General features: G+C 39.2%; 1 protein-coding gene and 1 non-coding gene across 6 annotated transcripts; one reads left to right on the top strand and one right to left on the bottom strand.

Moving 5' to 3' along the window:
* Positions 1-43,032: 43,032 nt before the first annotated feature.
* On the bottom strand, positions 43,033-126,946 carry Tasl (TLR adaptor interacting with endolysosomal SLC15A4). 5 transcript variants are annotated; one of them, XM_051141241.1, is made up of 5 exons: positions 126,276-126,946; positions 76,465-76,637; positions 73,006-73,283; positions 48,262-48,334; positions 43,033-44,406 (listed from the first exon to the last, which is right to left on the bottom strand). In XM_051141241.1, the coding sequence occupies exons 3-5, from the start codon at positions 73,064-73,066 to the stop codon at positions 43,509-43,511; spliced, it is 1,032 nt and encodes a 343-aa protein (XP_050997198.1). In that variant the 5' UTR covers positions 73,067-73,283; positions 76,465-76,637; positions 126,276-126,946; the 3' UTR covers positions 43,033-43,508. The 5 variants fall into 5 exon arrangements, with proteins under 5 accessions (XP_050997198.1, XP_050997199.1, XP_050997196.1 ...); XM_051141242.1 differs by lacking the exon at positions 126,276-126,946 and adding an exon at positions 86,857-86,967; XM_051141239.1 differs by lacking the exons at positions 73,006-73,283; positions 76,465-76,637 and adding an exon at positions 51,572-51,606.
* LOC127186112 (U2 spliceosomal RNA) lies at positions 101,732-101,921 on the top strand. The gene has a single exon (XR_007830343.1). It is a non-coding gene; the product is annotated as a U2 spliceosomal RNA (small nuclear RNA).
* Positions 126,947-144,179: the final 17,233 nt, after the last annotated feature.

Raw genomic sequence — 144,179 nt, 5'->3', positions numbered from 1 at the left:
CAATGTGCAAATGCCCTTCCCTATGGTGGGAACAGAGAGAATTACGAATGGAGCACAGAGAACAAAACCCTCTGGAGTTTCATGCTTCTCTCATCTTGACCAGGTATTTGGTACTATATTTCAGCTTTCTGTATCAAAAAAGCATCCCAATTTAGCATAAAGGGGAGACTATTTAATTTTCTGTAAAGGACAAACTAGGAAATACTTGTGCAAGCTTTGTGGTCTCAACTGCAACTACTAATCTTCACTGCTGTCAGGTAAAGACAGGCAGAAATAATGAGTAAAGGAAGGAGTATGGTAATAAGCCAGTATACTTTCATTTGTAAACCACTGTGGTGGGCCACATTTGGCCTGCAAGCTGTGGTTTCCACTCTCCCATACAGGGAAGTGGCATCATTTTTCTTGAGATATTTTATGTTTAATGGAGAAGAGGGCTTCTTATATCACATACTTCACATAAAAACTCAAAGTCTCATTGAAGTTCTCAACTCTTAACTCCAAAATGTATTTGTGTCTCTAGTACTTCTAGGTCTCTTTTCTGTTTTCCTTTTTACAAGAAATCTTAAAAAAAAATACTCTTGAGTATAGTCCAATGGATCACAAGGTCCATTAACTGGTTAACAATAACAGTAATCCTTTAAAAGCTGTATAAATAAGTACTGTTGCTATTGGACTATGTCTTATTTACCAGGGTTCTTGAAAAAAAGCAGAAACTATAGGGAGAATTATTAATTAATAGATTATGACCTACATTCATTTCTGTTGCTGTTATAGAATACCCTACAAAAACCAGAAAGAAATGGTTTATTCAACTTACAATTCCAGGCTCAAGTCTATCAGTATGAAGAAGTCAAGGCAGGAATTTGAAACGTCTAGTCACAACCACAGTCAAAGGCAGAGAGAATGAATGGATACATGACTATTTGTGGTACAGGCCCCACTCTACACTTGTACTACTCAAGACCCAAATACAAGGAATGTGGCGCTCACAAAGGGCAGGTCTTCCAACCTCAATGAGTATTATCAAGACAATGCCCACAGACAAACTTGATTTAAGAAATCCATCATTTCCAGGTACGGTGACACATTCCTGTAATCCCAGAACTCAGGGAGGCAGAAGCAAGTAGATCTCTGTGAGTTCGAGGCCAGCCTGGTCTATAAAGCAAGTCCACGACAACCAAAGCTATACAGAGAAATCTTGTCTCAAAAACAACAACAGCAACAATAACAACAACAATCCATCATTAAAAATCTCTTCTCAGGTGATTCTTCAGTGAGTTAAAGTGACATTAAAACTAATCAAGATAGATGATAGATAGATAGATAGATAGATAGATAGATAGATAGATAGATAGATAGATAGACAGACAGAGATAGATAGATGATCAATAGATGATAGAGTTACTAAAGATAGAGACAAAGATTTCGCCAGTTGGTGGTGGCACACACCTTTAATCCCAGCACTTAGGAGTCAGAGGCAGCTGGATTGCTGTGAGTTCAAGGCAGCCTGGTCTACAAAGCTAGTCCAGGACAGCTAAGGCTATACAGAGAAACCCTATCTCAAAAAAAATTCATTATTACAGGAATTGATTCTTATAACTATGATGCTTAAAAAAATCAGTATCTCCAGTTTATAACCAAGAGACTCAGGTAAGTCCATGTTCAGTTTAGTCTGAGACATCTTTCTGGTATTTTTCCATGTAGTTATACATTAATTTATGTCTTTATTGTTGATTACTATTTCATAAAGTGATTGCACCACAGTTTCCAGGATAATGAAAATATTGTGGGTTCATTTGACAAAATGAGTTGAACAGTCTACTTTAGAGCTGAATTTTTTATTTAATAATTTAATTAACTTATTCAAATTACAACTAAATTGTTATCCCATCCCTTGTATCCTCCCATTCCTCCCTCCCTCCCGCTTTCACTCTATTCCCCTCCCCTAGGTCTATGACCAAGGGGGACCTCCTCCCCCTCTATATGGTCATAGTCTATCAAGTCTCATCTTGGTAGCCTGCTTATTCTTTCTCGGAGTGCCACCAGGCCTCCCCACCCAGAGGAGGTGGTCAAAAAAGGGACACCAGAGTTCATGTCAGAGTCAGTCCCCGCTCTCCACGCAACTGTGGAGAATGTCCTGTCCATTGGCTAGATCAGAATAGGGGTTCAATGCTTACTGCATGTATTGTCCTTGGTTAGTGCAATAGTTTGAGCAAAACCCCCTGGACCCAGTGCCACCCGTCATGATGTTCTTCTTGTAGGTTTCTAGGACCCTTCTGGATCTTTCTATTTCCCCATTCTCCTATATTTCTCCCACCTAGAGTCCCAATAGGATGTCCTCACATCTATCCCAATCTCCTGGTAAGCGAAGATTTCCATGGGACATGCCTTTTGAACTAGTGTCCAATTATAAGTGAGTATATACCATGTGAGTTTTTCTGCTTCTGGGATAACTCACTCATTATGATCATTTCTAGTTCAATCCATTTGTCCACAAATTTCGGGAATTCCTTGTTTTTAATAGCTGAGTAGTATTCCATAGTGCATATGTACCACAGTTTCTTCATCCATTCTTCTACTGAGGGACACTTAGGCTGTTTCCATGTTCTGGCGATTATGAATAAGGCTGCTATGAACATGGTTGAGCAAATCTTCTTGTTGTGTGCTGGAGCATCTTCTGGGTATATTCCAAGGAGTGGAATAGCTGGGTCTTGAGGAAGCCCTATTCCCAGTTTTGTGAGAAAGCGCCAGATAGATTTCGAAAGTAGTTGTACTAGTTTGCATTCTGACCAGCAATGAAGGAGTGTTCTTCTCTCCCCACATCCTCGCCAGCATGTGGTGTCACTTGAGTTTTTGATCTTTGCCATTCTGATGGGTATAAGATGGAATCTCAGAGTTATTTTGATTTGCATTTAGAGCTGAATATTTTATTCTCTGTAAACTCTACCTTAAGGCAAAAATTTTAAAACATATTTATATTTTTTTTAGAGACAGTTTTCCTACAAAAGTCTAGTCTCAAAGTATGCAGTCCAAACTGGACTACACATGACCCTTCTGCTTCAGTTCTAGAATTATAGAAATTCACTACTAAACCTGGTTCCAAGTTGTTTCCTTGTTCTGTTGTTATTGAGACAGCATCTCTATCCATGGCCCCAGCTGTCTTGGAACTTACTCTGTAGACCAGGCTGGCCTCAAACTCAGAGATCTACCTGCCTCTGCCCCCATCCCAAGTGATGGAATTAAAGGTGTGGGCTATCATGCCTGACTTCAACGTAGTTTTTCAATTTTTATTTGCCTAGAATTTTAAACCAAAATGGAGCTCGGAACATACTTAGCTCTTATAGAGCAGCACTTGTCTGACAGGCAGAAGTTCCCAGGTGTGATCTTCAGAGCCCCAAAACAAAACAAAAGTTCCTTTAAAAGGAGCCTCCATCGAGACATGGATGAAGAAGGAGGTGCCAAGGTGAGAATAAGATGGCAGGGTGAAAAGGAGAAGGATTAGGATTATAAACTACCCTAAACTGTGTGTGCCACAGAAACTGCAGCCACACTTTCAAGAAAGACTGCTTAAACATCTCACTTCTCCCACTGCCAAGAACTCCTGGAAAATCATGAGGTTGCATCTCCAGTGGCTGCTCTGTGCCCCAGCTTTGTTGAGTCCCTCCAAGAAAAGTCAGTGATGCTCAGAATGTGGTCTCAAGATTGGAAGCATCAGTACTACCCAGGAACTTGTGAGATATGTAAATTCCATCCACACATTCATATAGCCTCCAAATCTACAGAATCAGAACTCCTAAATGTTGGGTGCATAAATCTGTCTCTTCATAGCCCATGCAGTGGTTCTGACTTCCCTTTATCACTCAGTCTGGTACATTGGCTTCCTAGCTCTCCTCACCATAGAAGAACCAGATTTGCCTCTTCAGAACTTAAGCCAGACCATTTCATTGTGTTGCTTAAAACTTCCAAAAACTTTTTACTGTTTTAGAAAATAAACAAAATTCTCTTCTTAAACATAAAAATGGATCAGCAGGCATGGGAGCACATGCCTTTAACGCCAGCACTCAGGAGGCAGATTTCAGTGGTTTTTGAAGCCAGCCTGGTCTACAAAGAGTGTCCAGGATAGCCAAGGCCACACAAAGAAACTCTGTCTTTAAAAAGAAGTTCTCGTATGACTGCTAGAGTAAAATCTGTCATATTTGCCTTATAGGCAGTGAAAATAAGAACTAATGAAAAGCAAAGAGGACATGGCCCAGGCTTGCTCTATGAACTTCCTTAAGGGGAAATCAACATCTTGTCAACATGTGGCTGGAGAGATGGCTCAGCAGTTAAAAGCACTGACTTATGACCCAGGTTTGATTCCCATGACCCACACAACAGTTCACAACTCCAGTTTGAAGTGACCTGTGATAACCAGACACAGCAAGCAAAACACTAATAAACATAAAAAATTAAATTATTTAAAATGTCTCACCAACAGCATAGACACATTTCAATGGCACCCTAGTCAGAAAACAGAAAAAGGCACAGTGCACTATTTCGTCAAGCATATTCCAAACAAAATTCTATGTTTGTAGCAACAAGAAAACAAAGAGGACAGATATTGGCTATCCATTGATATATTCAAATATGTGTGTGTGCACACAAATATTTACAGGACATCAGGGGATTCAAGGTCACTCAATTTGCCTGAATTCTTTATTAAATAACACTAAGCATAAATGAGTAGCTGTTCCTAAATACAGCAAATGAAAAATATTTGAAGGACACATTACATGATAATGAACATTCAAAACACAAGTTTGTGTAGAATATATTTCATACTCATCCAACTGGAATAAATGTAGTTGCCAGTGTCTCCATAAGACTGCAATTCTTTAAGTGACCTCTTTATAATTGAGCAGTGTTTAATTCTGCTGACATTCTAAATTTTCCATACGTGAATGTAAGAAAATAAGCCATTTCACTTAAGTGTACATTCTACTTACACACCTGATTTGATGACATTAGTTTACAGGTGTCCCTACTTCAATTAATTGCATATTGGCAGAATGAATAATTTAAACACTGTGTAAAGCTGAAGTAGTCAAATGATAGTCTCTTCAATATAATTATTCCACATAAGTTGGAGTGCTGACAAAATGTTGTCCTTTATTTTTTTAAATAATAGCTTTGAGTATGTTCAAGATTAGATAGCACAGAAAATGTCAACAACATGTGACAAATATGAAACGGAAATAGTGAGATTAAAATTGTCTTTATCTAATTTTCCTCTGCAAACTCACAGTAATTTTTTCTTATGAAACCCTTGGCATTCTTCAATTTTTCAGCCTGATTTGAAAAACAAAGGAAAGTACTTGAAGAAAAAAACATATGTATGTATACACATAGTCTTTTTGCTGAGCAGTAGGCTAAATGCTGGCCTGGAAAAGTATATAAACTTATTTTTATTGTAATAACAAAGAGAGGAACACAATTGAATTCAACAGAAGTGCATGGCTTATTCTACACTGTATCTGAATATTGATTTAGGTAATTATTTTCTTATAAATGATGCCTTGTTGGAGTACGTAATGAAAGTTAAGGGTGTGGCTCGGTGATATAGTGCCTACCTAAAATACAGGAGGGTGTGGGTTGAATCCCCAGTACTTTATATTAAAGCTTATTTGGTTAGAGAAACTTCTGTGGACATCAATCAATGCAGAGACTCATAGTTGGTCAAAATACTGTGAATGAGTGACTGTTGAATGCATAGCTCTTAATGTGACATCTATATCAGCCCCTCCAGGATCCAGAGAATATAGCAATAGAAGGTGCAGAAAGAATTTAAGAGCCAAAGGATAGGGAGGAATGTCATCTTTTAGAAATGACATGACCATTGTACTCATGAACTCACAGCACCAATGGTTACCTGCACAAGATCAAGCCAGTCAACATCGCAGTACAGACGGGAGAGGTGCAAACAATATGCCATCCTTAGCTGAATATGTACTGGTAAGTGATAGTTACTGGTGGAGGATCATTTTATCTCAGAGAATGTTGCTACTGGCAGCTTGTACATCTCCAGTGGTTAGCCCTACACAGTTGAGCATACCAGCAGCACTAATTGAACTCAGTGTATTATACAAAAGAGGAGAACATTAAGCAGGGAGGAGAAGTAGGGGTGGAATAGAGATGATAAATATATATTGTATAGATGTATGAAATTATCAGAGAATAAAATTTAAACATCCTTTAAACTTCCTTAATTAAATGCAAGTGACTTTTCACAGACCCCAAATATGTCATTTTATTATTGAGTCATTCAGTGACCCAGCATCATGTTGTCACATTAACATTTGATATTCTATCATAACATTTCATGTTCTAAAATATTAGAGTTCTATTGATCACAGCCTCCAAAATGAGGCATTTAGTGTATCATTACTGCAGTAGGTTAAACTATAGCTCTCCCATGTTCTAATTCCTGCAACCTGCATAACTGGTACTTTATGTGGAAAAAAGGTCACTGCAGATTTGATCAACTTCAGGAACTTGAGTTAAGTAGAATAACTTGGGTTATCCTAGTGGATCTTGATGAGATCAGAAAAGGTCCTTATAAGATGAAAATAGATGCAAACATGGAACTAGAGAAAAGTAAAGGCAACTTGCTGTCTGTTTAAAGTATAGAAGAATCTATGCGCCAGAAAAGACAATTCTAGAAACATCTAGAAGCTCAAAGAGATGAGGAATAAGTTTCTCCTAAGGCATCCTGAAGGAAGAGACCTGGGCAGCAATTGGAATCTGGCTTAGTGAAGCTTACTCTGAATGTCTCACCTCCTGATCTGTAAGAGAATACATTTGTGTTATTGAAGCTACATGTGTGTTAACTAGTTACATTAACAATAGGGCACTAACACAATTTCTAATTTCAAAATCATCATTATCACCCACAAGGTGGGACATGTGCATGTGCTTATTGGACAAAAGTAAGAAAGACAAAGAACTAAAACTTTGGACTAGACAAGTGTTTAGGACTGTAAGTAGATTAAACATCTAGGTTGACTTGAAGTGCATAGACAGCTTTACAAAATCATACTGGTTTGTGTGAACCACCAAAGTTCATTTTACCATGTATTAAGTTTTCCTCCTGTTTATAAAAAAAACAGGTCAAACTGTTTCATTTGGGGACAATTTTGGGAAATGAGACGGGTCTTCAAGATGAGGTGAAGAAGGAATGAGCAAATATGAGCAAAGTATAATGTTATATACATATGAAAATGTCATAAGAAACTCATTATTTTAAAGGTTAATGAAAATGCCCCAATTTTTTCATTTCAAAGGGAAAATAGTTGTTCTATACATACCATTTTTTCCCTTGGGGATCAAGTTCTGGAACTTGGACATGTTAGGTGAGCCTTCTATCTAGGCTATTTTGTTCTAAATAGCGAGTTTATTGAATTAATATTTTAGAGCCTTTTTTTCCAGACAGAGTTTCTCTGTACAACATCCCTCGCTGTCCTGGAACTCACTTTGTAGACCAGGCTGGCCTCAAACTCATTGAGATCCACCTGCCTCTGCATTCGAAATGCTGGGATTAAAGGCGTGCAAGATCATCCCCCAACCCCTAGTATAGTTCTACAAGGAGGCTTTTATATCACAAATTAGGCTGCTTTGTTCCTATAAAAGTGCAGATTACTGGTGTGTGTGTGTATGTGTGTGTGTGTGTGTGTGTGTGTGTGTGTGTGTGTGTGTGAATTCAAACTCAACCTAAAGGCTTATTATTTCTATGAACTTTCTTTGTAATAGAAATGCAATGCGCTCTCCATCTAGTCTCCACAAATGTCTCTTTGCCAGCTAAATTAACAAGTAAAAGAAAATTTCCAGAAATTTGTCATTTGAGGTTGTATGTTATAAAGTTTGAGACATTTTCAATTTAAAATGGGTTTAGAAATACTCAAACACTTTAAATGAAATAATTTAATACGAGCTATTATAGGTAGTCCTCATACTTACATTTGCTCAATATGAGGCCAGGGTGAGTCCTTTTTTTTTTTTTTTTTTTTTTTTTTTCAAAATCCTTGGAAGGTTCTCGATTGCCTGGGAAATGATCAGGTCTTTTGTAATTTGAACTTTATCCTTGTGAAAGTGACTATGTGCACCAGAAAAATGTAGACAATTTAAATGAATGTTTGTCAATGACTTTTTGAAACATCAGCAAAGATAATATTAAGCTTTTGCAGGCATGTATTTTGATAATAGTCTGGTGTACAGTGACACCTAGTGGCCAGAATCCATAATAAAAGCCCTTGAAGTTAGAAAATGCAAAATACGAAAAACAAGTTGCATAAAAGAAAAAATAGGGTATCAAGTCTCTTCTTGGCTACCTGTTGTCCTTCCTCTGAGTGCCACCAGGTCTCCCCCTCCAGGGGACATGGTCAAATGTGAGGCACCATAGTACGTGAGAAAGTCATATCACACTCTCCACTCAACTGTGGAGAATATTCTGACCATTGGCTAGATCTGGGAAGGGGTTTAAAGTTTACCTCCTGTATTGTCCTTGGCTGGTGTCTTAGTTTGAGCGGGACCCCTGGTGGCACTCAGAGGAAGGACAGCAGGTAGCCAAGAAGAGACTTGATACCCTATGAGAATATATAGGGGGAGGTAATCCCCCTCAGGAACAGTCATAGGGGAGGGGAATAATGGGAAAATGGGGGGGGGGAGGAATGGGAGGATACAAGGGATGGGATAAACATTGAGATGTAACAAGAATAAATTAATTAAAAAAAGAAAAAAAATTAGATCCAAAAAAAAAAAAAAGAAAAGAAAAAATAATAAATTTCTAAGTTTGGGGGTAAAATTCCTTTTTTTCCATTTTAGCTTTTTGCTCACATTTTTTGAGAAAGAAATTTGAGTTTCCACATTGTGATACAGCAATTATACCAAAAGGAATAAAAGAGTTTAATTTGAAAAAAGCCCTGCTAGAAACAGCCATGGAAACATTTCATTCCATCAACGTATTATTTAGAACTAAGCAGCTTGTTGGGAATATGGAAATTATGAAAGTTTTTTTATTTTGTCTTATTTTAAAATAAAAATGAAGGAATTATTGTGCCCTGTAGAAGATGCCCTTTGGGATTTTACCCACACTCCCTCTGCTGACTCTAGAACTCTTGCTGCTTGAGTGGACAACTATACACTGCCTGCCTTCCCTCTGCCTGATGGCTATACCTGGCTACAGCGATGACTCTTGCCTATAAAGGGCAGACTAGAAATGCCTTGAAGTTAACAATTTCAAGAGACACTATCAAGAAGAAAATGGAATATAAAAATAATCAGCTCCTTGTCCCTTCAGTGGGAAAATTCTGTGATATTTTCTACAGGATCACTCTGTCTGGGGTGTCCCAAGGGAATGAGATTGCCATTTCCTGCATCAGCAACTTGCACCATGTGGTTTCCTTTTGTATACTAAGCTTGCAACTGCCTTCTCATGTCACAATAAATATACTATGTGCTTTCCAATCACTCCATACTACAGAGAACCACTAGAGTTCACCAGGATGACTTTTTATTATGCCATCTATCATTACCATTGCCAAATTGCCTTCTCTCATCATACATCCAATAATATGACATACCTGGAAATCTCCTATTTAGGAGTTTTTATAAGGAGAAAATATTCTGGGGGAAATCAGCCAATTCCTGGAATTTGCTACCTCCCACCCATGTCTTAATTTTTATGTATAATTCTTCCCTCCATCAAAGTTTATCCCTACAACAAGTTGTCCAAAATTCCAGGAACATGTCTTCCTCTTAATAAACATCAACTTTGCGTCACTAAAAAAAATATGCACCCAAATTATTGCCCAAATCAGCTTTCAGTGGGATCTAAATGAAAATAAAATTAGTGATATTCCTAGATACACCTATGGTATACACATGTACAAATGTTCATGTAATTAGGGACAAAAATGAGGTCTAAGCATTTGTACTGATTTAATTAGCAATATATCAAAATGAAAGATGCAAAGACAAATCTAGCATATTTTGGATTTATGACAACTATAATGTCTTTACAACTGCCTTCAGCCCTGCTTGCACTCCCCTGCGGGTTTTCTCTTTATAGAAATAGAATTTCAGCAGAGGGAAATTGTCACAATAAGGAAAGAGAGCACTTCCTCTCCAGGGACTCTATCCATTCTAAAATTTCTGCAGAAAAAGTTTAACTGAGAGCTGAGAGTTGGTTGCTTAATTGGTTAGTAAACCATATGAATACTGTGTATTTGAAGGCATAAAAAACTAACCATAGACTTTACAGAACATATTTACCACAAGTCTGTTTTAACAATGAAGTTAATAAACTGGTTTTCTTCACTCTCAAGGGCACATGAGAAACAGAACGAACTATGATTGTCTCAATATTTTATACAAAATAGATGCCAGCTTTGAAAGTAATAAATTAGAAAGGAGGTACTGTCAGTGATAGCTTTGACCATCAATCACGTGGAGATTTCAACCTTTGGCCACAACTTTGTATCAAGAATCAATTTATTCTGAACTGATGGTGGGGGAGGAGGATAGGAAACTGTTTTCTATTGACATGTGGAAACTTACAAAATAATTCCTAGATGTATTTACCAAAAAATTTGGTCACAAATAATTTGCTCACAAATAAAATGCTAGCTGCAGTATATGAATTGCAAATTATAATCCAAGGAATAGAGGTAAAACAATGTTTTTATTTCTTTTAAAAAGAAAAACATTTCAAAGCCAGTTACTTATCTGCCCCCAAGTAGCATACATATGAAGTTCAACAGCCATTAAGCTAAAGAGACAAGACGTATGGTCCCTGAGTTCATTTTTAAGCCATCATAAATGCTAAAATAGAATCCTTATCTTGAAATTCATGAATATCTCATATCATTGAGTTTCTAGGACACAAAGTAGTATTGCAATTTTAAGTATAGCAATAATATTAAACAGAATCATGCCTGATACTGTACTTATAATATTTCATTTAGTTCCATAGCATTATGATAGTTGTTATGATTATATATACCATTAAGTTTATATGTGTAACTATGATTACATAAGCTAATATTGAATTGTTAGGTAGGTCTCTGAAATTCAAATCTATCTGACTGCAAATTCAACCTCTTACACATGGTACCAACAAACTATATCTACATAATAAATAAGTACAGAGTATTAATGATAAATAATCCTAAACATATATTCCTTACATTTATCCAAAACTGAAGGGGCTCAATTGATCTTGGACAAGTTCAATGGGTTATCTCCAGCTTTTGGGTAGAATCCAGCTCTGCTCCACATGTTTCTCAGTCTCCTCACATTAATAGACTAGTTGCACCATAACAATTTTATTTGAAAGGCTGAACTACAATATATATGTGTAACATCATAATTCTTAAGCTCAAATCTAACAGAGTTGCTGTGGTTTACATCCTGTGGACCAAAGCAAGCTGGGTCTGCAGTAAGTTCAACAGCAAGGAAACACACTCCCGTTTTAGTGAAAGAAAATGGAGAGTTACTTGGCAAAAGATATGTGACACAAACTGGTAAAATAAGGGGAAACAATGACTCAACATACATAGCTTTTTTATTACTGGAACTCTGTGATGTTATGATCTATTGTATATAATGTGAGATTAGGCTTTGTAATGAGAAAAATAATAATGCATCATTCTGATATATTCACGAATACTGTAAAAAATTAAAAATAAATAAAATCTAAGGGCTATAGAGATGGCCCAGAAGTTAAAAGCACTGACTGCTCTTCCAGTAGGCCCAAACTCAATTCCTAGCACCCACATGGAAGCTAACAACTATAATTCCAGTCCCTGGAGATCACACACTCTTTTTTGGCCTCCTGGGACACTACATGCACATAGAAGAGACGTACACATAAAAATAAATAAAATATCAAAAAGCATTTTAAAATTACATCTGATCTATGAAATAAGACAAGTGAAACATTGCATCCCGCTCTCAGGAAACTGAAGCAGGAGGATCTCCAGTTTGAGGCTAGCCTGGGTCATATACCAAGTTCCAGGGAAAACTGGACTATGAATCAAAACATTGCCTAAAAATAAGTAAATAGACATGAATGCATGGTAGACAGCAGGTCAGAGGATGCTTTGTGGCTCAAGTGTCTGCAGAAGCCTTTGGAGACTTGAAAGTAGATTTAGGAATGATGAAAACGACATTCTTGAAACAGCATTTGAACAGGGGCGGGCAGTATAATAGTCAAAACAGCCATGAGACTTTGTCAATCTATCAATCACTAGGTACTAAGATAGATCAAATAAAATGTGGAGTTTGAGGATAGAAGAACATTTTCTTTCTGATAACCTCAGAAACTCAGGAGATAGATAAAAATGAAATTTTTTTTATTCCTGAAACAAAACATAAAGAAAAAGAAAGAACAGACAATCACTTGTTCTCATATATTCCCTGGGATGTTTGGCATTCATTGTGATGCCAAGACATGATATCTCTAAAAAAAAAAAAAAAGATCTGCAGTCTTGGCAGAGAGAGGCTTCCTTTCTCCATTGAAACAGAACTCCAGTTTACCCTTCATGGAAATTTTTCTATATTAGCTGACTTCCTGTCATGGTTAAAAGAAGCTTGAATTAGAATTAAGTTTTTGGTTTTTTTTAAATAAGCCTTAGAATCAGAATTTAATTGCTAAATGATCAATCTTTTGAAAAAGCACTGTTTGACATTCCAAATTATTTTCTCAAATGAAAAAGAGTACAAGTGTATCAAATCTTTGCCAATATTTTTAAAAACCACGTCCAGTTACAAATTAGTTTAAAAGTTCTTGAAAATGACTTTTACCTTTAAAAATTGTTAAAGGTTATTATTTGAAAGCATGTTAAATATTGCAGATGTGAAAACACTGAGTAATGATTCTGTGCTGTCTACATATGGCTCCTTTACCCATTACTGTACTACTACATTGACGTAGTTTTGTCCTTTAGAGTTTGATGTTTCACTTTTTAAGATCATCTTCCTGTTGTAAAATTTTAAAGTATTTTGCTCAAGTACTTTGTTTACAATTAAAATGAATAGAATTTAATAGAAGATACGGTCATGGCTTACCTGGAAAGTGTTGTCAGCATGACGTGATTGTAATGTGAAATGGTCATTGATATGTAAGGACTCTAGTCATTGTACCTCCTAAATAAATGTCTGTCTGTGCATTTTCTAACTTACAGTTCATTGTGTCTTCTGGCTATAATCTCATTTTGTAGATTTTATTCTCCAATATATAGAATTAAGTTTTAAGTGTATTGATTTTAAAAATACATGACAAAGTCTCAGTATATAGCCATCACTGGCTTGGAACATGTTATGTAGACCAATTTGGCCTCTAACTCATAGAGATCCACTTGCTTCTGCCTCCAAAGTGCCAAGATTAAGGTATGTACAACACCATCCCCAATGATATTCTTGGAAAACATTTTGTCATGGATGTACCATGCAAAAGATTGTTATCAACAAAACTAGATCTATTCTAGACAGCACGTAGAGGTGGTCGTACAACTGGAGATGTTAATGAATCGGTTAAGAATGAAGTAGTGAGGCTGCAAAGATGGCACAGCAGTTATGAGCACTAGCAGATCTTCTACATGACTGGGGTTCAATTTCTACTACTCATATAGTGGCTACCAGTTCCAAAAGATCCTCACTCTGTCTTCTAGACCCTACTCGCAGAAGGCACACAAGTGATGCTCAGGCATACACACAGGCAAATCCCTTTGCCCAACACACAAAATAAATTAAAATTTAAAAAATATATCTATGGAGCAGTTACTACAGAGTGACCACGTGGTAGGTCTTCCCACTTTGGGAAGACCTCTCTCTCTCTCTCTCTCTCTCTCTCTCTCTCTCTCTCTCTCTCTCTCTCTCTCTCTCTCCCTCTCTCAGCACTTTTTCCCTACTACTTTGAGCTATACTCTTTCCCTAAAGTTCTCCTCCCATCATGTGCCTGTTTGTACATTCTGTGGCTGACTTTTGTTCTAGTTTAACTCAAACAACATGGCTTTTTCTCTTTTTCTTCTCCATTTTTCTATTCAGGCCAGCTGCAGAGAGAGATTTATATATTGTGTTCCCTAGGAACTTTCTTTTTAAAGCTAATAAAGGTATCCTCAAGTTTGAAGCATAAAATAAAAAGAACGAACTACTTGGATGCCAGCACCCAAAATTCTTCCTGGTTTAGAATAGGTACACAGATGGTATTCAAGTCATTAAGCAATTAATTAATTAGAAAAGGTAAGCATACCAAGAAAATAACACTGACTTCCAGTGATAACTTGTCTGTTTAAAGGCAACAGAATATTAATGACCTTCCTCATATGGTTGCAATTAAAGATCATAACAAATACTTTTGCCATATTCCTCTGCATTTTAATCTTCTACAGCTAAAAGTAGTTATACACTTCCATTAGAATTGGGCACAAGTTTCAATTATGAAATGTGAATTAACTTTTTGCCCTTTCTTGTACCTTAATGGAAAAAGGGTACTTTAATGAATAAATAATATGTGGAATTATATTTATACATTCCAAATAAAATAAGGGAGAAGGAATCTAGGAAACTATGGAAAAACATGTATGAACATCAGTATACCTTCTGTTAATTCTGCTATACTCAGAGATTAGTGTCTTGTCCAGTCATCATCAAAGAGGCTTCATCTGATAATAGATGGCAGTGGTTGCAAAGACCTATAGTCACAGAGAGACTCTAAATTGGAGGTCTCCATCTGGTTCCTCCATTTGGAGACCAGGAAATCCTGTGGAAGAGGAATCAACTAAACATGGCCCTCATAGACTGAAGTAGCAACTACTGGGTCTGCATGGGTTTGCATTAGGTCCACGGCATATATATATATATATATTATGACTATTAGCTTGGCATTTCATGGGACTCCTAACAGTTGGAGTGGGTATATCTCTGTCTCTTTTGCCTACTCTTGGGACTTTTATCCTCCTATTAGGTTGATTTGTCCAGCCTTGATATGAGAGGCTTTTGCTTTGCCTTACTGTATCTTGTTTTTCCTGTTTGGTGTTATCTCTTGGAGGCCTGCTCTTGTCTAAAGAGAAAACAGCAGGAGGGGATCTGGGGAGAGTGGAAGGAGGGGAAACTGTGGTTGGGGTATATTATATGAGAGAAGAATCTATTTTCAATTGAAAAACAGAAAATCCGGTGTATATGTGTGTGTACATATACATATACACAATTTCTTTTAAGAAATAGCAGACAGTTTTATCTACAATAGGAGAACTGAATCCCAGAGTTCTCCAAAAGCAAAATAAAAATGTGAGCCAATATGTCAAAACTTAGGGAACACTTTTACGACCCATCAATTGTATCATTGGAAGTCATTAGAGAGGAGATTTTGATGAACATCAACTTAAAACATCAAGAAAAATAAATGATCCTTCATTTCTTTCCTTCTCTTTGTTCTCACCTTCAAGTTGTTAAGGTCTTTGGGAAGAATAAAAGATGACACTTCAGTAGCTCACAAATCAGACTTAACTGTTCCCATGTCAGTTTGAGTTTAGAAAAGATTACTTTTATCTAACAGCCCTCTCAGATATAGTAGTGTTATGTCACCTCCAGAAATGATTTATACTGCATCCATCTAAAATTTAAAATATTATATAACTCTGCTTTCTATCTGTCTCCATACTTTTAAAACAGCTCCCAACAGTGTTTTAGCATCAAAAAGAAGGAAGGTGGGTATTTTCCTATTATTTAACTATCTACTACTTTATTTTTTTAATTTTTTTATTAATTTATTCTTGTTACATCTCAATAGTTATCCCATCCCTTGTATCCTCCCATTCTTCCCTCCCTCCCATTTTCCCCTTATTCTCCTCCCCTATGACTGTTCCTGAGGGGGATTTCCTCCCCTGTATATGCTCATAGGGTATCAAGTCTCTTACTTTAAAGTAAATCCATGCTTATATTGAAGTTTAGAGTAGAGGTCAAAATATCACACACAAATAACTATTTTCCATACTTCTGGTCAGGTCAAGCATAAAATCTGATCAGTTTTTAGTTCATAAAAGTCTAAATTGCATGTACGATCCCCTTTGAGAAAGATAAGTATGGATAATCATTTTTCTCAGTAAACTCCCAATCTGTCAGGAATGCTAAGAGATTGTGCATATTTACAATATGCAGAATACGATGATGCTTGTCATATAAAGGTGTCACTGGTGCTCTCAGAAAAAGAAAATAAGTTCAAAACTAACCAAGTCTAATTAGTTCTAATTTGGGTAAATTTGACACCAGGAATCCTCAAGGAAACATAAGGAATTTTCATGTATAAGAGGCAAGAAAGGAGTAGTAAACTTTTAGACAAACCAAATGAGAATAATAGGATAATAACTCTTAGTGCCTCAAATGGGAGTACAGATTTCATAAAAATAATTGATGCAAACACAAAATGTGATGTGATATCAGCTGCTCTTTAGAAGTGATGCGAGGCAGGGATAATTTGAGAGAAGTCTCTTTCAGGTAGATGATAACAAAATGTCTGTTACCCTGTAATGAGATCTCAAGCCAAGGCACCAACAGTGGGAATGGCAAAAGTGTCCAAAGTCAAAATATACAAGGAAGTGTAATCACCACAACAGCGAAAACACTGTGATATGCACACTTAATGTGAGGCTTGTATGACTAGAAAAGAAAGTGCTGTGGCATAGACACATTCTGGAAGCCAAAAAGCATATATGGGAAAGTGAGAGCTAATCAGTCCAGACGGAAAACATTGGATTTGAGGCCATCATAGATCAGCTAAGAAGCTTTGCTTTGTTCCATGTTGGAAGCATTGGCAGCACCTTTCAGTTCTGTGATTTCATCTTATGTGTGAACAGAAAATATAGACAGTAAAATTTATCACAAGATAGGTCCTGTCAGGAACTACTGGCAAAGAGGTAAAAGAAGGTGAACATCTCACATTATTAGCAACTATGATATTGAAAGGACAGCTCCTGGAGCAGAGGCTTGATAGATACGTTTTTTCCTCTTTAAAACATACATATTCACTTTTCATTCTGATTATAGCCTCATCCCTCCTCACCTCCCAGTCCCCCTTCCCTCTTCCCCTCCCCCTCCCCTATTCCTCAGAAAAGGGGATTCCCCCCTTCCCATCCACCCCAGCTCATCAAGTAGCATGAGGACTGAGTTCATCCTCTTCCCCTGTGGCCTGGCAAGTCAGTCCCACCAGGGAAGAATGATCAGAAAGCAGACAACAGAGTCCATGTCAGAGATAGACCCTGTTCCCTGAGCTGCTCATCTGCTACATCTTTGCAAGGGGCCTAGGTCCAGTCCATACATGGTCCTTGGTTGGTGCTTCTGCCTCTGTAGGCCACTCTGGGCCCTGGTTAGTTGGTTCTGTTGCTTTTCAAAATTAATTCAGGTCAATAGAAGGACAAGAAATAAAAATGAATTTGTCCTCAATATCCATTAATCTGACAAAGGAAACACTCATTAATTCAGCGTCAAACTCATAGACCCTAGTTAAATCTATTAGCCATTTTTAAAAGGTAGAAACAAGAGAGGATAATGAATCCAAGACTTCCATATTAATCTCAGATTTGCTTGTATCAGATGTTTCAACTCAGCCAATGTATTTACATTTTGGCCTTAATTTTCTCAGGTGATAAATACTTACAATAGGGACTGGAGAGATGGCTCAGAGGTTAACAGCACTTCCTGCTCTTCCAAAGGTCCTGAGCTCAATTCCCAGCAACCACAGGGTGGCTCAAAGTCATCTATAATGAGATCTAGTGCCCTCTTCTGGCATGAAGGCACACATGCGAGCAAGATACTATATATATAAAAAAAAATAAATCTTTAAAAAAATACTTACAGTAATACTATCTTATAGTACAATGTTGAATTAGAATAAAATAATGCATGAATGTGGGGGTGCAGGGGGTTGTGGCATTCATCATCCACTTTCAAATAGTCTTGGTAACTTCTAGTTTATTTCCTGATAGAATTGCTGTTTTTTAACATGAAATATTTGTTGGCACCTGGAAAACAATAGATTAACTCTCAACAAACTTACAAAGTAATAAAATTATTTTGGAAAAAAAGCTTTAGCTATGTACACAGCTATGTCCTCATGTTACTTTTTAAGTCATTATTGAGAATGAACTTATTTTACTGAGCAATGCCTTGTGGTCTTATTGAATTTCTATATATTCTACATGCTAAAAATAAAACTATATTACATTCCCTGGAGTATTTTCAATCACTATAAAACACCATCTTACTGCAGTGCTTTTTTTTTTTTTTTTTAGACTCAGGCCATATTTGACTTTGAAACTCAAGCAAGAGAGAAAATGCAGTGTTGATTAGCTTTCAAATTTCCATGAAGTTCTCAAGATAACTAAAGCCAACTCAACATCTTAGTTGCATAAACGTGGCCCTAATTTTAGTATACCTGACCTTGAAATTTATGTTAAAATGGTACAAAACCTATAGATGTCTGACATTTTGAAGTAATTAATTGCATAAAGATTGAGTCTTTTCTTTTTTTACAGAGAACGTTAATTTCACAAGAACTAATATGGCTCACAAATATGTGTGCCAGTGTTTTAAATATGATTTGCTAAGATAATTAACAAAGTGCAGCAGTGTTCTAAAGGATTTGTGCTTTTATTTTTATTTAAATAATTTATTCAGATTATATCTCAATTGTTATCCCCTCACTTGTATCTTCCCTTTACCCCCTCCCTCCCTTTTTCACCCTTTCCCCTCTCCTAGACCTGTGACAGAAGGGGACCTCCTCCCTCACCATATGATCATAGACTATGAGGTCTCATCTGGGTAGCCTGCTTATTCTTTCTCTGAGTGCCACCAGACCTCCCTACCAAGGGGAAGTGGTCAAATAGGGGACACCAGAGTTCATGTCAGAGGCAGTCCCCGCTCTCCACAAAACTGTGGAGAATGTGTTGTCCATTGGCTAGATCTGAATAGGGGGCATCTAGGTTTACTGAATGCATTGTCCTTGGCTGGTACAGTAATTTTTGTATGCCTTTCGGTCCAGATCTGCGAGCCTTGATTGTAGTGTTCAGAGATAAACAGGGAATTCTCAATAGAGGAATATCGAATGGCTGAGAAACACTTAAAGAAATGTTCAGCATCCTTAGTCATCAGAGAAATGCAAATCAAAATGACTCTGAGGTTCCATCTTACATCCATTAGACTGGCTAAGATTAAAAAAAAAAACCTCAAGTGACAGCACATGCTGGCAAGGATGTGGAGAAAGGGGAACACTCCTTCGCTGCTACTGGGAATGCAAACTTGTACAACCACTTTGGAAATCAATCTGATGTTTTCTCAGAATATTAGGAATAGGGTTTTCTCAAGACCCAGCTATTCTATTCTTTGGAATACATCTGGTAGATGCTCCACTACACAAGGACTATGCTCAACTATGTTCATAGCAGCCTTATTTGTGATAGCCAGAATCTGAAAACAACCTAGATGTCGCTCAGTTGAAGAACAGATAAAGAAACTGTGGTACATTTACACTATGGAATACTACTCAGCTATTAAAAACAAGGAAATCCTGAAATTTGCGGGCAAATAGATGGGACTAGAAACGATCATCCTGAGTGAGTTAACTGAGAGCCAGAAAAATACACATGGTATATACTCACTTATAATTAGATACTAGTCCAACATGGATGGCCTCTGAGGGTCTTCACTCAGCAGGGGATTGGACAGATGCTGGGACTTGCCATTGGGATTCCAGGTGAGGGAGATATGGGAGAATGGGGGAAAAAAGAAGGATCCAGAGGGCCCTGAAACCCTAAAATAAGATCATTTGTGCTCTTTCTTTTCATGTTTGTATGTTTTGTTTTCTGGTGGTGCTAGCTATCTAACCTGGAGCCATGAGCCTGCTGTCCTGGAACTCATAATCAGATTCTGAAGTAGGTAATATGGATACCTAAGATGATTTGGAAATGAGATAAAATGAAAGAAATTTTTTGCTGAAAAATGTATTTGCTTTATATTTTCTTTTCATAGTTTTCTCCTCCCTAGATATAGCAAAGCTTTGTGAAGTTATTTAATAGGCCAAGAAATTCACTAAGCGAGTGATGTACTGGCAGATGAATTTCCAAAATAGGTATCCAAGCCAGGGGATCTCAATCTATGGGTCATAAACCTTTTGGGGTCCCATGTCAGATACCCTACATATCAAATATTTACATTACATTTACAAAACAGTAGCAAAATTACTGTTATCAAGCAGTCACTAAATAATTTCTGGTTAGGACCTCCACAACATGAGGAACAGTATTAAAGGGCCAAAGCATTAGGAAGGCTGAGAGCCACTGCTACTAGGCAACTCCTCTACTACTGAGGTAGACCTCCAGTACTAGTACAGAAAATATTTGTGTTATATACAACTAACAACCAGTAGAAACATGGAGCAACCTAAAATCAAACTTATGAGTTTATGTATCTAAAGAGAATATGGATTGATCAAGGAATGTGTAAATCTAGTATCTCAAACCAGGAAAATGAGATCCATCTTTTTAAATACCTCAGCTTCCTACCTTTGAGCCTTATTATCAAGAATGATGATAGTTTGCAATAGTTAAAGATATACATGGACCCTGCTAGTCCAGAACAAAAGGTGTTACCAATTTTCAACAATCCTAGTAAAGATTTTAAGGCTGTCTGAGATTGAGTAGCCCATGCCTATCTTGGATATACAATATGAATATTTTTTATAAGCCAGGGCATCTATAGTGGTAGCACCCTGAACATGCCTGATTTCATTTGATAGGCCAGATCTGAGATATTTATATTGTACCAGTGGAGTCAAGATGATGCAGTATACATGAACTAGGAATATAAAGGAAGGAATGACTCACCTTAAAAAAATTAAAGTGGTAGCACTTCATTAAAGGAAAGGGGTACCAAGCAGAAGAAAATATGGTTGCCATAAGAACATAGTGGAATATACAGTGATCATATGCAGTAGTGCATTTTCTTAACATATGTGGCTCTTCAAATGTTCTGTTTAACAAAAGATTCCCAAATTGGAAAATAATGATAATCACTGACCAATGCTTTTTTTTTTAGTGTATTTATGCCATCCTGTGGGTATATCTCACTGGATAGATTGTCTACTAAGCGTACCAGAGGCTCGACATTTGATCTCCAGTACTTCCAAAAACAGGATGGTTGCTCGTAAACCTGTGAGACAATCCCAAACACTTCTAGGTGGAAGCAAGAATATCAAGAGTTCAAGGTCATACCCATACTTAACAAGCTCCTGGCCCACAGGAGCTATATAAAACATTGTCTTCTAAACAGAAAAGTAAACTCTTTAGGGCCTGGCTTGTAGTTCAGTGCTAGAGTACTTGCCTCACATGTTTGCAGCCCAAGGTTCAATTTCCACCACTCCCTCTTCTCCTCCAAAAATGAACCTGCACAAAGGCCTGCAGTTTTTGCTTTTCATTTAGTTCACTGTAGAGAACATTATGCTGGAGATACTTATTTTGGAAATTCATCTGCTTGTACGTCACTAGCTCAGTGAGTTTCCTGCCCCATTAAGTAACTTCACAGAGCATTGCTCTCTCTGGAGAGATGAAAACTATGAAAAGAAAATATAAAGCAAGTACATTTTTTCAGCAAAAATTTTCTTTCGATTTAGCTCATTTCCAAATCATCTTAGGTATCCACATTACCTACTTCAAAATATGATTATGAATGCCTCTTGTACTATTTTTAAATTAGTTATTTATTCTACATATGAAGGTCTTCGCTCTTAACATTTTCTTCCATCAAATACCTTAGCACAAAGTAATGTTGTAAGAGTGATTATTATAGTGCACTCTAATGAGCACAATTTTTGAAATTATTATGAACTCATGGTGGCAACCACCTCACCCCTTCTACTCCTATGCCCATTCTACTTACCGAAAGTTCATCTTTCTCTGGAAGAAAAAGCAATGGTGACATTAACGACGACTTCACACTGACAGGAGATCCAATGCCCTCTTCTTACCTTCACGGGGCACCCAAACACAGGTGCCACTCTATCCTATAGTCAGGAAATGGAAGCAACTGACTGGTTTCCAGGACTAGGCATGATTTCCCTCTTGTTGAGTCAACCTTAAGTTTATTACACAGCTGTTGGTTGCAACTCACATGGGAATGGCACTTATTTCATCTGTATGCACATTTTACTTTGCTGTTCAGTGTCATGGCTTATAGATGTTGCAGCTGAGTACAACTTTATATTTGCTTGCATATAACATTTTCTGGGACCATGGAAAAGTTTAAAGGCCAGATCTCACTAAAACAATCTGAGTTCTACATGTGTGGTGTCTTCAGGAATAAGAGCCCATACTCAACCTCTGGGAAGCACCCAAAAGCTACATGAATAGTTTATATTGATTTGAATATTCGAATAGTCTCATCAACTATTCAATCTCATGTTCGTTGTTGGGGAGTTTGTTAGTCTGTGGTGAGAGTTATAGAGAGCAGTGTCAGCCAAAGTGATTTGATCTCTCTCTCTCTCTCTCTCTCTCTCTCTCTCTCTCTCTCTCTCTCTCTCTCTCTCTCTCCGTGTGTGTGTGTGTGTGTGTGTGTGTGTGTGTGTGTGTGTGCACGCCTAATTTTAGGTAAACATAAAAATAATACAAGTCCTTAAAGCTTTATCAGACAATTTTTTTGCTCTTTGTCTTTCATCCTTCCTTCTTCTGTATCAACCTCTCTCCCATCTATACAATTCAAGCTTCCTCCACAGAGAAGGGTGCAAGCAGTACAGATGAGACTTGATAGGCTAGGGCGAGATGGTAGAGGAGGAGGGCTCTCCCTTTCTGACGACTAGGTAAAGGGGGGAGGGGGAGGAGAGAGAGGGTAGGACTGGGAGGAGATGAGGGAGGGGCCTATAATCAGAGTGTAAAGTGAATAAATTAAAAATAACCTTAATATATTAAAAAATAAAATATATTAGCAAATAAAAAATAATCTACTACCATTATATTATTATTATTATTACTGTTATTTGTATATGAGTGTGTTGCCTCCAAGTATGTCTGTGAACCACATGTGTGCAGTGCCCACAGAGGCCTAAAGAGGGCCTCGGATTCCTCTGAGACTGGAATCACAAACCTTTTGTAAGCTACCGTGTACGTTTTGAGACTCAAATCACAGTCCTCTGGAAGAACAAGCCAGTGTTCCTATCTGTTGAGCCACCTCTCTAGCCCCAAACTCTTCCTCTTTCAAGACATTTATTTTTATTCTTTTTTTTTTTTTTGCAGTGTTTACTTATGTGTGTAGATTTGTGCATGTGAGTACAGTGCCTGCAGAGACTAGAAGAGGGCATGTAGTCCCAGGAGCTGGAGTTACAGGCAGTAGTGAACTGGTTGATGTGGATGCTGGGAATTGAGCTGGGTCTTCTGAAAGAACAGTATGAGCTCTTAACTACTAAGTTTACTCCCCATCGCCATCCTCTTTCTTAAGTAACAACTTTCTTGAAAGTTTCACACTATTATGCATATTTACATCATATGATTTTTATTTTATTTGAAAGTCAAAAATATGTTTTTTCCCTATTACTTAAAGCAGTCTTCCAAATGTACTTCTCTCATTCCTCACAATATACTTCAATGCATCAGATCAAATGTTGTCCGGAAACGTTTGTTCATCTAACACTGTAACTCTGACCTGTGTTTGTTACATACAGACTTGTAGTAAAAAAAAAAATACATGTGGCTCTACTAGTATTTTCTCTATGGTTAGCATGAAGGCCAACTTCTTGTACTGTTCATAAAAAGAGCCCATGTTAGTCAGGTGAGACAGTATATGCCTATAATACTAGCACTCAGGAAACTGAAAGGGGAAGATTGTTAATGCAAGGCCAGTCGAAACTACATAGTAAGACCCTGTCTCAAAAGAGGCTTTTTGGGATGGAAACATAACTCGGCGATTAAGAGCACTTTACTACTACTACTCTTCCAGAGGACCCAGGTTCAAGTCCTAATACTCAGTTGACAGCTCACAACTATCTGTAATTCCAGTTTCAGGAGATTTGGTACTAGCCTCTTTGATCACCAAGCACAGGTGTCATGCACAAACATACATGCAGAGAAAACACTCATACACAAAATACTAACAAAAATATCTTCAAAAGGACCTCACATTCTTACTGCCAGGGAACAGGGCTGCTCCCATTGCTCAGAATATCATTGTGCTTTCCCTATCCTGAAATGCTGTGCTAAAATAAATTGTTCTTTCTCCAACTTGCTTCTGCCAGATAGTTTATTCTTCAAAAAGAAAAAGCAGCTGATATAGTGCCAAGGAGAAAGCTGTTGCTATGACAAACCTGTTGTTTGGATCTTGTTTGCTCTTAGGATCATAGACTTTTGACAATATGCTCTGAGAGAAATGTGAAAGAGTTTGGAGGTATGAGCCAAGGAAGCCTCACAATTGTATTTTCATCTTTTCTCTGAGTTCTTAACTTTTATTTTATGATTTTTTTCCTTTATATATATATATATATATATAGTATATTTCCTATATATATATATATTAGCTATGAAATATCTAGTCAATACCATAGGCTGAATTTCTCAGAAGGCTGCTCTAAGAGATGACTATGAGAACAACTTTATTACTTGGGAGGAGATCCTAGAAAATACTAGTTTGATTTTGACAAATCAAAACAGAGAAGGGAGTATTGTTGTTAACTTATCAGTATGTCCTAATAATGTTTATTACCAGGCTTATAATTATTTTATGGCAGTGTTTTTTTATAATTAATATAATATAATATAATAAGATGGAATAAAAAGTTACACTTTTGAATAGGTCAAAACAAACAAATGAAAGGAAAAGAGCCCAAGGAAGGGAACAAGGAGCAGATATAGACACAGTTATTTACACAGAAGAACACAAAACTGGGACCCTTAGGGGAAAAATGAGAAAAACATAAAAACAATATATAAACCAAATAAAATATCAATATAAGTAAGTATAACATTAAAAAAGGATGCTGGAGCTGACATGATATTATGAGACATGGACCCTCCAAACATGCCATTGAGTTTGTGTCTATATGGCAGTGTTTTTTAACCCTCTAGCAATCAGTCAAGACACAGACACCTGATATATTTTTAAATAGCCTTAGTTACCCTGGAGCAGGGCAGACATCAATCCTCTAAACTACTTCCCGTAATGGGAAAGGTATTCCATACCTGCCCCAATCCCATGCCATCTGCTTCTAATAATTTCTATCCCATCCATAATCCCATATACTTGATAATGTTCTTCATCTGAGCCAAATCTCCATCCATGCTGGCCATGTGCTTCTTCTCCTCCTAAGCCATGATTGTGCTACCTTCTCCTCTCTTCCCCTCAGGTCTTCTGTTTTCCCAAGATTCTCTCTGTCTCTCCAAGCCTTAGCCACGCCTATCTCATTTGCCCTGCCCAGGTGTGATGGCTTTTTATAAATTAGCATCAAAATACATCAGACCACCCTCCAACAAGGGAGAGCAGCCATGAGAAGCTATATTCATGAGCAGTTTACTGATGTGGACAATGAGATCCCAAGCATACTGGAGTATTCTAGAAGATCATTTTACCAGCGCCTCTCAAACTTTGATGTTCCTAAAAAACTAGCTGGCATTCTTTGTAATACACATGTTTGTGTTCTGCATATCTAAAAGTTTGGTAGTGTTTTGTTTTTTACATATCTGTTTATTCATTTGTTTCTTTTAATTTTTGGATAGCCCAGAGACCCACAATAAAACCAATAATAAATTACTTTTAAAATATCTTAAATAATACACATAGATTAGTGTCTAGCCCAATTGCCATCAGAGAAGCTTCTTCCAGCAGCTAATGGAAACAGATTCAGAGACCCACAGCCAAACATTAGCCAGAGACTGGGGAATCCCATGGAAGAGGGGGCGGAATGAGCCTGAAGGCTCAAGGACCCCACAAGAAAACCCAGAGAATCACTCAGCCTGAGCCCTTAGGGGCTCACAGAGACTGCACTGCCAGCCAGGGTGCTTGCATGGGGCCCACCTAAGCCCTAAACACAAATGTAACAGATGTGCTGGTTGTTCCTCATGTGGGACTCCTAACAGCAGGAGCAGGGACTGTCTTTGAGTCTATTGCCAGCCTTTCTCCCTACTGGGTTGCCTTGTCTAACCTTAATAGAACATGAGGTACCCAGTGTTACTGCAACCAAGAGAAACAATGGCTTTTGATAAATGTTTTATTGTTGCCTTAGGTGTTTTGGTCCACATGCCTCTGGATGGTACAAAAATATGTGATTAGGTGGAAATAATACCTTCATAAAACTTAGCTATTTCATTCTCATACTATTCAAAGGAGATCTTTGGCATTATTTTCCAGATTCACAACATACAAAAGAAATACTGTCTTAGAATTGTGAGTATAATTTCTTGCCATGTAGCTCAAAGCCCCAGTTACAGTAGCTATAAAAAAGTAAAACTATTTCAATAAGAAAAAAACAAGTATTCTCTTTGCTTGTTTGTTACAGATGAAGCATCAGTGTAAATTAGAGTAGATGGCAGTAGTTACATTAAGGGATTATGTCTTAAAGTTTAAAAGTTTAAAGTTTAAAAGATACTACCTGTTTCTCTGAAGTATTTCTTGAGAAAAGGCTTGACAATTCTGTGAGTTGTTTTCCATCTTGTCTTACTTGAAAACATGAACTGGTATTTCTTTCCAAAATTCTAATAGTTATGATAAGTTTATAACATAGAGGTGTACTTCTTTTGCTTCATGGCCTCCTCTATTTACCACCCTTTTACAAATAGTTCTGCCAAAGTATAACTGACATTGTATAAGTTCCATTACTTAAAATGTACAATTTGACAAATTTTGATACACATTGATGAAATCATGACCACACTAAAGAAAAGGTATATTTACTACTTTCAAAATTGTTTATGCATAAGACAATGGTCAGACCTTATATAAAGACAGATTTTTCATTCAGCTGAAGTAATAATTGCATAATAACAAATTAACATAAAAACATAAACAACAAATAAAAATTTATTGTCATTTGTTATGGTCAATAAAATAAAACTTTTATTAGTTGATTATGCTGGAATACCCACACATACCCGCACACACACTTCTTTTTTTCCTACTTCTCCATTTTGTCCCTTCCTCCTTGTGTGTGCATTTATAAAAGGGCACTTTTCTTTTCCTTTTGCTATATCTATAATGACCACAATAGCCTTGATCAAGAAAATCAAAAATTCACCTAATAGTGATAATAAATAAGAGTAGTGATTCATGCATGCAATTTCAAATGAGGGGGACATCAGGTCAGGAAAATTGGTGCAGATATAAGGCCATCCTGGGCTACATAGGAAGTTGTAGGGCAGCCTGGAATGCACTGGGATATTTTGTATCAGCAAAAGAATGGATATCACCACCTCCCTTGTGGATTTTTAGGGAGCATCATAGGAACACACAGATTGGAAATCCATTTATGAATCACAAAGCCCCATACACATGAGTATCTTCATACTAAAATTGTATTCCATGGAAGCAGAAATAGCAGCAGTAGCTATATTCCTGGCACCAGATCAAAACCAATCAGGAATTCAGACCTGTCTGGCTAATTGTTAGAACAGGTGGCCTGAAGTTCATTTGCATAAAAGGCTAAGGAGGGCATAGAAAATACTCATTTTGAGGCTAGAATGCGTCACAGTAAGAAACCACTAAAGATGACTGACTAATGTGTTGCAGCAGGCAGAGACTATAGAAATCTAAAGTCAAATGTGAAGCTCTGCCCTGGTGTGATAACACATGCTACCTATAATCCCAGCACTCAGGGGATAAAGGCAGTAGGATGAGGAGTTGAAGGTCATCTTCCATCCTACATAAGACCTTGCTTCAAAGCAAACAAATCATGAAGCTCTCCAACTGACACCAGAAGCTGCAGTCATTGAAAGTGACAAAGTGATGGCAATCATTTTAACTTGTCCCTCTTGCAGCAAGACTTGTGAGTCAGAAAAGGCATCTATAACACAAATCAAGATGACTGGATTCAGGCTGGAACACAGTGAAAGCATCTGAACTATGTTTTACTGCTTCTCTAACAGAAGCCAATACACAAAGTGGGGAGTCACAGAGCAAGAAGTATTGACACATTAGAATTCCAGGAATATCTGGAGGGTTGTTGGAAAAATATACAAATGTTAGTAAGAAAGGGTACCTAAATCAATTAATCTATACATCAACCTGGAAGTTGAAATTCACAAATAACACTCAATACAAATATATAAATAGAACCAATTAAAACAAATTATTTGTTGGGCATGGCAGCTCATACTTCCACATCATAGAAGGCTGAAGTAGAATGATTGATATTAGCTTTATTCCAGCCTGGAGTACAGGATACATTCTAAAACAGCCTGAGCAATGATGTGAAACCTTATTTCAAAACAAAAACAAGGAAGGCAAGAGGCTGCTCAGTTGATGTATTCTATGTGTAGCATGCACTGTAATCCTAGAAATTGGGAGGGAGAGGCAGAAGAAGAAAAAGTCCAAGGTCATCCTCAGCTACATGTAAAGTGTAAAGATAGCCTGTAATTTGTGAAATCCTACCTCCAAAAAGAGTTTGATTTTCAAAAAGCCTTATGCCAAAAACTTCCACATAATCTATTTAGAACTACTTTTTGCTAAAAGCAATTTGCAGCCCACAGGGCTACATGTACCACAATTTGAACAGCATTGATTTTGAGAATAAGTTTTCCTGTTCTTAAACACACATACACACACACACACACACACACACACACAGAGAGAGAGAGAGAGAGAGAGAGAGAGAGAGAGAGAGAGAGAGAGAGAGAGAGAGAGAGAGAGAGAGAGAGAGAGAGAACTGTGCTGAATTGTGAGATAGTTATGTCTGACAGCCATCCTGCGTATAAAGAAAAATATTACCCTGACTGGAGAAATGACTCAGTGGCTAAGAGCACTTGACTCCTCTTCCAGAGATTCTGAGTTCAATTCCCATCAACCACATGGTGGCTCACAACCATTTATAAAGGGATCTGATTGCCTCTTCTGGTGTGCATGAAGATGAGCGCTCATATAAAAAAAATACACAAAAATACATGAATAAATAAATCTTTAAAAAGGAAAAATACCCAATTTCCTTCCTGAATTTTTCTAAATTTCATAGCTAGTAACTAAAAATCTACAAATTTTTGAGACAGATTTCTCTATGTAGCCTTGGTTGTCCTGGACTTGCTTTGTAAACCAGGATGGCCTGGAACTCACAGAGATCCACAAGACTCAACCTCTCTGAGTGCTAGGATTACAGGTGTGTGCTACCATGCCCATCTTATAATTATTTTAAAGTCCATATTCACAGTCACACATTTTTTTTCAGAATTCTATTAAAATGTGTGGGGATGGTGGACAGTTAAATGCAAATCTGGGTTGTTGTTATCCTGGAGTATAATTTTTCACTTTGTTTTTGAGACTGCCTCACTTGAAAGAGCTGGCCGGCCTAGAATTTGTGGCAATTCTCCTGCCTCTGCCTTCTGAGTGCTTGGATTACAGTATGCACAACCACTCCCAGCATCTTAAGTGTCTTTATCTGGTTTTCAGTTCCTCCAAGACAGATTTTCTCTCCCCTTGATAAGCTTACCCCTGTTGTTGGCTTGTGTATTAAACAACTGGGAAACATGAAACTTGTCGTTATTCCATTTTGCAGTGAAGTCTTTTCATTCTCACTTACATCCCAGGAAGTAATTGCCTTCGCTTATGATTCAGAAATGGAAGAAGGACGATAGTCATGTAGATCCCTTTAGCCAGAATTTTTACTTAGCTTTAAATGAACAAAATGAATTTATTAAATGCATAAATAATAACAAAAATACTGAAATTATTATATAAACATGTATCTTTAAAACACTTTCCAATAAGCAGCTTAGTGTTGGGATTACTGAATCTTAAATCCAGAAGACACCTTAAAAGTGTGTCATGAGCATGGGTAGGAGCAAGCCCAGTGAAACTCAGAGGGTCCTATGACAAGAACATCCAAGGAAGAAGGAAGCTACTTGAGAAGAACAAGGCTTTCATGGAAAGAAAGATGGAAGATGGAAGACGTTAATGGATGTCAAAAATGAATAAAATTCATTATATACATGTATAAAGCTGTCAAAGAACAATTAAGTAAAATATTTATAGTATAGTATAAAATCATATATATATATATACATAACAACATTTATAATATAGCATAAAATCCCAAAGTCAGTATTATAAACTCAGTTAATTATAATTAAATATGGTTAGGCAAATAAAGACAAAAATCATGTATTGTTCCATTACATAAGCATAGTGACTCAGATTAGGTGTCTTTTCTCCCAGCCTACTTTCTATGGAGGTGATTTTTAATTTTCACTACATTTTATTTATTTGTTTGAGTGTGTCTGTTCGTGTTTATGCTTATGTTAAACAGCCTGATGATTTCTTTTTAAAACGCATGTAACGTGTTTTTCACTTATTGTTACAGCCTGAGTATTTTCTTTTACTTTTTTTATAGTTTTTATTTATTTATTATGTATACAGTGTTTTGCTTGCATGTACACCAGCACACCAGAAGAGGGCACCAGATCTCATTATTGGTGGTTGTGAACCACCATGTAGCTTCTGGGAATTGAACTCAGGACCTTTGGAAAAACAGCCAGTGCTGTTAATCTGTGAGCCATCTCTCCAGCCTCCTGAGTATTTTCTATACTATTACATAGTGCTCACAAGTGGCCTTTTACATAAAATAACACCATAATTCACCTAATTATATGCTGTAGATCACTTTAACATTCTCTTTTTAATTACTGTTTAATGATATATTAATGCTAATTGTCATGATCATCATTACCTTGGACATTAATAAATTATGCAAAATAATCTTGCCTATGCCATATCATTTACAGTTATTTTTTAATTATGTCTGTTTCTTATAGCTGTGATAAAATGCCTAAAACAGTTTAAAGAAAGAATGATTTGGTCCCACCACCATGAGCCTGTGTCAGGTCAGAGAATCATGGCAGGGAGGATATAGCAGTGCAGAATGGTTCCCCTTTTAGTGCCTTAGCAGTAGAGAGACAGTATACCTATACCATCTGCCTTCCTTCTCCTCCTCCTCCTCCTCCTCCTCCTCCTCCTCCTCTTCCTCCTCCTATCACACCCAGGCTAGCCACAACCAATGTAGCATTAATTTCTTTGATCATCTTTGGAAATTAAACATGCTCAGAAGTGTGTTTTCATAACCTAGCATCTCTCAGTCTAATCAAGCTGATAGGCACAATTAACCATTATCCCTTTATTTTTATGTGACATATTTTACTCACTTTAAAACTATAGTAAAAGTTAAATTTATTCCAACATGGTAAGCTCAATTGTCTTAATTTAAATAATGATCCTGAATTTTATTTGAATAAGCTTTTGCTTTGGTTTGTCTTTGCATGTATAATTCATGACACTAGGGGAAGGAGGTTCATATTTGTTGATATGGTCCCATCTCTGCTTCCTCTATTGGCATCTGCTGTTAAAAAGTACTAGGAACCAAACACAGTTCTTCTGCAAGTACAGAAAGTGCTCTTAACTGCTGGGCCATCTCTCTTGCCCACAATTTCTAGTTTTATCCTATACTGGAGATCAACTCAAACCTTTGATTATGCTAGATAAGCACACTACTGGCTGAACCACATCCTGAGCCCTAGTGCCATGGAATCTTGATGTATTTCCACTGATATTTTTAGATACATAATAACATCATCCTAGAATAGCTAATACTTTGAAAGGATCTAGTTCATGATGATGCTGGACAAAGTTCCTTGCTCAGGTCAAGCTCGACGAATTCCAACTTAGTTTGCTCATTTATTTACTGTCATTTGGCCAGTAAATTGAAGAATCACAGGTCTTACTATTCCTAAGTCTAATGGATGGTCAAAGGGAGGGGAATTGCTAGCCTATATAATCCTTTCTGTCTGGCTGGATGGCTGGAATCTTCCTTGTGGGGAAAGCTGGCTTCCAAAAGCAGAGAGAGAATAAACTTCACAGAAAATCATTTTAATGCCATTGTTTCCATTATGTTAGCTGGCATGCAGTTGGCTAAAACAACATGCAATTGGATAAAGAGTGTAGTATCAAAGGACATAGAGGAAAAGAAATATTTTGTAGCCATTTTTTAAATCTACAATGTGCGATTACCACTCAGTTATAGACCCTGGGCCATGTAACCTGCTCTCGTTTGGTTTTAGGCAGCAATGATAGTTTTGGAATACTGCCTCCTGAACTTCCTGCTTCACTAGGAAATGAACTGTGCCAGCTTTATCTTCAACGTCTCCTGAAGATCTGAATTCTTAGACGCAGAAAACAGGATCCAATGAATAATTTAAGCACAAAATATGAATTAATAGGTCAGCTATGTGAGACTAAAGTAAAGGCTGTCAAACTGTAGCTAAAGGTTTAACCAGGGATGGGGGCAATGTGATGAGGGAGAGGAGAGGGTGGAAATGAGGTAACCAAGCTGTTGATGTATGAATAAGGCTTATGGAAACCCCTTATTTCTTGTTAAATAAAACATTTGGTACGTGGGAAGTTGTGGCACATGCTTTTAATCCCAGCACTCAGGAGGCAGAGGCAGGCGGAGCCCTGTGAATTCAAGTCCAGCCTGGTCTACAGATCATTTTGCAGGACAGCCAAACTACAGAGAGAAACCCTGTCTTGAATCCCCACCTCCACTGAAAATCTGTGTTTTGTTTTGTTTTGAAGGAATTTGAATGGAGGTACCCTAAAATGGGTGTATAATACTGTTTACAAAAGGCATGGAGTTATTAACCAAAGACCTCAGTGCTAGATGTGGGAATTCTTCAAATGAATTACTGGTCAGGAAGGTCCCACTGGAGCAAATAATGTACGATATTCCTCTTGGTTGTTTCCCATAACCAGATGGTAAGACCCTATGATTGAAGACACCACATACTCTTGTTGCAGGGCACAGAATCATTAATTGGAAACTGAGTGGGAAACTTCCTGCCTACTGGTTAGCATTCACAGTGCCTGAAGGTGTTATGCAGTCCTCTGTGGTAGAAGACACCAATAGTATTACCTAATGCTAGAACCTGCTTGCTAAAATGCCTGCAAGCTAAACACTATTGCTAAGAAATGACATCAAGTATAGAATTCTAGAAGCATAGCAACCTAGATAGGTAGGTTTCTAATTTCTAACTTATATTTTAGAGGAAACTAAACTACAGGATATTTACAATGGGTGCAAAGTGACCTACTCTACAGCCCAGTTGGTGCCCTTATCTGTGGCTTTACTTTTCATGGTTTCAACTACCCACAGGCAATTGGAATCTGAAAATATTAAATAAAAATTCCATTAATAAGCAGTTTATAAACTTTAGGTGACTTTTTATTGTGTTATTATTGTTCTGTTTTATTACTCATTGTTGTTAATCTCTTATTATAACCCACTTATAGATGGTTCAGTGGTGAGGATGCCTCTTGTATAAGCTTAGCAACCTGAGTTTGAGCTCAGAACTCACACATGGAGAACTAACTCCACAAAGCTGTCCTTTGGCCTGTACATGCATATCATGGCAAATGCTCTCACATATACAGATTTAATAACTGATGAAATGAAAACATGAAACTTTGAACTCTGGTGCCCACGATTTGAACACTGCCCTTGACAGAGAGGCCCTCTGGGAACACAAAGAAGGGGCTGCAGGCTATCCAGATAAGAGCTGATAGGCTGTGGTCAGATGGTGAAGGAGGAGGACCCCACCTGTCAGAGGTCTAAGGGAGGGGAATAGGGAGGAAGAGAGAGGGAGAGTGGGAACAGGAAGGTAAGAGTGAGGGGATTACAATCAGGATATAATGTGAATAAAATATAATAAGAATTTTAGTTTAATTTATTCTAAAAAATTGAACTTCTCCATGGTTGTATAGGAGGATAAGAGGATAAATAAGGTCCCACACTATCCATGGTTTCAGGAATCCCCTAGTAATCCTAGAATGTTCCTCTGCAGATAAGAGAAGGCTTCTGCTGTTTGTCCTGCTTTTGGTTATGAATACAGCTTTGTCAGCATTAGATTTTCTGGGCAGCATGACCAGAGGCCTCAATATTCCGTCATAATGCTAAGAGACATTATAGGACATTCATTTTGCTCATGTGAATCAGGAAAGGAAGGGTTCTGCTCTAGTTCTCACAGTAACAGGTTCCTAACCCAGCTGACTTTGCGCTGCTAATAAAAACAGCCTAGCCCTAAATCCAGGAGCTCCCTAATCAGCCAGGAGGGAACAAAATGCCTTCTTGGTGGGGTTCTTTGGTGGTCTGCGGGAGTGGCTCTTTTACATAGAAACTACAGTATTTTACTTCGGCTTCTCCTGCAATTCTATAAATAATCCTTTCCTATTTGAAATAGTTAAAATACAAGTCTTTTTAAATAAAACTGAACACTAACCTAACCAATATGACAAAGTATATCCTTTAAAAAGTTGAATTTATATAAGGAAAGAGAAGAATGTTGGCTGCTAGGGTCCCAGGAAGATATACTATATTATGTATAATTATATATTTATATATAATGCATATAAATGTGTTTATACATTTATAATTGAAATGTATCTTAAATATTTGCTTGACATATATTTATTTTTATTTTTTAAAAATATTTTATTTATTTTTTTAATTTTATTTTATTAATTTATTCTTATTACATCTCAATGGTTATCCCATCCCTTGTATCCTCCCATTCCTCCCTCCCTCCCATTTTCCCTTTACTTCCCTCCCCTATGACTGTGACTGAGGGGGACCTCCTTCCCCTGTATATGATCATAGGGTATCAAGTCTCTTCTTGGTAGCCTGCTATCCTTCCTCTGAGTGCCATCACGCCTCCTCATCCAGGGGACATGGTCAAATATGAGGCACCAGAGTACGTGTGAAAGTCAGTCCCCACTCTCCACTCAACTGTGGAGAATGTCCTGTCCATTGGTTAGATCTGGGTAGGGGTTTGAAGTTTATGGCCTGTATTGTCCTTGGCTGGAGCCACAGTTTGAGCAGGACCCCTGGGCCCAAATCTGCCTATCACAATGTTCTTGTAGGTTTCTAGGATCCTCTGGATCCTTCTATTCCCCCATTCTCCCATGCTTCTCTCACCTAGAGTCCCAATAGGATGTCATCCCTTCTGACCCACTTTCCTGGTAAGTGAAGACGTTCATAGGACATGACTCTTGGGCTAGTGTCTAGATATAAGTGAATATATACCATTTGACTTTTTCTGCTTCTGGGTTAACTCACTCATTATGATCATTTCTAGTTCCATCCATTTGCCTGCAAATTTCAAGATTTCCTTGTTTTTAATAGCCGAGTAGTATTCCATAGTGTAAATGTACCACAGTTTCTTTATCCATTCTTCTACCGAGGGACACTTAGGCTGTTTCCATGTTCTGGCTATTATGAATAAGGCTGCTATGAACATGGTTGAGCAAATTTTCTTGTTGTATGCTGGAACATCTTCTGGGTATATTCCAAGGAGTGGAATAGCTGGGTCTTGAGGAAGCCCTATAATTATTCCCTTAGAATGTTTATTTCATATAATTTCTTAAATTTTTCTAATGAATTTTTTCAGCCACAATATAGTATCCTTTTCTAGCATTTATTCATGGTATGACCCCTCAAAACAGGAATTTTTACTAAGATTGAATATTTTTTTGCCTAATGTGATTAGTAGGTAATGATGCCTTATTGTCTCAATGAACGTTTTTATATACCAGAATACTTGAACCATTTATAACATTTATTTAAATATACTTATATCTGCTTTGTAATCTGGATCTGGGTGGATCACGGCCCAGGGGGGTCTGTTCAAACTATTGCACCAAGCAAGGACAATACAAACAGTAATCATCGAACCCCTACTCTGATCTACCAAAGGGACAGGACATTCTCCACAAGTATGTGGAGAGCGGGGACTGACTCGGACATGAGCTCTGGTGCTTCATGTTTGACCACCTCCCCTTGGTGGGGAGGCCTGATGGCACTCAAAGAAAAAATTAGCAGGCTACCAAGATGAGACTTGACAGCCTATGATCATATAGTGGGGGAGGAGGTCCCCCTCAGTCTTAGACCTAGGGGAGGGGAATAGGGTGAAACCAGGAGGGTGGGAGGGAATGGGAGGATACAAGTGATGGGATAACAATTTAGATATAATCTGAATAAATTAACAAAAAATACACAGAGACTAAGTGCTGCTACAATCGATTTTTTTTTAATTATTTGAGCTCCAAAAAGAAATTTAATGTACCTAATTTTTTTCAAATTATTTAATTTTTTTACATGTGTGTTGTGTATGTTTGTGGAGATGCTTGTGTCATAGCATGTGTGTAAAGGGCAAGGGACAACTTTCAGGAGTTGACCCTATCCTTCCACATTGTTTTGAGGCACATTTCTCTTGTTTCTGCTATGCTGAGTAGCTGGTTTGTCAGCTTCTAGGGTGAGAGGGTAGGTTACTCTTGTTTCTGTATGCCATTGTGAAATAGGAGTGTTGGGATTCCAGAAGTTGGCCACAATATCCATTTAAATTTTGTGTTCTGGGGCTACAACTCAGCACTTGTAGCCTGCATACCAACTGCTTTTAACCCAAAGAACCATCTCATTGGTCTTATAATTTGTTCTTTTGAATAATTCAAACATGTATGTTATCATCAAGTTGAAAATTTCAAACATGTTTTAATAGTAGAGAACACAATGAACCGATGCATTGCTTAGAAGATTTATACCAGCAAAAGAACTCAAGTTCCAGTTTTAATATCAATCAAGATACTAAACTTGAATAGCTGAATCTTTTATCCAACATCTATCTCTGAAAGATAATGTCAGGAAGATTAAGTGGATCACAGCCCTGTATTAAGTTTACCCCATCTAATTGACCAGTACAGATGTTGCCTCTGTCATTTCCCATGCACTTCAGCCTTAGCAGGAGTACAGGAGTCATCTCTTCACCGGCATGCAAGTGCATTTATTCCTGCTCTCTTAGTTCTACCAGTGCTGTTCCTGATCCACTCTCTCATTAGACAATATCTCAACAGACCTCCTTTTGAAAAGTCTCCATTTAAGAAGACTGAAGACAGGCCTGGTGGCACAGGCCTGAAATCTCAGCTACTCAAGATACTGAGTCAAGAACACATGCTCAAGGCCAGCCTGGGCAATGTAATGAAATCTTGTCTCCAAATAAATGGGAAAAGAAGGTTCAATTGTATTATGGTGGAGGTGCAGGCCCTGGGTTCAATCTCCCGATATACCCATCACTGAAAGAAAAACTTTTTAATCTTCTCACATTATACATGACAGTAATTGGCCCAATGACTAGAAAGCATACTCTAGATGGCAGGATTATTTTTATGGGCTCTAAGGACACAAGAATATAATTATAGAACCAATAATATCCCTGCTATATACTAACCCTAGAATCATCAATATCTTCCTTGTCTGGCTCCAAACTACATCTTTCACTTTCCCCTCAAACAGCCATTATTTTGGTATTTAATCCCTTAGATTAATTTTCTGTTTTTAAAATGTCTTAAAATTTATTTATTATATTTTGGGGGTCTGGCTTTCATTCAACATCATATTGGCCAAAAATCCATATTGTTCTACATGGCAGTAGTTTATATATTTTGGCTGCTATAGATAAATATAATTTATCTATTAAAACATAAAGAAAGTTGTGAGAATGCCTTGGGAGATTCAGGGCCTGATCTGGGTAGTTTCAGAAGTAGACTCAGAGCAGTCCATAAATAGTGCCTAGGATCCCAGGAGAATGACTAATCTCTAGCAGTCATTTACAAAGTGTACCCTGTAATCAGCCTCAAAAGACGCTCATGAGGTAGGGCTTATTGAAATCCCTCACTGGAGGGATGGGGAGCCTTCAAGAGATCCTTTTAAAGACCAGGATTATATAAGATGTAAACAAGTTACTGGGGTAGGTTCTTCAATAGTTCAGCTGTCTATGAGGCAGACTTAGTGGTGGATGTCTGGTGCTATAACTTCCTTTGAGTTGTCGATACTCTTGTAAGTAATCTTAGGAAACTCATTGGTTCATAAGGATGGATGTAAATAGAATTCTTTCTTTGATCTATCAGTGCCCTCCTCTTCTAGGGTGAATGGATTTTTCTTTGTGTCTCCTTAGGAAAACTCCTGCAGCGAAGGGACAACAATTGAGACGTAATCTGAATAAACTGCCTAAATAAAAATAAAATTTAAAAATTAAAAATCAATACATTTATGTATAGAGAATTATAAACCTTTCAACAAGGGACACTGAGAGTGAAAAATAGCAGTGACGGGCTGGAGAGATGGCTCGGTGGTTAAGAGTGCCGCCTGTTCTTCCAGAGATCCTGAGTTCAATTCCCAGCAACCACGTGGTGGCTCAAAACCATCTATAATGTGATCTGATGCCCTCTTCTGCAGATAAAGCACTCATATACAATAAATGAATAAATCTTTTAAAAAATAGCAGTGACATCTTCACAATTTGTGCCCTTCACCACTGTGGTTCTGCGGAAACAACCCAGAGTCTCACACATTCTCACATTGCCACTGAGATATATCCATACCAGAGCTAATATTTGATTTCTTTCATAATATGTATGAGTTAATTTCTTATTCATTAGCATTTTATCAAATAAAACTAAGATGTATTTTTTAAAAATTTAGAACTAATATGTCACCAGATAAATTCTGGTAGTGGAATACTGAGGCACAAAAGTTTACGGCTAGCCTAAGTTACATAGTGAGCTCCATGTCAGTCTAGGCAACTTTGTGAGATCTTGTGTCAAAAACAAAACAACAACAACAAAACTTAAAACAGTGTCAGAGCCTCAATTCTCAGAGCCTCAAGAAAAAGATGTTAAAACATAAAGAAAAGGAAAACCAAATTATCAGAAACAGGTTTCATAGCAGCTCTGGCTTTCTACATGTTCCTAATACCCAAATTTAGTAATCATGAACAAAACTGCAGGAAATACTCATTATCAATCTCAGCTGAAATGTTACTAGTAATTCCACTTCATCTCAATATTCTCAGCTGAAATGTTACTAGTAATTCCACTTCATCTCAATATTCTCAACGTTGCATTGTTCCTGGAAAAACAATGGACACAAAAGGCTGAAATAAATAGTATATGTAAGAGTAGCGCCATTACCACACCAAATGAACAATGGCCACGTATCATGCCCACTCTGAGATTAAGGCCAAACCTTGCCGGTGGTGTTTAATCTTGGTTGTCAACTTGACTGCATCTAGAATCAACTAGCAGGCAGTCCTGTAGGCAAAGCTAAGAGAGATTTTCTTCATCAGTTCAGTTAAAATGCAAAGACCCATCCTAAATGTGGATGGCGCCGTCTGCTGGCAGCCCAGATAAAAGGAAAAAGAAAACGCTTTGGCTTTTGCCTTCACATCATGCAGGGAAGTTCATCTAAGCTGGTAGCATCCTGCTGGTGGCTGTTGCCGCCATTCTTCCACCATTCTTTATTGACATGATAATTCAGCTTCTTTGGCCTTCTAATGTGGATTGCAGACAGTGGCCCACTAGAAATCCTCTAGACTTTCAGTGCCAGGCTAGGATTTCTTAGCTATCCACCCTTATACACTGAACTGTTCCTGGGTCCTCAGCCTTTCCAGAAGGAAAGGAAGCATTGTTCAACCACCTAGCCTGTATAGTGTAAGCCAATTTGATAAATGCCCTCTTTAGTTTTTATTGTTCATGCATCTGTTCAGTTATAACCATCTATGTGTCATCTCTCCCTCAGCAAATACTCCTAGACTGTGCCTTGTTCTTTAAAAAGTATTTAAACTACCACTCCTCGGGAGCTTTGCTGTTGATCCTGGGTTCCTCCGCTGCTGGCACCCATGATCTGATCATACCTCCTTTCTAATACTCATCACACTGGCGTTGACATTATTGCTCATCTTGTTCTGTTTATATGCCCTTGCCAAGTTCTTAGTTAACAATCGGCTCTGCTACCTTTTCTCAAGTTATCTTCTAGGTCCCTTCAGTAATATGGTAAATTTGCAGAGAAGAGGGACTGCTCCTCTCTGTTGCACATATTCATTGTATCTTTGCCATAAGCTAAATCACAGTGATCCAGTTGAAAAAAATACAGATAACAAAATACACCATCAAATGAATGTTCAGTGAAAAATAACAAATCAATCAGCTTATAACATCATTTCTCAGTAAGCAAAAGAAAACAGCCATGATGATATTTTATTAGACATAATTTTAGCATAGCATTCACCTGCAGATAAGTCCATTTAGTCAATTAACTTACTTCTTGGGGATGAACCGTCAACAGCATTTTTATTTTTCTAGTCACAATTATCTGATTTTCGTAGATTGTCTTGCACTTTGATCAGTAGATGAAGTTTCCGACATCATCCAAACATAGCTATCCATTTGGTAAATATTAATTACATGCTATATCCAGGTAGAGTTTGGGATGTATAGAAATGTGAATAGACTAAAGCTTACATTCTGTAAGTATGTAAGGAAATGAATTAACAAATTTTATCAGATTAATGAGTTGGCTCCTCTTGCAGTAGAAAACTTTAAAGAGACATACAGGAGACAGCAGCCAGCACTGGTGGCACATGCCTAATAATAATCCAAGGAACTTGGGAAGCTGTGCAAAGAGAATCTTGAGTTAAAGTCCTAACTTGACTACAGAGTAACTTCAAATTCAGCCTGGGCAACTTGTCAGACTCTTCCTCAAAGTGAAAAATAAAACATAAACCATGTAGAGGATAAAACTCAATGGTAAGAGTGCCTGGGATTTATACCCAGGAGCAAGGGCAAAAAAATAAAAACAGGAGAAAGCAAATGGTAGCTGTTAAAAACCAGGACTTCTAGCGAGGCAGAGTAGTGCATATCTGTTCTGTAATCTGAGCTCTGGGATGATTGATGGCTTAGGGACATGAGTTCAAGACATTCCTGGGCTTCATAGTAAAAATAAGACCAGCAACAAAATAAAAACCTACAGAATTAAATGGAACTGATTTCAAATTCAGTTCTACCACATACTGCATGCATGTTGGACAAATTATATAATTTCCCTTAGCTTAGTTGGCTCATCTTTAAGGAGTTGAAAGGTCTCTATACCCTTAGGTTATTATGAAAGCTATATCATTCATGAAAATGTTTATCATGATATAGATACTCAGTAGCCAATTAAAGCATAGTGATATTATGAATATGACGATATACTGAAATTAGCAAAGATAATTTCTGAATAATTATATCAAAATCAGATTCTTTGCATAATAGTATGTGCTATGAAAAAATACATCTTTTCACTCTACACATAGAAACAAGGAAAATCCTAAAAGATTGTTCAACATAAACCCCTCTTTCTGAATGTGAAATTACTATCCCCACCACTAATGCCACTATAGCTGCCTGGAGTTGTTCTGAAAAATATTGGCTCTAGACTTCTAGTCTGAAAGTTGCCCTCACTGAATCACTCAGCTCAAGGTACGCACCTTGCTGCTAGGAGCTTAAGTACAAAACCTAGCATTTCAATTTGGAACTATTTTGAAGACTCACTTTAACTCTTTATGCTTACCTCTGCATTTGTTTCCCTTGGCCTCTCACAGAAGGAACATGTTCTCCATAAACATGCTCCTTGATGTCTTTTTTGAGAGCCTGCTTCCCTGCAAGCCTGAATCTAAGTATGGGCAGAACACTATAACTGAACAGGTTTAGCAAATGTCTCTGTAAAGGGCCAGATGGTTAAAAAGAATATTAAGTTTTGATGTGCCATATGTTCTCTACCATGTGTGTAGTGCCCACTCTGCCACTCTTATGTAAAAGCTGACACTGACTGTACTAAATAAATAAGATCTAGTAGGGAGCTTGGGATGTATCTCAGTGTTAGAGACCTTGTTTGTTATGAGTCAGGCCCTGAATTCCATCCTCACCACTACCAAAAAATAAATAAATAAAATTTAGTTTATATATACTGAATTTTAATTTTGAACTTCACCTAATTGTCACATGCTCTAAAATATTTTTTGATTTCTGGTTTTGGACTTTTAAAGCCATATTAAAATTACAAATAATGAAACATGCCAGGTGGTGGCACCTACCCTTAATCCAAGCATGTGGGAAGCATAGGCAGGCAGATCTCTGTGTGTTAAAGACCAGCTTGGTCCTCATGGTGAGTTCTAGGAGAGCTAGAACACAATACATAATTATACATAAGAAGCATAGAAAATCTGCCTCAAAAACAAAGGAAAGAAAAGAAAAAGAAAAAGAAAGCCCATCCCTAGCTCACAAGTCTAAAACTGTCATAAAATTAGATTTGACTAGTGGGTCATAGTTCTCCAACTCCTGAGCTGAATAAAAGATTAAGACAGCAATGCACATATGAAGCTACTGTTTTTTACTAAACAAATATACATGAATTGAATTATGGAACCCTAAGTCTTGTATGGAGCATACAGAAGACCTTTTTCTGGCTCCAGGTCAGAAAAACATATGAAAAAGGAAAACAGGAGGGGGAACTATACATAATTCCTCTTGAACATTGCAGCATCATGAAAACTATACACAGAGAATTAAAGCAAATTGCCTCAATGTTCACAATTGAGGGGTTTTCTGTTGAGAAAATGCTATCTATATTACTAAATAGAATTAGAGGGTTTAAGTTCTTGTCTTGTGGCTGCACCTTTTCATTCAAAAATAAAAACACACCCATATGTGATGATGCATGCCCATAATACCAGCACTTATGTGATAGAAGCAGGAGGATAAGGAATTCAAGATCGTTGGTTATTCATGATTGCAAAGCCAGCCTGAGCTAATTGAACCTTGTTGCAAAAAAAAAAATTAAACAATTGTTATTTGTTTGATATACATTTAATATTTACAGAGAATGCAGCCATACAGAATAGAGAATAGAGAATAGAGAATAGAGAAAAATATGCTTGGAAAAATGTCAGTCCACCCAAATTTAACAACCTTTTTGTATTACATTTCTTTCCAGAAGAAACAACCTAGAGGAATTTATATGAATAAGAAACATGTGTTTAATACCCAATTCTCAAATCCTTTGGGTTTTTAGTTTGGCCATAGCATTTCCTTTTGATCCTAATTTGGTTTATCTTCCTATTTCAGTACTCCTATGATTAAATTACAATAACTTCTGTCTGTCTGTGATCATTTTTATTTTTGCTCTGATTCTGTATAAACTTGCCCTTAAAACCATTCCTCGTGGTCCCTCTTCCTGTTTTCCTTCAGTACACACAGTAGTATGATATTTCTCAAACTCTCCTTTACTAGTCCTTAATTCCCTCTCATAATTCCCTCCCTCACCTTCTCTAAATACATGAAAAATTTACTCCTTTGGGATTGGTAGAAATGGGAGGAATTGACAGGAATCTCCCCTATGGAGTTATATTGCTATACTGAGAAATATGGAGACTAGGTGTGCTGATCTCAGAAGACACCAACTGCAACAGGTGGCTAATAACTATGTCCTTGACTCTTGACGTGTCCAGGTTCTTCTCTCTGGACACTTGAAGACTAATATGGTCCACATTTGTCATGATGAGTTCTGATGCCAGAATCTGGGTAGGAGAATTGTCATGAAACTCGGTGTCCATAATGTACTGCTTATATAGCTCCACCACCTTCTGCTCTAGGTACTCGTTGAGCACTGCATTTGAAATAGGCTTCTGCATTTGCAAACTGCTTTTCTCTTTGATGCTGGTTATTCTCCAATAGGATGAGTACCGCTGGATAGGTTTGAGGGGAAATTCAGTGGGCTGTGTAGAAATGGAATCCTCCATGGACAAAGGAATCTCAGATGACTTCAGTAAAGGGCCATCTTCAAAGCTGCTCTCCGAGGGAAAATCTGCCATTACTGAGTTGATGGCCATCACCTGGTCCCCTGCAATATGTAAGTCATTGTAATTTTTGCAAATACTTTTGCAAGAAGGTGGAACCAAGTATGTCTCCCTGATTACATCTCTGCATATGTCAACTGCAGCCAAGGTTGGACTTTCATACACAGGGTTGGGGTTTGCCTGCAGCACTGTTATACTCTGCCTTCTGCTGTGCTGACTTCCTCTTGCATGCACTGATGAAATAAACTTCCCAGAGGATTTGCAGCTCACATATAGACTTTGAACTTGTGTTTCATCCACAGAGGAATACGAAAGAGCAGCAACAGAATTTGTTGCCTTGGCCTGTTCCCCAGACACTGCTTCATTATAAGATGCACAATTCCAATGAATGTCATTCCAGTAGGCAAGTCCACTGAGATACCCTTCTGACAGCATTCTGAAAAGAGAATTCATGAGAAATAGTAGGAGGAAAGAAGACTAGAAAAATTTAATTGGCACTTGATGTATGAAAAATGAAGAATGAATTGATTCATGCATTCACTGACCAGGCCATCTCTCACTGTATACCTAATGTATGCCATGCCCATGGTATATGTTAGAGATATAAATATGGAAGGATATAATATGTCCTCTTATGGGAGAAAATAAAGTGGACACAAGTAATCCCAATATTTTAATACTGGAGATTATAACAGTGGTAGCACAAAGGTAGCATTAAAACAGACCCTAACATAGCCCAGGGCAGAAAGAGAGAACTCATAAGATATGGCTTAGAGCATGTAGCATTTCAGCTTAAGAGTAAAGGGTAAATAGGAGTTGGGGCTACCAACATAAAATTATAAGAAGACACTGTGGCATAGCATATTTATACATAACAAAAAGCTGAGAAGAAATGGGACTGATACAATAGCCTGCAATCTGATCTCAAAGAGCCTTGGGAGTTGTTGCAGAAAGGAAGTGAAGAAGTTGTCATCTGGAGAGCCACATGGCTAGTGTGTTTTGAGAACGATTGAAGAAATATGTGGCAAATCTACTGAAACAAGAAGTGTAATGTTGCACACTTAAAAACAAAATGTTCCTGGGTGCTAAATAGCAACCGGGATATAGGAGGGATTCTAAAAGTATTTGGTAAGTTGGTGAAACAACTGATAAGAATTCTGAAACTAATGTATGGTTGATTATGAAAGACCAACAATTCCCCCCACCTTTTAAATTTATGTTGAATGCAGAATATATCCTAGAAATGTCTACACTCAACTGACAAGTTTACCTCTACCCTAGTTATTAAAATTCTTTCCTGACAGTAGGCCTTCCCACACCTTCCCTCCCCCTTCCACATCTTTAGCAGTTGTCACTGAAGTGAGTGGATAGAACAAGCCAGAAACCAGCAGCTGCATTTTCTAAAAAAGGAACACACTGGCATTCCTGGAATTTGAGCAACAGACAACAGTGAGGAGAACTGGTTGTCTTTGATCCCAAGGGCTGGCCTACTAAAGCAGACCTATCAATTTGACAGTGAAAATGAAAAGTCAAAAAAAAAAAAAGACTATTTTTTAAAGTATGCTTTTTCAGTTTCAGCTTCTCTTTAATATTCATGCAGTTTTCCAAGTAAGTGAAATGTTCCTTTTAAGAATTGTACAAAGATAATGTTATAAATGTCTATATTTTGGAATTATTTTCAAAGTATATTCATCAAATTCAACAATTGTTTAAATGTAGGCAAAGTTAATAAGCAACATAAAGATACAAAGCTAAGTTTCCAACTCATATGTGAATACTAAAGCTTGCATTCTTAGTATAATAATATGGATAAAAATAAAATATAATTCTTACCTTAAAAATATTTTCAAGGCACAGTTCTAACCTCAATATAAAACTAGTATCCACATGAAAAGACAATTTTTAAATACATGTGAAGGTAACTATCCAGGCAACAAGGATGACCCTAAAGGCCCTAATGGTGATGAAGTGATTTCCCCACCCTAACCCCACCAGGATGTGGCATGCCATTTTGCTTATAGGTTCAGAATATCACTATGAGTCTGGGCAAAAGCTCACTGTTGACTTTTCAATTTCTACATAAACATTAGAAAATATTGCCAGGGACTGACCTGGACAACATAGGGAGAGTATTAAAAAATAAAAATATAAGTTGAAAGTGAGACCGTGTCTCAAGAGAAACAAGAGAACAATAAGTAAAAGTCAAGTATGGTGGTGTACATCCATAATCCCAGTGCTTGGGAAGCTGAGGAAGGAGGATCTGGAACCTAAGATCAACCATGTCTCACAGAAATCAAAGGAAAAAGAGGTAGGTATGCTAATAATTTAAAAAGTGATTTTTGAGATACTATAAACTGAGCTTTTCAACTTTATAATCTAAAATCAGAACCATTAAGAGCTTAGGCCACAGTATTTATGGATCAGCAATATAAAGGCAGTGTGCCCAACTGCCCTGTCCAGCAAAGCTCTAGGGACAAACCTTACTGGAGTGCCTAGGGAATAAAGACAAGACAAACACAGAAACACACAGTAGAAAAGCTGGCATCAGGTGGACTGAGCTTTCTAATAGAGATACTACAGTATGTCAGGAGCTCAGTCTGTTTATTATTGTGCTGGCTGGTGTTATGTCAATTTGACACACAGGCTAGAGTGATCTGACTGGAGAGAACCTCAACCAAGAAAATGCTTCCATAAGATCCACTCTAAAGCATTTTTAAAATTAATGATTAATGGGGGAGGGCCCGGCCTATTGTGGTTGGTGCCATCCTTGGGCTGGTGGTCCTCTGTTCTATCAGAAATCAGGCTGAGAAAGCCATGAGGAGCAAGCCAATAAGAAGCACTCTTTCATGGCCTCTGAATCAGCTTCTGCCTTCAGGACTCTGCCCTGTTTGAGTTCCTCTCTAGACATTTTTTTTAATGATGAATGGCAATATAGATGTGTAAACAGAATAACCCTCCCCTCCCCAACTTGCTTTTCCATAATAGTGTTTTGTCACAGCAATAGCAACCCTAATTAAGGCAATTATTTAGAGTTGAACAGAGAGTTGGTGTTATTGCATATGGCTGAACAAGGAGGATTGGTATTCCATACAGATAAAGAAGAAGCTGGTGTTTATTGTATATAGCTAGATCAAGGAGACAAATTTAGCTAATCTCAGTAGGAGGAGTCTCTATAAGGGAAAAGCCTTCAGGATATAAATACCTGAAGGAAGAAAGTTATAGTAGACATTTTCTGCACACACTGTCAATACTCATACTTGGATGCCCAAGGAATGCTTTGTTATTGCCTTCTGGGTCTAAGGCTAGAGTTCTTGACTTGACTTAGCTGTACCCACGTCAACAACACAGATTCTCTCATGACTTCACTCACTCAGAATTCCCTCTGTTCCTCACATCCTAGCTCCCAATGAGAAAGTGAGGAACAGTAAATTCTTTCATGACTAGCAAGATGAAAATGAGACAGGAACGTGGTTCACATAGACAGACAGTCCTGAGGCAGCTGCCTTATCAAGTCTCCTTATAAACTGAAAAGATGTTGAAAGCCTACATACCTGAAGGATGCCTACAATTGGGATAGGAAGATTCCAGACATAATCTACAAAGAGCACTAACCAGGAGCTAGGTGAAGAAATTGTCATGGATATGAGTGGTACTGCATTGTGAAATCGAAGATATTCTCTACATATGCCCATTCTGAATTGATGCTCTAGCTGTGTATATGAGCATTTTGGAACATAGAGGCAAGCCCTAGAAGGAGGGAGCGATTGAGGTAGACCTGATAGGAGAAGGAATAAAAGAGGCAAACTGCACAGTTGCTAAGGCTGATGCAACTGTAACCTTTATTATAATAGAAAATCATGTCATTGCTCCAACAGTGAAAAAAACAAGGAAATAAACACATGTTTACTTGAAAACACCAGTTGGTATAAACACAGTCTACCAAGATGACCAATAACTATTATTTCATCATCATCATCAATATATTGTATTATAATTATTATAGATAATGATATTTCCAAAGGCTGGGATGATAAATTAGTTTGATTTGATGGCACAAGGACCTGAGTCTGGATCCTAGTACCCACGTAAAAATGCTGTGAGGTGAAGACAGCTAGTACCCACGTAAAAATGCTGTGAGGTGAAGACAGCTGGGCTACATGATTAGTTCCAGGACAACCTGGGTTACAGAATGAGATCATGACTCTAAAACAAAAATAAATAAATAAATAAATAAACAAACAAACAAACACAAATTCCAGTGATTCCTCTTGCTTGTAAAGCTTGTACTCACCCCTTAAGTATATTCGTTTTCAATTCCTTATCTTGTCCTGTCTCCAAATTCTTTCTTTGATGGTGACAAAGACCTGAAAAGACAGGATACAAGGGATGGGATAAACATTGAGATGTAACAAGAATAAATTAATAAAAAAATAAAAAATTTTAAAAAAAAAAAGATCTCAGTCTGATCCCTTTAAAACATCATTAGCCTTTGCCATCAGCAGCATTGTGAAGTGATTAAAAGAACTTTAACTGACAAATAGTTCCTATGTATTAGAAAACTATGAACCCAAATTTGAGAGAAAGTAGTAAAGCTTCCAAGTAAGACAGCAGAATAGGTGTGTGTGTGTGTGTGTGTGTGTGTGTGTGTGTGTGTGTCCCAAATTGTTGCCAATGTTCCTACATGGAATTGATATCCAATATACCTAACAAATTCAAAAAGAAAGCAAACACAAGAGCAACAAATAATCCCATCAATAAAGGTGCAAATGAAAGGAACAGTTTAGAGGGACAACACATTTAGCTATCAGGGAAATGCAAATTGAAACTACTTTGAGATTCTGTTACACCCTAACCAGAATGCCTTTTGTCAAGACAACAAACAACAAATACTACCAAGGATTTGGGAAAAAAGGAAGTCTTAGACACTGCTGATGTGTATCTGTGAAGGTGAATATTGATTGTCAATTTGCCAGGATCTTGAATCACTTAGAAGACAAACATTTGAGCATGTATGTTTATCTGAATTAGGTTAGCTTCTGGGAACACGTGTGGGGGATTATGTAGATTAAAGTAACTGAGGTAGAAGAGCCATGTTAACCGCAGGTGTCATCATTTCATGGGCTGGGATCCAAAGGAGAGAGCAAGCTGAGCACTAAATATCCAGAAGTCTCTGTATCCTGCAGACAGAATGAGACCAGCTGCCTCTTGCTTCTCTTCTGCTCTGGCTGCCATGACTTCCCCACCATGATGCATTAAAGCCTTGAACTGTGAGCCAAAATACATCCACTCTCCCTTAAGTTGGCTTTGTCAAGACATTTGGCACAGCAAAAATACACGTCATTAATGTAGAATCTGAACTGGTACAGCCACTCAATACAGCAGTTCTTAAAGAAACTAAAATGAGATTGCCATATGAACCAACTACAGCACTCCTGGATATCCACCTGAGGAATCCTCTTTCAATATACCACATAGATACTTGCAAATTCATATTTATATTTACTGTCCACAATAGCCACGATATGGAATCCAGTGCCTGAATATCCATTAACAGATAAATAGATCAAGAAAAATATGTGTACGTGCAAAACAGAATTTTACTCAGCTATGAAGAATGACATTTTGATACAGGAAATAATTGGACATACAGATCATTATCCTAAGAGAAATAGATTCAGAAAGATGAGTCATTTTTCTTATACAGAATCTAGATTTAAACTACAACACACACATGCACACACACATGCAACATGAGAGTAGAAAAGTGAGAAATATGACTAAAGGGAGAAGAAGAGAAGGTAATGGATTACATGTGTCAAAAAAGGAGAAGGGTAGCCTGTTTGGAAGAGAAAGAGATGCCCAAGAAGCAGACCGGGAGGGAAATGGTAGTGGGAGGGTGAGTAAAAACTAAGAATGGTTTTGTATATTTGTGTCCCAATAGAATCCATATATTTGTATGCTAACCAGAGTATCCAACACCCTCTTCTGGCACCCTCAGACACCAGGCACACAAGTGTGAAATATCCACACATGCTGTCCTTCACACATGAACATAAAATAAAAATAAACAACCCTTTTTAAAAAAGCAGGACTGAGGGACAAACTCAGTGCCACAGTACTTACTTGCTTAGCAGTTGCAAAGTCCTGGATTTAATCCAAGTTGCACAAGTAAAAAATAGTTTTAAAACTACAGAAAAATCTTTTAGAGTAAGTAGGAAGAAACACAATGAAGATGGCAAGGTGGTACCTCCTCAACAGCTGTACTGTGGTGAAGAAAAGAGAGGCTGCCAAAAGTGAGCTTTACTGGCCTCTAAAGCACAGCACTCCCTTAACACTGCAGTGGGCAGGTCAGACACAGGAGGGGAGAGTCAGTCTCTCTTGTCACTCTCATATTTGGCAGCGACAGGTGCCAGTCTATGGTGTATTATTTTTCAGAGGCACAGAGCCTCTCCTGAAGAGCCTGCCTTTCTATTCCCTGTTTCCATTCAGATAGACTCCAAATTTCCCATTGTTTACCATCCCACTCTTCATATTCATCAATCTGATGTGACAGAGGGTTCTCTCAAGATGGGGGAATATTTATGAAAAGTACTGATGAGCTCCACACAGTCACAAAGGTGGAGGAAAGTCTAGAATTTTGTTATTTGTGAAGAGGCTTGTTGTTGTCATAGTTATGATAATTAAGTCTCTATCAGTCTAGCTGAGCATGGTACAATCCCAGCACTTGGGAGGTTGGGACAGGCAAATCAGGGAATTTAAAATCAGTCTCCGTTATGGGCTAAGACTGTCAACAACAATAACAACAACAACAATCCTGCCATTTTGTACATGAAACCAAGTTCAAATTAGTAAAGTGACAAAGCAGAAAATTCTTCATAGTGCCTAAGAATAGATTTCACCCTGGCCAAAGGGGTAAATCAGGATTCACTAATCCTGGGAGGGAAGAATGAGTAATGAGGTCAGGGGAATCCATTGAGACAGACAAAGCTGAATGTATTCCACTTAATTTCATTTCTAATTTAAAAAATCCTAAATTTAAAATGCTCCAATGTTTGAATGTTTTTGAATGCCAACATAACATCATAAATGGACAATTAATCTCATGAGATAGTCTAAGTTCAGGAGCACAAAAAAATTTTGTATAAAGTTGTCTTCAGAGTCAGTGTGTATGTACAAAGATATATATGTTATATATTATAAATTATATATATTACATAAAATTTGCATTTCCCAAAATATATCATTGTGCATATGCAAATATTTCAAAATCTTTAACAAAACACTCTGGTCTCAAACACTTAAGATTGAGGATTCCCAACCTGACATACAAGGAAAGTTATTCAGAGTGTGATGCCATCTAACAGTAAAGTGCACAATGAGTTTCAGTAAGATAAGAGGCTGTAGTTAAGGCTACAAGCTAGAAGAATGCTGGATTCATTCTCCGCCTGACACAAGAGCTAAGAGTGTGGTTGCAGATAAGTGAGACATGGAATAAATACAAGGGACCAAGAACCAAGCACGGTGGAGCACTCCCATATTCCTAGCACTTGGAAGATAAAGGCAGGTGGATCAAGAATGCAAGGACAGTTTTCATTACATACCAAGTATGAAGCCAGCCTGGACTATATGCTTCTGCCTTAAAGCAAAAACCAAAAAAATAAACAAGTGAAGATGAAAGAAGAGCCCCAGATAACTTCAGAGCTAGGTTTGGTGGCTCTGTCCTATATCCCTAGCAGGGGCAAGATCGAGGCAAGAGCAGTGCTGTGGGTTTGAGGCTTGCTTGGGTTACATAGTAAAAGCCAGCCTTGAATGCTCTTTGTGACAAAGACAGGAGAAGGCCAGCTTGGTCTATATATCATGATCCAGGCCATCCAGGGCTCCATTGAGAGACTATGTCTGAAATAACAGAGGGAGAGATAAAGACAGAGGGAGGGAGATTGATTCCATCAGAGAGGTAAGTTACTTAAAGTTAATAATAAAATAAACTTCCAAGTATGGGAAGTAGGAATTTACACTGAGGGCCTGAGAAACTTTCTGGTATTTGAAATAATGCCCCATTATGCACACCATATTACCCTGGCAGACATCTTTGTAGAGACTGCAAAAGTTTCAGAAGTGCTAACTAGATCCCATTTTAGTTTCAAGTGTTAAATTGAGCGGCTTTGGAACAATATATCCAAAGTCACCAGGCACTCAGACACTATCCATCAGTAAACAAGCCTTATGTTTACATTTCAGACACCCAGCTGCCATGTGTAAACTGAGTATTGCATTACCTCTAGAGTGTGCTGAATCTTTACAATTTCATGAGGTTAGGAAGAGGGCTAGAGGATTTACTCATAATCTGATGTTTCTAAAAACTGGCAGCAGAGGGCAGTAGAAAGCATGGCACAGAGGTTTTTGAAAGAGTTATGAAGCTGTGCAGACTAACACATATACATATATATATGTATTTGATCTGCACTTTACAGCCCAAGTCTATAATACAGGCACTCTGGAAACTGACCCAGAAACAGCTGTGAGTTTGAGGCCAACTTAGGCTACATAGCAAGACCCTGTCCAAAACGAAGATATGCAGGGAGGAGAAGGGGAGGGGGAGGGGGAAGGGGGCAGGTGCTGGTAAGACTGTTCATTAAGTAAAGACATTTGTTGCCAAGCCTGAAAAGGAGAACGAACTCTGGAAAGTTGGCAAAGAATTTATTTTGGGGCTGGAAAGATGGCTCAGAGGTTAAGGTCACTGCTCTTCAAGAGGTCCTGAGTTCAATTCCCAGCAACCACATAGTGGCTCACAACCATCTATAATGTGATCTGATCCTCCCCCCCAGCTGCTGACATGCAGGTGTACATGCAGATAGAGCACTCATACAAATAAATGAATAAGTACATCTTTCTAAAAAGAAATTATTTCATCTTGTAAGCACAATTTAATGCACCACTAGGATGAATCCAGTGGGGGGAAAATCACAAAACAGGGGAAGAAAATGTTCCTGCGACTACTTTAGTTTATCTCTATCATTTTTAAAAATAATTTTATTACCTATGAAACTTAAAAAAAATCTATCACTATATCTCAAAGGAATACTTAATTTTATTTGAGGCACTGAACCTAATGTATCAAGTTGTTTATACACTTTATTGCTTGAAGTTTTATTTATCTTAGAGAAGGTTTCCCTCCCTCTCTGTCTCTGTCACTCTCTGTCTCTCTGTCTCTGCCTCTGTCTCTGTTTCTCTCTCTCTCTCTCTCTCTCTCTCTCTCTCTCTCTCTCTCTCTCTCTCTCTCTCTCTCTCTCTCTCTCTCTCTCTCTCTCTGTGTGTGTGTGTGTGTGTGTGTGTATGTGTGTGTGTGTGTGTGTGTGTGTGTGTGTGTGTGTGTGTGCTTAGATTCTATGACTGGTTAAGTGTGAAGAAGAGACATCCAAGGACATCTGCTGATTAGATGTTCTAGGCAAATTTAGCCTACATTAATCATTACCAGACAGTGGCATACCAAAATTAACCTGTGTGCAAATTCACAAGTATGGACTAAAGTGCAGTACTTTGTTCAATCATTTACTTGGTTTTCTGAATAAACTTCAATATGAATTATTCCTTCTAGACCAGTGTGTGTGTGTGTGTGTGTGTGTGTGTGTGTGTGTGTGTGTGTGTAAATAGATAGAAATATGTAGAGAAGGATATATATATATATATATATATATATATATATATATATATATAGAGAGAGAGAGAGAGAGAGAGAGAGAGACTCTTGATATAACTTCTGTATATAGACATACATTTGACTTATATCCTAACAATGTAAACACAGGATCAAAAAGAAAACCTAGTGATAGTACATTTCTAATTCCAGCACTAGGAAACCAGATTTAGGAAGATCACAAGTTTAAGGCCATATTTGTCTACAAATTCTAAGCCAACTAGGGATGCAGAGTAAGAACCTTTGTAAACTTAAAAAGCAAAACAAAGCAAAAAGAACTAAAGAGAAAGGACTTTGCATAGGGGATGTCTAAAAATGCCTGTTAATGATAGTAAATATTTAAGATATTATAGGTCATATAGCCTGTTGCAACTCTTCCAGCATAGGAAAAAAACGTAGGCACAGATAACATGCAAACAAATTGTTATGGCTGTGTTCCAAGTAAACTCTATTTATAAAAACAGACTCCTGGCTTGCTTAACCTTGACCTTAATCAAGCTTCCCCCTATAAACCTACTTCTGAGCATAGTAGCTTATTTCAAATGTTTGAAAGGCTGAAGCAGGAGGATTGGTTACTTCAAGGTTAGTCTAGGCTAGGTTATGGTGAGTTTCAGAGTGTTTCAGAGTAAGACCCTGTCTTAAAGATACAAAACAACAAACAAGCCAAAAGGGTATGTCTTGGTGGGACATACCCTAACCCCGTGTACTGGGGGTTTGAGGCTGGGGATCATGAGTTAAGAACCAGAATAAACTAGATATAGAGACCTGAACTCAAATAAAGAACAGAAAAGAGGAAGAGGGAGAGGAGGAGGAGGAAAAAGGCTAGCAAGGGAAAAACAAGAAGGGTAAAAAGAAGCACACAAGTAGAGTAAACTGGATAGAACATCATGTTATCAACTTTGCTTTGGTTGTACTCTATATATTGGCCCTAATCTTCCAACAGTATAGACAGTAAATATTATCACATCTGCCAAATGAAAAAAACTGGCAAGGTAATAGATATTAATATAAAAATGTCCTATTGAGGAGAAAGAATGAGGATCAGGAAGAGAAGCAGGGCAATCCATGAGTGCTATTGGGAGATCTCATAAAAATATATAATATACATATATGACAATGTCAAAATGAAATGCATTAGTATATAGACTATACAGCTTATATAGTTAATATAGTATATGTTAATAAAAACTTTATAAAATAAAACTGCCCTTCCTAAGAGGATACAGCTACTACTGCCTACTGAAAGCAAGGCTGAAGCCCAGGTTCATAAACTCCAAAGTCAGTATTTAGAACATACTGTGCTGCTACATTGTTGAAAGCAGTTCATAGCACACAGTTATGATACGAAGCACTTTTGTTATTCCAAGAAAATGCTATTATCCCTGACTTCACTTAATAACAGCAGCACTTGCCAAGATGCAGTAAATTATGCATTTTGTATGTCAATACTCATTGATAAACAAATAACTTATTCTCCATCTCTGAATCTAACAATATTAACATTTTCTTTAAGAAGTATCAATACTATTGCCTAGTGTTACGTTAGTCTTGATTTTATAACTACCTTCCACATGGTAATTTAATTTTACCAATGAACTGTTTACAAATCAACCAAACACCTACATCTGTAAGGCCCTCATGGTGTGTGTTCTGCCTACTTTATCTCTGCCTGTTCCCCACAGGATCAAGACCCTAGCTATCCTGAGCCTATCCCAGTTCCACCTATTGCAATTACCATCCTAGGGATAGTTTCTTCTTCGGTTCTGACAGCTTAGGCAGTATAGTTATCCCTGGCTGTCTCCCATAATATTTGGGTCTCACCTCAAGCATTGAACATTTCAGAAATTCTCTCTTCTTAAATTAGAAAAGTATTCCAGGATCGTCTCTCCATTATTGCAAGATATTTACCAGCATTACACGAATGTTAATAAGAACTAACCAATATCATAAACACTAAGGTTAACATTGAATAATCATCAAGGAATAATGACAATAGCAAAAAAAGAGATTGGCAACTGGTGTGGAAGGGAGAAATTTGGGATGGTAGTGACCTAGAACATATCTTGTCTCTTGCAGAATACTTTCAGTAAATACAAAGTAAAACACTGGAAGTTCAGGCTGGACTGAGATGGGTTCAAAGGACATCTCCAGTGGCCAAAGACAAATGAAGGCAGTGAGCTGAAATCAGTACCAAACATTGTGTTGTATAATCTGGTGTGGGGGAAAAAAGGAAAATGATGGCTACTATTTCATAGACGATCTTGGACCAAGGCCTCCACATGTCATCAAGTCTGATGATAAAAAAAAAAATCTATCCTAGCTGGGTGCCCCAGCATACACTTGTGATCCCAGCATGCAGCAGTCAGAGATAAGAGAATTGAGAGTCAGTGTTGATTACATAGCGATCTTGAGGAAATCATGGGCAGTAAGATCCCATCTCAAAAAATAATAACAAAAATAAACAGTAGGCTTTAGACAGTGCTGACATTTATTTCATCTGTATTAACATCTACAAGCATCATTCACTGTAGTAAATCCTTTATGATAATGCATGCTGGGTTTTTTCCTTGTACAGTGTTGTATATTTGTCTGTATATGGTTTGGGGGACCATATTTTGAACAGCAGAGTTACTAGAATAAAGCTATTATTAACTTTATTTTGGAGTTTTGAGGGTTCAGGGTCTCAGGTATTGTAGGTTGACATATGTAGACAAAAAAAAAAAAAAAAAACAGTCTTGAACTTCTGATCTTTCTGCTTCCACCTTGCAAATGCTAGGATAAGAGACATACACTATCATACTGCATGCATTTCAAGCAAGCACTCCATCTATTTAACCCAACCTGGCTGCATTTCCCTTCAATTAGCTTGAACCAATTTATTTTCTTACTAACAATGTATAAGATTATTTCCACTTATATTCACAAACACTTCACTGATTTTTTTAAAAGTTTTCCATTAGAGGAACCAACTCATAATTTGGTCACACTTGAGAGTAAAACAAATTGCCATAAGATTGTGGCTAGCAGGCAGGAGTGATAGTACACACCTAACCTTGGGGAAGCTGAGGCAGAAGGATCAAAAGTTCAAAACCAACCTTAGCCATATAGTGAGCTTGAGGACAGCCTGACATCATGAGACTCTGGCCCAAAAGCTCAAAAAATAAAGACTAAATAAAATATCTGCTATTTTTGGACATGGTGGTACACATCTCTAATCCTAGAACTGGAGAGGTAAGGCAAGGAGCATCGCATCAAATTCAAGGCCAGTCTAAGCCAGTCTAGTCTACACAAGTACCAGGCCAGACAGGGCTACAGAAGTAGGCTGTCTCAAAAACAAAACAAACAAAATAAAAATTCTGTTCTTCAGAGCTAGAAGGAATTAATGGCTTCATGACAGATTTTAGATTATATCCTGAATAGTTTATCTTACCCATCCATATTTCTTTTGTACTATTAGTGTGTGTGCAGATACATGCATATGTGAAGGTGCTCTTGCCTGCAGAGAGTAGAGATGAAGCTTATACACCACTCCTCAGGCATGGACACCTTGTTTTGTGGGACTATTGCTCCCACTGGCATGGAGTTCACCAAGTATCCTAGGGTGGATGCCTCGAAATCCCCAGGGTCTCTGCCTCCCCTGCTCTGGGATTACAAGGGCACATTACCATGCCTTCTTTTTTACATGGAATCTGAATGCCAAGTTTAAATGCACAGCAAGCCAAGTATCTCCTGAACTATCTTACCATCCCCATATTACTAGTTTTTCTGAGTTCAAGATATAAAGTAATGGGTTTTCTTATCACATGTTCCTATATATATGTCATCGTGCTTTGTTCTTACTAATTTCCATCCCTACTGCCTTCTCCAATCCTTCTTGCCTTCCTGTTCCTGATCCTGTTCCTTTCCCATTACCCCGCCTCTCTCCTAACACTTCCTTCCCCCTCATGACTTCTTTCTTGATTTAAAACACACACACACACACACACACACACACACACACACACACCCCTAGACATATAACAGAAATTATTACAAGCATCCTGATTTCAATCTTCTTTACAGTGGAATGAAATTCCATTGTGTACATCTGCTGCATTTTCTTTATATGAGCATTGCCTGATGGATATCTAGGCTGGATTCATTTCTCTACTACCACACAAAATACTTGGATGTCCAAGTATTTCTGTAGTGCGCTGCCTTAGAGGCCTTCAATTATATTACCCAGGAGTGGTACAGCTGAGTCATATATTCTAATTTGTTTTGTTTTGTTTAAGACTGGGTAATCCTCCTGCCTTGGCCTCCCAAGCTCTGGGATTACAAGTATGTCCCAACATACTTAACTTCTTTTTTTAGTCATTTGAAATAACTTCACACAGACTTCCATAACGACTTCACAGTTTTACAATCCTACCAGAAGCACAGAAGGCCCACATCCTTACCAGCATTTTCTGACTTTTTTTTTAATGTTAGCTTTTCTGACAGGAGTTAGATGGATTCTCAATTCAGTCTTATTTTGCATTTCCCTGACTAATTCATATTTAAATTCCTGTTACAAAACAAAACTTGTGAACTTTTCTTCTGCACCTTATTTTTTAAAGCAGGGTTGAATACTGGGTGTAATGGTTACTGTATACCTGGCACTCTAGTTGCTGAGGCTGCAGGGGTGCCACAAGTTCAAAGTCAGACTGCAGCACTTAGGAAAACTGTAAAAAAAAAAAAACCCAAATCTTATTTTTCTATATTAATTTTAATAAACCAGTAAATAATTTTGGGTTTGCCTCTGCTTGTACTTGTGTGAACAAAGGTAATAACTACACCAAAGGGCTTGAAGTGATTATTCACTTCAGAATATGTAAAGTTTGGTGCAGAATTATTAATAAGTATATTTTTCATAATTTTGATGGTTCTTTGTGTTCTTCCTTACCACCTGATACATTGGAAAAAACAAACCTTATGACCACTTTTAAAAATCCTTTAAGCCAGGCATGGTGGTGCACGCCTTTAATCCCAGCACTCAGGGAGGCGGAAGCAGGCAGATCGCTGTGAGTTCAAAGCCAGCCTGGTCTACAAAGCGAGTCCAGGACAGCCAAGGCTACACAGAAAAACTCTGTCTTGAAAAACCAAAACAAACAAACAAACAAAATAAAAAAATAAAAATCCTTTAAAAGGGGGCTGGAGAGATGGCTTAGTGGTTAAGAGCATTGGTTGTTCTTTTAGAGGAACCAGGTTCAATTCTCAGCACCCACGTGGCAGCTCACAGCTGTCTGTAACTCAAGTTCCAGTGGACTCAATACCCTCACACAGATATTCATGTACACCAAACACCAAATGTACATAAAAATAAATAAATAGTATTTTTAAATCCTTTAAAAGTATTTTATATAATTTTAATAAGGAATTCTCTAGTTTATAAATTCACATTTCTTATTTTTCAAAAAGCATAAGGACTTTGATAATGGATGATACCCCAAGAATAATGAAAATGTAGTTTATAAAGATCATATAATCCACTGTTAGGAGAGTTTATCCTCTTTCCCAAACCTTCATAATATACATCCATAACATTTACATGAATATTAAATTGTTTGTTGGAGCTTATAAAAATTATAACTTTTACAAACTCAGCTAAACCAGATTTTTATTTATTTATTTTATTATATTTCTTTTTTTTTACATGTATATCTATATTATTATACATAAGGAAAATAAACTACATACAGCAGGAAGAATCACAAAGCAATCAGGAATTATATAAATGGTACATTTATAGCAAGTGGGCACATTTGAAGTAGACATCTTTCCTATCTTGGTACATCTAAAATTCTGAATGTGAATCAATATCGATCATATCTCATCATTATCAACCTAAAACATCTATTTAGACCTAAAAATACCATAACCCCTAAACAACTAAACTTAATTGTAAGACTAAACTCTCTGGTCTTCAACCCCATCAGAGACTTGAGAAGGAATACAATTAATTACCCAAGTGAACGGGAAGTGTAGTCTTTTCTTTTTGATACAAGGTCTCATTCTATGCAGAGTGCACAACCTGGGCCCAAGGAGGCTCACAGGGACTGAACAACTGACCAAAGAGCATGCATGGTCTGGACCTAGGCCCTCTACACATATGTAGCAGATGTGTGGGTCCCCTAACAATGGAAGTAGGGGCTGTCCCTGACTCTGTTGCCTGCCTTTGGATCCCTTTCCCATACCTAGGTAGCCTTGTCTGACCTCAGTGGGAGAGGATGAGATTAGTTCTGCTGTGACTTGATGTATTAGGATGGCTTGGTACCCATGGGGGCTGGTGAGAGGAAAAGGACGTGAAGGGGTACTGGGAGGAGAGGAGAGAAGAGGCTGTTATCAGACTGTAAAGTGAATAAATAAATTAAGAAATGAAAAAAAGCAAAATAAATTCTAATAGGAAACTGGAAATGATAACTATAAGATAAACAAGAGGGAATATTCATATAACCCTAAAGGCCCAAGAACCACTGTTAATAATTTTGCTTGTTTTCCAAAGAACCCCAGAGATCCACCTATCTCTGTACTCTCAATACTGGAGTTATAATAGATGCATGTGATTATTCTTGACTTTTTAAATATTATTTGATCTGCCCATTGTATTTTACAAGTAGGTGTTTTGTCTGCATATATGAATGTGCCTGTGAGTCTATTTAGTGCCCACAGAGGTCAGAAGAGGACATCTGATCCTGTGGAGTTATGATTGTGAACCACAACATGGGTGTTGGGAATCAAACCCAGGATAACAGCAATGAGTGCTCTTAACCACTGAGAGATCTCTACAGCCCTGTGTCTGGTTTCAATGGGTGCTGGGCTCCAAACTCAGGTACACGTGCTAGGCTAGCAGGTTCTTTACTCACAGAGCTATCCTCCAGCTGGAAGAATTTTATGTTCACACTTCCCACTGCTATGTCACAGACATTTCCCACTGTCAAAAATGATTCACAGAATAATGTTTAAATGCCTGGATGGAATTCTATCACTTGCTTGTTGTTTTAATGCTGGACTGTAATTTTCAATCATTTTATGTCACTATAAAGCTTTAGTGAATTTTCTTTGTTTTCTTAATAGGTAGTGGATCTTGAGCTTTGGGGTGAATATATGCAACTTCTGACCCTGAGTTTCTGATGCAGTAGAAAGATTAGAAGCAAGAAACATGCGTGTCTGACACCTTCAGGTGATGTTGATTCTGCTAATTCAGAATGATAATTAAATTATAATATCAAATTGTGAAAAAATCCTTTAAATGTATTTTTATATAAAATATTTTAAAAATAAGGGACAGCTTTTCTAGTTTATAAATTCACATTTCCTTTCTTTCTTCCTTTTTTTTTTTTTATACAAAGTGTCATTCTGTAGCCTGGGTGAGTCTGAGACTTACTAAATACCTCAAGGTGTCCTTGAACTCACATCACTTGTCCTGCCTCAACTTCCCATACTCTGGCATTACAGACATGAGCTACTGCCCTTGGTTTTTAGTGTCATTATTATATTATCATTATGTAAAGGGCTGCTCATATTCTTAGAAAATACACACTGAAGAATTCAGGGATGCAATGAAGTTAACAATGTACTCTCAAAAATGTCAGGAAAAGAAGAGAGACAGTGAGAAATGGAAAATAAACATGGTAAAATAACATGTCAAGTTAATGTACTTGGTGGAGCTTTGGATGTACACTGTACTATCTCAAGAGATTAGAAAGAGATAATTGTTTGCTTTTTTCTTTCTTTCTTTCTTTCTTTCTTTTTTTTTTTTTTTTTTTTTTTTTTTTTTTTTGAGACAGGTTTTCTTTGTATATCTCTGCTGTCCTGGAACTCACTTTGTAGACCAGGCTGGCCTCGAACTCACAGAGATCCACCTGCTCTGCCTCCTGAGTGCTGGGATTACAGGCATACAAGTTTGAAAAGTTGTAGTTCTGATGAGTATTAGAAATCTGTTAGACATTCATATCACAATAGATTTTTTTCATATTTTTGAAACAAGAGATCTTAGTGTGGTGGCATATGACTATCATCTCTGCACTTGAAAGGTAGAGCCAGAAATACCAGGAGTTTAAGACCAGTCTCAGTCACCTAGGGGTTTCAGGGTCAGTGTATACTAAATGAGCCTCTATCACATAAAACCAAACAAAAAATAATTTCTACTGTGGTATGGATGTTTAACACAGTTTTCAAAAACTCATTATATCTGCAAAAAGCTTCTCAGTGCATAAAAAAATGTGTCATACAGGCTCATGAGAAAAATGTTATAAGAATATCAATATAAACAGTCCAACCATCCCAAGTCTGTATTCAAGCATAGACAGGAAATATATTTGAGGTAAACAAACAAACAGACAAAACAAAATACATGCACCCATGCATTCCCTGTCTTTAACACCCAACAGAAGGTTTTCCTCAAATCACCCAGGTAATAGTTTGAAAAGGAATCTCACTAGAAACCGTATTCCCTTTTAATATGCCCCGCCACATAGCACAGCACTATCACAAGCCCGCTGAACTGAATCACTGAGACTGAAATTCAATGGGAATGTACTATAGTTATTTTTTTTCTCTTCTCTAAAAGTCATCAGCACAACTGAAGTAAAAAACAATGGTATCCCTGCATATTCTGCTTAAGTTGTAAAGCCTTCTTGTTAAAATGCAGAAGCTAAACAATTTGCTGCTAGCAAAAGAGGCCTCAAAAATTATAATAATAATAAAGCATTTGAAAGCTGAACACAGTGTGCTGGCTTGTGATCTGTTTGTACTGAGGAGGCTAAAGTTGAGCGTTACTGCAAGTTATTTGATACCCTGGCCTACATAGTATGCTTTAGGCCATCTAAAACTCCATAAAAGACTTTGTCTCAGCACACACACACACACACACACACACACACACACACACACACACACACACACACACACACACACGGGGGCAGGCAGGGAGGAAGCATGCTTGTCAATTTTTGTCAGAATCAGGCTTATTGGAACATGCATATAATCCTAGCACTTTGGGAACTGAAGCAGGGAAGCACATAAGTCACAATCCAGCCTGCGTGACCAAGGAAGAATCCATCTCAGAAAATAAAAAGAAGCAGCCACAGAGCCACAGCCATGAAGTTTGGTTAAGTTGCCCCCTTTTATGAACTACTCAGAAAAGCCTAATGTTTCCTTCTTTCCTACCTCTGGTCTAGCCATGCTTCTGAACATGCTTAAACCACATGGCATGGCTTTCTCTTCCTCCTCTTCATCGGCTCCCTTTGGTCAGCTGCTGAGATTTACAGCTTGCCTGCCCTGGGGGTTTTCTTTTAAACACTAATAAAACTGGCTTTGAGCTTCCAACTTTTAAAGATTAAGCGATTAAAATAAATTTTATATGAGTGTGACCAAATCAGTCAAACATTGCAGATGAAAACAGAAGAGATTATGCTATGCCTAGTGGCTTATACCTATAACTCCAGTACATAAAAGACTGAGGTAGGATCTGCACAAATTCAATGCTAGCCTGGCTTACATACTGAGTTCTAGGTCAGCCAGGGTTACATAATGAAGCCCTGCCTCCAAAACAAACAAACAAACAAACAAACCACATAAATCGTGAGTTATTTTGAGGAACTGACTACATGAATCAAACCTTTTTGTATGTACTATACATGTAGTAGACTTTACAAAGAAATAGCTTGCTACTAATGCTACTATTAAAGCTTCAAGCTTCATTGCAGACCTTAAAATATTGTAACTTTTTTCTTTTGGTTTATCTTTTCTTTTTTTTAAAGATTTATTTATTTATTATGTATATAGTGTTTTGCCTGTATGTACACCCGCACACCAGAAGATCTCATTATAGGTGGTTGTGACCCACCATGTGGTTGCTGGGAATTGAACTCAGGACCTCTGGAAGAGCAGCCAGTGCTCTTAACCTCTGAGCTGTCTTTCCAGCCTTCTTTTGGTTTTTCAAGACAGGGTTTCTCCATGTAACAGCCCTGGCTGTCCTGGACTCAGTCTGTAGCCAAGCTGGCCTCTAACTCACAGCAATCCACCTGCCTCTGCTTCCCTGAGTGCTGGGATTACAGGCATGTGCCACCACGCTCAGCTAAAATCTTGCTACTTAGCAGGTTTGGTAGATCACACTTGAAATCCCAGCAGTAAGGAGGCTGACACAAATTGCTGCTAGTTCATAGCCAGCCTGGGCTATAGAGTGAGGACTTATATCAAAGAAAATAAATGAAGAAACAGATAGATAACTAAATAGTAACATTTTAAGCTGGGCCAGAAATCTATAATGCCAACTACTCAGGAGGCTAAAACAATTCAAGCTCTATCTGGGCTATCTGGCCAGATTTTAATGAGCCCGTTTCTCAAAAAATAAAAATTTAAAAGTAACTCAGTAATAAAGTATTTGCCTAACATGTAGAAGGCCCAAAGTTCAATAGCCAGAACTAAAAAACAAACCAACAACAACAGCAGCACTAAAAAACAAGCAGCAACAAAACAACAACAGCAACAATCAAATAAACCTGAACACGAGTTTAGAAATATCTAAAATGTCCAAAATCAGGATGTCAGGGAAGGACGTTTTTAGCTTCATTTGTATTACTTCGCTGTCCAACCTCACTGAATACTTGATCAAGTTCTCCGTCACTATACGTTAGTAAGCTACAAAGCTTTTCTGATGCCATAAGAGTAGAGTTCTAGCAGTAAAAGACTAAGAAAGTGTAGGAAGAGGAAGAATAAATGAGAATCAAATGACCCATTGCCTCCCTTACCTTCACCAAATCGTCTGCTGCTTTGATCCTGCACAACACAGTGGCTGATCTAACAGAGATGAGCTAGCCACTCAGAGCTGTTTCCAAAAAGTTCTCAAGCCTCTCACTGACCAGACCACCATGATACTAAGCTGCTCCCATCTTTGTGTAACTGATCCTATGGAAAAAAAAAAAGAGTTGTTTCGCTTAAGTCTAGTTTGTTCTAAAGAAGGAGTGGGAAGTCCCAGGAAACGGGCCAGGAGGTAACTGACAAAGCCACACTGAGCCACAGAATGGTGTTTCTTCCTCTTTTTTGAAAAATGAAACCTATCTGTGAAACTGCCTCTTGTTTAAAAAAAGTTGATGGTTGCACATTATGGTAACGAAACATCTGGTAACCCTCCTCCAAATGAGAGTAATATGCACACATGACTTTTTAAAAACTCTATTTCTTGACTATTAGTAATCTACGATTTTCAGAAGTATTATGTTAGCTGGGCATAGCAGGCTGAGGCAAAGGGTTGCCAAGGAGTTTGAAACTAGACTGTCTAAAAAAGAGAAGGGCTGGATCTAATCCCAGCACTCCAAAGGCAGGGACAGGAAGATTGCCACAAGTTCAAGGCCAACCTGGTGTATATATGAAGTTCCAGACCAGCCAGGGCTTCACAATGAGACCCTGCCTCAAATAAAAATACATTAAATAATATAAAGAACACAGGTAGGTTTTGCTCAGGGGTACACTATTTGCTTAGCACCAACAAGGATTCAGTTTGCATCTCCATCTCCATAGAGAAATCTGAATCCAACATGCCAGCCATGTTGCCTCACAATTGTAATCTTCCCATTTGAGAGGCCCACCTATATTACAGGGTGAGGCCCTGTCTCAGAAAAAGAAAATAAATGAAAGAAATTTTGTCTCTCCAACTGCCAAAGATCAAAACTGATAATATATTGTCATGGATATCCTTATACATCTTCAATATATTTTGAGGGTAAATTCACTGCATGTATCAAAATTTTAGAAGTTCGTATATAAATTTATTTTATTTTCTAGTTCAAATATGCTATAAGCTATGTTTCCTTTGGCACAATTTTTGCAAATAGGCCAGTTTCTTTGGGTCAGAAATGGAAACAATCGTTTTCAAAGCCCTTTTCCTGGTTTACCCTAGTGGACAAAGCATACCCCTCCCTAAACGATGGCCATTCTCTCCTCATCCTTCTGAACTGTCATCAGGCTGGTTTCCAAATCTTTCTTTTTGAATGTTTCCACTTAGTGAGGTTGCTACGTTTGCTTTCTTGTTTCATGACTTACTCCCAAAGTCCCATTTTAAATAAAGTATACCAGCAATTTCCTTTCCGTCAGAATACTTCGTGATTTCCAGCATGATTTCACGGAACATTATTCAGAGCCAGTTGGAAAAAACAGCTTCCTGCATGTGAGCCATAACAATTTGACCTAGCCTACTCAAAACCCCAAGGGCAGGTTCGGCTTCAGTAAAATCAGCCCTAAGGATAGCACATCAAGAATTTAACTGTGATCAAAAGGTGCAAAGCACCTTCAGGGCCAAACACTACTTAATTTCACCCTAATGCAGGCTCAACCACAACCATGTAGCAAGTCTACAGCGGCTCTCATATAACTCCAAGAACTTTCCCTGATGGGATCCACAAGAGCTAAAGTGACAATGCCACAAAATACCCAATAAAAAGATAATTCTATCTGGCCAAGTTTTCCCTTAAGTCAGATCTATATTTTTGTGTATTTCAGAAGTGTGTGTGTGTGTGTGTGTGTGTGTGTGTGTGTGTGTGTGTGTGTCTGTGTGTGTGTGTCTGTGTGGGTTTGTATGTGGTGTATACGCATATATGTACAAGTATGCCAGAGGAGGATGTCATGTGTCCTGCTGTATCACTCCCTGCCTTATTCCCTTGAGGAAGGGCCTCTCACTGGACTTGGAGGTATGCTGGCAGCTGAAAAGCTCCAGTCATCTTCCTGTTACTACCCTTAGAGCAGCAGAGTTAGCGCCACTATGCACAAAATCCATGTTTTTACAGTAAGTATTCTTTGTTTTAAAGATTTATTTATTTATTACATATACAGTGTTCTGCCTGCATGTACACCTGCACACCAGAAGAGGGAACCAGATCTCATGATAGATGACTATGAGCCACTATGTGGTTTCTGAGAGTTGAACTCAGGACCTCTTGAAGAACATATGGTGCTCTTTTTTTCTTCTTCTTCTTTTAAAATTTATTTTTAATATATTTTATTAATTTATTCATATTACATCTCAATAGTTATCCCGTCTCTTGTATCCTCCCATTCCTCCCTCCCTCCCATTTTCTCCTTACTTCCCTCCCCTATGACTGTGACTGAGGGGGACCTCCTCCCCCTGTACATGCTCATAGAGTACCAAGTCTCTTCTGGATAGCCTGCTATCCTTCCTCTGAATGCCACCAGGCCTCCTCATCCAGGGGACATGGTCAAATATGGGGCACCAGAGTTCGTGTGAAAGTCAGACCCCACTTTCCACTCAATTGTGGAGAATGTCTTGTCCATTGGCTAGATATGGTTATGAGTTCGAAGTTTACTGCACGTATTATCCTTGGCTAGTGCCATAGTTTGAGCAGGACCCCTGGGCCCAGATCTGCCCATCATAATGTTCTTCTTTTAGGTTTCTAGGACCCTCTGGACCCTTCTATTTCCCCATTCTTCCATGCATCTCTCACCTAGAGTCCCAATAGAATGTCCTCCCCTCTGTCCCATTTTCCTGGTGAGTGAAGACATTCATGGGACGTGCCCCTTGGGCTAGTGTCCAGATATAAGTGAGTATATACCATTTGACTCTTTCTGCTTCTGGGTGAACTCACTCATTATGATCATTTCTAGTTCCATCCATTTGTCCACAAATTTTGGGAATTCCTTGTTTTTAATAGCTGAATAGTATTCCATAGTGTATATGTACCACAGTTTCTTTATCCACTCTTCTACTGAGGGACACTTAGGCTGTTTCCATGTTCTGGCTATTATGAATAAGGCTACTATGAACATGGTTGAGCATATGTCCCTGTTGTGTGGTGGTGCATCTTCTGGGTATATTCCAAGGAGTAGAATAGCTGGGTCTTGAGGAAGTCCTATTCCCAGTTACAGATGGTGCTCTTAACCGCTGAGCCATCTCTTCAGCCCCACAGTAAGTATTCTGATCCACTAAAGAATTTACCCAAACTCTGTTTTCTTTTTGAGAAAGAATCACTCTCTACAGAATGAATTGGTGTAAAATTCACTATGCAGTTTGAGCTAAGTTTCAAACTCATGACAATCCTCTTGTCTAAGTAAGAGTAGAGTTGGGCTGGAGAGATGACTTAGTGGTTAAGAGCACTGTCTGCTCTTCCAGACATCCTGAGTTCAATGTCCAGCAACCACACTGTGACTCACAACCATCCGTAATGAGATCTGGTGCCCTCTTCTGGTGTGCAGGTGTACATGCAGACAGAGTACTCATATACATAAAATAAATAAATAAATAAATAAATAAATAAATAAATAAAAATTTAAAAGACTAGAGTGGTGGCTCATGCTGTAATAACAGCATGCAGAATGCTGAGCCAGAAAACAATTTAGCTAGATTCTTTGTCGATATTAAAATTAAAGTGGATGGCAGGTGGATCACAGTGAGTTTGAGGCCAGACTGGTCTACAAAGCAAGTCCAGGACAGGCAAGGATGCACAGGGAAACCCTGTCTTGAAAAAAGTTAAAGTGAATGGAGGTGTACCTCAGTGGTGCCATGTATGCCGAGCAATTGGGAGGATCTAAGTTGAGTCCTCAGACTACAAATAAAATTATTTTAGATAGTTGGAGTTAGGTGGAATACTTTCTGTGAACTGGTCAATTGTGCATGTGCGTGTGTGACTAGATACATGTATATTTAATATATACTTAGGGAAATGAAATAACAGATTTTCAAATGGAATGTGACAGAAAGATCTACTATTGAGAAATGAGGGACCTTGTAATAAAAGTACTTGAACACAAGCAGAGGATGGCCATGGTGGATAACTGACAGTGAGTAAATTATGAATGATCCATTAACAAAAATAGCTGATAGGGCATATTCCACTCCAGCAGAGGTTACTGAATGATGGGAATAATATCCATCCAGAGAATCAGAAGTCAAGACAATGACTCTTACATGCCATTCAGCAGACTAATACAAAATCATAAGATTTCAGTGATAAAGGATGCAATTCTATTGCATTATAGTCAGCAAGGAGATAGCACTTTAAAGTTAATTTCATACACTTAGCCAATTATAAAAGAGAAATGCTAACCTAACTGGAGAAGCTTTTCTTGGAAAGAATAATTTTTATAGTGTCAGGGACAAAATTAAAAGGGATTTCAATTATCCATGGACCTGTAATCCCAGCACTCTGGGGGCAGACACAGGTAGATCTCTGTAAGTTAGAGGACAGCCTGGCCTACACTTCGAGTCCAGGAGTTCAGGACAGCCAGAGATATACAGAGAAACCTTGTATCAAAACATTAAAAGAAAGAAAGAAAGAAAGAAAGAAAGAAAGAAAGAAAGAAAGAAAGAAAGAAAGAAAAGAAAAATCGAAACCAAAATAAAAATGATTTTAATTAAAATTCCAAATGGGTTGTTTTGTTTTGTTTGTTTTTTCTATTTGTTCATTTTTTTATTTTTGTTTTACTTTCTTTCTAGCATTCACTGGTCTGGAACTCACTCTGTGTAGCCCAGACTCACATGAAGGCCACTAGGTGAGATGATTACTGTAACATTGAGACAAAAGACAATACTATAATCATTCACATTTCCTGAGGATTTCACACTTAATTCCTTTGCTTTTAAAAGAGTTTTTGAAGCGTGCTGAAATGACTCCGCAGGTGAAAGCTCTTGCTACCAAACCTTAGAACCTGTGTTCTATCACTGGGATTTGCACGCTGTAAGGAAAGAACCAACTCCCACAACTTGTCATGTCCCGTCATAAGTGCATGTGTACATTCATAAATAAAAACACAATAAAATGATTTTTAAAAACTTTACGTACTGTATTGTTATTTGAATGGGAAGTGACTCCCAGAGACTCTAGTATTTGAACCCTTGCTTCCCACTCAGTGGCCCTGTTTGAGAAGGTTGAGGAAGCACAGCTTTGGAGGAGGCAGTACATCACTAGAGATGGGCTTTGAACATATGCAATCTCATCTCACTTCCCTGTGACTTGCGTTACCGTCTCGCCAGCAAGAACGACGCTGCACACACAGGATCCTTCTGCAGTAAAGCTTTAATGCGTCTTAAGAGGGAGAGCATAAGCTTACGACAAGTAAAATGGAGACCCCAAACAGCAGAAACCCATCCCTTATATAGGAAACTGTTCTCCGCTTAGGATGTGTCAGTCCCTGATTGGCTGTTACTCATCAGGCCACGGGAGAGGCAGAGCACAACAAGTGGAAAGTTCCTTCGCACATGCGCAGATTACTTGTTTACCAGTTTGGGACACAAGATGTCAGCGCCATCTTGTAATGGCGAATGTGAGTGCGGCCTCTCACACTTCCCATCTGCACTCTTTGCTTTGAGCTTATGGTTGGCCATATGACCTCTTGGCTTTCTCGTCCTGCTTCCATGCCTCCTCACCACGATAATGTTTTATCCCTCCACAACCTTAAGCCCAAACTTTTCTGCAGGTCACTTTTGATCATGGTGTCTTATCCCACCATCAAAAACAAAACAAAACAAAAAACAACAAAGCAAAAAACAAAACAAAACACACAAAAAAACCAAACCCTAAGCTGTGCATATAGTAAAAATGATTGCAAATGGTACAACAAGATGTCATGAAATCAAACCTTTCTCCTTCTTAGAGTCTACCTTACAGTTCTTCTTTCCCAGAGTCAACCATTATGGTTGGAATTTGTTTTACTTGTTATTTGGGGCAGTTTTGAAACACGGTGTCCTAGAGCTTCCAGACTGTCCTGGAACTCACTCTGTAGCCAGCATGACCTCAAATTCACAGCAATCCTCCTGACACAACCTCCTGAATGCTGAAGTAGCCATTCCAAAGATGCATGAGATACCTGATATATATATATATATATATATCCCCTGCCTCTTCCCCTTCTCTTTCTTCCTGCTCACCTATCTCACTTGTTTTGAGACAGGGTCTCCTGTAGCCCAGGGTGGCTTTGAAATCACTATGTGGTTAGTTAAAGCTCAAAGCTGACCTGAAACTCCTGATCTTCCCCAGTTTTGCCTCCCAAGTAGTGGGATTACAGATATGAACACCAGAGCAGCTTTTTGTTTTATTGTGGTTTTGAGGACACAGTGTCATATAATGCAGGATGCCGTCAAACTCTTATAGAGCTGAATGAAGCTGGCCTTTTTTTTTTTTTTTTGAGACAGGGTCTCTCTGTGTAGCCTTGGCTGCCCTGGACTTGCTTTGTAGACCAGGCTTGCCTCAAACTCACAGTGATCTGCCTGCCTCTGCCTCCCAAGTGCTGGGATTAAAGGCGTGCGCCACCACGCCAGGCAAATGAAGCTAGTCTTAAACTCCTGATAGTCCTACTTCAACCTCTCTAGTACTTGGGTTACAGGTACATGCTATAGGACTGGGCACTCCTTTAACATCAGAAATGCCACAGCAGATTGCCTTTGTCCTTTCTAACAACTTCATTAACTTCTGTGTGTGGATGATTCAATAGTGATGTATCTAACCAGGGTTTTGTTGATGTAACCCTCTTTAAAGAAAATCTCTTCACTGTCACTATTAACTAGTTGGTTTTGTCTCACTACACATTGGTAGTTATTTTCCTACCTACCACTTCTCCTTTCTAATCTGTTTCTTGGTTTTCTATTAATGATCTGTTTCTTATAGTGATGCTCCTGGTCTTCTTTACATCTGCATCTCATTTTCTTAGACTTATCATTACTTGCCACACTTTCCATTTTCTTTTGTGGATGACTTGGATATCTATAGCTCCTAGGTTGGTGGTTTTCTTTTGTGATTATTAAAAATTCATTTATGAACACTTGCCTACTTCACATAAACAGTCAACCACCTTGTCTTCCCAGTTCATATAATAAACCAGAGCCATTTATAACCACATTAGATTTGTGTCTCTAAAAATTAAACCAGAAAACATGGAAATCATTTGTTCCCATCAGTAGACATAATTAAAGTAAGCCTTTTACAATAATACATAATCTGACATCTTAAAAACTACAGTCCATTTCCCCATATTCACTTTCTAAGTTTATCTTAGTAAATTTATAATTATTATTTTAAGCCATAATTACCATACTCTATATAACATTTTAGTGAACTTCCACTGCAAAAGATTCATGTTAATTGCAATCTACAAAATAATACGAACATATTAGAATTTAGAAACATGTTACATGTCCCATAAAATACACTTAACGTAACACTTAAATTATTAGTTATACTTCAACAGGTTCAATCCACACCAAAGAACTCCATAATGTAAGCTGTAGGACAAGACTCTTTATCTGGAGGATGGGATGACATATTATAATTGTTTTATTAAACACAGCCCTCTGAATTCCTATGCAGCTGTGATAGATTCTTGTGCCCTAGAGGTTTTGTTATTTAGGATATAACTGATTATAATGTATACTGTTTGCATTTGGGATAACTCCCATTTGCGTCCTCATAGAGATTTTATTTCAGCATCAAATCATGCAATGATTACTGCATTTATAAAGTTTCTGAAGCATTTCAAATTTCTTTTGGTTCCAAAACAATTTTAAATGAAATATTATATAAATTTCAATGGAAAATTGAACTTAACTATATATATTTCACTTTAAGTCCAGAATACCTCATCGTTCTTGGACACCACCCTTTATTTGGAATCAATCAGAGATAGCAGAGCCAAGTGCCTGTATGTTTACAGAATGGCATGAATGTATAGTCATTTTCACTGGCTCTGCTTTCTAGATTTTCTTCAAACGTTTTAGTTTTTGTATGTATTAGTGTGGGAACATATGTGGAGGTCAGAGGTTAACTTTTGGGAGTCATTTCTTGCCGTCTACCCTGTTGAGGCAAGACCTCTCTTTTTGCTTCTGCTGCTGAGCTGACTTGATAGCTACAAGCTAGCCTGTCCAGGAGTTTCTCATCAATTCACCAATTCCTGCCTCCCATCTCACTGTAGCCCTGCTCGGATTACAGATTTGGGATGCTACATGTAGTTTTATACATGGATTTCAGGTATGAAATGGGTCACCAATGTACACACCTGCCACTTTCACCTTCAGCTCCTTGGCCACTGGGCTTCGACTTTATTTCTTTTCTTTCTTTCTTTTTATTTAATCACTTTACAACCTGATACCAACCCCTTCCTCCCTCTCTTCCCAGTCCTGCCCTCATTCCCTGTTCCTCTCATCTTCTTAGGGGGGGGCCCTAAGGAGTACCTACCCACACAGGCACATCAAGTCTTAGCAGGACTAGGTGCATCCTCTCCTACTGAGGTGAGACAAGACAGGCCAGCTAGAGGAAAAGAATCCAAAGTCAGGCAACAGAGTAAAATACAGCCCCTACTCCCATTGTTAGAGGGACCCACCTGTTGACCAAGTTGCATATCTGCTACACATGTGTAGGAAGCCTAGGCCCAGCCCATGCATGCCCTTTGGTTGGTGGTTCAGTCTCTGGGAGTGCCCATTGGCCCAGGTTAGTTTACTCTGTAGGTCTCCCTGTGGTGTTTTTGATGCCTCTGGATTTCTCAATCCTTCCCCTCATTCTTCATCAAGACTTCTGGAGCTCCACCTATTGTTTGGCTGTGGGTATCTACATCTGTTTCCATCAGCTGATGGATGAAGCCTCTCGGAAGACAGCTCCTGTCTGAGAGCATAGCAAAGTATCATTAATAGTTTCCGTGGTTGAGTCTCTCTGTGGGATGGGTCTCAAGTTGCCATTCTCTCAATCTCTGCTCCATCTTTACCTGAAAATTTCCTGTAGGCAGAACAAACTTTTGGTCTAAGGTTTTATGGATGGGTTGGCATTCCCCTCTCTCCACTAGAAGTCCTATCTGGCTACAGGTGGTGACAACTTCAGCTCTCCAAGTCCAACACCACTAAGAATCTCAGGGGGTGAATGCTCTTCCACCAGCAGATCACACCTGGAAGAGTCTTACCCAGTATGGAAGAGGGCTTCAGCAGTTACACAGATGGGACACCCATTCCCTAGGGAATCCTGGCTTATGGAGTAGTCTGGCCCCTTCTTGGGGCCATATGTAATTAAGGCAGACATGCTTACAATAGGAAGTAGGGAGCAGCTGGATAGTCAAGGGAGGGACTCATTCCTCTCCTCACCCCTGCATAAGGGGAATAAATAACCAACAAAACCAGCTGGGGCAATCCTTTTGCAAGGGGATGCAACTGGTCTCCGTAAGATGGCGATTATTTCTCTAAGAGGACATTCACTCACAACATCGTGTGTGTGTGTGTGTGTGTGTGTGTGTGTGTGTGTGGTTTTGTTTGAGCCAAGGTCTCCTATGTAGACAGGGCTGACCTTGAATTCTTGCCTCAACCTCCTAGTTCTGGGATTACTGGCCTGCACTTAGTGCCTGGCTTAGAGTTTGTTTCCTGTAAACTTATTTTGAGAGAATTCAGTCCCCTTTGCCTAGCTTGTTTTTATTTTCTCCCTTGACTCTCCCCTGGTTTGATTTTCAGATTTTAAGAAACAGAGATATGCTGGGTGGGTGATGATGCATGACTTTAATTGCAGCATTTGGGAGGCAGAAGCAGATGAATCTTTCTGAGTTCCTGAGTTCTAGGCCAGCCTGGTCTACAGAGTGAACTCCAGGACTGCCAAGGCTACACAGGGAAACTGTTACAACAATGATTAATAAGCCGTGCAACACATCTGGTATAAAGGTTTGTTTGTGTGGAGGGGAAAGAGAGAGGAGTTAGTGCCCTGGGAAAAAGTAGAGGATGGTTGAACATGTAGACAGGTAGGCAGACTGACAGGGACAGACATGAGGGCAGAGAAGGAGACAGAGAGAGCTGGGGTGGCTGGCAGGCCCTTATATTAGGCTTGCACCTAGCCATAGTGGCAGATAATAACAGAGGACGTTGTCAAGTCCATGAAGGTCCCTGAAGGCAGTCCAGTTGAATCTCCAGCACATCAACATTCCTCCCTTTTCATTTAATTACAAGTGAGGAATTAGGAAGGGGTGGTGAGGCAGGAAATGAGGACTTTGTGTTCAGAAAGGCTGCTTCCTGCTGATTTGAGGGCTATGACATCTTTGGGGACCTTATGAGGAGGTGGCAAAGTCCTAGGAGAGCCAGCTGTTTCAGTGCTGTCCAGGATCTGTGAGAACACCCAGGGCTAGGAGGGAATGTACTATGGGCCCAGCTGATGCAATCTGCAAGGTTAGATGGAGTACCTGTGAGTAGCTACTTCAGCGCTGTCTTAGATGTAGGAAACACCTGGACTTGACAGGATACTGGAACACACACATGGGCAGAAGACAACATTAAGTAGGTTAGGTTGAGTATTTGAAACTCTTGGACCTATGGTTTTGATAGTTGGCAGAGGAGAGTCTGAAAACTAGGGAAAGGGGGAAGAATCTCACCCTCTGAAAGAGGCAATAGGTGGGAAACTTAAGCTGTTGGTTGGGATTCCTATCTGCTATATGTGGTAGGAGCACGAAAGCACATTCCAGCATTTTGAAGCTTCTTGTCTTATTTTCCTGGAGTTTCCTCACTCAAAATTTACACAGTTCTATTCTTGGATTATGTTCCAACAGTAGTGTCTTCCTGTCATGCTTCTCTCTTCCAACCTGCTGTAGGACAGTGGCTTTGGAGAGCAAGGATTCCAAATAGTATAGTGTGTGTGAGTGTGTGTGTGTGTGTGTGTGTGTGTGTGTGTGTGTATACACATCACGGCATATGTATGGGGGTCCAAGGACAACTTGTAGAAGCTGGTTGTTTCTACCATATGGTTTCTGGACTCTGAGTTATTTTATTTAGTTTGACTGTGTTTGCTTTGATAATCAGGTTTGGAACAAAAACCTTTACCTCCTATGTCCAGAAATTTGATAAAATATTTAATTTATGTCATCAAGTAACTTATATGAATTTATAGGCTTCATTATAAATGCTTACTGAACAGCTCTTAAACATTGTCCCAGAAGTAAAAAATAAATAAATAAATAAAACACAGCTTAATGTTCAAATATTTGTGTAATTTGTGAAAGGCCTCAGGTTAAATTATGAATATCAAAGCTGTTCTGGTGGCACACACTGGTAATCCCAGCACTTGGGAGGCAGAGGCAGGCAGATCTCTGTGAGGTCAAGGCCAACCTGGTCTACAAAGTGAGACCAGGACAGCCAGAGCTACACAGAGAAACCCTGACTCAAAACAAAAATATGAATATCAAGAAGGAAACAAAATGGTTGCAGAGATGGTTCAGTGGCTAAGAGTATTTGCTGCTCTTTCAGAGAACACAAGCTTGGGTCTAAGCACCCACATGGCAGTTCACAGCCACCCTCTTCTGACCTCATCTGCCACCAGGCATACATGTAGTACATAGAAGTGCAGACAAATGAGCAATATGCATAATATTTTTACATTTATTTTTTTATATTTGCTTTTTATTTTGCAGTTTTTAAATGTATTTTCTTTTCTATTACTGTGTGTGTGTGTGTGTGTGTGTGTGTGTGTGTGTGTGTGTGTGTGTTTGTGTTGGGGGAATGAGTACATGGCATGCCATATGTGTAGGTGTGAAAAGAAAACTTCTGGGAATTAGTTCTCTCTTTCCACCTTATGGATCCCCAGAGATGCTAAATGCCACCAGAAACATGTGAAAACTGTAAAAGAGAAACTAGAACTTGAAGCCAATAGAATTGTTTCACAAAGCAATGGAGAAATGAAAATAGTGCCATCAAGCTGTGTTTATTTCTTTAAAGTATTTGTTACTTATTTATAGCATACAATTTTAGCTTCATAGTATTTATGTAATTAAACAATGACATGCAGTGTATTATGATTGTATTCATCCTCCATTACCTTCTCTTACCTCTTCCCATTATTGTTGTCCCCCTTCTTCCCAGCTGTGTATATGAAAGCTTTATGCAGTTTGTTGCAGCTGCTATTTATACGTTATGTTCCCCAGGCACGGTTCCATAGCACTTCCCCGACTCTCTGGCTCATACAGTCTTTCTGCCTCCACTTCTGCAATGCTCCTTTGGCCTTGGAGGAGATATTGGAGGTATTCTATTTAGAACTAGGCAGTCAACAGCCACTTAGTCTCTGCACTTTGACCAAATGCTGGTTTTATAAGTGTACAAAACTGTGATCAATCTGCCTGCAACATCTGTCACCCTATTTATCTCTAGGGTAAATTTAGCTAATCTAGCTCACAAGGCAGATTTTCTTTTCTTTGTGAAACACTCCACAAAGCTATATGCTGTGTTTAAGAGGAAACAATTTTTCATCCATGAAATTTATATGAATAGCTTCACTCCCCTGTTAGAACCAAAAAATAATACCCTCAAGATTTTTTTCCTGCATTTGAACATGAGGCTCTATTTGTAGCAAATCTTTTATTTGTAGAATATTGTTCTGCTTATGGGTTTCTATTGCTGCAATAAAAACACCATGACCAAAAAGCAAGTTTGGGAGGAAAGAGTTTATTTAGCTTACACTTCCAGACCACAGTTCACCATTGGAGGAAGTTAGGACAGGAACTCAAGCAGATCAGGAACCTGGAGGCAAGAGCTGATGCAGAGGCCATGGAGGGATGCTGCTTACTGGCTTGCTCCTCATGACTTGCTCACCCTGCTTTCTTATAGAGCACAGGACCACCAGCCCAGGGATGGCACCACCCACAATGGGTTGGCCCATGTCCCATTCCACACTCATTTTTAAAAATGCCACACAAACTTGTCTACAGCCCCACTGTATAAAAGCATTTTCCCAATTGATGCTCCTTCCTCTCTGATTACTCTAGCTTATATCAAGTTGACACAAAAACCCCAGCCGGGGGGGGGGGGAGAGAAATGGGAGGATACAAGGGATGGGATAAACATTGAGATGTAACAAGAATAAATTAATAAAAAAAAAAAAAGAAAAAAAACCCAGCCAGTACAGATGTCTAGTGCATGTAGAATGTAGACTAAAATGTCTGATTTATGTAATGCAACCATAAAAATATACCTGCTATTTATTATTATTTTTATGGTGCAAAGATAGAACTCAGGGCCTCATGTATGCTAAGTAAGTACACTATTACTGGTTCACAATTCAGGAGAGTATGATTATTTAAAAAAATAAAGTTTGGCTTTCAGAGAGAATGCTAGTCCTATAATTTCAACAACTAAGAGGCTAATACAGGGGTGTGTAGAAGTTCAAGACTATGTCAGGTTACAGATTTAGACACACACACACACACACACACACAAAACAATTGCACACAATGAGAAAGATTATTTTGTTCAAGATTATGCATCAAAGTAGGTGCTAGAGATTTGGGCCCAGGGTTTTGTTTTTTTTGTTTTTGTTTTTTGTTTTTTTTGTTTTTTTTTTAGCTCCATGGCTAGAATACTATGGAAAATATGGTCTATATCTTATATACAAGTATTTTACAGAGTATGTTTGGAGAGAAATGATGAAAAACTTACATCCATAAGAACCCATAAAAATGGACATATTCAAAATAAGATAATACTTTTTAAATGTGGTGCAAAGCTGAATATAATGGTATCTATCATTTTTGTCATTTCAGTATTTGGGATGCTGAGTCAGGAGAATCCACAGTTTATGGCAAGCCTGGGCTAAATTATGAGACAATGTTTCAGAAAAGTGAAAATGTGGCAGGAACTGTGACTCAGTTTGGAGTGTTTTATATCAAGTCCCTGTGTTTAATCCCAGAAGTAAGTCCCAGCTCTTATGAGGGACAGGATGAAAGATAGAAAGGTCTTCCGTAGGTCATCAATGGGCTACATAGCAACTTTGAAGCTAGTTTGTCTTACATGAAACTGTGTCACAAAAAACAAAATTATATATATATACATATATATATATATATATATATAACATAGACTACTGAGTTAATAAAAAAAATAGTAAAGAACAAAAAGTCGGGGGATTCCAAGATGTCAGTGCCCAGCAAGCACTGTATCTGATCTACTGCATGGAGACCAGGGACTTGAATGGAGCCACAGACAGCTAAATCTAGAGAACTTTAGGCCAGTGGGGTCCCACACAGCACTGACCACTGGTGGGCCTGGCCCCCAGTCAAGCAACAGACCATGGAGGTCCTGAACCCACTTTCCAGATGCTCAAACGGAACGCACCTGCAGGCTGGAGATGGCAGATAAAGCCCGAATTAAGTATGTGGGTCGGTGCCAAACAGGGGCCACATTGGATCAGAGCGCAGGGGACAGAGCCTGCAGATTCGAGCAGTTAGAACCCAGCTTGGACACTTCACACATCCCTGGCAGGATCTCCCATGCTCTCGGGAGAGGCTGGACACTCCTGAAGTATCTATAGCTCAGTGAGTCTGAACTGGGCAAGGTTTGGATTACAGACTGCGGGAAGTGCAGACAGCCGGGAGCAACTTGCCCAGCCAGAGCTTGCCAACCTTGATCTGAGACCCTACAACAGCTGGCCTGAATCGCAGCACTAACGTGAAAGGGACCAGTCAGAAACATACCTCTGCTGACCCAGCCCAGAGGCTAAGGTGTAGAGCAAAGTCTCCAGGGGTGGAAACTAGGTCACCTGCCTGTTCCAGGGGAAACTCCTTGATCCCCACAGGCAAGGTTACGTGACCTATAATCATTCACCAACTATCCACTCTCAGCAACTAGTAAAGGACACCAGAAGCCACTTCCTATCAACAGAAAGAGCAAAATGTCTAAAAGACAACATAAGAATGCAAACAACAAAAATTAAAACAGATCAGCATCTCCAGATCCCAGCTATCCCAAAGAAAACAACCCTAACAACCAAAATATAATAGAAATACAAGAAAACAACCTCAAGTCCTTAGTAAGGAAGGTGATAATGGAAGAAACTAATGAAATCTGTAAACAACTACAGGAGGATGCAACCAAGCAGGTTGAAGGCATAAAAGAGACATATAGAGAGGAACTGGAAGAATTTCAGGAAAATTCATGTCCCATTAAAGTCTTCACTTACCAGGAAAGTAGGACAGAGGGGAGGACATCCTATTGGGACTCTAGGTGAGAGAAGCATGGGAGAATGGGGAAATAGAAGGATCCAAAAGGTCCTAGAAACCTACAAGAAGAATATTATGATGGGCGGATCTGGGCCCCAGGGTCCTGCTCAAACTATGGCACCAGCCAAGGACAATATGTGCAGTAAACTTCAACCCCTACTTAGATCTAGCCAATTGACATGATATTCTCCACAGCTGAGTGGAGAGTGGGGACTCATTTTCACACTAACTCTGGTGCCCCATATTTGACCACGTCCCCTAGATGGGGCAGAGGGCCTGGTGGCACTCAGAGGAAGGAAAGCAGGCTACCAAGAAGAGACTTGATACCCTATGAGCATATACAGGGGGAGGAGGTCCCCCTCAGCCATAGTCATAGCGGAGAGAGTAGGGGGAAAGTAGGAGTGAGGGAGGAATGGGAGGATACAAGGGATGGGATAACTACTGAGATGTAATATGAATAAATTAATAAAAAGAACAAAAAGTTAACAATCTACTTGTATACTCTTAGTTTAGATTAACTTTCATTAACCTTTGCTGTGTTAAACTACAGAGATACTTAAAATAGAATTTTAGTTAATTAATAAATTAACTTTTTACTTATTTGTGTGTATGTGTGTCCGTCCATATGTGCATGTGTGTAGAAAGTATACATGTCTGTGTGCTTATGCAGAATCTAGAAGACAGCATGTATTTCTTCTTCCCTTTATGCCTTTGAGTTGGGGTCTCCTCCAGAACTTTGGGTTCCTATTTACTCAGCAATGATAGAGTCAAGAAAGCTCCAGCCATCCTCCCATCTCCACCATTTCGAGAGTTAGTTACAGGGATTTTCAGAAACTCCAGGATTTTTTTTGTCATGTTGGTGCTGGCATCTGAACTCTAGGCTTTATGATTACTAGCAAGTAGTGTGAGCCATTTCTAGTTTCTTGAATAGAATGTCTAAAGCCAGCATCATCATGCTTTAAAAGTTACAAAGCATAACTGAAGAATATAAAAAATGCTTTGTCCGTGGAAGATAGAAAAACTGAGGAAACATTCAAAGAAAATTAGGGTTAATACTGAGGAACAACAAAGGCATTTAGAAAGGAGTATGATCAGATGTGTTTTGTAGAAACAGGAAAGGCCCATTTAAGTAGAGGAGGGAATCCCAGAATTTGGAGTGTATTGCTTCCCAATGGCTGCATAGCAAACCATTCTAGAACTCTGTCATTTTATGGCTTTTGTTTGATTTAGTTTGTCACTTATTAATTTTTTTGATAAGGGGTCTTATATAGTCCAGACTACCCTTGAAATCCTGATCTTTCTGCCTTCACCTTCTAAGCACTGGGGTCACAGGCATTCATTACCACATCTGGCTTCTGTTTTTAAATAGTAGCGATTTCTTTAGTTCACAATTTTGTAGGTGGCATTTTCTGGTTTAGACCAGCCTGGGATGATCTAATCTGGAATTGATGATTTGTTTATAACAGTGTTTCTCAACCTGTGAGTCAAGACCCCCCTGGCAAAGCTCTAGATCCAAAAATATGTATATTATGATTCATAACAGTAGCAAAATTATAGTTATGAAGTAGCAATAAAAATAATTTTATAGTTGGGGTTCAAAACAATGTGAGGAGCTGTATTAAATGGTCACAGTATTAGGAAGGTTGAGACCCACTGGTCTATAGTCAGTTGAGGAATCCAATAGATGGTGACAGAGACCAAGTAGCCTTAGTCACATGTTTTGGGTTTGGCCAGGGTAATGAGGGAAAATAAAGCACTTGTCTAGCAAGTAAGTGACGTAACAAGGGTACCAAAAAGACAGCTATCCACCCCCCAAAATATTTTAAGCCCTATTTGTGCCTAAGTTGCTAATATCCCATTAATCAAAACAAAACCAGACACAGGCATAAAGATGAAAACCTGTAATCTCTACATTTGGGAAGTGGAGGCAGGAGGCCAGGAATTCAACGTCATCCTCAGCTACTTATGTAGTGGGTTAACAGCCAGCATGAATTACATGAGGCATGGTCTCACACAAGCAAAGGCAGGAGGATCACACGTTCAATACCTTGCTGTGCTAACCTAGTGAATTTGAAACCAGATTAAATAATTTGTTGAAACTTCATTTAAAAAAAGGGTTGGGTATATAGCTCAGCGGTAGGGTGGTCATCTATAATGCATGAAGCCCCAGATTCAAGCCCCAGGACCATACAAAGAAAGGATATGTTAGTACTTTTCCATTGCCACAATAACCAAGGGAACTTAATAAAATGGTGGCTTGGAGGGGCTTAGTTCTAGAAGATAAGAGTCCATCATCATCCCTGTGGGGAACCATGGCAGCAAGCAGGCATGACATCTGGAGCAGCATGCTAAGAGCTCACATCTAGAACCACAAATGGGGTGCAGAGAGAGCACCTGGGCATTCAAAACCTCAAAGCCTGCCCCAGTGGCACACCTCCTCTAGCAAGGCCACACCTCCTAAACCTACACAAACAGGGACACCAACTGAGGACCAAGTATTCAAATGCACAAGACTATGGGGGGGTATATCATTCAATCTACCTCAGGAAGGAAAGAAGGAAGGAAGGGAAGAAGGAAGGAAGGAAGGAAGAGTATAATCAATTAAGCTAAAAATAATCTCCCTTTTTATAATTTTTGACAGTGCTGTGGATGGAACCAAGGCCTCACACATGTGGCCTACCCCTGAAATAGATACCTCAGATCAGATTCTATTCTATTTCTTTTTAAATTTTTTTAAAAGAATCTCACACTGGCCAGGTGTGGTGGTGCACACCTTTAATCCCTGTACTTGGGAGGCAGAGGCAGGTAGATCTCTGTGAGTTTGAGGTCAGTCTGGTCTACAAAAGGAAGTCCAGAATAGCCAAGGCGACACAAAGAATCTCACACTATACGTCTGGCTGGACTGGCACTTACTATTTTGTCCAGATTGGGCTCAGCCTCTCAAGTGTTGGGATGATAGGCTTGATCCCAGAACACTAATTTCATATTCTACCTCTTACTAGAATAAGTTCAGTATTTTGGTTTTTGGTTTTTTATTTAAGATAGGGTCTCACTATGTAGCCCTGACTGACCATAAATTTTCAAACATCTCCTCCTCCTGCCTCTCAGATTCTGGGATTAAAGGCGTATGTGATGTGCCTATTGGGCTTTGGGTTTCTTGAAACAGACTCTTATGTAGTTCAACACATCTGGCCTCAAATTCACTATATAGACAAAGCTACCTTTGAACTTCTGATTTGCTTGCCTCCACAGGTGTGTGCCAACATGCCCAGTTGATCACTATAATATTCAGAAAATATTTTTTATTATAAGCCCGATGTTAGCCAGCAAAAAAACTAATAAGGTTTAGCCAAAATGTTAAGTCGTTGAATGGCTTCCATATACCTCTAACTGGAAAAAGAATAAGCATGGTTAAACAGAAAAAAATAAATTACAGTTTAACATTAACTACATTTGGGCTGGAGAGATGGCTCAGCGGTTAAGAGCACTGGCTGCTCTTCCAGAGGTCCTGAGTTCAATTCCCAGCAACCACATGGTGGCTCTATAATGTGATCTGATGCATACTGTATACATAATAAATAAATCTTTAAAAAAATATTAACTGCATTCTTATCTTTTTGTTGTTGTTGTTTTTTATTTTGAGGCAGGGTTTCTCCACGTGGCCTTGGCTATCCTGGACTTGTTTTGTAGACCACAATGGCCTCAAACTGACAGTGATCTGCCTGCCTCTGCCTAGCCAAGTGTTGGAATAAAAGGTGTGTGCCACCACAACTGGCTACATTCTTACTGTTTTACCATAAGAGAAAAGTTTGAAATTTTCAACTAAGGTAATGATTTTTGGTATTGTCTTTTTAATTAGATGGCACCCTTCAATAGAATCATTTCTACTTTTATTGATAGCTATGTCACTATAAAATATATAGTAAATAACAAATTAATATCTTATCATTACATAATTGATTATAAACCTTATTGTGACATTTTGAAAATAGATATTTTTTTTCTACTGTTGTAGTCCAAGAAGAGTAGCACAAACCACTCAGACTCTGGTCTTAGTCAGATATGGATGGTTTATTGAATGCAATATCTGAAGACTGACCATGGTCAGGGACACAGTGGACTTGGGAGCCAAACTGTGACCTCAACCTGCTTTTAGGGCAGGCTTTTTAATAGAAAAACCAAATGTAAAAGACACAGTGAGGGCAGGAACACATTCTGGCTAACTGTACAAAGCAATATTACATTTTTGGGTAACTAGACAAAGTTTTCTCAGCTAACCTTTAAGCTGATTGGTCCCAAGTGAGGTAAGTGAGGCAGTGGTTATGGTCTTCCAGAGTACAAGTAGAGAATAGCCAAGTGCAGAGATAACATAGAGTGTAACCCAAGTGTAGCCAAGGGTGGAGATAACAGAGCATGAACTATGACACCACTGAGTCATGGTAAAGAGAAGGCTAATTTGACTCTCTGGCAGGATTTAATAGTGTCAGCTATCAATAACTATTTCTAGGAAGCAGAGTTTAAAAAAAATTGAACTTGGGCTGAACAGACGGCTTAGAGGTTAAGAGCACTGGCTGCTCTTCCTTAGGTCCTGAGCTCAATTTCTAGCAACCACATGGTGGCTAAAAACTATCTGTAATGAGATCTGGTGCCCTCATCTGTCATGCAGGCATACATGCAGGCAGAACACTGTATACATAATAAATAAATAAATAAATAATTTTAAAATTAAAAACATTTTTGAACTTAGTTTCACCTTATGAACAAAAATGAATACTGAATAGCTTCAGCTATATTACAAGGAGCAAGCCCTAACACTACTTACTTATTTCTTCTTTTAGATTTTATATCTTACAGGTACCATTTGTACTATAATTATAAGGAATATTTAAATATTCATAATAAGTACATGTAGATTATTATTAAATGTTAATTAAGCAATATGATGACATCCAGAGCTCATGAGGCCTCTCAACCCTACACAAAGAACTATAGGCAACTAAAGAATACTGGGAATGAAAGAAAGCTTTTCCCAAGGGGATAGCACACAGGATGGTTTTCCAATGCCAAATGGTCAACTCTGAAAGCATGCATACAAATAATATTATACAGACTGAGCAGGTTGTATTTATATATTTAGGAATATATATATATATATATATATATATATATATATATATATATGAATAATATTGCTGAAAAAGCGTCCCTGACATTTGAAATGAAGAGAACAAGGAGGGGTATATGGGAAGCTTTGGAGGGAGGAAAGGGAAGGGAAAATGATTTAAGTATAATTGCAAATAATAAAGAAATATTAAAAAGGAGAAAGAGGGAAAGTTGAATTTAAGGGTAGGTTTTGTTAGGGAAATTTTGTTTCTCCACTGTGATTTCTTATAATCTACTTTCTAGTTTGCATTGCAGGGTAATGCATTTGACCTCCTCCTTTCATCTATTTGCTTTCTTACAATTCATAAGGAAATGATACTCTAGTTACAAAGCTTTTTTCCTAAGTGCAAGATGATCAAATCTAGAAAAACTGGTTCTTCCTGACCCTCTGACATGGGTTCTCTCTGAACACTTGAGCTAAGGAGTCAAGTAGCAGAATTCACTCATCCAGGTCAAATTTATGAGTATTCAGAACTGTATGAAACTTGAGTAGCCTGAGAGAAGACAAGAGTCTGTCCCCAGAAGACTAATACCTTGTCAAAGGACTTCTGGATCATTGCTCCATTGAGTTTTGTTTGGCAGGGATGGGGCTGTTACTTTATTTTATTTCTGGTTCTGGAGATAAGGTCTTGCTCTGTAGCCCAGGCTACAATAGTCCTTCTGCAGCCTCCCAAGTACAAGGATTGAGGGCATGATCTACCACACCCAGCTTGTTTCTTTGATTATTTGGAGATAAGATCTCTGCAGCTCAGGCTGGCTTTGGAGTCAGTACGCTGCCCAGGCTTTCCTTCAATTTGCGAGCTCTTCCTACCTCAGCCTTCTGAGTGCTGAGATTGCAGCTGTGCATTGCCACACCTGGGCCCTTGAGTTTTAAAGTCATTTCTGCAAGAAAATATGACTTTCAAAAGTAGCAGGTCAAGAACTAACGTGATTCTACTGAGGTACTTGATCAGCTACAAGAACACAACCAACCATAGCTTCTGTCACGTCTCCTGGAATCAATCCGGAGACAAAAGAGGAACAAGTTTGACAAAGACCAATACCAAGTTCTTTGAATTTCAATTCAGGCCTTTGAACAGAAGCCATATCCCAATATAAACATCAGAGAAGAAGTGGCCAAACTGATCGAGATTCCAGAGCTGTGACTCCATTAAGTGGTTTCAGAACCTGAGAGGGTGAACATCAAAGAGAAGCCAGGGAGGCTCCAGTGGGACCACAATGTGGCCACAGGCCCATATCCTAAGACAGAGACTGCTTGAGCTGTGAAGTCACAGCTGTTCAGACCAGCAATGTCTTTCATGGGCCCTAGGAAAGATGGATAACTTCCCTGGGGAATCAGAGCATGCTTCTTGTCAAGCCATCCAAGGGAGGAATACTGGTGTCCTGGATGGGAGTGTACCCTCCTTAACCTGGAGGCTCCCAGCCAGTGAGCCAGGGAAGCCCTGCTGGAGACCTCTTCTTCTCTTTCTCTTTGGGTACAGCTGTGTTTCCACCTCCTATTTCCCAACACCTCCTCCCACACTTGGATGCAAGTGGTACTAGAACAGAAATTTGTCCAGAGACACCCAAGATGCTGCTATTTGGAGACAAGACCCTGAAGACACAAGGGCAACATCTTTGCTCTATGGAGCTGCCATTTGCTTAGGGCTGGCAACTTCTACCAGCTCTGGATCATGAGGTGGCACCTGTAATTCTAGGGGCTTGGGAGCATCCAGAACTCTACTCGACTTGGCAGCTATGGCCACATTTAGCTTTTCCCTCTCTGAACTGGCATCAGCCTCAGCTATAGCCAATGATAAGGCCTGATGAGCACCAGGAGCAATTTCATCAGCTAGACAGGATCTGGGTTATAGACCCCAAAGCATCTAGCCATCAACCCTCAGCCACTGTGGGGTCTGCAACTCAGACTCTTACACAAGAAAATAAGAAGCAGCCTAAGTCAAAGCCCATCACTGGGGGACAAATGAACTAAGGTAGTACATATCTGTAGCACAGAAGCTTATGCTGAATTGAAAAGGAAGACAAAGAATCTGTAGACTTGTCCACAGACAGGACCTCCAGACATACTTGTCAGAGCAATGTGATTCCATCAGTATGGAAATGTCCTTCTGGGAGTTGGTGTGGCTTTGGTAGAGGAAGCATGTCTCTTAGGTGGGCATTGAGGTTTCCTAAGCTCAAGCCAGGCCCAGTGTTGCTCTCTTCCTTTTGCCGACAGATCCAGATGCAGAACTTTCAGGTACTTCTCCAGGACCAGGTCTTCCTCCAAGCTCCCCACCATGAGGTAATGGACTAAACCTCTGAAATTGCAAGCAAGAGACAGTTAAATGCTTTCCTTTAAAAGAGTTGCCGTGGCCATGGTGTCTCTTCACAGCAATAGAGGACTGACTAAGACAAATATGATCAAAATACAGTGTAGAAACATATGAAATTTTCAAAGAATAAATAGTAAATAAAAAAGATAAACTGGAGAACTTGTGAGATAGCTCATCAGGTCAAATCCTTGCCACAAAAATCTGAAGAACTGAGTCTGACTCCCAGAATACACATAAAAGTGAAAGGAGAGAACTGATTATACAAGTTGTCCCCTGACCTTACATAACCCATGTACATATCATACATATGAAAGTAAATAATAAGATGGGCATGGTGGCACATGCCTGTAATCTCAGCACTTGGGGAGGCAGAGGCAGGTGGATCACTGTGAATTTGAAGCTAGCCTGGTCTACAAAGTGAGTCCAGGACAGCCAAGGTTATACACAGAGCAATCCTACTCTGAAAAGCCAAAAAAAAAAAAAAAAAAAAAAAAGGAAATAATAATAAAAAACAATTATAAAATAGCTCTCTAAAATTTTAATTTTAATTTGAAAACTTAAGTTTTTCTACTGGGAATACTGACTAACAATTGCTATCCTAGAAGTAGCAGATATCTTTTATTCACTGTAAGAAAATGTCTGCCAAATTTCCACATTTACAAAATTAAAATTTGCCAATTGTTCTTTCAGGTAAAAAATGCCATTTCATGAGAAAGTTGCTAGTTCCCAGCATCTCATCTGCTTCCTTATGCAGCAGGAAGCATTTCTTGCATGCATCACATTTCATCACCAAGAAGGCTTTTACAAATCTATATAAGGGTCAGTATTTGATAAAATTGGCATCTGCTGCTTCATCAAGGACATGCGTAAATGTGAGAACTGATTCTCTTAGACCTCTAGATGTGCATTGAATTGAAAGAGACTGAGGGAGACCTCCTCCCCCTGTATATGCTCATAGGGTATCAAGCCTCTTCTGGGTAGCCTGCTATCCTTCCTCTGAGTGCCACCAAGCCTCCCCATTTAGAGGACATGGTCAAATATGAGGCACCAGAGTTCGTGTGAAAGTTAGACCCCACTCTTCACTCAACTGTGAAGAATGTCCTGTCCATTGGCTAGATCTGGGTAGGGGTTTGAAGTTTACTGCACGTATTGTCCTTGGCTGGTGTCATAGTTTGAGCAGGACCCCTGGGCCCAGATCTTCCCATCATAATGTTATTCTTGTAGGTTTCTAAGACCCTCTGGATCCTTCTATTTCCTCATTCTCCCATGCTTCTCTTACCTAGAGTCCCAATAGGATGGCCTCCCCTCTGTCCCACTTTCCTGGTAAGTGAAGAATTTCATGGGACGTAGAGTAGGGGAGTAAGGGGAAAATGCGAGGCAGGGAGGAATGGGAGGATACAACGGATGGGATAACAATTGAGGTGTAATATGAATAAACCAATAAAATATATTAAAAATAAAAAAACAGAAAGAGAATGGCCCCATAAGCTTGTGTTTGAATGTTTGGTCCCCAATTAGTGGAAGTATTTGGAGGGTTTAAGAGGTACAGTCTTCCTGGAATGTGTGTGGCCTTGTTTGATGAACTGTATCACTGAGAGCATGCTTCGAGGTTTCAAAAGCTCATACAGAGTCCAGTGTCTCTCTCTTTGCCTACTTCCCAGGGAGCAGTACTTAAAACTCTCAAGTACTGCTCCAGATCCACGCTCTCTGCTTCCTATTATGATGACCAGAGACTAACATTCTACAACTGTAATCAAGCCCTCTGTTAAATGCTTTCTTCTAACAGTTGCCTTGGTCATAGTGTCTCTTCATAGCAATAGAACAGTAACTAAGAGAACATCCATGGCATGGCATGTACACACACACACACACACACACACACACACACTAAATAACTGTAAAAACAGCAACAATGCTGGAGCCAGAGAAATGGTTTAGTGGATAAAGGTGCTTGCAGCCAAGCCTGACAACCTGAGTTCTATCTCAAGACCCACATTAAGGAAGAAAACCAAATCCCAAAAGTTTTCCTTTAACTTCTACATGCACACTGTCTTGCATATTTGTGTGCACACACATATGCATAGTCATATACACATGTACGTACACTTCCCAATTCACTAATAATATAATAAATGTAAGAAAAAATAATGTGGTACCAAAAAATGTTGCCAAGCTTGGCACATTCATGTAATATTGTATTTGGGAGCTGGAAGCAGGAGAAATAGGAGTTCAAGGTGTTGACTACCTAGTAATTTGAAGGTTAGGCTGAGATATATGAGATCCTGTCTCATACAAAAAGCAAAAGAAAAGAAAAATGCAAATAATTTTATAAGCACAAACAAGGACCAAGATTTAAAACCCAGATCCTTTTGAATCTTAACTTGTTCCTCTACTATGATATCAGGTAATTTTTCCCTCCTTTGAAGCATCTGAGTTTTAAACAGTAGCTAACAGAATATATAAATTCCTTATACATTGAAGTATGATCTCAAAACTTAAATGTCCCAGCCCTCTAGAGGCTGAGGCAGGAGTATTACTGTAAGTGTAAGGTCAATTTAGCCTACACTGTGAATTCCAGGACAACCAGCGCTACATAGTCAAGACCACATCTTAAAACAAAAGAAAACAAGATGGAAACCTCAAGGAATTAACTAATCTAACCCTCATATACAGTAACTCACAGTAGCTCTATTTTGGGTCTGCCAAGGTGTATCAGGCTGTGCTGCAAGCTATTGATGCAAATGAAAGCCAAATGCGCCCCTGTGCCTTCCCCTCAATAAAAGCCTACTAGTTCCTAAACTTATGAGGGAAGATTCTCCCCTTAAGTTGCTTCTGTTTGGCATTTTCTTACAAAAGTAAGAAACGTAACCAATGAAGTTGGCATGCTTGTGATTTATTTATTTATTTATTTATTACTTTTTCTTAAATTTTTCTATATTGTTGAAAATGTCCTACTTGGCAAAGTCCCAACGTGTAGCTCAGCTCCCCTCAAACTCATGATCTTTCTGATTGACCTTCTCTAGTGCAAGAATTACTAGGCACAACTCCACCTGGATAAGTAGTTCTTTAAAAACTATACTGTATGTGAATGCAGGAGGGTGTCTCAGGGAGTGGAGCAAGGGATTAGGGATGGATATGCTAAAGCAAAGGTTGTCAACCTGTGGGACTTGACCTTAGTGGGGGTCACATAGCAGATATCCTGCATATCATATATTTGCATGACAATTCATAATAGTAGCAAAATTACAGTTGTGAAGTAACAATGAAATAATTTTATACTTGAGGGTCACTACATGAGGAACTTTATTAAAGTGTCACAGCATTAGGGAGTTTGAGGACCACTGTGCTAAAAATAGAAACTGTCAACATTATTATTATTTATTATTCTTTGAGATTATAATATAATTACATCATTTGCCCCTTTCCTTTTCTCCATCCAAATCCTTTTATATAAACCTCATTATTTTTCACATTCATTGCCCCTTTCCGCCTGAAGTTTCAGTTCAGCTTATGCCCTCCAAAAGCCTCAGGAATATGAATGAAAAAGGAAGTGATGACTAACCTTTATTGTACGCAGGAATATTACTTTCCTCAGGTTCATCAACTCCTTCATGCCTACCCTATCCTCGCAACTCCAAACCCAATAGGGATCACTCATTTTAAGGCCTTCCCATTTTCCTATTAAGAGTATTTTCCATTAACTGTCATCACACACATTTATGCATATATATGTATATATAATCTAAACACATACATACTCCCTGTTCAGTCTGTATGCAACTTGTATGTTTATGTGAATGAAAATGAGGACAAGACCACTCCTGGGTATGGTTGAGGAGAAGGGTATTATTGTAGATATGAGAGAGAGCGCATCCAGAGACACCTGGAAAGATCCAGGCTGAACATGGACAGCAGACTGAACTGGGCCATGAGAGCAGAGAAGGCACGCAAGGGTGGTGAGGGAAGAGGGCAAGGAGGTGGTAAGGGTCTGAGAGGCATTTGGGGAGGGGAAAACATGATCAAAATACATTATATGGGAAAAATTTTTAAAGGAGTACTTCCTAGCAGTAGAACTCCAACCACTGCCTAGATAAATTCCACTGGAAGCTTAGAAGTAAAAGGGCGAATCTCTAAGTTAGGCCACCTTGAGGGCACAGACTTCAGAGGTATTTCAACTAAATGTCTAGAGTGGTTCTCATGTGAAGTCTGGGCACAGCTTTTACCTCCATTCTGTTTGTATTAGATTTTCTGCTCCATTTTGAGACCCTAATTAAAAGTCTATTCATTCAACTTAGTATTTTTGAAGTTTTATGACAACTGATTTAATTATCAAAAAAACAATGGAACAACTTTAGTAAATTCCTGCTAACCAAGCAATTAGAGTTTGAGGAGCAGAGGAAGAAGGTTTATGAATTTAAGAATAATGAGAAGGGGAGTGAGATGACTCAATGGGGTAACAGCACTTATTACCAAGTTTGGCAACCAAAATTTGATCTCCAGAATCTACATGGTGGCCAGAGAGAATTAAGCTGTCTTTTGATTTCCACATTTGAACATTATGGTAGTATGATTGGTCCCCCACCCCCCTCATATGTGTGTGTATCTGTCTGTCTGTCTTTTTTTTTTTCTTCAACTTTCTCATACACACTATAGAAATCTAAGAGACTAGCATGGGTAAAATTCAGAAAATATGAGTGTGATTGCACATTGAGGAACTAGCCAATGACTAATTATAGTTTGCTCATGAGACGGATAAGGTCAACGTGATAAAGGAATAATGGGAGGGACCCATACTGAACAGGACCTATTATGACTTGTATACCTGTGACCCAAGCCTTCACTGAACTTGGATTTACGCTAATTTAACTGATGAGTAAAGTCAGGTAAGTAAGGTCCCAATGAGTAATGCCAAGTGGAATCAATGTGCATGAGAATAATTTCCAGTAATGAAGAAGACAGCCTGACCTTTGACCCAGATATGAATTCCCTGTATCTGCACCAGTGACTTGTCATTGGAGATATGGCCCATAGGCAGAAACTTACTTTATTTTTAATTTTATCTTCTTTTTATCTTTAGTTTACCTTAGTTAATATTATGTTTTTTATTCTAGCCTTGAACTTCTGGTACCTCCTGCCTCAGTCTTCTAATTATTTTGAGACTATAGGCCCACATCACCATCCTGGTGCTTAAAGAATTAATTTTCCATTTATCTATCTATCTATCTATCTATCTATCTATCTATCTATCTGTCTGTCTACCTATCTATTCCAGATAGATTTTCATGCTGTTCAGGCTGACTTTGAGCAGGCTATATAACTGAGAATAGGCTGTAATTCTTGGTCCTCCTGACTCTGTCTTCTATGTGCTGGGACTATAGACATGTATTTCCACATATGCCTGACACAGAGTCACACAAAGTCCTAGGTCAATGCCCAAGAGATAAAGAACACCAAGTAAGAGAAGGTGGTCACTTTCCACAGTTTCTGCAGGTAAAAGCATCCAGCTTTGGCACATCAAGGACTCTTAAATAATGAAGTGCTATTCATTGATCCTTGAGGATTTTCAACATTCAAAACTTGATGTAGGGCCAGACTAGGTGGTATACATGTGGAATCCTAGAAGTTGGAAGGTGTATGGGGCCAGGGAGCTGTGGGATTGGGGGTGGTTCAGAGTAAGAATGGGGTCAAGACATTGTCCAAATCCTAGAAATCTCATCCTGAGATCGACAAGAGAAGGACGGCTCCACCCTGCAACCCTCTCCATCCCCACCCCTACCACCCTGGGCCTGCATGTCCTGGCACACATAGCCCTGCACCCCAACCTTTGCCCCTGCCAGGAGGTCATGTAGCTCAGTAGGCAAGTTAAACTTACTCTCCCTTTATAAGGTCATATCCAGCAGTATTTGGAATTCCTCCTTATGAAAATGAGGCATCCCCAACACTGGCCCCTAGTCAAAAATGTAAACTTACCCCAAAAGCCCCTACCCAGCACCTAAATGTTTTCAGTAGCCGTTGATACTCCCATTAAATGAGCTATCTCAATGAAACCTATCTCCTAAGAGTCTTTCTCATCACTCCTGGCTATTCCTGCCCCACTTCTCCTCCCAGGATGCACCAGTGGTGGTCACTGCAATTGTGCCACCATGAAAGGAAGGGAAGGGGAGCCTGAATGGCAGAATGAAGGAAGGACAGATCAATGACAATCTTCATAATACAGAGCATTCATGGCCATCCTGGGCTATGTGAGACCCCATCCCAACTCCCCCCCCCCAAATAAAAGAATCTAAAGTAAGGGCACACTTGATAAAAACAGAACTAGTCTCATGGCACGTTGAGGGCATCACCAGCACTGTGCTATGGTGTGGAAACCAAACTTAAATAACTGTGGAAAACAAATATCTATGGCACTACTGAAGAGAAAATCTCTGGATGACAGTCAGTGATGTTTGGAGATCCCAAACTGAGTTTCAAAAACTGAATAATCTGACATACAGTTTGGAGTGCATAGGAATGTCACAAACCATTACTATGCAAAACAACTCATGGCCAGTACATTTTCAGGACAGGATAGAATTCAGAGTGGAGCAGAGACAGGCTATCCTATTTAGGCACAGTGAGACCTACCATAGGACACTATCAGTAAGTAAATACATCATGGACCACTCAGCTTCCAGCAGATCCTGACCAGAGAGAAACTGTCAACTAGTATACAGAATCACAATAAATAATCATAATGTTCCTTGTCTTAAACCACTAGATACAAAATGGTATGTCATACAATGAATCTAATTAATAAAGCCCCTAATAATAATTGATGGGAAAAGTTATGGAAGTATGGATGACATATTGGTCAAGGTTCCTGAGGTGCCCAACTAAGAGAAACAAACCTCAAAGAGCAAAGCTACTTATGGAGGATATGGTGGATTTGTATCATATCAATTTAAGTACCTTGAAACTACATTTCCCAGAACTCCATCCTCCATATGGTTCTGGTATATCAGGCTGGCCTAGAACTCATAGAGATTCATTTGGCTCTGCCTCCCATTTTCTTGGATTAAAGGCTTGCACCACCACACCCTGGCCTCCGTGTCCTTTTTGTGTGCTACCATGTCTGTTTCATGTGCTGCTGGGGATCAGACCTAGTGCACACTAGGCAAGCATTGTGTCAAGTGAGCAGCATCTCCAGCCCATGCTTCCATTTCTTTTTAATTAATTGTGTGAAAGTCAGACCCCACTCTCCACTCAACTATGAAGAAATGTCCTGTCCATTGGCTAGATCTGGGTAGGGGTTTGAAGTTTACTGCACGTATTGTCCTTGGTTGGTGCCATAGTTTGAGCAGGACCCCTGGGCCCATATCTGCCTGTCATAATGATCTACTTGTAGGTTTCTAGGACCCTCTGGATCTTTCTATTTCCACATTCTCCCATGCGTCTCTCACCTAAAGTCCCAATAGGATGTCCTCCCCTCTGTCCCACTTTTCTGGTAAGTGAAGACTTTCATGGGACATATCCCTTTGGGCTAGTGTCCAGATACAAATGAGTATATACCATTTGATTCTTTCTGCTTCTGGGTTAACTCATTCATTATGATCATTTTTAGTTCAAGGTCTGCCTTGTCTATCGAGTGATTCCAGGGTAGCCAGGGCTACACAGAGAAATCCTGTCTAGAAAAACTAAAAAACAAAACAAAACAAAAACCAAACATGATATATGTTTGAAGTGGATGCATTTTTTTATTTTGATTATTATTTATTTTATTTGTACTGGTGTTTTGTCTTTGTGTATGGCTGTGCACATTGTATGTGCTTGGTGTCTGAAGATGCCAAAGGAGCGAACTGAATCCCCGGGAGCTAGAGTTACCACCATATTGGTGCTGGGAGTTGAGCCTGGGACCTACGGAAGAGTAGTCAGACTTAATTTCTCTTTAGCCTCTAGTTCTTTGTTTTTTGAGGCAAAATCTTATATTGTAACCCAGGCTGGCCTAGAGCTCGCTATGTAGCCTAAGTTAACTTCAAATTTTACTTTGCTGCAATACTCCTGTCTCAGACACCTGAGGGATGGGATTATAGCAGCCAGCACAACTGGCCTTGGTGTTTCTTCTTTCGATCTTTTCTCCTCAACCCCACCCTTCTCTTCTCCCACCCCCTTCCTCTTTCTTTCTTTTTTTTTTTAATATTTTACTTAATTTTAATGTGCCTTAGTATGAGAGTGTCAGATCTTGGAATTACACAGTTGTGAGCTGCCATGTGGCTGCTGGGAATTGAACCCGGGCCCTTTGGAAGAACAGGCAGTGCTCTTAACCAGTGAGCCATCTCTCCAGCCCCCCTTCCTCTTTCTGAGGTGTGTGCCAGTGAAGTAAAAGTGGCTGGAGTAACACAGCTCAAGTATAGAGGTCAGAGGACAACTTGCCAGTCAGTTCTCTTCCCTCCACCCTAAGGGTACTGTCAGGTCCAAAGGAAACTCAGGACAAAAGGCCAACTGTGGTGCCTATTAGCATACCAAAGCATATGCTGGCCTCCAAACTCTCTCAACAGCACAAATACTCCTTACAGAGTCCACAGTCCATGCTGGCTGGCATCCAGGCTTAGCACTTCTCACCCCTCCTCCTGCCCTAAACTTCTCTACCTCATGGGCGTCCCTTCTCTCAACTTCCCAGTTCTATATAGCCCCGCCACTTTGGCCTTGTAGGCCTTGTACCCTCTTTGCTCTCTTGGTCTCCTGGTCAGTCCTCACTCTTTTCTCTCTCTCTCTCTCTCTCTCTCTCTCTCTCTCTCTCTATTCTCTCCCCTCCCCCTCTGTCTCTGTCTTCTCTGTCTTTCTCTCTCCTCTCTGTCTCTGTCTCTCTCTCTCCCTCTCTCTCCCCTCTCTCTCTCTCTCTCTCTCTCTCTCTCTGCACACACACACACACACACACACACACACACACACACACACACACACAGACACACATATATACTGCTTTCATGGTCTCATGGTCTGGTTCAGTCTACTGGTCAGGTCTACTCTGAACTCTTCCAGATGCCTCTGGCTGTACAAGCCTTCATAGCTACAATAAAAGCCTTCCCCTCAATGATAAATTGAAGCAGTTATGTCCTCACTTTATGCATCTGGTGCTGAAACTCATACTTTATACAGGTACCAGGGACTGAACTTAGATCATCAGGGTTGGAAACTGATGAGATTATTCACTCCAGTCTTTGTGTAACTATCCTCATTTTTGGCAAAGGATAGAATTTGAGTCTCCTGACAGGCACAATGGCATACGCCTGTAATCCCAGCACTCATGGAAGCAGAGGTAGGCAGATCTCTGTAGTTCTGGGCCAGCTTGGTCTATAAAGTAAATCCAGGATAGCCAAGGCTACACACAGAAACCCTGTCTTGCAAAAACAAAAAGACAAAAACAAAAAGAAAAAGAGAGAAAGACAGACATACAGAAAGAAAGAAAAGAAAAGAAAAGAAAAAAGAATGAGTCAAGTGTATCATAAAAAAGAAAGGAATTAGAGTCTCCTGTTTGGGAGTGCACTTCTTGCATTTCATCCTCTTGCCACTAGGTAAAGGTGTAGGCCAGTAACAGGCTCTCAACAAATAGTGACTTCCTGCTTGACACATTTCTTCTTCAGGTAATAAAATTTTCACCCTGTTCAAGGCTGAACTATAACAGAAACTGGAAGACAATCTCCAAAATGTGAGGTTCTCACGGAAGTGAATGTGGTATGAGGAAAAGTCCTAGTTGGAACAGAGGGGAAATCGCGTGTGGCTTTGGGCATGTAAATACAAGGAAAGAAAGCTGAGAAACACATCATTATTGTGTCATTTTCAATATAAAGAGCTTCTTTCATGTGCTAGGCACTCCTTATGTAATGTGGGCGTGGGTGTTAGGTTGAGAGGACAATGAAACTAATAGGGAGCTTATTTATGATTTTCTCCTAGCAGACTGGTAGGAACATTTTTTTTTTGTTGTTACCCTTGCCTTACCTATCTTCCCATTCTACATACCAATAGGAAAGACAGGGAGTAATACAGCGTAGTTGAAACCACACTAAATAAAAGCCCAGTACCCATGTGTACTTTCCATGTTATTTAAATATGTTACTGCTGCTGATGACATACCCTGGGGAGGTTATGTAATCTGGTTGTGAAATGTACAACAAAGAGTGGTAGTATCTTTACTGGCAGTTGTTATAAGATGAATATCCTCTCCTTTGCATTTGCTCAAAGTTGATTATCAGCTTACCCATTAACTTTGGAATTCAAATAAAAAGGTGCATTAACAGAAAGATAGGTGTTTTTGTGATAACAAAATCCAAAACAATACAACACCCCCAGTCCAACTTGAAGGAAGTTGTATTTCCTGAGTTAACTGATATACATCTTTAGTATTAAAATCTGAATAGTGTCATGCTTTCTCCCCCACTTCTTTTATTTCATGGTTTATTTTTCCTATCTGTGTGTTGTTACTATTGGCAAAAATGTTTGCTCTGTTTTCCCTGACTACTGATCAAAGCTAGTTAAAGGTACTTCAGCAAGGAAGAACATATTGAGAAATCACAAATCATTGTTCTGTTTATATTTCTATTGTAAGTGTTAAATATTTGTGTTAAGGAAAAGGTGGGTACTTGTGATCACCTTTTCATGAAGGTCATTCAGTGAAGCACCTTCAAATTTATAAGGATATAAAGCTCACTTTGCTTTTGTAACAGGAATCAAAGTTCAGACAGTGCTCTAACTTGTACAGATTTTTAAGTTAATGAAGGACTAGGAACATTCCTTAACAGTTTTTTATTTTATTTGTTATTTGTGTCTTTCTTGGCCAATGTTTTATAGATGATGTTTGCTGTTCTTTGGAAACTAAGAGGTCGTTATGGAAAACCAGGTAAGGGAGGAGACAAAAAAGTACTTGGGTAGAGGAAATTAAGTGACTCAGCTGTGTTACTGAAACTGAAATTCTGTGCTGTTCACTGCTAGACTGAAAATCTCTGAGACAGATATATGTTAAAAGAAAGGTTTATTCGAGGCTGGTCTTGGGGACAAGATGGGGACTTTTCTGTCTCAAAGTTCCATCTTGGCAGCTGGGAATGTAACTCAATGGCAGTGTCCTTGCCCAGTATGCTCATGACCCCAGTTCTGTCCTTGACACTGCCAAAACAAAGCAAGTCTCCATGAGGGGCAGGAGTGGGTATAGTTTTTGTGGAACACAAAAGTAGTTATAAAGAGACAGTGAGGAAAACCACACCTTACCAGGGCTGAGTCTTTCTCTCTGGAGCATTGACTCCTGCTTCTCTTTCAAAACTCTGTGGAATGCAAAGCCAGGGCTCCTTGAGGACTCTGGGGAATGGACAGCAGTTTTGTACCGCCTGAAACACTGCAGTTAATTTTAAAAAGGAATGTATATAGGACCCAGAGTGGATCTAAATTTGTTCTTATCTGCAGAAAACTAGTGACTAGTCCTCACAGGTAGAGGAAATCTATCAGTTAGCTACTGTGTATGCATAGAACCTTGCTTTCCTAGCATGGTTCCAATACCACCATTGAAGAAAACAATAAAAAATTTTTCAACAAGTTGAGAATCAATCTTCCTTCCTTCCTCCCTTCCTCCCTCCCTCCCTCCCTCTCTCCCTCCCTCCCCAATCCCCCTCTGTTTATTGTACTGGGGTTCTAGGGACTACATCACTGGAAACAGAAACTATTAATGTTTTTATACATTGTAATTGCACATAGGTATTTATAGAGTCAAATATGATATGTTAATATATGTATGAATTGTGCAATGATCAAATAGCATATCCAGCTATTTATTGAAAGCCAAGTCTGTCACTTTAGCACTCAGGTGGCTGAGACATGAGGATTGTTATGAGTTCCAGGCCACCCTGGGCTAAAGAATGAGACTCTGTCTTCAAAACCCAAACAAAAGGGAGGATGAGTTTGCTTGGTGGGTAAATACACAGGTTAGCAAGCCTGATGAACTACATTTCATCCCTGGGATCAACATGGTGGGGAGAACTGACTACTAATCTTCCCAGATGCACCAAGGTGCTCACTAGTGCCTGTGCGCATGTGCACACAGCAAACAAACATGTATACAAATAAACACAAAACAAAAATAAAAATAAAGAAAAGGATAGAGCAATTAAAGAATTAAGAATACAATTGCTTCCAGGGCTCAATTTAGGTACAAAGTGAATATATTAGGTTTTCCTTCTAACTGAAATATTACATCACATTTGACCTCTCCAGACAAATCACTAGCATTCCACACTCTCAGCTTTGCATTGGAGGCTTTTCTAGTCACAAAGCAGATCTTTTTATTTTAAACAACAACAACAACAACAAAAGAGAGTAGGGAATAGGTGAGAGAAGGATGGAGCATGGAATGAGGGAGGAAGATGGAAAAAGAGGGAGTAGAAAGGACAGAAACCAAGATTATAGTGGGAAGCCAAATGATGGCTGCTACTGCCCTCTGACATGCTTGTGACATCTCAGAGTGGCACTGGGAGTTGTTTCATTTTAAAAGGTGCAATAATAAAATAGCTTTGTGCCATTAACCAGGCATGGAAAAATATTTATTATGAGATATTCAGTGAGCACTCCGCTGTAAAGAGAAGCAGCTCTTATCCATAGATTCTGTGGTAGGCATGGTAATGGTCTCCCAAAACTGTCCATATTCTAATCCTCAGAAACTATGAATGCATAGTCTTACATACTAACAGAAAATTAAGGTTTCAAATTCTACAATGGTGAGGCAGGCATGGTGACACAGGCCTGGAATCCCAGCACTATAGAGGCAGAGGCAGTGGGATCTCTGTGAGTTCGAGGCCATCCTGCTCTACAAATTGAGTCCAAGACAGCCAAGGCTACACAAAGAAACCTTATCTTGAAACAACAACAAAAAATTTTCTACAAAGGCTAATAATCAGTTGACCTACATGGGGAAATTAGACTACCTTACTTTTGCCAGGCTCAATGCAACTACCAATGTCCTGAACAGTGCCCAAGGGTGACCAAATAATAAAAGGTGAGAAAGACCATACTGACCTGTTGCTGCCTCAAGCAATGAAGGTAATCACTGCAGCTAGAAAAGATTAGAAGAGGGGCTGGAGCGATGGCTTAGCAGTTGGAAGCACTGACTGTTCTTCCAGAGGACCTGGGTTCAATTTCCAGCACCCACATGGCAGCACACAACTGTCCGTAACTTCAAGATCTGACAGCCTTACATAGACATACATTCAGGCAAAAGACCAATACACATAAAATAAATAAAAATTTAAAAACAAATAAAATATAAGAAGACAATTCCACCTAAGGATCTCCCCAAACTAGTGCAATCTTACTACACCTTGATATTTAGTCCAGTGAGAGACATTTTGAACTGCTAATCTTAGAATTTTAAGATTATAAATGTGTGTATTAAACAACAAAGTTTATGTTGTTGTTTTTCACAGGAGCCACAAGAAAACCAAACAAGTCCCATATGACCAATTGGTGACATTTATATTTTTACTTCATTGAATTTTAATAAATTGGTTGTTTTATAATACATACAAGAATATAAGAAGTTTTCTGTTCTTCCTTACCAACTATGTTTGCTGGGATAATAAGTATATTAGTCATACTTCCCCTGGCCTTTTTAAATAAAAAAATTCCAATTTGCAACCTAATTTTCACATGATATTTCACATGAATATAACTTATGTGAAAGTTGAAATATGGGGTCATGGTGTATACATCTCCAATCCCAACACTAAGAAGACAGAGGCAAAAAGACTGCCACACATTTGACAATCACACCTATGAGGCCTGTTTAGGCTACATAGTAAGTCTGAGGACAGAACCAGAGACACATAGGAAGACATTGCCTCAGAAAAAAAAAAGTAGACCATGTTGGCACATGCCTATAATCCAGTACTTAGAAGAAAAGAGAGTCAAGGATTCAAAGCTAGTCTAGGCAGCATAATGAATTTGAGTACAGCTTAGAGTGCCCTCCTTCTAAACAAGGAAGGCAGACTTGGGTATCATACATTCTATCTCAGCACCTGAGAGCTAAAGCAGGAAGATTATTGGAAGTTTAAGGGTAGCCTGAGTTACATAGTAAGTTCTAGACCAGACTCAACCCATGCATATGAGACAATAAAAAAGCTAGCAAGAGAGAGGGGGGGTGGAGCCTAAGATGGCAGAGTACTTATGCAGAATGCATAGATTCCAGAGATCCCCAGCGCACATAAAGCAGGATTGGTGGAAGTGGTGGTGAATGAACATCTGTAATCCCAGAAACGACATGGTAGTGCATACCTATCATTGTATGGCGTGAGAAGTAAAGACAGGAGAATCAGACGTTAATGTTCATCCTTAGCTACGTAGCCTTTTAAAGATTCGCTGCGCTATATAAGACCCTGTCTCACAGTCTACACCAGGAAGATAAAGCAGTAAAATTGACTTGTAGGCCATTCTGGGATGCTTAATAAGAAGCTGACTCAAAAATAAAGCAAAAGTTCTGACGTAGTGGGGTCCCAGAACTTGAGAGGTGGAGGCAGGAGAATTAGGACTTCAAGGTTGTTCTTGTTAATTAGTGAGTTCTAGGTCAGCCTGGGATTTACAAAACCCTGTCTAAAAAGTGTTTTTAAAATAAACTACTAATCATTTCTCTGTCTTTTGCCTAGGATCAAGTATATAATATTTGTTCTCTTAAGTTTACTATCTGGTAATATCCTCTGTCTAAGGACAATACATTAAATGGATTTGGGAGATTGGAGAGGGAATATAATTTGCTTCAACCACTCTATATTGTGATCTGATATTTCAGTGTCTCTATGACTGGTACCCTCTATGGTTCAGGAGTGAGGGTACAGGTGGTAAAATATAAAAGTGACACTTTTTTGTAATCTTTTTGTTTTACATTACTTATTGTTTTGTGTCTGGTTTTGTGCCACGGTGTGTATGGAAATTACACACTTGAAAGAGCTGATCCATCATTTACTATGTGGGTTTTGGGGTTCATTCTCAGGTCTTCAGGCTTTGCAATAAGTACCTGCTGAGCAATCTCACTGGCCCCTTGTTGTTATCCTTTGCTAGTGAAAACCAATTTTATTTAGTGGCATGGGCTTTAGTTTGAAGACTTATTCTTTTCAGAACATAAGCAATGCTTCAACATTTGGAGCCAAACTGCTGGGCCAGTGAGATGGCTCAGCAAGTAAAGGCGCTTGCTGTATAAACCTGACAATGTGAGTTCAATACCCAGAATAAAAATAAAGGTCAAAGGAGAGACCTGACTCTTCTGTCTGGCACATATGACCCCCACCGTAGCAACATGCTCACACATATAAACACATAAATATACTAATAATAAATAAAATAAGGAGGTAAAGAGCTGGATGATGGGGTAAGTGTACTTATTATTCCAATAAAGGCCTATATGGTAGTGTGCAGCCATTTGTGTCATGTGTTACACATGCTCTGGCACTCGCTTCTGAATCTTTGGCACTAGGTATGCACATAGTACACACATATACACGCAGGAAAGACATAGAGAACAGAAATAAAGCTTTATTTGTATTTTTTTTTTTTACTTGTCTGAGACAGGGACTCACTATGTAAAGCAGACTGGCTTTGAACTCACAGAGCTCCTTCTGCTTCTGCCTCCTGAGAGCTGGGATTAAAGGTATGTGGACCACACTGAGCAAAATAATTAAATAATTTTTTTAAAAAATCATGAAAATAAATGAATCAAATAAAAAATTGAAGTCAAACTGCTAGTTAGCAAGTTCTAATCTGTGTCTTTTCAGTTAGGTTACAGGACAACTAAGGCATTTCTTGGAAAAAAAGAAACCATTAGAATGCTAATTTTCATTTTGATATTGTTTTTTTCCTACTATAATTTCCTGTAGAGTAGTATAAATTCAAGAAGGGTACATGGTATCATAAAAAGCAGAAAATTGCTAGCCTGGTCATTTATTAACTATGTGCTAATAGCACATTTTAAACTGTTTGAACCTAAAACGAAGACAGGCTGTCACATGTCCTTGGCAAGGTTTCAAAGGACATTATGTATATAAAAATAGCCAAATATGTTATCAGATAGTCCCCATCTCTCCTTTTCTTTTTAGAGAGAGAAGGTCTCACCATGTTGTGAAATCTGTACCATAACTCTCAGTAATTCTCCAGCCTCTTCTGAGTGCTGGAATTACAGGCTGCATATCCCCCCATGTTCACCTGTCCTCCTCTCTATCGCTATCTCTATCTCTATTACCCCCCCTCTCTCTCTCACACACACACACACACAGGGTCTCTCATATGCTAAACTAGCATTCTACCACTGTACTACATTCTAAGCCCCCAAATTGCTCTCAAACTTCTGTTTTTCATGAGTGTGTGTGTGTGTGTGTGTGTGTGCATGTGTATCTGGGGGGGGCACATGTGCCACAACACACTTGGGAGGTCAGAGGACAACTCTGTAGAGTGGGTTCTCAGGTTGGTGGACTTATACAGCAAGTACCTTTACTTAAAGTGAGCCATCTCACTGTTCCTTGTTTGTGTTTTGAGACCAAGTTTCACTATGCACTCAGGCTGACCTTGAACTCCTTATGCAGCCCATACTGACCATGAATTGGCAGTCCTGCTTCAGCCTATGGAGTGAACTACAGGCCTGTACTTAATATATTTATTTATGTACTTATTTAACTAGTTACTTACTCTGGGTTTTGAAACAGGGTCTCACCCTGCCTCTACGGTTGGCCTCGAATTCACAGCAATCTTTTTGTGTCAGCCTTCCAAGTACAGGGATTATAGGTGTGAGCCACTGTGCCTGACTTTTAACTTACTTATTGTTACGTCTCCAGCCTGGGACAAATGGCTAACTGAGGTTCCATTAACATATCAAAGCAGAGCCAGGCATGGTGTCCCAGGCCTATAATCCCAGCACTCAGGGAGGCAGAGGCAGAGGGATCTCTGTTAGTTCGAGGCCAGCCTGGTCTACAAAGTGAGTCCAGGACAGCCAAGGCTGCACAGAGAAACCCTGTCTCAAAAATCAAAAGCAAACAAACAAATAATCTCTCTCCCTCCCTCTCTCTGCCAGGTTCTCCCTGAACGTCTCAGTGCCCGCCTGTTACAAGGCCCTACTGGCTGGCAATACCATGCCCCCTACCCTAAATTTTCCAGCCTAGGAGCTGGGCCACCCTTCCCCCAGATGCCTGTCCCTACATAGTAAAACTATTTTGGTTACCTGGCCTTTTCATCAATTCTCTTGACCTAGGCTGCCCTTCTTGGTCAGCAGCTCCTCCCTCCTCTCCCCTCTTCTCACATAGCTCAGCTTAGTCTGGTCTTGTTTACCCTGGACTCTCCCAGATGTCTCTGCCTCTGGCTATGCTCTCCCTTTTATCTACAATAAACCTTCTCCTCTACTACAACTAGAAACAATCATTTACCTTCCTTTTTTATTTCTTTTTTCATTCAGTTATAATGTAAAAAAAAAAAAAATGAAGCACTATCCCCAAGGTTCTTTCAACACATTCTATCATTCAACACTGTTAACCAGAACAGTATACATTTTAAAATACAGTATTATTCCTCAATAATTGAAGTTACCACTTCTTACTAAAGGTGTTTTCTATAAAGAAACAATTTTTTGAGATAAACAGTCTTATCATTTGTTATAATTCTTTTAAAAAAAAAATAATATATATATATATATACAGAGAGAGTGTGTGTGCTTGGTATGGTGGCACATGCCTTTAATCTTAGCACAACAGAGTCAGGGGTAGGCCTGTTCTACATAGAAAGTTCCAGAAAAACCAGGGCTATGTAGTGAGACCATGTCTCAATAATAATAATAATAATAATAATAATAATAATAATAATAATAAATAATTCAATATAATATATTTTAGTTATATTTATCCCCATTACTCTTTCTTATACCTCCCACTACATTTTTTAGAGGGTCTCATTGGATAGGCAAGGGACAACTTGTTTTATGTCAGAATGTAGCACTACTCTATTGTTTGGTAGTTGCTATTTTAAAGGTATACGACCAGAGTGACTCTGGTACAGAAAATAGAATTTCATTTAAATAGGCCAATTCTGTGGTACACATTTTTAATGTCAGCACTCAGGTTTAGTCAGGTGGATCATACATTTGGGGCCACTCTTGGTTACCCAGTGAGACTCTGTCCAGAACAAAACAAATCAGAAAACAACAAAAGAGTACCAGTCAAGTGATTTGCACAACTCCTCTACAATAGTTCTTTATGCTTACTTTCCACGTTATGACATTTTCGTTGGCTCCCACCAACTCCTCCACATTAGTTGTTTAAATAGGTTAGAAGTCATCCTGCTTCCCGCCTCCGTTTTTTATTACCTATGTGAATGGCAGTGCCAACCATTGAAAACAGATAAGAGGTCATGCAAAGGAATGAAAACACTAATCTACCTATTAAACATGGGAGTTTGTATAGCTGCTTTAAACAGAATGTACTTTAAAGCAAAAAAGTGTAAAGGTCATACCATTTTGCCCCTTGTAGGTCCTAAATTTTCTCTTGGAACCTCTGTTTGACCTTTTGCTCAGTTCTCCACTATCAGAGAAAACCAGAGTTGAGAGGCAGAATGTAGAGGAAAGAGCACTTCTTTGGCATCAGAAAACCTATTTCGGCATTTTTGTTGTTGTTGTTGTTCTGTTTCTCTAAATTTGGTTTTCTCTAGAACAGCCATTTAAACCCTGAGTCTTGGTTATCTTCTTTATATACACAAGTTAATAACAGCTCATGAAAGTTTGCCAGAATATACAACAAATATAAAAGCATTTGTGTATTTATATATTTAGGTTATTAATTTATCAATGTATAAATATAAATATTTAATGTCTTGGGTCTTTTGTCATTTAAAAAAATAAGTCCCAGGAACTTTGCCTGAGCTGCTACTGGCACTGCTGAAATGACTTCTGCCCTTTACTCTCAGGATTCTGTCTTTGATAAAACTGTTCAGAGGCTTGGTGGCACAGGTTTGTTATCTCAGGATGTGGAAGGTGGAATTCAAGGTCACCCTCAGCTATGTATGACCTTTTGGCTAGTTTAGGATCCATGAGACTGCCTTTAAAAGTAGTAAGCCATTCACAGAGCCCTTCATGCCACCTACATTTACTTCTGTTTAGCTTTTACTAAATGTGGCAATTCTCATTTACCTAATACAATTCCCTCTGAAGCAACTGGAGTCTGTCTTTCCTTCTTTCTTTCTTTCTACTATTCTTTTTGTTTGTTTGTTTGTTTGTTTGTTTGTTGAGACAGGGTTTCTCTGTGCAGCCTTGGCTGTCTTGGACTCACTTTGTAGACCAGGCTGGCCTCCAATTCACAGTGATTCACCTACCTCTGCCTCCCGAGTGCTGGGATTACAGGTGTGCGCCACTGTGCCTGGCTGCAACTGGAGCCTTTCAAGAGGAGAAGCAGTAAGAATTTTCATCTTATTAAGTCTAGATAACATACAGGATGCACAAGGGATAACTAATAAGAGGGAAAGTGGAGAAAAGCTGGATAAAACAAGCACTGTTTCTACCACTACTACTACCACTACTATTGCTGCTGCTGCTGCTGCTGCTACTACTGCTACTACTACTACTACTACTACTACTACTACTACTACTACTAATAATAATAATAATAATAATAATAATAATAATAGAAGCGAGGTGTGGTTGGTATATTCTTGTGATCCTAGTAATTAGGAGGTATAGGCAAATTTCCTTCTGTAATAATACTGTGGTATATACCTATAATCTCAATAGTCAGGGACAGAACAAAGAGAATCACAAGGTGAAGTGCGGCCTCAGCTGCATAGGAAATACCAGGTGAGCCTCAGGAAGTCATCAAAACCATGTCTTGCTGAGTGTGGTGGCACATATCTGAACTCTAAGAACATGGGAGGTGCAGGCAGGAAGATGGGCATTTAGGGTCATCCTCAGCTACTTTGTTTAGGCCAGCCAGTCTCATGATTTATACCTGAGACTCTGCCACAATCAAACAACAATAAAAAAACAAAGACTTTCAAAAAGGGAATGGAAGAGAAGCTCATGATTGAAGAATAAGAACAATTTGATAGGCAGAAGTTAGAAAGAGAATATATTAGATGAAGGGAACATTAAGGTCAAGGCCAAGAACAGGGCAAGAGCAGGATGTCTTTGGAGAATGAAAAACACTCACATTTGGCAGTGATTAGAGTACACACAGGGAAGTAGTAGGACAGAGAGAGACAGATAAGTAGGAGCTTACTTTGAATTCAGAGATGAGGAAGCTTAAAGAGTTCGCAGTCCTGTTGGGACTGTTCCCCTAAGAATGGGGGGGTTATCTCCTCCCCTACTTTTAATACAGTCAGGGAACCACCTTCTTTCCTCTGATAGCAACTTACTTGCATCAGGAGCCTGTCTCAGGATGATCAGAGTGAATCTCTGTGGTTTACTTTTTACCTCTTCCTCCCTCTGTTACTTTGTACTCACTAGGTCTCTGACTTTCTGATCCTGAATCTGCTCCTCAATCATATAAGCCACTGTGGTAATGAAGACCTGAAATCACGGCAACCCAGAAGGCTGAGGCAGGAGAATAGGACGCTTGAAGTCTGCTTCGGATACAGAGTGAGTTCAAGTCCAACATGGGCAACTTAGGAAGACACTAGAATCTCAAATAGAATTGAAAGAAAGGGGGCTGGGAATATAGCTTTTAAAAAGGTATGGGACAGGGGTGTAGCTCAGTTGGCAGAGTGCTTGTCAATGATAGGCAGATTTGGGCCCAGGGGTCCTGCTCAAACTAAGGCACCAGCCAAGGATAATACAGGTGGTAAACTTTAAACCCCTACCCAGATCTAGCCAATGGTCAGAACATTCTCCACAGTTGAGTGGGGAGTGGGATATGACTTTCTCACGTACTCTGGTGCCTCACATTTGACCATGTCCCCTGGAGGGGGAGACCTGGTGGCACTCAGAGGAAGGACAGCAGGTAGCCAAGAAGAGACTTGATACCCTATGAGCATATACAGGGGGAGGTAATCCCCCTCAGGAACAGTCATAGGGGAGGGGAATAAGGGGAAAACAGGAGGTAGGGAAGAATGGGAGGATACAAGGGATGGGATAACCATTGAGATGTAACAAGAATAAATTAATAATAAAACAAGATAGCACTTCATTCTGTAGTTTCAGCCTCCTCAGAATGCATAACAATCCTGCATTAGCCTCCTGAGTACACAGTACAAATGAGTCACCATTCCCGGCTCCTTTCATTCATTTAAATGTCAAAATTTTGACTGTTAGCAACCTTAAAGGCCTCTCTTAGAAACAAATCAGTCCTACCATCTGCATGTTAGTCTTCTATTTCTACTAGTCACCATGATTATCATCAGTATTGGTCCAATGTAGATACCTAAGTCATCAAAGGGGAAAGGTATGCCAGGTGGCACTCTCGACTTCAATTCTTCAGACTTCCTTGCATACAGACATGCCAAGTTCATATTATGGAGCACTTACACTCCTGACATTGACTTTGTGATTGGTTAATATAATTGGCTTCACAGAATAAAATTTGAATGGAAGTGTAAAGGTGAAGCTTTGATCCTAGGTTGGGGTAGCACATTTTTTATTTATCCCTCTGCACTTTTTAAAAAAGAGAATTTGTTATGTAGCTGTAGTGGTTTGAATAATAATGTTTCCCATGGGAGACATCAAATATCTGATATTTAAACACTTGGTCCACAGTTGATGGCACCCATTTGGGGAGGTTTAGGAGATGCAACATTACTAGAGAAAATATAACCCAGGAGATAGAGGCAAGCAGATCTCTGAGTTCAAGGCCAGCCTGGTATACAGCAAGTTTCAGGTAAAGAACAGCTTGGGTCCAGGTGTGGTGGTTCATGCCTTTAATCCCAGCACTCAGGAAACAAAGGAATGCATATCTCTGAGTTCTAGTCAGTTCTGTTCAAGCAGTTTAGTCAAGAGTGAGTTGAGAGGCAGTGCAGTGGAGTTGAGTTCATGACAGTTCAGTTCAGAGGAAGTTTTACCAGGAGAGTTTTATAGAAACAGGTTGAAGAGAAAATAAGCTATACAGAGGTGAAGACAGAAGGAGCCATAGAATGAGAAGGAGCCAGAAGATTAGAATAGATTGTTAGAGGTAGAATGAAGCCAAGCAGAACAAACAGTCTGAAGTTGAGAGAAGCCAATTAGAATCAATCAGCTTGGAGCAGAGTTTTGAGCCAGAACAGCTGAGTTGAGCCAGCCAGCCAGAATTCAGAAAGAGCTAGAAAGGGTGAGCTTATTCAGCCATAAATCTTAGAGGCCGAAAACATTCTAGTCCTAGACTAGATTGTATGGAGTCTAGAAACTTCCCAGACTCAGCTTAGGATAGCAGAGGCAGTAAGCCTCTGAGATGACAATTAAATCAAGCAAATAAAAGTTTGTTTTGTTTTGTTTTAAACTTGACCACTGTATTTTGTCACTGCAACAGAAAAAGAACTAGTACAGGAGCTGGTACCAGAGAATGGGCTGCTGCTGTCAAGAATCTGACAAATTTTTAGAGGAATGTGGAAACCTTTGGAAGTTTGTTCTAGCAAAGTGGCTAAATGCCAAGCGCAGAGCTTAAAGAGCCTTTCTAGTATGAGCCTACAAGGCAGTAGAGCTGAGAAAAATGTGGACTGTGGAGGCCCAGCTAAAGAAGCTTCAGAGGGTGACAATTAGGAACTGGGCCAGAGGCTGGTCTGTGATGTTTTGGCAACAAATCTGGTTGTATTCTGACTTTGCACTAAGAACTTGACTGAGGCTAAATTAAGAATGGACTAGTTTCTTCAGTGAAGGATAGAATTGAATTCATTGCATTGTTATTATTAATAACTCTTATGCAGGTTTACAATGAGAAAAAGCAAAAAATGCTGAAAGAAATACAAAGTGTACAGTTTGAAGAAAAATAAGGAACACTAGGAGGCTTAATGTTGAAGCAAGGCTATGCTGTAAGAGATAAATGGACTAGTACCATTGGGAAGATTCATGCTCAACTCTGGAATAAAGGAAGGGCAAGACTCCACCTAATTAATTTCTAACCTGTGAAAAAGAATGTAAGTAGCCAGGCACAGTGGTGCATGCCTTTATAGTCCCAGCATTTGGGAGGTAGAGCTGGGTGTCTCTCTGAGAGTTTGAGGCCGGCCTGGTCTACCAAGTGAGTTCCAGGACAACCAAGAAATCCTGTCTTGAAAAACCAAAAAAAAAAAAAAAAAAAAAAAAAAAAAAAGGTAATTCTGCACCTGTAAAGCAACTGAATACTGAATTAAAGTTCTGTTGCTAATGTAATTCAAACTGGGAGGAGCAGGGGCCATCCCAAACTAGCAAGCAGCCAAATGTAACTGTGTCATCCACACAGTTCTGGCTTTAGAAACATAAAGGAAACAAGAGTGAAAGGGTTCTGTATTCTTCATCCATTGTTTCACAGAGCCACGAAGGCTAGCCAGTGTGTTTGGCAGGGGATTCCATGAATGAAGGCCCTTCAAAGGAAGAAGGCCATGAAAGACCATTGCATGAAGCTGCTGAAGTAAAGTCTGGATTGTAATGGAGGCCCTAAGATACTGGACATGACAGTCATGGGATATCTGGCAAAAAAGCTATAAATAGGGAGTGGAACCAGTCCATAGGAGAGATGTATGCTGTAATCATCAAAGTTAGAGGGGCAGATGTAACTCAGCCTCTTAAAACTAAAGTCCCAGAAATAAGATATGGAATTGCGGGGGTTTGATGTTTTCCTGCTGGGTTTCAGACTTGCTTTGGTCCAGTAATTCCAGACTATGACTCCATTTCTTCATTTTAGAAAGGCAATGTATGTTCTGCACTAATATATGTTGAAAATATATTCTGATTTGTCAGTGGTGTTAAAAATAAAAGATTGCCTTGATTCTCAGAAGATACTTTGAACTTGTAAATAGTGTTGAGACTGAAAGATTATGGGGACTTTAGAAGTTGGACTAAATGCATTTTGCATTCAAATTTGGCCATTAGGTCTATGGGGTGGAATCTAGTAGTTTGAATGAGAATATCTGATCACATGGCTCCCTATAGGTAGAAGAGTTAGGAATATTTAGATGACACAGCCTTGCTGGAGGAAGTACATTATTGTGTGGAAGCTTTGGGATTAAAAGCCTTGTATAACTTCAAGTTCACTTATTCTGCTTTGTGCCTGGGATTTAATATGTGAGCTTTCAGCTTTCCACTCCTCCCACCATGTCTGCCTCTTGCTATTATGCCTCCCCACCATGATGGACTACTGTCTTTCTGGACCCTTACGCCAAATTAACTTTTCCATAAATTGCTTTGGTCATGCTGCTTTATCACAGCAATAGAAAATTAGCTGATACAGTATCTCAGGATGGCTTTAAACAAGTGATCCTCCTGCTTCAGCTTCTTAATTGTTTGGATTATATGTGAGTGCCACATAGTCTGGAATTACTGGGCCAAAGCAAGTCTGAAACCCAGCAGGAAAACATCAAACCCCCCAATTCCATACCTTATGTGTGGGACTTTAGTTTTAAGAGGCTGAGTTACATCTGCCCCTCTAACTTTGATGCTTACAGCATACATCTCTCCTATGGACTGGTTCCACTCCCTATTTACAGCCTTTTTTTTTTTTTTTTTTTTTGCCAGATATTCCATCTGCCCTTGTGCCATCACCAGGAAAATGTATACAAGAAAAAGCCTTCTCACTGACCCGAGGATGATGAGAACACATAGAGCCAAATCATTCAACCCAAAACATCACCTGCAGTGATTAAAAAGGTCATTGTAGATTCTTGGGCCAGAAATAGGAACATTTAGCTGAACCTGGTCTAGATCAAGAAAACAGCAGCCAATAAACAGATACATAAACTTCTTTCCCACGCCATCGGTTCCATGCCATTGCAGCTGGCCAGATCAAGATGACCATTTGATGCTAGGCAGTAGGCAAATATTTCTTCATGAGGGCTTATATTTATAGGTAGATTGTAATCAAAAGATTCATCATGCCTTGCGCACTTTGAGGCTGAGGAATCTTTCGGAGCCCCGTGTAACCAGATGAATGCTTGAGAAACCTGATCTTCAGAGTGAAGAAGGAAAATAGCCAAGAAGATGAATTTCAGGATGTGGAGAGGTGGGGAAGGGTGGGTAGATTCAGTTGAGTCTAGACTAGCATTAGCAAAGACGAAACTTGCCTAAGCTGCAGGTCTATGTCAAAAACATTGTATGAGTTGCCATCACAACTTTCCCTCATCTCAGCTGGGTGAGGTAGTATGTGGCTATAATCTAAACTACTTGGGAGGCCAAAGTAGACTTGCCAATTCAAGATCTGCCTATATAAGAAACATTAATGGGGCACAGATAGAAGACATTCTTAAATTCCATGTTTCATTTATAAAATAATAACATCAAAATTTAAAATCTCCATTGTAGTTCATTTCTTGTACATTATTTTACAACATTAATCCTCTGCATCTGATTGAATCTGAGTTTGTGTTATATGTGACATTCCACTCCTTCGCACATGCAGAAAGGTCTCTCCTAGGCGTTAAATTTTATCCCTAGCACAACAAAGAAAAAAAACCAAATGGGACAGCAAGATGGCTCAGCGGGTGAGTTTGATTTCCAGAACCTATGTAATGGTAGCAGAGAAGCAACTTTACAAAATTGTCCACTGACTTCCACACATGTTCCACACGCATGCATGCATGCACGCACACCATCTAGACACATTTCTCAGTTGCTACCTTATTTTGTATGTGTTATTTTATTTTGTTTTTTGAGACAGTGCTTTTCGGTGTAACAGAGTCCTGACTGTCCTACAACTCACTCTGTATACCAGGGTGGCTTTGAACTTTGAGATTTACTTGTGTCGGCCTGCTGAGTGCTGGGATTAAAGGTATGTGCCATCACGCCCAGTGCCCAGTGTACACACCTATCTCAATGACAAAACAACCACATGTGTAATGAGTATTCCCTTAAGTGGTGAGAATGTAAATTCACTGTGCACCTGGGATCTGTAGCCGTTTTTTCCACATAAACAAACCCCCTTGAAGTTTAGGAATTTAGACAATCTTGGGGATTGCTTGGGAGGTCTGGGATACTTAGGATGCCCATGGTATCACTGGCTAGGCTGAGCCAAGAGGACATGCTCGGGGCTCAGTCACATCTGTGATTGTTAAGCGAGTTATTCTGAAGAACGTTCCAGGTAATGATTTGTCTCTGCTCCATGGGATCTGTGATTCTCAACTGGCTAGTCTAAGCTTCTTAACATAGAACTCTAGGATTCCCAAAGGAGCAACAAAGAAAATCTAACCCCACTTAAGAAGCCTTTAAAAAATGTTTTAACATATAATAACTACACATAATAGACTTCAATATGTAGTTCTGTGAATCAAATTCAGAGCCTCACATATGCTAAGTGTTAGACCACTGAGTCACACTCCCAGCAGGAAGCTCTTTTAAAATCTCTATTCATGTCCTCTTTACTATTGTCCCATCAGCCCAACTAGGTCACCAGGATAAGCATGGCATCGAAGTGAATAGGAATTAAGCTTTATGGAAGTATAAATACATTGGAATCAACTATCAACAGGAAGGAATTACTGATAAAAGAGGAAGAGCCTTTGAACAGAGGCCAAAGATCAGTGGAGCAAGAAAACCACCAGTTTATGGTAATTATGTTTTGGTTTTAATGCTAGAGATCGAATTTAGGGGCTTGAATTTACACATGCAAAGCAAGCACTCTACAACAGAACTATATACCAGGCCTAGAGCCTCAGCTTCCGTTTCTCTGTCCCTTCATTTCCTCCCTCTTTCCTCATTCTAGGATTACCTAGAAGTCCAGATCCTCCTATATCTGCCTTTCAAGTGTTGGGATAATAGGCACATACTACCAAGCTCAACTCTTTTTGTTTCAAGACAGACTTTCTCTGTGTAGCCTTGGCTGTCTTGGACTCACTTTCTAGACCTGCCTCCCAAAGTGCTGGAATTACAGGCATGCACCACCATGATCAACCACAAATTCAACTTTTTAATTTCCCTTTTGAGTCAGGGTCCTTTTCCCTATAGACTCCAGGATGGCTTTAAACACAGTGATCCTTCTGCCTCAGCCTCCCAAGTTCAGGGAATACAGATATGAGCCACTACACTTGGCTAACTTCAGCTTTCTATGGTGTTACATTACACATCTTTGGAGGATATGATATTTGAGTCCACAGAGATGTGATTCTAAAGCTATGGAAACACTTCTCTAAGCAGTTAATCCAGAATAGATGTATTGGTGATTGCCTGTAATCTTAGAACTCTGGGTACTGAGGCAGGGGAGTTTCTGTGATTTTGAGACCAGCCTGGGCTACAGAGTGAAACCCTGTTTCAAAACATCAAAAATAAATATAGAATTATAAAATAACTGGGCTGAGGCTGTAGTTTAAATGGTAAAATGCCTACTTAGTACATGGGAGGCTCTAGCTTCCACTTCCTGAGTGCTGAGGTGACAGTATTACGCAGTGCTGGTGATCACACAGAGGGCATTGTGCATGGAGACAAGCACTGCATCAACTGAGCACATTCCAGACCTACTTTCTAAGACTTTTACTTTAGGCTTCTTGATAGTTTTATGTAGCCCAGACTGGCCTCAATCTTGCTATGTACTCAAGGACAATGTTAAACTCCTAAGTCTCCAGCCTCTCCTCTCAAGTGCTGGGATTATAGGCATGAGCCACTACACCAGGCTCTGTTGTTCTTCTTTTAGAAAAACATCATTATAGCAGAAATAGCAAGTAAATACGGAGACTGAAAATAATTCCCTGAATATAATCCACATCACAGATTTCCTTAATTAAAGAAATCTTTATTCATGTGTATATGTATGTACATATGTATGTGCATGTGGGTACATGTATAAGAGGACATCAGATCCCCAGAGCTGGATTTCCAGGAAGTTATGAGCCACTCAATATAGGTACTGGCAACTGAACTCAGGTCCTCTGGAAGAGCAGCAAGTACTTTTAATCACTGAGCCATCTCTCCAGCGCTATAGATCGTCGTACAATTTTGTTGTGTTGTGTTGTACTTGTAACCCAGGCTGGTCTAGAATTCGCAATGAAGAATGAGCTAGGTTCAGAGCCATAGCAATGTTCCCGTCTCGGCATCCTACATGGTGGAATTACAGGTGGGAACTACCATGGCCATTTACAAAATTTATTGTATTCGATAGAAGAAAAGATTCACAAATGACAGGCATCATTGCAGAGGGAAAAACTGTTCAGCACAGAATGCTTCAATTCACTAAGGCTTGAAACAACAGTCATCAAACCCTTATTTGAGATGGGTTTATATCTTCCTTACCCCAGAGCTGTGAATCTCAAGTTCAAAGTGGTCCGTCTTTTTCCTGTGCCTGAGCAGACATCTGAGCCTACCTATCCATTATCAGTGTGAGACTGATAGACTGGAGCTTTCTAGCATTTCAGAAATATGCACTCTGTAACCAACGACATAGGCAGATTTTACTGACATAGGTAGTGTCTACACATGGGCACTATCAAAGCAAGTCTTCCATAGGAAATTGCCACATTACCACACACAGAAGAAAAGAAGTCAGGAGATGAGACACAGACATTGAGTTTCTACATTGTGCACATGCTCATTTACAGATAGAAGTTATTTCCCCTTTAACCAGGTTCCTCTTAGGATGTTGCTTCACTTCAAACCAAAGATTGTGACATCACCTTCATTTCCCAGCAGCCAGACACAAACTGAATATGACAAAAAAATTTCCATTCGTGGGTTGGAGTGTCATTAATCAGCAATTAGGGGAAAGGCCACGGAGAACCAAGAAAAGTGAAGTACATTTAAAAATGTAAACTGAAAAACGTACTTGAATTTGTCCTGAATAGTAAGGATGCAGGGGTACTTTTTACTATACTTATTTGTTTGGTGTGTGTGTTTGTGTGTGTGTGTGTGTGTGTGTGTGTGTGTGTGTGTGTGTGTGTGTGTTAGTAATGCATGTGCCAAGGTGTGTCTGCAGAGGTCAGAAGACAACTTTCAGCAGTTGGTTCTCCCCTTTCTCTTTTGCTTATGCCTCTGAATTCCACGAACTGAACCACCATAAACTGCACTGCCTCTCAACTCACCGACTCAACCAAACTGCCTGAACAGAACTGACTAGAACTCAGAGATCTGCATGCCTCTATCTCCTGGGTGCTGGACCTAAGCTTTCCTTTATATGAAACTTGCTCTACACCAGGCTGGCCTTGAACTCAGAGATCTGTTTGCCTCTGTCTCCTGGGATTAAAAGTGTGTCTGTATTACAGCCAAAGTAGCTATGTTGCTGGATTAAAATCCCCTCTACACACCATTTTATCACAGTTAGAATCATACAACAAGAAACACACATTGGCTTCTTTTACTTAGTAATATACATTTATATGTGCTCATTTTTTTGTTTTTTTTTTTTTTAGCTCAAAAACGGATTTATTTTTAACACTGTGTAACATTTCATTATTTGATGTAGTTTATTCACCTACTGAAAAACATCTTAGTTAAGTATAAGCTTTAAACATGATGAAGCTGCAAAAAACATCATGTGTGAGCTTTTAAATGTGAACACACTTTCAGTTCACTTAGGTAAATACCATGCAGTGTGGTTTTGGATCGTATGGTAAGAATTTGTATAACATAATAAACCAATCTGACCAGCTGACCATTGCAGCTCATGTCTGTAGTTTCAGTGTTCAGAAGGCTGAGATGGGGACTGTGATTAGTTTAAGGACAGCCTGGACAGTGGAATAAAGCCTTGTCTCAAAAGCAAACAAAAAACAGGGATTGGGATATAATAGCTTAGTTGTAAACTGCTTGCCTGCCAAGTAGGAAGCTCTGGGCTGTATCATGGCACCTCATAAACTAGATATGGTGCTATACTCGAATAACCCTAGCTCTCGGGAAGTAGAGGCAGGACTTTAAGGTCAATCTTGACTAGGTATTGAGTTTCAGGACAGCTTATAGATAGGGCTAGAGATGTCATCTCAAAACACCAACATCTACTTTACCCCAGAAATAAAAGCTGAAGTCAGGCATGGTGGCACACACTCATAATCCTAGAAGTTGGGGGAGAATGAGGAATACCAGGTCAGTTTTGGCTACGTGAGAAACCTATAAAAGAAAGATAGGAAGAGTGAGGGAGGGAAAGGGGCAGGGAGGAGGTATCAGACAGAAAAGGGAAAAAAGAGTCTCTGAAATAACGTGACAATTTTTTTTAGTGATGGCTCAATTTTACACACACACACACACACACACACACACCATTCACAAACAGATTTGCCCTCTCAAAAAAATGTGGATTGCTTCCCAAAAGAGGTGTTCCCATTAAAAAGACAATGAAATCCATACAAGGAAGAATGCAGCTTTAATCTAAACACTTGGGAGGATGATACAAGGAGATTGCTAAAATTTTGAAGTCAATCAAGATGATATAGCAAGACTTGTCTCAAAAGATCACAGAACACAAAAGCCAACAACAAATACACTTCAAATAAAATCATTGTTTCTTAGCTGGACGTTGTGGTGCACACCTATAATCCCAACACTCTGGGAGGCAGAGGCAGGTAGATCTCTGTGAGTTGGAGGCCAGCCTGGTCTACAAAGTGAATCTACGACAGCCAAGGCTACACGGAGAAACCTTGTCTGCAAAAACCAAAAATAAAAAGTTTCTCAAGTTAGTCAATGGTGGTGCATGCCTTTAATCCCAGAGGCAGGTGGATCTCTAAGAATTGTAGCTCTGGGCTACAGAGCAAGTTCAAGGACAGACAAGGCTATGCCAAGAAGCTCTATCTTGAAAAACCAAAAAAGAAAAAAAGTAAAGAAAGAAAGAAAAGAAAAGAAAAAAAGAAAGAAAGAAGAGAAAAGAAAAAGAAAGCCAAGTGTGGTGGTGCACACCTGTAATCCCAGCACTCAGACAGGCAGAGGCAGGTGGATCGGATCACTGTGAGTTCTAGGCCAGCCTGGTCTACAAAGAGAGTTCCAGGACAGCCAAGATAACAAGAGAAACTCTGTCTCTAAAAACTAAAAAACAAACAAACAAACAAACAAAAAACCCAAAGAACACATTTGTCATTAAATGAATGCTTATAATCTCATCGAGATTAATGAATTACTCTATTCAATTTATATTTTGGGCCTACTACTTTACTTGTACAGAAGGCTGAAAATTCTGTATGATAAGAGTACTTCAAGTAGTGCAGAGATGGCTCAGTGGCTAAGAGTAAGGATCTGCTATTCCAAAGGTCTGAAGTTTGATTCTTGGTACTACCATATTGCTAGGTATAGTGGCACACATCTGTAATCCCTGCACTCAGAAGGCAGAGGCAGGAAGATCTCTGTGAGTTCTAGGACAGCCTGGCCTATAAATCGAGTCCAAGAGAGGCAAGGCTACACAGAGAAACCCTGTCTCAAAAAAACCATAGTACTTCAAAAGTTCAAAATTTTATATCCAATATAAGTGTAGAATGTGAACACAATTGTGGATAAGTCAGCATTTTTATTAGTATATTTAATTTAAAATTTTCTGTATAAAATATCAATAGTCAGATAATTAGAAAGAACATACATCTTTGTTTCTCTGTTAGTCAAAGAGACTTGGTTTGGAGCATAGTAAAGGAAAGACAAAACAAGCATCTCCTAGATACCAAGATATTTTAATTTTAATTGTTTTGTAGATTTATTTATGTGTATGTTTTGCCTGAATATATGTCTATGTACCACCTGATTACCTGGTGCTGAAGGCGGTCAGAAGAGAGTGTTGAATCTCCTGGAACTGGAATTACAGAAAGTTGTGAGCCACCATGTGGGTGCTGAGAATTGAACCCAGGTCCTTTGCAAGAACAAGTACTCAGAAAGTGTGGGGGTAATGTAAGGCTACTAAGTTTCAAATCAACTTGGGTCAAAGCATGAGAGTCTGTCTAAAAATAGAAAAAGAAAAACTAGTTTTGAAGGAAGATTGCTGTCCCAGGCTGTGCAAAACCAAAACAATTGGGTAGTACGGTGCTGCACACCCAGTACACAGGAAGTCTGGAGTGGGACAGTAATGAGTAGGAAGCTATTCTGAGTTATGTAGCAAGACCCTATCTGAAAAAGAACAAAACAACAACAAAGAAGCAAACACACAGCCTGTCAGGATAGCACGCACCTTTAATCCTAACACCTAGAGGCAGAGGCAGGTGGATCTTTGTGAAACACACACACACACACACACACACACACACACACACACACACACACACACACACACAGCTAGTGCTACATATTGAGAGACCCTGTACACACACACACACACACACACACACACACACACACACACACACACACACACACACAGAGCTAGTGATCTTAACTTAAATACCGCTTCATCCTTCATAAATCCAACCACAATCCTGAGGATGTTCTAGGAATCATTGTTTTCCCAGAACAAATGTTTGTTTTCTTTAATTTTTATGTGATCTGAACATTTTTAAAGTTTTGATTAGTATATGTAAATTATTGTTTCAAGAGTCCCTACCCTGGGGAGATATGAACAAAATTTACCTCCTCCTCATAAGGTCCCCTCTGAACTGCCCAAGCCAACTGCTGCTACCCTAAAAATAAAACTTTATTTAAGTCCATCCATAGGAACCAGTGAGTTTCCTAGGCTTACCTTCAGAGGATGGGTAAAGAATCAGGGCCCAACTGGAGTGTAGGAGATCCTAGAGCAGCTGTGTGTACTAAAAGGTCAGCACTCAATCCAGCTTGGGCAATGACTTCCCCATTGTAATTAGAGCCCCTTCCCTTAGCCTCCTCCAACCTATATCTCACACCTCCCTTAGACATGAAAGCTTCTTTTGGCATAACTATAGCCCACCAGCCCATATCATCTCAGCATGCTGATGATGTAAAAGAATCTCTGTACACAAAGTAAGGTTGATCATAAACTTTGTTTATGTTCAATGAGAAAAATGTTGTGGCCTTGTTCCTAGAAATTCCCCAACCATAAACCCAGCTGGCCCCTTTGCCAGGCACACTTTCAAGGTTATCTAAAACCACTTGAATAGTTAGCAAAATAATTTGAGTCAGAGATGACCACCCTCTTCCACCATCTGCCCCCTGCCCCCCATAAGCTAATTGCAGTTTTTGCCTTTATAAATGGACTCTGGGAAACAGGTTGATGTCACAGTTTGGCTCCTGAGTCCACTGTGTCCCTGATCATGGTCAGTCTTGAGGTGCTGCATTCAAAAAACTATCCATATCTCACTGAGATTGGTGTCTGAGTGATTTGTGAGGCTTCCTCTGGATCCTAACACAAATGACTGGAAGGAGTGGCTAGAACATCAAGGGCAGGTCCAGTGACTCCATCCCTTCTTTCTCTATGGGAATGTCCTCAGGTCTACCTTTGATGGACTCTTGCAAGCCGGTACAGCTGATCTGATGAGCATGGCAGCAATTTTCCTTGGAAAAGACTGCAAGGCAACATTCCACTGCTTTCTCTGGCTCTTACAATCTTTCTGCCTACCTCTTCCCCCATGGTCCTTTTGCTCTAGAGGAGGTGACAGAATTTTCTTACTATTCTCCAACTCCAGCAAGATAGTAAAGCCTTATGACCTCTCATCAGTCCCTGTATCCCAAGGATATGACAGGTGATGAGTCTTGGACATATTTCTTTTACTATAAAACACAAGAGGAGATGTAAAAAAAATGGGAAATGAAAATATATCTGAAGGACACTGACAGCAGTAATAACCTAAGAATATTGTAAACATTTCTCTCTATAAAAGGTATTTTTTCCACCAAGGGCCAATTCATCTCCCCCATGTTGTAAAATTTTTGTAAAAATCTTTAAATCTCTCCTACCTGGTTAAACATTTGTTCATGAAAAGGTTCACTGTCCCCAGTCCTAGAACTCAATGGCCTGGGGGTGGAGCCCATCTCCCTTTCTATAAAAGGAAGGCTAACTGCCTCCGTTTGTTAACCTAGGCCTAGTCCTGGAAGCTTTAAGCCTCCTCCATACAATCTAATACAGGCCTAGAATGTTTTTAGCCTCTGAGACTTACTACTTAATCAGCTCACCCTTTCTTGTTCTTACTGAGCTCTGGCTGGCTGGTTCAACTCAGCTGTTCAGGTTCAAACTCCTCTCCTAGGTGATGTATACAATCTGGCTTTTCTCTTGGTCTCTGACTTGCTCTGCTTGGCCTCCAATTAATTCCAGCAATCTGTTCTCATCTTCTGGCTTCTTCTCATTCTCTGGCTCATTTAGTCTTCACCTGAGTCTAGCTTGTTCTCTCTTCATCCTATCTCTATTACTGTCTTGGAAAAACTGCCTCCTTTCTCTCTCTGCATTTCCCCTTAAGTAGCTCCATTATTCCTCTCTCTTCTCATGAGAGTTGGGCATATCATATTCTGTCCAATCTTTCTCTGATTCATCACTTTTTCTGCCACTCAATTAGACATCACTTTCAAACATGGGTGCTTCCTTCTACAAACTAACTTTACCTTCATTGTTTGGAATTTAGGGTCCACCATGCCTGGACCTAAGCTTTTCTTTACCTGAAACTTGCTCTATATCAGGCTGGCCTAGAACTCATACCTGTTTGCCTCTGTCTCCTGGATTAAAGGCATGTTTGTATTGCAGCTGGATCACACAGACGTAGAAGGACTTTGGATATGATCTCTTACCTAAGCAACCATGTTCTGAGTTGAAATTCCTCTACACCTTTCCTTCATTTCTTTTGTGCTGATTGTTTTTAAACTAGCCAATAATGAAAAACTGTGAAACTGGAACCCAATCTATGGGGGAAAGATACAATCTTCACCTGCATTAGAGTAAAAGCCAGTGAACATACAGTCCAGTGTTCTTGATAGCCCTGTTTGGATTTTGTCATGCCCTTTTTACAAAAGAATTTTCTTGCCAAGCTTTCACTTTATCTGTGTATTCCTTTCTGAACACTCAGAATACCCTTTGTCTTTAACAGTCATAAACAACATGGTACAGGAAAGGCACCTTAGCTGCTATATCATATTCATTTCACAAAGTAATTGCTGTCACTTCTCCACTGGTGCCTATTACTTCTGTCTTAGTCGGTGCTGTACTGCTATGAAGAGACACCATGATCATGGAAACTCTTATAAAGAAGAACATTTCATTGGAGCTGGCTTACAGGCTCAGAGGTTTAGTCCATTACCATTATGGGGGGGAGCATGGTGGCACATAGGCAGACATGGTGTTGGAGAGGTAGCTGAGAGTTCTGTGTCGGGATCTGCAGGCAGCAGGAAAAGAGTGTAAGACACTGGGCCTGGCTTGAACTTCTGAAATCTCAAAGCAAGCCCCCCAGCAACACACTTCCTCAAACAAGGCCACATCTCCAATAATGACACTCCCTATGTGTATATGGGGGCCATTTTCATTCAAACTACCACAACTTCTTTGGCTACAGGTTTTTCCATAAGTACCCAGTTCCAGATATGAATTTCCCCTCATGGAGTGGCCTTAAGCCCATTCAAAACATTAGTCCTATTCATAGCCACTCACAATTTTACTGAAGTAGCTGACATCTTATCTGACACTTCTATTAAGAAATATGCAGAAGGGCTAGAGCCTTGGCTCAGTGGATAAGAACACTGATTGCTCTTCCAGAGTACCTGAGTTCAATTGCCAGCACCCACATGGCAGCTTACAGCTGTCTGTAACTCCTGTTCCAGAAGATCTGACACCTTCATACACATACATGTAAGCAAACACTATTGCACATAAAATAAAAATAAATAATTAAAAAAGGTAGTGTCCAGGAAGCTGGGAATGGGGGTGCACACCTGTCATCCAAGCACTAAGGGAGGCAGAGGCAGGTGGATCTCTGTGAGTTAGAGGTCAGCCTGGTCTACAAATCGAGTCCAGGACAGCCAAGGCTACATAGAAAAATTGAAAACAAAACAACACAAAACAAAAACTAGAAAAAGTAGTAGCAGTAGGAGTAGTGTGCAAGATCCACAGTTGAGTAGGGCTTTTTGCCATAGTTCTCCCCAGCAACCTTAAAACCACTTTCCAGCAATACAAGAGCTAACATATAGGGAGGAAAATTTTTGTCTTAGTCGTGCCTTTATTTTTCCAAGTCCTGAAATCAAATCATGTGTGATTTTCATTTAGTTTTTTGAGTACATTCAACAGTAGTAGCCATAGCCATTACTGATTTGGGGCCTTCTAGGGCCTCCCTGTGCCAGAACTCCTAAGGAGGTGTCTTAGTTATTTTGCTATTGCTTTAAAGAGACATCATGACCAAGTCAACTTATAAAAGAGACGGTTTATTGAGCCTCACATTTCCAGAAGGTCATAGTCTATGATCATCATGGTAGGGAGCATGGCAGCAGGTGGGCAGGCAGGCCTGGAAGCATACATGTGATCCATAGGCATGAGGGGGAGAGAGAGAGAGAGAGAGAGAGAGAGAGAGAGAGAGAGAGAGAGAGAGAGAGAGAGAGAGAGAGAGAGAGAGAGAGAGAGAGAGAGAGAGAGAGAGAGAGAGAGAGAGAGAGAGAGAGAGAGAGAGAGAGAAACTGGAAATGGAGTGGGGTTTTTGAACCTCAAAGCCCACCTCCAGCAACACACCTAGTCTAACAAGGGCATACCTCCTAAGCCTTCCCAAACAGTTCCACCTACTGGGAACCAAGTAGTCAAACATCAAACATGTAAGCCTATAGGAGTCATTCTCATTCAAACCACCCCAGGAAGTAATACACCTGATTCTCAATTAAAGACCTCAAGGCTTCTGGGAGCATCATTTTCCATCCTCACAAGGTAATTTGTTCTTCCCCTAATATTTCAAAGTACAGGCTGCTGTAAATTTTTCTTAATCATTTAGTGGGTATCAACTTTGCTTTTCCTAAGCATAAAGCTCCCAAGAATTTCACAGGAGCATCTAGCCCTTTGGGCCACTGTGAACTCATTTCCCATCCTTTCTCCTTCAGGTGTACTTCCATGCTTCTCAAAGGAGTTTCTGAATCTGCAAAGCACCCAGTAATTAGCATTATGCTATGTATATAAGAAAGTCTTTTTATGGAGGACAGGAAGGATAACACCACAAAGTCCTGGGCCACTATACTAATGTAAATAGGGGATTTACCAAGGTAACCTTGATGAGATACTCTTACTCTGAAAATTCATTGTAGTTCATTCCAAGCAGGTGTCAGCTAATCTCAGAAGCCCACATCTAAGGGGAGGCTCAAAACAGCATGTAAATATACTATCATTTGTGTTAGTTGTTTCCTCAAAAGATCAATTCTCAGTATGGCAGCATGGCTGAAAGGCCCTATCTCAGCTCTGCCATCTTTAGTCATTATTCCTGAACTATCCCAGTCTTTTACCCTACAGAACATCCATGGATCCTCCTTGCCTGTGAATCTCTCTACCCCTGAAGAACTTCATGGGCAAGCTCAAGCTACTTTGCTCTTCCCATGGCCAAAATATGAGACGTATCTTTTCCCAGTTATACCTGCTTCTTAAACTGATTCCCTGGGTCTAAGAGGCTTTGACTGGCACTGTAGTTGTAGCTACACCTATGGTCTCTTTGTCTAATATACCTGACTGCTGGAGGAGGCTTGGATGGCCAAATAATTTCCACATGTGATATCTTAGAGTTTTATTGCTGTGCCCTAACACCATGACCAAAATCAACTTAGGTAGAAAAGGGTTTACTTCATCTTACAGCCTGTAAGAGAAGTCAGGAACTCAAGGCAGGAACCTGGAGACAGGAACTGACTGGCTTGCTCCTTATGGCCTACTCAGGTTGCTTTCTTATAGCACCCAGGACCACTAGCCCAGGGGTGCTACCACCCATAGTGAACTGGACACTTCCACAACAATCATCAGTCAAGAAAAAGCAACACAGTCTTTTACACAAGCCAATATATTTTAAAGATTTATTTATTTATTATTATGTGTACAGTGCTCTACCTGCATGTATACCTGCAGACCAGGAGAGAGCATCATATCATATTATAATGGCTGTGAGCCACCATGTGGTTGCCGGGAATTAAACTCAGGACCTCTGGAAGAGCAGTCAGTGCTCTTAACCTCTGAGCCATCTCTCCAGCTCACACAGGCCAATCTTGTGGGGGTATTTTCTCAACTGAGATTGCCATTTCTAAAATGACTCTAGTTTGTCTCAAGTTGACACAATTGACTGCTTGTCAATTTGATACACAAACACAGCACTTTAAAGCCATAAATTCTGCTGTCTTATTGTTCCCAATGCCATTAATATCAATATCACAATACAAAACATGTTCCAAATTTTAAAGCCCACAGTCTTTAAAAATTCAGACATTAAAACTTCAGTCTCAGCCGGGTGAGGTGGTACACACCTTTAATCCCAGCACTCGGGAGGCAGAGACAGGTGGATCTCTGTGAGTTCGAGGCCAGCCTGGTCTACAAAGTGAGTCCAGGACAGCTAAGGCTACACAAAGAAACACTGTCTTGAAAAACCAAAAAAAAAAATTCAGTCTCATCAGGCATGGTGGTGTACGCCTGTAATCCCACTACTCTGGAGGCGGAGGCAGGCGGATTTCTGTGAGTTCAAGGCCAACCTGGTCTACAAAGAGAGTCCAGGGCAGCCAAGAATAAGGATATATATACGGAAACCCTATCTCGAAAACAAAAACAATAACAAAACAAAACAATACAAAACCCCCCAAAAACAAAACAAAACAAAATGTTCAGTCTCTTTAATATCCAAAGTCTTTGGGCTAGAGAGATTTTTCAGTGGTTAAGAGTACTGGCTGTTCTACCAGAAGTCTAAGGTTTATTTTCCAGCACGCACATGGTGACTTGTCACCATCTGTAATGCTAGTTGCAGGGAATCTAATGCTCTCTTCTGTCCTCTGCAGGCACCAGGACCACATGTTTTATAGATATACATGCAGGAAAAACACCAAAACACATAAAATAAATTAAAAATTATTTAAAGAAAAAGATATCCAAAGTCTCTTTAAAATATCCAAATCCTTTCTAAAACTCCAAAATCTCCCAACTGTGGGTTCCTGGAAAATCAAAACTAGTTATACAGTTTGTTACTCCATAAAGAAAGAACCAGGATATAGTCACAATCTGAACAAAGCAAAACAAAGTCCAAAAGTGCAAAAAGCTCAGTGTTAGACATCTGGGATTCACTTACCATATTCTAGGCTTGTCCAAAGAGCTTGGTCCACTTCTTGGGCTCTGTCCTCTACAGCACACATAAAACATCTCTTAGGTTCAGATCAGTTCCATACTACAGCTGCTGTTGTCCTTGGTGGCCTTCTCATGGTACTGACATCTACAAAATGTTAGAGTCTTTACTGCAACAGGATTGCACCTTCACCAATAGCATCTCCTAGGCTTTCTTCAGGGACTCTGACCCTATTATATGGTAAGAGCCTCAACTATTCTCCATAAGCCCTTCAGTCTTGGGGCTTCTACTTTGAATGACGTTGTGCCTTCACTAATGGCCTCTTCTGGCCTCTTTTCAGGGACTCTATCCCTACCAAACAGCTTTATCCTATCTCCATGACTCCTTTATGTCATCAAAATTTAGAGCACTATAAAACAAAACAAAACAAAATAAAAACCTTAGCTCTACTCTTACATATTACCAAGTTCAGCTGCCAGCACTAGATACAACTTTGGCTGACTCTAGACTATAGCTTCTTTATGTTGACTCTAAAGAATTACTTCCTAGAAGATTTTGTCTCAGTGATGTGGGTCTCATAGAAGAAAATTTCCTCAATCTAAAAAAGAGATACCTATAAACATACAAGAAGAGTATAGACCACCAATTAGATTTGATCAGAAAAGAAAATCCTTCTGCCATATAATAATCAAAACAAAAGAATAGTAAAAGCTGCAAGGGAAAAAGGACAAGTAACTTACAAAGGCAGACCTTTCAGAATTGCCCCTGACTTCTCAACAGAGACTCTAAAAGAGAGAAGGGCCCGGGCACATGTTTTACGGTCTCTAAGAGACCGCAGATGCCAGCCTGGATTATTATATCCAGAAAAACTTTTAATTACAATAGATGGAGAAAACAAGATATATCAAGACAAAACCAAAATTTTCCACTTATTTATTTATTTATTCACTTTACATCCTGATCCAAGATCCCTTCTTCCTCTCCTCCCAGTCTTTTCACAACCCTTTCCCCCATTCCCACCTCCCCTTATCCTCAGAGAAGGGGAGGCCCCATGAGTACCAACCTACACTGACACTTCAATTCATAACAGGACTAAGTACATCATCTCCCACAGAAGCCAGACAAAGCAGTCCAGCTTGAGGGAAAGAGATCTAAAGGCATGCAACAGAGACAACCCCTACTCCAATTGTTACGGGACCCACATGATGAACAAGCTGCACATCTGCTACATATGTGTAGGCGGATCTATGTCTAGCTCATGCATGCTCTTTCGTTGGTGGTTCAGACTCTGTGAGCCCCCATGGGCCCAGGTTAGTTGATTTTGTAGGTCATCTTGCAATGTCCTGGACTCCTCTGGTTCCCTCAATCTTTCCCCCAAATTTCCTACAAGACTCCCCAAGTTCCACCTATTGTTTGGCTGTGGGTCTCTGCATCTGTTTCCAACAGCTGCTGGATGAAGCCTCTCAAAAGACAGTTATGCTAGGTTCCTGTCTATGAGTATAGCAAAGTATCATTAAGAATGACAGGTTGGCTCTTTCCCATGGAGTGGGTCTCAAATTGGGCCAGTCATTGGTTGGACATTCCATCAATCACTGTTCCATCTTTATCCCTGAACATTTTGAAGGCAAGACAAATTTTGGGTTGAAGGTTTTGTGAGTGGGTTGGTGGCCCTCTCCCTCCATTGGGAGTCCCACCTGGCTATAGGAGGTGGCTATTTCAAACTCCATTATCTCTCCCCTGCTAGGAGTCTTAGCTAGAGTCACCCTAATAGACTCCCCAGAGCCTCTCCCATCCCAGATTTCAGCCTTGTCCCAGAGATGTTCCCCCATGCTGATTTCCATTTTTAATCCCAGCCCTAACAGAATGGATGTGAAAACAAAATCTATCAATTTCCTGCATACAAGAAACACACCTCAGCAACAAAATACACATTACCTCAGAGTAAAGTGTTGGAAAAAAGTTCTCCAAGCAAACGGACCTAAGAATCAAGCTGGAGTAGCCATTCTAATATATAATAAATGGACTTTCAACCAAAATTAATCAAAAGACATGGGGAAGGACACTTTATACTCATCAAAGAAAAAAATGCACCAAGATTACTTCTCAATTCTGCTTATATATGCCCTAAATGCAAGAGCACCCACATTACTAAAGTGTAAATTACACATTGGACCCCACACATTAATAGTGGGAGATTTCAACAGCCCATGCTCACCCATGGGCAGGCCAATGAAACAGAAACTAAACAAAGAAATAATGATACTAACAGACATATGAATCAAATGGATCTAACATATCTATAGAACATTTCACCCAAACACACACACACACAAAATTACCTTCTCATCACCTCATGGAAACTCCTTCAAAATTGATCATATACTCAGTCACAAAGCAAGCCTCAACATACACAAGAAAACTGAAATAACACCTTGTATGTTATCCGACCACTATGGATTAAAACTGGACTTGAACAACAACAGAAAGCCTACAAACTCATGGAAACTGAACAACTCTTTACTCAGTGACCACTGGGTCAGGAAAGAAATGAAGAAATTAAAGATTTTATAGAATTCAATGAAAATGAAGGCACATAATAGCCAAATTTATGGGAGACAATGAAAGAAGTCCTAAGAGGAAAGTTTATAGCACTAAGTGCTTCATAAAGAAATTGGAAGCCAGGCATGGTGGTGTACACTTGAAATCCCAACACTTGGGGGTTGGGGTAGAGGTAGGTGGATCTCTGTGAACTCAAGGCCACCCTGGTCTCCAAAGCAAGACCAGGACAGCTAAGGCTACACAGAAAAACCCTGTCTCATAAAACCAAAAACCAAACAAAAAAAACAAAAACAAAAACAAAAAAAAAAAGAGAAAGAAAGAAATTGGAGAAATGTCATACTAGCAACTACATAGTACACCTGAAAGCTCTTGAACAAAAAAGACAAAAATATCCAAGAGGTGTAGACAGCAGGAAATAATCAAATTCAGGGATGAAATCAATAAACTAGAAAGAAAGACAACAATATAAATAATCAACAAAACCGAGAGGTGGTTCTTTGAGAAAATAAACAAATAGTGAAACCCTTAGACAAACTAACTAAAAGACAAAGAGGCAATATCCAAATTAACAAAGTCAGAAATGAAAATGGAGACATAACCACAAACACTGAGGAAATCCAAAGACTCATTTTAGTCTTACTTCAAAAACCTATACTCCACAAAATTTGAAACTCTAAATGAAATGGACAATTTTCTTGATAGACACCACTTACCAAAATAAACTCAAGAAATGGTAAACAAATTTAATAGACATGTAACCCCTAAACAAATGGAATAAGTCATTCAAAGTGTCCCAATGGGTGCTGGCGAGATGGCTCAGAGGTTAAGAGCACTGGCTGCTCTTCCAGATGTCCTGAGTTCGATTCCCAGCAACCACATGGTGGCTCATAACCATCTATAATGAGATCTGGTACCCTTTTATGGTGTTCAGGTAGAACAGTGTATAGGTAATAAATAAATCTTTTAAAAACAGCCCAGGGCAAAATGGTTTTAGCACTGAATTCTACCAGGATTTCAAAGAAGAGCTAATACCAATATTTCTCAAATTATTCCACAAAACAGAAACAGAAGGAACATTACCAAACTCTTTCTATGAGGTCACAGTCATCCTGATACCTAAGCCACACAATGACTTAAAAAAGAAAGAAAATTACAGACCAATCTCCTTCATGAGCATTGATGCAAAAATACTCAATAAAATAAATATTTGGAAACCGAATCCAATAACACATCAAATACATCATCCATCGTGATCAAGTAGGCTTCATCCCAGAGATGCAAGGATGGTTCAACATAGGAAAATCCATCAATGTAATCCACCATTCAAACAAGCCGAAAGAAAAAAATCATATGATCATTTCATTAGTTGCAGAAAAAACGTTTGACAAAATACAGCACCCCTTCATGATAAAATTCTTGGAGAGAACAGCGATACAAAGCCCATACCTAAACATAATAAAGGCTATATATAGCAAGCTGAGAGCCAACATCAAATTAAATGGAGAGAAGCTCAAAGCAATTTCACTAAAATCAGGGAAAAGACTTCCACTCTTCCCATAGCTCTTCAAAACAGTACTTGCTAGCTATAGCAACAAGACAACTAAAGGAGATAAAGGGGATACCAAATGGAAAGGAAGAAGTCAAAGTATAGCTATTCCTGGCTTTGGGTAGTGGCACACGCCTTTAATCCCAGCACTCTTGGGAGGCAGCGGCAGGCAAATCTCTGTGAGTTCAAGGCCAGCCTGGTATACAAAGAGTCCAGAACATCCAGGGCTCTGTGTAACAGGGAAGCCCTGTCTCGAAAAACCAAACCAAACAAAGAACCAAACAACAAAACAAAACAAAACAAAAAAGGATTGCTATTCACAGATGTTATGATACCATACATAAGTGACCCCAAAATTCTACCATAAAAGTCCTACAGATGATAAACACCTTCAGCGAAGTGGCTGGATACAAAATTAACTAAAACAAACAAACAAAAAGAAGTATCCCTCCTTTATACAAATGATAAACAGGCTGAGAAAGAAATTAGGGAAATGATACCCTTAATAATAGCCACAAATAACATAAAATACCTTGGTGTAAGTCTAACCAAGCAAGTGAAATATATGACAAGAACTTTAAGTCTATGAAGAAAGAAATTGAAGTAGATAACAGAAGATGGAAAGATGCCCCATACTCATGGTGGTCAGGATTAACATAATAAAAATGGCCATCTTACCAAAATCAATCTACATAGTCAATGAAATTCCCATCCAAATACCTATACAATTCTTTACAGACCTTGAAAGAATAACACTCAACTTGATATGGAAAAACAAAAAAGCCAGGGTACCTAAAACAATCCTCTACAATGAAAGAACTGATTTCAAGCTGTACTTCAGATCAATAGTAATAAAAAGAGTGAGTAGCCTTGAACACATAGGCACAGGAGACAACTTCTTGAACATAACACCAACAGCTCAATCACTAATATCAACAGTTAATAAATGGGACCTTATGAAACTTAAAAGCTTCCGTAAGGCAAATGACACCATCAATAGGACAAAAAGGCAACCAACAGATTGGGAAAACATCTTTACCAACCATACATCTGATAGAGGGATGATATCCAAAATATAAAAAGAACTCAAGAAATTAGATACCAACAAACCAAATTACCCCATTACAAATGGGGTACAGCTAGACTCTGCAAGCAGTCTGGATTCCAAAACACTTCCAGGAACTACAGACCAGCAGAACATCAGAGCTCTGGGACTAAGGAAATCTCAGGGAGACAGGGAGTAGAGTGGTCATTGGACCCCCTCAGCCCAATCTTCGTCAGTCCCTGGAGAGCTCTGGTGCCACAAGGGCAACCAGAAGGCTGTGGACACTTTGGCCTGACCCAGTGCACATTCTGAGACCCAGGACAATTACAGTACAGAGGAGCTGGGGATCACTGGCTGTGAGAGACCCAAACTATGGGGCTGGCCTCCTGCCATTCAGACCAGTGAAGCTTCAGAGTTCCGGCCTAGGGAAATCATGAGAAAATGGGTGACTCTATCCTCAGACTCCCTCCACCCAACTCTGGAAGCTACCTGCCAAAAACAGAGATGGCAAGATGACTAAAGGACAGCATAAAATCATATGCACAAACAAAACAAAACAATATGGTGTCTCCAGATCTCTGCTATCCCAAAGAAAATAACCCAGAGAACTCAAACACAACAGAAATACAAGAAAATGACCTCAAATCCTTAATAATGAGGATGATAATGGAGGAAACAAATAAAATTAGTGATCAAATGCAGAAAGACACAGCCAAACAGGTGGAAAGCATAAAAGAGGCCCATAGAGAGACACTGGAAAAAATTCAGGAAAATACAAACAACCAGATGAAGGAAATCAATAAAACTGTTCAAGATCTGAAGATGAAAATGGATTCAATGATAAACACATAGACAGAAGAAAAACAGGAACGTGAGAGCTCAAAGAGGAAGGCAAGCAACACAGAGGCGAGTCTGTCTAACAGAACCCAAGAGATGGAGGAACGAATTTCAGGTCTAGAAGATAAAATCGTAGACCTTGAAGCAGCCATTAAAGAAAATGCTAAATCTGGAAAAACCCTGACACAAAACATCCAAAAAATCAAGGACCTCATGAAAAGAAGAAATCTGAGAATAATAGGCATTGAGGGTAGAGAAGATGCCAGAGTCCAAGGCCCAGAAAATATTCTCAATAAAATCATAGAAGAAAACTTTCCCAATCTAAAGAAAGAAATGACTATAAACATACAAGAGGCCTACAGAACAACAAATAGACTAGACCAGAAAAGAAAAACTTCCCATCACATAATAATCAAAACACAAAATATACAGAACAAAGAAAAAATATTAAAAGCTGCAAGTGAAAAGGGCCAAATAACATTTAATGGCAGACCTATCAAACTTATACCCGACTTCTCAGCAGAGACCATAAAAGCCAGAAGGGCCTGGACAGAGGTCCTGCAAACCCTAAGAGATCACAGATGTCAGGCCAGACTACGTTACCCAGCAAAATTATCAATAACCATTGATGGAGAATGCAAAATATTCCATGACAAAAACAAATTCAAACAGTACCTATCCACAAATCTGGCTTTACTGAAGGTATTAAAAGGAAAACTCCACCCCAAAGGGACAAACTACATCCAAAACTGTACAGGAAATAGATAGCTACACCATCGCAAAAACACAACCACACAAAAACTCTACTGGAACCAACCCCAAAATTAAGAATCTTAATAGTCACTGGTCATTAATATCTCTCAACATCAATGGTCTCAATTCTCCAATAAAAAGACACAGACTAACTGAATGGATGCATAAGCAAGATAAAACATTCTTCTGCATTCAAGAAACACATCTCACGTATAAAAACAGACATTACTTCAGGGTAAAAGGCTGGAAAAAATATTCTAAGCAAATGATCACAAGAAGCAAGCAGGCGTAGCCATTTTAATATCGAACAAAATAGACTTTCAACCAAAATTAATCAAAAGGGATGAGGAAGGACACTTCATACTCATCAAAGGTAAAGTCAACCAAGATGACATCACAATTCTGAACATCTATGCTCCAAATACAAGGGCACCCACATTTGTAAAAGATCTATTAACAAAGCTTAAACCACACATTGATCCCCACACAATAATAGTGGGAAACTTCAACACCCCACTCTCACTGAAGGATAAATCATTGAAACAGAAACTAAGCCGAGAAATAACATTAACCAATGCTATGAATCAAATGGATCTAACAGATATCTATAGAACTTTTCACCCAAACAAAAAGGAATATACCTTCTTCTCTGCGCCCCATGGAACTTTCTCCAAAATTGATAACATAGTAGGTCACAAATCAAGCTTCAACAAATACAAGAGGATTTAAATAATACCTTGTATCCTTTCAGATCACCATGGTCTTAGGCTGTACTTCAACACCAACAGAAATAACAAAAAGCCTACACATAGATGGAAACTAAACAACTCTCTACTTAATAACACCTGATCAGGGAAGAAATAAAGAAAGAAATTGAAGACTTCCAGAAATTCAATAAAAAGGAAGAAACAACATACCCAAATTTGTGGGATACATTGAAAGCAGTGCTAAGAGGAAAATTTATAGCACTAAGTGCCCTTAAAAAGAAAATGGAACCATCCCACATGAGCAACTTAACAACACAGCTGGAAGCCCTAGGGAAAAAAAAGAAGCAGAAACAACCAAGAGGAATAGACATCTGGAAATAATCAAACTCAGGGCTGAAATAAAAAAGAAATTAGAAACAAAAAGAACAGTCAAAAGAATCAACAAAGCAAAGAGCCGGTTCTTTGAGAAAATCAACAAGATAGACAAACTGTTAGCCAAACTAACTAAAAGGTAGAGAGACAGTATTCAAATTAAAAAATCATAAATAAAAACAGACATAACAACAGACACTGAAGAAATACAAAGAAGCATAAGATCCTACTTTGAAGACATATATGCCACAAAATTTGAAAATCTAAGGGAAATGGACGATTTTCTTGATCAATTCCACTTGAGAAACTTGAGTGAAGAAGAGATAAACAAGCTAAATAGTCCCATTTCCCCTAGAATTAGAAGCAATCATTGATAGTCTCTCAACCAAAAAAAAAAAAACAAAAAAAAAAAAAAAAAAAAAAAAAAAAAAAAAAAAAAAAAAAAAAAAAACTATACCCTTCACATTAGCCATAAGCAATATAAAATATTTAGGAGTTATTCTAAACAAGGAAGTGAAGGACTTGTTTGAAAAAAATATTTAAAACTCTGAAGAAAGAGATTGAAGATGACATGAGAAAATGGAATGATTTTCCTTGCTCGTGGATCGGGAGAATTAACATAGTAAAAATGGTCATCTTACCAAAGCAATTAACAGATTCAATGCAATCCCTATCAAAATACCTACACAAAAATTTAAAGACACTGAAAATTCAATTCTCAATTTCATATGGAAAAACAAAACCCCAGAATATTTAAAACAATTTTGTACAATAAAAGATCCTTCAGAGGACTCTCCATACCTGATCTCAAACTGTACTATAAAGCAACAGTAATTAAAACAGCATGGTACTGGCACAGAAATAGGCTGGTTGATCAGTGGAATAGAATCTGAAGACCCAGAAATAAATCCACACATATAGGGTCACTTGATTTTTGACAAAGAAGCCAAATCTACTCAATGGAAAAAGGATAGCATCTTCAACAAATGGTGCTGGTCTAACTGGATGTTTATGTGAAAAAAAATGCAATTAGACCCATATTTGTCACCATGCACAAAACTCAAGTCCAAGTGGATCAAAGACCTCAACATAAAACCAGAGACACTAAATCGGTTAGAAGAAAAAGTGGGGAAGAGCCTGGAACACATTGGCACAGAGACAACTTCCTGAACAGAACACCAACAGCCCACGCCTTAAGGTTAACAATTAATAAATGGGACCTTATGAGGCTGAGAAGCTTCTGTAAGGCAGGAGACTCTGTCAACAGAACAAATCGACAGCCTACAGATTGGGAAAAGATCTTCACCAACCCTACATCTGACAAAGGTCTAATATCAAAACTTTATAAAGAACTCAAGAAATTAAACACCACCAAACCAAAAAACCCAATTGAGAAATGGGGCTCAGAACTAAACAGAGAATTCTCAACAGAAGAATATCGAATGGCTGAGAAACACTTAAAGAATGCTCAACCTCCCTAGTCATAAGGGAAATGCAAATCAAAACAACTCAGATTCCATCTTAAACCCATCAGAATGGCTAAGATCAAAAACTCAAGCAACACCACATGCTGGCGAGGATGTGGAGAAAGAGGAACACTCCTTCATTGCTGGTGGAAATGCAAACTAATACAGCCACTTTGGAAATCTATCTGGTGCTATCTCAGAAAACTGGGAATAAGGCTTCTTCAAGACCCAGCTATTCCACTCCTTGGAATATACCCAGAAGATGCTCCAGCACACAACAAGATCATTTGCTCAGCAATGTTCATAGCAGCCTTATTTATAATAGCCAGAACATGGAAACAGCCTAAATGTCCCTCTGTTGAAGAATGGATAAAGAAACTGTGGTACATTTACACTATGGTATACTACTCAGCTATTAAAAACAAGGAATTCCCGAAATTTGTGGACAAATGGATTGAACTAGAAATGACCATAATGAGCGAGTTAACTCAGAAGCAGAACGAGTCAAATGGTATATACTTACTTATATCTGGACACTAGCCCAAGGGATATGTCCCATGAAAGTCTTCACTTATCAGGAAAGTGGGACAGAGGGGAAGACTTCTTGTTGGGACTCTAGGTGAGAGGAGCAAGGGAGAATGGGGAAATAGAAGGATCCAGAGGGTCCTAGAAACCTAAAAGAAGAATATTATGATGGGCAGATCTGTGCCCGGTGGTTCTGCTGAAATCATGGCACCAGCTAAGGACAATATGTGCAATAAACTTCGAACCCCTAACCAGATCTAGCCAATGGACATGACATTCTCCACAGTTGAGTGGAGAGTAGGGACTGACTTTCACACAAACTCTGTTGCCTCATATTTGACCATGTCCCCTTGATGGGAAGGCCTGGTGGCACTTAGAGGAAGGATAGAAGGCTACCAAGAAGAGACTTGATACCTTATGAGCATATATAGGTGGAGGAAGTCCCCCTCAGTCACAGTCATAGGGAAGGGGAGTAAGAGGAAAATGGGAGGGAGGAATGGGAGGAAACAAGTGATGGGATAACAACTGAGAAGGGATATGAATAAATTAATAAAATATATTTAAAAAATGGAATATAGAGTTAAACAGAGAATTATTGATAGAAAAATGTCTAATGGCCAAGAAACACCTAAAGAAATGTTCAGTGTCCTTAGTCATCATGAAAATGCAAATCAAAATGACTCTAAGAGTCCACCTTACACTCATCAGAATAGCTAAGATAAGAAATTCAAGTGTCTCTCTCTGAGTTAGAGGCCAGCCTGTTTTACAGAGTGATTTCCAGCACAGCCAGAGCTAAAACAGAGAAACCCTGTCTTGAAAACCAAAACCAAACCAAACAAACAAACAAAAAAAACCTCAAGAGACAGTTCATGCTAGGGAGGATGTGGAGCAAGGGGAACACTTTTCAACTGCTGATAGGAGTATGAACTTGTGCAATCTCTTTGGAAATTAAATTGATGGTTTCTCAGAAAATTGGGAATAGTTCTACCTCAAGATCCAGCTATGCCACTTCTGAGCATATACCCAAAAGATGCTCCACCATACAACAAGGACACTTGTTTAACTATGTCCATAGGAGCTTTATTCATAATAGCCAGAATCTGGAAGCAACCTAGATGTTCAACAACTAAAGAATAGATAAAGAAATTGTGGTACACCTACACAATAAAACATTACTCAGCTATTAAAAATGAGGACATCATGAAATTTTCAGGCAAATGGACGGAACTAGAAAATATCCTGAGTGAGGTAACCCAGACCCAGAAAGACACACACAGTATGTAATCAGTAATAAGTGGATATTAGTCATAAATTACTCACAGAGGTCTATCTACCTATGCCTCCCTAGTGCTGGGATTAAAGGCACATGCCACCACTGACCAGATGGTCAATTTTTGTTTTGTTTTGTTTTTCAAGACAACGTTTCTCTGTGTAGCCTTGTTTATCCTGGACTCACGTTGTAGATCAGGCTGGCCTCAAACTCAAGAGATCTGTCTGCCTCTGGCTCCAGGAGTGTAGGCCAGAATTTTTTTTAACACCATGGTTTTGCAACATTTTTTGTCAAACAACCCACAGAGGGGGGCACAAAGTGTGGCCCATATACTAGCAGCAGTGTCACCAGGAAACTCTGTAGCAATGCAGATTCTCTTTGTGTGTATATGTAGTTTGAGAAGCTGGTAATGGAACCATAGGCTTTAAGTATGCAAAGCAAGTACTTAGCACCAATGAACTACATACCCAGGTAAGGCAACCTGATTTTTTTTTTTTTTTTAGGTTTTTGAGACAGGGTTCCTCTGTGTAGCCCTGGCTATCCTGGAACTCATTCTAGACCTGGCTGAACTCAAAGAGGTCTGCTTGCCTCTGTCTCCTAAGTGCTGGGATTAAAGACATGTGCCACAACTGCCTGGAAACAATCTGAATTTATAATAAATCTTCAAGGTTGTTTTGACATAAGGAAATTTTGGGAATCACTGCTTCTCTTAGTTTTAGTCAGGATAAACTTGAAGTTATAAAAGTTGTTGCAATAAAGGATTTACTAAGAAACTTGTGTAGGAAATGTAAAAGTAACTTTTATTAGCCTGACTTCAATTGTCATCTCAGAGGCTTACTGTTTCCATCTGTTAACCTAGGCCTAGTGCTGGAAGCTTCTCGCCTCAGTACAATCTAATCTAGGCCTAGAATGTTTTCAACCAAGGCTAGCAGTAATGGCATACACCTTTGATCACCGCACTCAGGAGGCAGGCACAGAGGCAGGTGGATCTATGAATTCAAGGCCAGCCTGGTCTTCAAAGAGAATCCAGGACAGTCAAGGTTATATAGAGAAACCCTGTTTCAAAAACCCAAAACAAAAAACAAAAAAGAATGCTTTCAGCCTTTGAGACTTACTGCTGAACAAGCTCACCCTTTCTAGCTCTTTCTGAACTCTGACTAGCTGGTTCAACTCAGCTGTTCTGGCTCAAAACTCCTCTCCAAACTGACTGGTTCAACTTGGCTTCTCTCAGTTTGTCACTGAATAGCTCTGCTTGGCCTCAAATTAACTCTAGTAATCTGTTCTAATCTTCTGGCTCATTCTCATTCTCTGGCTCCTTCTGTCTTTATCTGTCTAGCTTGTTCTCTCTTCATCCTCTTCCAGGTAAAACTGCCTCTGAATTCCAGGAATTTAACTGCCAGGAACTCAACGCCACTGCACTGCCACTTAACTCCACTGCACTGCCTCTCAACTCACTAACTCAACTGAACTGCCTAAAGAGAACTGACTAGAACTCAGAGATCCACATGCCTCTCTCTCCCAAGTGCTGAAATTAAAGACATTTACCACCACCCCTAGACCTAAGCTTTTCTTTACCTATAACTTGCTCTATATCAGGTTGGCCTTGAACTCAGAGATCTGCTTGCCTCTGTCTCCTGGGATTAAAGGTGTGTTTGTATTCCAGCTAGATTACACAGACCTAGAAGATCTTTAGATGTGATCTCTTGCCAGAGCAGCCATGTTCTGAATTTAAATTCCTCTACAAGGAAAGGTGACGTTACACAGAGTAGACTTTAAATAAAGGAGAGCTGACCCCAATATGGCTGGGAGAGAAGTAGTGTGCTAATCAGGACCGTTAGAAATTGTAGGAAAGGCAATTTTGTACCATAACTGAAGTTTAGGGTTGGTGAGAAAGTGTCTGACTAATGTTTGTTCACCAAGATTGACCTCCAATTAGGCTCTATTCCCACAACAAATGGAGACAACCTTGACTTACATATTGACCATTAAGCCCATTCCCATAAGGGATAATTCAGAGTCAAAGCCATCATTAAGTCCTGGTCAGACACTAAGTCCCCTGTGCTTTTATGAGGAAAAGCATAATTCTGCAGGTGGGCAAGATAAACCTGGGTAATAAGTATCCCAAAAGAATAGCCCTAGTGTACTTAAGAATAATTCTGGCAAAATCTGTGCTGTGTAAATCCACCCAACTGGTCAGAATTGCAGTCTCCTATCTCTGTTTAAATTGTTCAAAGTGTAACAACTTGGGGTGAGGACCTGAGGATTTTAGGATGACAGCATATGTAGAATGATAAGCCCATGGCCCACATATGCTGATATAATTTTATTTGAAGCTGATTTCCTTTTGTGCATTAGCCAGAGTCAGTTGCATATGATTATTAAAGAGAATTTTCCTTTATTAATCTCTAAGCGTACGAGAATTAATTTTATCACAAGTTAGGCTTTCCATTGTGGTGATAAAACACCATGACTCGAAGCAACTTGGGGAGGAAAGGATTTATGTGGCTTGACTCTTTCACATCACAGTCCATCCTCAAGGGGACTCAATGCTGAAAGCTGCAGGCAGGAGCTTATGCAGAGGCCGTGGAAGAGTGAGTGCTCCTTGCTGGCTTGCTCATCATGACTTGTTCAGTCTGCTTTCTTACAGCACCAGAATCATCAGTCAAGGTGTGGTCTTGAACACAGTGAATTGGACCCTCCCATATTAATTAAGAAAATGCCCCTCCAACTTGTTGACCGGCCAATCTTATGGAGACATTTTCCCAAATACAGTTCCCTCTCCCCAGATATGTTGAAGTTTGTGTCAAGTTCACAACAGGAAACCAGACCAGGATACAGTTATAGTCTTACCATGTTATGAATGCAACACTGTAAAGTGATGTACAATTTTTAGTAGTTAGATTCTTTTATATTAAACCAACTGTCCCCAAATGATAAGGGAGCGCTGTAATATTGAGCTATATTCCCATCACTTTTTTTACATTTTATTTTGAAACAGGATGTCACTAAATTGCCCAGGCTGGCCTTGAACTCACTCTTTAGCCTAGGCAGGTATTAATCTGATGATTGTTCTTTCTTTAGCATTCCAAATATCTATACTTGCAGGCCTGCATCACATGGCCAAGCTCACCTTTAGATTACTAAAATGCATATGAATAGATTCAATAAATTGTGAAGAGAAGAGACTAAAAATCAAGTGTGTTTGAATTCCTTATTTGTTTGTCCATCTGGTACCACGGTGCCACTTTACACAAATACTTTACACAGATCTGCTCAAGTCAATCCCAATTCCATAAAGTGATGTGTCTGTGCTTTTCAATTATAAACATTTCTTTCTTTCTTTCTTTCTTTCTTTCTTTCTTTCTTTCTTTCTTTCTTTCTTTCTCTTTTTTTTCCCAAGACAGTGTTTCTCTGTGTAGCCTTGGCTGCCCTGGACTCACTTTGTAGACCAGGTTGACCTGGAACTCACAGAGATCCACCTGCCTCTGACTCCCAAATGCTGGGACTAAAGGTGTGTGATTGTGCTAGCATGCCTGGCAATTATAAACATTTCTAACACTAATTTTCCATGTTATGCTTTTACTGTCCATACTAACCCATATACATCATTAAAACACAGGAGGGATTAAGCAAATGTTAGCTTTCCAAATAGATTAGTTGAAAATTAAGTACAACTTTTTATTTATTTATCTTTTTTAAAGATTAGCATCTTGCACTGTAGCCAGGCTGGCCTCTGATTCTTGGCAATCTTCCTGTCTTAGCCTCCTGAGAGCTGGGGTTAGAGGTGTAAGCCACCATACCCAACTAATAACTGCTAGTTATTAGGCAAATGTGAGAAGATCAAGGATTGCTACCAATATTCTCTAGGCAAAAATAGATTTTCTGTTTATGCTTTGTAAGTTAAGTCTTTGTAAGTTAACTAATAACAGGAAAAACCAAAGAGAAATAAGTGATGCCAACTGAAGATTCTCAGCAGGGATTAACATTGGTTTCCTGCTCTACCAGTCAGAAATAATGACAGGAAGAATCAGATGGGATGGCATATACCTGAAATCCCAATGCGAAGGAAGTGGACATAGAAGGATCTAGTTAATTCTCCTCTGCAAGATAGAGATAGAATTAGAGGCTGGGCTGCATTACCTGAGACCTCAGTGAAAAAAACCGAAAAGGACAGAAGGGGAAAGGAAAGGAAAATAATCCCAGTGTACACTTTAGATGACTTAGACTCCTTAAACTATTTGCATGAAGAACTTCTGTCTTAGCCTTCACATCTGGATTTCTATAGCTTTAAAAGCAGACTTGACAAAATAAAACTACAAGAATTTTGCCTTTCCTGCCTAGCTGTACTGTTTGTATTACATTTTCCAAGGCATTACATCACTTAAGTCTCAGTAACTCATTCACGTCAGTATCAGTGACATTTACCCTATTTGACAAGTAAGCAATAGGAAGCCATGAGTTACTTGAGGTCACAAACATTCAGTGTTGGATGGCAGAGCCAAGACTCTAAGGGTTTATGGCCCTGCTTTGCCTTTACATCTCTGGAAGTGGTCAGGATGAACGAGGAGGACCAGCATAGCATATACCATCTTCTTTCCCATCTATTTTCCTTTATAATTCTCTTCAGCTTCTATTCATTTAAGCTGCTGGGAAGGACACGAGGTCTGATGTCAGGAGAATGAAATGCTAGTCTGGGATGTGACACTGGAAGCTGGCTGGTCTCAAATACGTATATTATTTGTGCGCTCTGTGACTCAGCTCTCCTCTTAGTGTTATTTCCAATATTTTTATGCTGCCTTATTTGACAATATCAAAATGCAGTTACAGTACCTATTATTCAGTTTACATTTATACAAAATTTGTGGACTGCAGTTGCAGCTTGAAGGGATGGAGAAAGGGGAAAGAAAACAGAGCAATTCTTCTTCTCCTTGCCTTCTTTCTAAGACAAGGTCTTCTATAGGCTAGTCAGGTGTTGATTACCTATGCAGCTGAGGATAACCTGGAATTCCTGATCATTCTGCCTCTACCTACAATGTGCTGAGGTTCCAGGCATATCAGCCGGCCCAGATAAAAGAAAGAAAATAAATCTGTGAAAGTTTAGAGTAAACATTTAGGGATGTAATTAGGATACGCCAAGACTCTCCCATTTAGGCCTCTTTTCTGGTCTCTTAGAAGATATTTGAGCTCACAGTGATTTTTGAAAATTCAAATATTTCAGTATTCCACTTTTGTTTTGGTGAAAGCAATGAACTTGTGAAATATAGACTGTTGTAAAAACCACGGTAAAAATGAATTTAAGGCTCTTTCATGTACCTACTTCCATTTAGTCTGAAGTGACTGAATTCTGATCCCTACTGTGCTGCTAAACAAATAATTTGCTGTCCTGTTGGAATCTGAGCCACAACTGTGCTAAAGTTCAGATGTGGTCAGGATTTTTTTTTAAATGGTTCAACAAGGTAAGGTCAGCGGCTTTGTTTTTACCGAATTCTAGAACTAAGGAAATCCTTAGTCATATAGTTTATACAATTAATGCCTATCACAATTTTGATAGACAAGTTGGCCTAGGTCCTTAATATGTATCTACTCTGCCCGTTTGCCTGTTACTCTATTCCAGGAAATTGAAAAATACTGACTTATCCTGCAAGCTTATCAATTTTCAGCAAGTGTACCATCTCTATAAGCAATCCTCATCTGGAACACCAGGTTCTGCTGTCTGGACAGAGTATAGGAAATTGTGCTTTAATATTAAGCATAGTAAAACTATATAAACACACACACACACAAATATATATAATCAAATATAGATGAGCGATGAGGTACAGATTAAAGTAAATTAGTGAAAATAGAAAGGATGCTACAAAAACAGTGTGAGATTTGTGAAAGGGATGGAAAGAGATTGGGAATAGTATAAATTTTGAAGATGATAGATAGCATGGTGGTTTACAAAATCAATGTCTGTGCTTTCTTTCTTTCTTTTAGCAGGGTAATCAAGGATAGCCTTGAACTCCTTCCTAATCCTCCTCTCACCTCCCTCCTACCGAGTGGGTTATAAACTCACACTAAATCTCCTAGCTTGATTTAGCGATATTTTTCATTCAAGATGTTAAAAAATGGTTTATCATAGAATGAAATACTTAGCTACTTAGACTGCATAGCATGGATAGAAGTGCTTTTAGAAAATATTTGAAAATGTGCATGGCTATATAGTGTGTAATTATTATACATTAAAAATCCAAGTGCAGTGAGCAGCACACAAATACCAGCCCCAGACTCTTTGGAAAAGTATTTCTCACAGTGGGTCCAGCCCAAAGTTTGAAAACCTTTAAAACAAAGCCTCCAGAGGATCTAGGCAAGGTAAATTCAAGGTCAAGTGAGAATCCCATTTTGCTCCCAACCTAGTGGTAAATAAAGAGAGCGGAAATGGCGCATAGGGGAGGGCATACTCCAGTGAAGTCAAGCAAAAAAAGCAAGGGCACTCCAGGACCTGGAGGTGCCTGGTGCTTTCTTCGTGATTGGTCAAACTGAGGTACTTGGAAACAATGATTTGAAATGTTTTCCTTAAATGATAAACCGAAATAACTTCCGCATTTCTTGTCTCTGGCCTACAAAAGTGAGAGATTTCCGTGGCTCCTGTGGCTGGCTGCACCCCGAATCGATCGCAATAGAAGAGTTTATTGTTATTAACTGGGGCTCTGCGCTTGGGGCGTGGGAAGGAAAGGACAAGGTCGTCCTCCAGGTGACTCAGACCGCACTCTGTACAGCCTACCGGAGAGGGAACTGGCGATTCGGCACCTCGGGTTGCTTCGGCGGACGAAAGCCTCAGGGCCGGG

This window comes from Acomys russatus, chromosome X (assembly GCF_903995435.1).
Source record: "Acomys russatus chromosome X, mAcoRus1.1, whole genome shotgun sequence".
Taxonomy (NCBI): Eukaryota; Metazoa; Chordata; class Mammalia; order Rodentia; family Muridae; genus Acomys; species Acomys russatus.
The sequence above is the reverse complement of the archived record's forward strand: the minus strand, read 5'-3'. Positions and strand labels throughout refer to the sequence as shown.

What these genes read in the sequence shown, in the direction of transcription:
- Tasl (XM_051141239.1), bottom strand. Translation starts at nt 126,346, where the DNA reads ATGTTTTATGTGTGCTGTAGAGGACAGAGCCCAAGAAGTGGACCAAGC. An exon ending in CCAGGCTGGCTTCATACTTG is followed by an intron (nt 48,335 to 51,571) that starts GTATGTAATGAA and finishes CTGTCTTTTCAG; the next exon opens with GTCTTTGTCACCATCAAAGA. An exon ending in AAAACGAATATACTTAAGGG is followed by an intron (nt 44,407 to 48,261) that starts GTGAGTACAAGC and finishes TTCTCTTTTCAG; the next exon opens with AATGCTGTCAGAAGGGTATC.